Below are 144,179 nucleotides of genomic sequence, written 5' to 3' on the forward strand. Positions count from 1 at the left end.
AGCCTTTTGATGAAAGTGAAAGAGAAGAGTGAAAAAGTTGGCTTAAAACTCAATATTCAGGAAACTAAGATCATGGCATCTGGTCCCATCACTTCATGGCAAATATATTGGGAAAAAATATATTGGAAACAGTGAGAGATTTTATTTTCTTGGACTCCAAAATCACTGTGGATACTGATTGAAGCCATGAAATTAAAAGACGCTTGCTCCTTGTTTGACAAGCTATGACCAATGTAGACAGCATGTTAAAAAGCAGAGACATTACTTTGACTAGTTTCATCTAGTCAAAGCTTTGGTTTTTCCAGTAGTCATGTATGGATGTGAGAGTTGGACTATAAAGAAAGCTGAGCACCAAAGAATTGATGCTTTTGAACTGTTTTGTTGGAGAAGAATCTTCAGAGTCCCTTGGACGGCAAGGAGATCCAATCAGTCTATCCTAAAGGAAATCAGTACTGAATATTCATTGGAAGGACTGATGCTGAAGCTGAAACTCCAATACTTTGGCCACCTGATGGAAAGAACTGACTCAATTGAAAAGACCCTGATGCTGGGAAAGATTGAAGGCAGGAGGAGAAGGGGACAACAGAGGATGAGATGGCTGGATGGCATCACCAACTCTATGGATGTGAGTTTGAGTAAACTTTAGGAGTTGGCAATGGACAGGGAGGCCTGGCACACCGCTGTTTATGGGGTCACAATGAGTCAGACACGACTGAGTGACTGAACTGAACTGAAATACAGCAAAGCATGCTCTCATCATGTTAAATGCTTATCAATTTTTATAACTTTGTCCTTATAATGATATTATCGTATCTCTTTTGTCTTTCCTGGAATTCTACAAGTACATGAAATATTGATGTTGTTAATACAACTTTGTTTTTACTCTTATGTTGGTATACTGCTCTATTGTATAAAGAGAGTGGCCAGAAAATGATAGCAATAGTGAAATATTCTGTGAAAAATATGGACAAAATAACTTTAAATAAAATTAAAATATAATTCTGTATACTGAGATTAAGAAGCAGTTACAATGTCTAAGGTGGTTTTTTTTGTTTGTTTTGTTTTGTTTTATGTTTTTTGTTTGTTTGTTTGTTTGTTTTATCTATAGTAAACTTAGTTATGGGACAAGGACAAGATGATGTCTCTCAGTTTAGTTCAGTCGCTCAGTCATGTCTGACTCTCTGCGACCCCATGAATCGCAGCACACCAGGCCTCCCTGTCCATCACCAACTCCCGGAGTTCATTCAAACTCATGTGCATTGAGTCAGTGATGCCATCCAGCCATCTCATCCTCTGTCATCCCCTTCTCCTCCTGCCCCCAATCCCTCCCAGCATCAGGGTCTTTTCCAATGAGTCAACTCTTCGCATGAGGTGGCCAAAGTACTGGAGTTTCAGCTTCAGCATCAGTCCTTCCAATGAACACCCAGGACTGATCTCATTTAGGATGGACTGGTTGGATCTCCTTGCAGTCCAAGGGACTCTCAAGAGTAATAGGAAATTGAATTATCTATTGAGACCTCAGGAATGTGAATAGTAATGGACATAAGACATTATCTAAGCTAAACTTATTAAAATATATTTAATACAGATAGCTCAAATAGTTCTATGGTGGATATAAACCACACAAAATTATCTTAAATCAAACTAAAATATATATCATATCTCTCCTAAAATAGGCAAAGTGCCTTTAAGTGTACTAGTACTAGTTGACATAGGAATTGAAAAGTTCATGTAATATAATGACTTGAGATGAGAGCTGTTATATTCTCTGTTATGTTTTTTCTAACCAGCTTAGGGGAAATTAAATTTATAAGACAAGATTTACATCTGTGAGTTTATCATTCTGCTATACAATTAAGATTGCAGATATCGTCTCTTTTCTTATTAAATCCTGTAAATGTGCCCTGAGGCTACTGCAAAGGGAATATCCACAAAATGAGATCAAGAAATACATAAATAAGAAATGTGATTTTAGTATTCATTACTTATGATTTCCAAAGTGTGCATGAGAATGAACAGAACATTTTTATTCCTTCTGCTTTACTAATATTGACCTAGCAGAATGTTTTCAGTACAACAGTGTGATGCCAGGGATTGTAGGAAAAAAGAAACAGAGAGATCATTGACCCTAGACTTTCATTATACGGATGAAAAACAAATAGGTAAATAGAAACAAGCGAACAAACAAACAAAATCTTGAGAAAAAGAGAATGCATCTTGAAAATTCAAAGATACAGAGCTGAAACTTTGAATATTGTATGAATACATGAATGTATATCATTTTTAACTTTAGAATTTTCTTTACTAATTCATTGCTAATGCTAATTCTGAAATGCAATTTATTAAGAACCTTACAACATACATTCTAATATTATATACTGCCTTTAATCTCATTCTGATGACTTGATTGATAACCTTTTGTGATCTATATTTTCATGAGAACTAAGGTTTTTACACGTATTAAGTATATCTAAATGTATTTTTCTCTCACAATTTACAATGACAGAATCACCTTGTTCCTAAAACAATTTCTCTTCTGGTTGTAAGACAAAATTGGAATTGAACATTCAGATAATTTAATGTACCATTCAAATAATACAAGTTTGAAAAGAAAACAATACTCCAGAAAGCCCAGAGCCATAAAATGTAATCAGAAGCATGTTTTTAGGGAATTTTTAAATCAAAATAACTTGCACGATATTTTAACATACTGTGATTAAATATACAGGATTATGAATAAGATAATTTGAATCATAACTTCTTATCTCTTACTATGAAAATGATGCTGAACAATTATTTAGCCTAGTTAATCTTTTATTTAATCATTTATTTGGCAGTTATATCCATCTCATGAGATTATATGTTTGGTGTATGTTTGTGTATGTGCATGTGTGAGAGAGAGAGAGAGGGAGAGAGAGTGAGACAGATGACAAAGGAAGACAGACTGAAATTGATTGCTTTGTGGTAAGCACTCCCTAAGGTTTGAGCAGGCACGATGTTATAATGGTCTAGTTTGGTTACAGTAGAGTAAGCAAGCATTTGAATCTTGTATTCATCACACTAGAGCAGGATACAACTTTAAGGAGAAAAAATAATAATTCCTTGAATCTGTTTTCTTGTGATAAAAATAGACATAATTATTTTACATATCTATGAACTTTTGTTGTTTTTTAGTCACCAAGTCATATCTGACTGTGATCCTATGGACTGTAGCCCACAGGGCTCCTCTCTCCATGAGGTTCCCCATCCTAGAATACTGGAGCAGGTTGCCACTTTCTTCTCCAGGGCATCTTCCTGACCGAGGGATTGAACCTGCTTTGGCAGGCAGATTAAGTTTTTATGAGGCTTTAAAACAGGCTTCTTATTTTGAGATGGGCTCAAAAAAGTTGATGTGTTCCAACATTACTCCGTGTTGAGAGATAAAACTTCCCTCGTGATCCAGTGGTTGAGAATCTACCTGCCAATGCAGGGGGGATACAGGTTTGATCTCTGGTCTGGGAAGATCCCACATGCCATAGGGCAACAAGCCCAAGGGTCACAACTACTGAGCCTGTGTGCTGCACCTACTGAAGTCTGTGCACCCTAGCGCCTGGGCTCTGCAACAAAGAGAAGTCATGGCAATGAAAAACCTGTGCATGACAACAAAGAGGAACCCCACTTGCTCAACTAGAGAAAGCCTACATGCAGCAACAAAGACCTGGCACAGCCCAAAATGCTCATTTTTAAAATAATTAAAATAGGAAATAAATGGGAGGTATCTCAGAGCCAAAACTCTCAACATGCTTTATAGATATTTAATTTGTTTAATTTCATTCTTTCTCAAATGTAGTGTCTTCTATTGGGAACTAGGCATTTATCACAAAGTATAATTCTTTCTCTCTGTTACGACTTATAAATGTTATCTGGATATACAAATATGTGTAGAATTTATTTGTAGCCATATTCCAAAACAATATTTAAATTAATATTCATCACATTGAGGAAAATGAATGCCCTTCGGTTCAAGCACCATATTTGCATGAAGTACCACTCATTATAATTATAGTTTATTCATAGAGAACATTAAGATGTTTACATTATTAAATTAAAAAGGTCATTTTTGTTTTTAAGTTTTTGCTTTAGTTGCAGAAGTTAATGCAGTTTGTAGAATGAAAAGAATGGAAACTGAAAATCTTGTGGAGTTTTGAAGCAATATAGGGAATTATGGGAGATTAATATACAGATATTCATCTCTGTTTGGCCTCTTGAAATTGTGATGCATGTAACTCAGATGCAGGGAACACTTATTCATCCATTCAGCAGGCATGAATCAATGCCTATTATGTTCTAGGCATTTTTCCAAATACTGAAAAACAAGAAAGAAAAAGATTCAGCACCTGTTCTGAAGTTTTCACAGATTTTGAAGGAAACTGACGCAGAGGCAGGTGTGATGAGAACAGAAGTTAGGGACAAAGGTCATATGAAAAGCCCTTCTGAGTTTACTTTGCCAACTCCGCTTAAACTCTGCAGGACAAAGGTCTGATTTTGCAACTATAGTCACTTTGCAAGTGACACTTGGCAGTCAGATTGTTTCTGAACACAATTGAATGGAGAAGAGAATTTTATTCAAAACAAAAAACTGAGGGTCAGGAAAACTCTCCACAGATTAACAGTAAACTAAGTATCTCCTCTTTGCCTCTGAGCTCCCCTCTGCATGTGGTAGACATGGTGGAATCGAGAGGTACACTTCTGTCATGAGAACAGCAGACTTCCAAACTCACTCTGCTACTACCTAGTACTGGAAATGTACGTATCTCTTATGTTAAGTGTAATGGGCTCTTCCTAGTATCTTTCACAGAAATGTTTCATACATTGTGACATTAATATTTATTCTCTGTGTCTCAATTTGTAAGGCTTTATTTTTTTGCGTCAAATTGAAAGAGCGAACCTAATGAATTATCAAGAAGATTAAGTAATATCTTTTAAATTTCCATACGTTTTTGGTAATAAAATATTTTCCCCTCCATGGATTGTATTCAAATAAAGGGAATGTTGGAGAGATACAATATTCCCTATTTTAAGTACTAAGAGACATTCAGCCTCCTCTTTGAAGTATTAGATCTATTTATGTTTTTGATGTCATTAGAGAAGTGGGACCATATTATTTGTTCTAGAGCCTTATTCAGCTGAAGTGAAGTGAAAGTTGCTCAGTTGTGTCTGTTTGCGACCCCGTGGAATTATCCAGGCCAGAATAATAATCCAGTCCATGGAATTATCCAGGCCAGAATACTGGAGTGGGTAGCCTTTCCTTTCTCCAGGAGAATGTCCCAACCCAGGTATCAAATCCAGGTCTCCCACATGGCAGGCAGATTCTTTACCAGCTGAGCCACAAGAATATTGAAGTGGGTAGCCTATCCCTTCTCCATCAGATCTTCCTGACCCAGAAATCCAACTGGGGTCTCCTGCATTGCAGGTGGATTCTTTACTAACTGAGCTATCAGGGAAGCCCATTTATTCAGCTAAATAATGGGAAATGTTTAAGAGAGTTAACATGCCATTTTTATTTAGGGTTGTTTATTCATTTTTTTTCATCCAAGATTTATTGAGAACCAAAATTCTTGATATCAAGAATCAACAAAACAGAGCAACAGTAACAAAAATCCCTGCCTTCTTAAAGTCAATAGCGAGGAGAGGAGGGCATAGATGAAAAGTCAAATAAAATGTATACCTGTGGCGGATTCATTTTGATATTTGGCAAAACTAATACAGTTATGTAAAGTTTAAAAATAAAATAAAATTAAAAAAAAATAAAATGTTTGGTAAATTGCACAGAGATACTTAAGAAACAGAAAAAATAAAATACATATTGAAGCAGAAAAAGTGGGCAGAATTTGTCCAGGGTGACTGCAACTTATCCAAAAAGAAAGAAAGAAACAAAGATTTAGATAAGATTCCCTGATCAAGATGACAACATTTGGGATCTACAGGAAGTGAGAGACAGACTAGGACCACTGCATGTAGTGGAAACTGCAAGAGCAGTGACCCAGGAGTAGGTGCCTGCTGTACTGGATACTCTTAAGAAACAGCTAAGCAGACTGGGAGAGAAGAAAAGTGAGTAAGAGGGAGGAAAATAAGAGATGTCCTTAGAAAGTTAACAGATGAGGGTTGAGGGCACAGATGTTGTTAAGCTTTGGAGGTTTTTGATTTTTACTAAGTGAAATTTGAAAAATTCACTCAAAGCAAGACTTTGAGTGAATGTCTAGCATAATCTAAGCAAATTTCTAGCATAAATCTAAGTAAAACAGATCATTGCTGTTGTAATCTCGTGTATAGAGTCCAGTCGTCATGCAGCAAGAAGCAAGAGAAGAAACAGGAAGACAATCCGGAGGTTAATGCAAGCACTAAGACAAGTACTGATGGTTACAGGAATCGAGGTGAATTATGTATATAGTTGGAAATGAAAGGAGAGCAAGGTTTTTGATTGCTTAGATCGAGGGAGAGAGAAAAGGAGGTAAAGACCAATTTTAGGGTTTGGAAACTGCTCATCAGAAAGAATGATGTTGTCATTTACTGAGAGGAGGGTACAGGATTGAGGTCAAAGATCAGGAACTCAATTTTGGTATTATTAAAAGTAAGATGTTATCAAGCATTTAAATAGATGGATAGAGAAACCTGTCAGACTACAGTCCATGGGGTCACAAAGAGTTGTACACGACAGAGCAACCAATACACACACATTAAGTAAACATATGTACTCTTCTGAAAGGAAAGTTAGTAATGCAGGAGAAAGAGGGAGAACATTTCTGGGGCAATGTTTAGAGGCTCTGTGAGATGATGAGGTTTAATGTACTGTTAAAAATATGACAACACACTTTCAAATTGGAGTTGCTTTGCTAAACCTCAGGTCACCAATATTAACACTCAGTTGTGACTGTCAAGGGCTTCTCAGGTGTTGCTAGTGGTAAAGAACCCGCCTGCCAATGCAGGAGAAGTAAAAACGTGGGTTTGATCTCTGGGTCAGGAAGATCCCCTGGAGGAAGGCATGGCAACCCACTCCAGTATTCTTGCCTGGATAATCCCAAGGACAGAGGAGCCTGGCAGTCTACAGTCCATTGGATCACAAAGAGGCAGATATGACTGAGGCAACTTACCATAGGCACAGGTCGCCAACAGAGACTTGACTTTACCATTTGACTCTCCCAGAAATAAAATCTTAAACCTGTTGTCAAGGGAGTGTGTAATTTCCTTGATTCTGTCTCATTGTAACAAAAAATTGAGGTGATGGACAGACCAGCATTATAGCCCTCAGACAGACCAATGTTACAGCTCTGTGTTACAGCTCAGTTTTATTTAGGAAGTAAAGGAAAATACATTCTCGAGCTGTGAGGGCATGCCAATCCAAAAGAAGTGAAGAGAAAAGAGGCCCCAGGCCAATTTTGGCTCCTATTTTTATGTTTTTTCTTCTCCCCCTGGGCCCACCCTATGTAAGTTGGGTTAGCCAGGAGTGCTGTTTGTTTTACCTGAAGTCTTCACTCGGGTCCTCAGACCTTCCTTTGTTCTATTTTTGCTGGCTTTTCCCTTCCTTATCTTTTATCCACCTCCATTCTGGACTCCTTTTTCCTATTCTAACTACCTAACACTGTCAATCAGGAATCCCTTGATCAGCACTATTTAGGTCATCTGCCTGAATAACACCTGGAATCTCTTAAAGGAGAGTAACCTTCCAATATCCAATCTGCCTTCTCCCTAATATAGCTTCCTTGCTTCCATTCCCATCTGCCTATAAAAGCTCTTCATTTTGTACAGTTTCTCAGAGCTTCTTTCTATTTGCTAGATGGGCTGCTGCCTGATCTGAATCAATTTTTACTCAAATAAACTTGGAATATTTGTAATACAACTTAGTTTATCTTTTAACAGTTCACATTGAAAGTTTGGGCCTAGCTAGATTTTCATCCATAAGAACAGAACAGCATTTATACAAGCGTCGGCACAAGGGGACTTCCCAGTGGTGCAGTGGTAAAGAATTCACTTGCCAATGTAGGAGATGCTGGAGATATGGGTTTGATCCCTGGGTCAGGAAGATCATCTGGAGTAGGAAATGGGAACCCATTCCAGTTTATTTTTCCTGGAAAATTCTGTGGACAGTGGAGTCTGATGGGCTACAGCCCAGGGGGTTGCAGAGAGTCAGATACGACTAGGCACGACAAGGCTGAGGACAAGTGCAAGTAGGTAGAAATTCTTTTCTATTTATTTTACTTTTCTCATTAAACTAGGAAGTACAGCTACTAGGTGAGATGAAGAAGAGGAATGAGATGGTAAATAGCTGGGGAAGGAGAGAAATCAAGAAATAAATGTCTAAGAAATGGGGGGAGTGAATTCAGTAAGAAACAAGAGCACGCTTACTCCTCAATGGTAAGAGCACATTTGAGATAAATGAACAAGAGTATATAAAGCGAGACCAGATGTATACATGCATCAAGGAGCTTAGATGAACAGTTAAACGGAGCTGAAGTTTGGTGATAGGAATACAGTAAAGTTTGAGAGAGGCCATGGAGTTAATTTCATAGAGAAAGGAGTGACTGAAATGACTGTGGAATTTAAATATGATTTTTAATCAATTCTGAAAAAGCACTTAGTGATTCCTTTTGATGTGTTCAATATTGTGCCCTGATAGAAAGATAAGAACATAATGTTTTCAAATATCCATGTAAGACTTGTTCTGTGCTTGGAAGAACTAATTTCTGGTAGTCAAACCAAAATACAATAGAATTTTCACTGAAGAATAGAAAATATATTAAATAAAATTATAATTAAAATATTGGATAACTATAAGAAATAACCACAATTACATATAATGTATTAAATAATTTCAATAAAAACTTTTTAGTATACTAGAATTTATATTGTGCTTTATAATATTGATAAATTCTACATAATTGTATGATAAATTCATTCACTCATTCATTTCATAAATAAATACTGATTTCTCACATTACGCTAAGCAAATCTATTGTAACTTTTTTTTTACTGCTATAACAGATAAATGACCATAAACAATCTCTGAAAACAATACAAATTTATTATCTGACAGTTCTGCATGTCAGAAGTCTAAGAGAGGTCTCACCAAGCTAAAATTAAGGTGTCAGTAGACCTGAATTTCTTTATGGAGACTTTAGGGAAGAATCCATTTCTTTTGCTTTTTGCAGCTAGTAGAAGCATTTCTTGGCTCTTAGCCCCTTATTCCATTATTAAGTCCAGAAAGAGCATATACTTCTGGCCTTTCCTTGATAGCCACATCTCTCTTTCTCTGAATACAGCCTGCAAAGTTTTTCCACCTTTAAGGCTCATATGATTAGAATCAGCCCTTTTGTATAATCTCCCATCTCAATGCCATTAACCTTAATCAAATTTGCAAATTCCCTTTATCCATTTAAGGCAAAATATTCCCACATTCCAGGAATTAGAATGTGAACATCTGTAGAGAGGGGTGCCTTATTCTGTTTACCATAACAATGGAGATATTGTACTCCTTCTGTGGAATTTGCATTTCCACAGGTGAGAATATTCCTATGTAGTGATTCCCATTAATTTATGTGATCAAGTCATGGGCCATAGCACTTGTATGTTAATTTTGTGGTTTTATTAATATAATTTAAAAAGTGGTGAAAACTGACTGTGATGCTATGTTAATGACAAGAAGCTATCACTCATTAATATCTATGTAGGGAAAACCAGAACATCAATAACTGCTTTAGGTGATGGTCATAATATTCAATCTCACTAGTCATTCTCTTATGTCATAATTAATGAAGATTTTGAGGTTTCTTTTTGGAGAGATTCATAGAAGGAAATGGCAACCCACTCCAGTATTCTTGCCTGGAGAATCCCAGGGACGGGGGAGCCTGGTGGGCTGCCATCTATGGGGTCGCGCAGAGTCGGACACGACTGAATCAACTTAGCAGCGGAAGCAGCAATAGTGTCTAAGTGGGAAGAAGTGAAGAATTCTTATGGTAGACCACACCCACCGCACAAAGAGCGATGCTGAGGGACTTATGACCTGAAGATTAGTAAATTACAGTAAGCATAAGGACATCAGTACATCAAGGAACAGGCTAACTTTCATCACAGAACCAGCATAGACAAATGGGGAAATCCTATGTGAGACAGGACTTTCTTAGAAGACTATGGCATTTCTTGTTTTCTCGAAAGATTCCTTTTCTGTACACACTGAGAGAGGAAAGTTCAATTTATTATTTTATTCTCTAATTTCACCCCCTTGTCAGGTGTTCTCTCAGTTCCCTAAGCCCCTGAACTTGTGCTCACTTTGGCAGCACATCTCCTAAGCCCTTGATTTGAGGAATTTTCAATGCCTTTCAGAGACAAGTGAAAGTGAAGTCGCTCAGTCATGTCTGACTCTTAGCGACCTCATGGACTGTAGCCCACCAGGCTCCTCCATCCATGGGATTTTCCAGGCAAGAGTACTGGAGTGAGGTGCCGTTGCCTTCTCTGTTTAAGGTCCTGAGAAACAGGATTTCACGTGCTACTTCACAAGTTCTCAAGAAGAGCCTTGGGGAGAAAACTGAAACACACCTGACTTTAAATCCCACCTGCACACCCAGGCCAGCTCTCCATTCCCCCACCTTCTCTGAGGGCCAGGACGTGAGCTAATCTGCATCTTAGCTCTTAACACTGACAAGTTCACATCAAATAAACAATTGGAATAAGTATTTTTTTTTATTACAGGCAATAATGACTTTAAATTTGAGAGAAGGGAAAGATCTAAATTAGAGATAACTCATCTTTTTATCTGAGAAGGCAATGGCACCCCACTCCAATACTCTTGCCTGGAAAATCCCATGGATGGAGGAGCCTGGTAAGCTGTGGTCCATGGGGTCGTGAAGAGTAGAACATGACTGAGCGACCTCACTTTCGCTTTTCACTTTCATGCATTGGAGAAGGAAATGGCAACCCACTCCAGTGTTCTTGCCTGGGGAATCCCAGGGACGGGGGAGCCTGGTGGGCTGCCATCTATGGGGTTGCACAGAGTTGGAGACGACTGAAGCGACTTAGCAGCAGCAGCATCTTTTTATGCTCAAGCCTGTGTTAATTTGAATACTTTTTCTTTATGGTATGTTGAAAGAGAGGAGGGGGTATAGAACTTCATCAGATAGAATAGATTCATTTTCATTATGTTGAAGGGTTTTCTATGTTGCTTCATCTTAGAAAAGTTATGTTTGTCTGCTGTGCAATACCTCAGCACATCTGTAAGGAACTTTGGCAAGCACACTTGTCTTCATCAACAGAGACAGCAACAGTCTAGTGCTTTGTCTCCAAGTTCTGTCATCTCTCTTTCTGCTTTTTCTGCACCATATTACACAGAGCTGTTGTTCAAGAACTTTCAGACATGCCCAGTGATTTGGGCTGACTCAAGCCAATTTAATTTTGACGACCCTTACTTAATAATGGTGGTCGCCAAAGTGAAAGCTGAGTAAGAGTCAATTGCTTTCCTAAAATCTCGCAAAATAAATTCTGCTTTGTATAAAACATTAATTAAACATATTTACTATGAAAAATATCATTATAGCTTGTTCAATAAAGATGATGAAATTCAATCTTTTTGTTTTTCAAGTTCTCCCACTACACTTTTAATGAAAAAGTTTATTTGTGTCAGACACTATAATATTTTGGAAGCAGGATTTAGTTAACAGAATGAGGAAACTAGAATCCTATGAATCAATAGCTAGATCGAGACTCATGTTTGGATAAATCCTTTGCATTATCTCTAGGCATTGCACCTTTAGGCTTGCTGTAAATGCAAGACTGAAGGGTGTCTCTAAAATAAATAAATGTGTCTCTATAAATATAAATAAATAAAAAAATGACTAATTCACATGGTACTGTGCTGTGCTGTTCTCAGTCCCATCTGTCTCTTTGCAACCCCATGTAGTATAGCCCACCAGGCTCCTCTGTCCATGGAATTAACCAGACAAGAATACTGGAGTGGGTTGCCTTTTCCTATGCCAGAGGATCTTCCTAACCTGGGAATCGAACCTGTGTCTTTCATGCCTCCTGTACTGTAAGCAGACTCTTTACCACAGCACCACCAGGGAAGCCCTAATTCACATGTCCTGAACACCATGAACACCTGTTTCTAAAATCTGTTATAATATTTATAAGCTTCAGGTAACACAAATAAAAACCAATTTATAAACTCTACTATAAACATTAGCAAAGCTTTGGTGCTAAAAATAGTTGAAACATGTATAATACTGCCTTCTGAAGTGTGACCTGTCTTACTGAGGACTAGCTGACTTCCCAGAAAGTGTATAAATTTCTGATTAGAGCAAATGATTGTTGTGGCAGCATATATACACATGTATACTGCCATGTACACATATACACATAACCATAGATACACACACACACACAAATATACTGATGTATTTTAAAAGAAATTACAAGCAACTTAGCATACCTTAGCATTCAATATCTAGTCATAAAAGAGTCATAGTGTATAACAATCTTCATTGCAGATGGAAGTCTAGTAAACATTATGAGATCACAAATTCATTTTAAATTTTGATTTAGTTCAGATGAATTAGAAGCATTCAAAGAGAGTTACTTTCTTTTCCTGCACAACTCCCCCTTCTCGTATTTCCTTCCTTCCTTAAGATTTATGCAATGCTTACTGTATACCTGACTCCATGTTTGGGGAATCTGAGGGTAAAATAGGATCATTATTTCCCTGGAGGACTTTGAGTCAAGGAAATTGATACAAACAAAATATTTTATAATCATTCAAAACTTATCATTAGCAATATAAAGTATTTGGAGAGAATCTAACTTTGCTTATAAATTCCAAGTAACTCTTCATTATGTAGTTGACATTGGAAAAAATCTTGAAAAATGGGTAGGCAGTGAAATAATTCTATATAACAGGGATTATATATGCAAAAGCACAAAAATTGGAGTCGGGTACATTTAGGAAAGCACAAAATAGTTCAAGATGTTTGTTGTAAAATGTAAGAAAATGTCAAGGAGCAAACTAGAAAGGTAAACTACAGACATTATTTCTGTGTTTAAGGTTCATATCCTACTGTCTCATTGATATTTCATTTGGATATATAGTCATCTCCTCAAACTTACCATGTGTAGAATTGAGTGCTTCCTGTGATACTCTCCCTCTCATAAAATACCTTTAGTCTTGTAGGTGGCTCAGACTCACAGTTAGAGTCCTCTTCTTGACTTCTCTGTCTCTTAAAATCATATATGTTACATCTGTCAGGCATCAAATTTGCCACCTTTTCTCTTGACTAATTTCCCGACTTTCATATTTGTCCCAGCTTCTTTCACTTGTTGACACAGGGGTCAAAAACAATTCAGTTCATATTACTCTTATGTTTGAAATTTGATAATGCTTTCTTTTATTACTCAGGAAAAAGGTCAAGCTCTTGCACTAACTTGTGAGGTACTCCTCAGTGTATTAAGCTTTATCTTTGATCAGTGATATGAAAATTCTTCCTATTCAGACATCCCCTCAAATTAAAGACTTTAAAAACACTTCTAAATTCCACTGCTTCCTGCGTATACCACTGCTGCTGCTGCTAAGTCACTTCAGTCGTGTCCGACTCTGTGCGACCCCATAGAAGGCAGCCCACCAGGCTCCCCCGTCCCTGGGATTCTCCAGGCAAGAACACTGGAGTGGGTTGCCATTTCCTTCTCCAATGTGTGAAAGTGAAAATTGAAAGTGAAGTTGCTCAGTCGTGTCCGACTCTTCGCGACCCCATGGACTGCAGCCTACCAGGCTCCTCCGTCCGTGGTATTTTCCAGGCAAGAGTACTGGAGTGGCGTGCCATTGCCTTCTCTGGCGTACGCCACAAGAATCTCTAATAACAGGTCCAGTCTCATATATCCATATAACATTTGATTAGTAACCCATCTCTTTCATACTCCACCTTTGCAGTTTCCTATTTTCCTATGTAAAGCCAGTATGCACAAATTACTCCAGTCAATAACCAGTATACTTCATTTTTCTCTTTTCTTTCTTCTCCTCTTCTCATCCTAACTTTCTAGAAATCCTGTCCTTACTGCTTAAAAGTCCTTCTACTTTCACTGACATTCTTATAGTTGAAGACACCATCCTTCTGTGATTTAGTCAAATGGTCTCCTAACAAGCTCCGCTCCTGTTTTAACTTGAATCAGTCACTGCATAGAAGACAGAAAGAATTCTTGAGGATTTAAATCAGACAACATCATTCTAAACTTTATAGTAATATAAAGGTCCTCATTACCTTTAAAATAAACACAAGACTCTTTATTTTGATCTGTAAATTCTAATATAATCAGTTTCTGCCTTACTTCATTCTCATTTCATGTGTTGTCCTCTTTCTCATTGTGCACCAACCATGTTGACTATGTTTTATGGGAAAAAATAAACACAAAACAAACAAAAAATTGACACTTTTTAAATACTAAGATCTATTTTACTGTCAGTGATTGGGAAAAAAATGAGGCCACTGTTTTTAAGAAAGCTGGAATAAAGATTATTTCTATTTTGAGAAATGCTTTATTTGAATCACATGCACTCAGTAGCCTCTATTCAACATGTGTAAACCACTCAGAAAGACTCATCTCTAAGCAGAAGGTGCTGCTTTCACTGTGATAAATCCTCAACATATAGAAGCAGCACAGATAAAATATACCAGCAAAGTTTTCACATTAAAAGATAAGCATGCTCTTTAAATGGTAAAAATTGAAGACAGGAAAATATATCTATGTATCTTATAACAGAAGGGTAACTTTTCCCCCATTAATTAAGGATAAACATTCATGTCAAGCCCTCATCATAAAATACCCTAATTATAATTATTACTGGCTTTTTCTGGTTGATCATAACTATTATTACAGGTATTTCATGAAGAAGAAGATGGAGTTAGGAGGCCACTGACTACAAATGTATATTTTTTAAGTAGAAAATTGACAAAACCCTGATAAATCCATTATATTTGGAAGTTTGGAATAGTCCCAAAACCCCTTGGATGATGAAACTCCACATTTGATACTGAAATCATGAGGCCATGGAAAAAGTTAAACTTTCAGCTTGGGCATTGGCATTGTTAGGAAGTGATATTTAATAATTTTACTGATGGGAACATTCTGGTGGCACAGAAAACATCTAGGTAAGTAGAGAAACTTCATATGATTTCCTTGTAAAATATTATTTTAAACTTCTGAAATTCAATAAATATCAGGAGCATCTGAAGAACTTTAAATTGAATTATATGACAATGTAATTAATATTTGTCACAAAATAGGAATTTTCTAAACTAACATTATTTTACTTTAACATTTTTCTGTCATCATAATTAAGGGATAATTATCATACACTTAAAGGAATCATCATTTTTAATACATCTAAAATCTCTCTCCCTCTTTCTTTTAATGTTTTATTGAATAAATGAAGATGCTAACAACACATTTTAATTCAGCACTCTTTATTTCTTCATTGTTTCTATCTTTGAATTCTTTTGCTCTTAGGGTAGTTAGATTTAAAAATTTCTTTTTTAGTGAGGCTTTGTCTACCACCTTTTAAAAAACAGTGACAACTTTTGTGTTACTGAAGGTTTCAAATTGTTGGTTAGATTTAGTACCAACTTGCAATGTTTTAATTGGAAGCTAAGCTTATTTTATACTTCAGTGGGGATTTTGCAACTATGGTGTTTCAAGAACATTTAAAAATTGGTTACACACTTCTCTCTCTCTCTCTTTTGTTTTCTTTTTCTCAGAATACAACTAGATCTTCTTTGGAAGTAATGTTGATATTCAGAAGTTCAGATTCATAAACAAAATGGAAGCTGTAAAGAAAAAATATTCATAATTAACCAAGATGATCTTATTGCTTTATTTAGTTTAAGTAAACTTCAGACAGGTTTCTTCCTAACTATAGACCCTTGATTCCCCTTTTCTTGGAGAATTTACCTTGAAAAACTTGCTAAGGTAAATTTTTTTTCTGCACTTTTAAGATATAAATTCTTTTAAAAAGCCTCTGGCCTTTTAAACTCAGGAAGATCTTTTTCAAGGATCAGGGAACCATCCCTTTGAAAAGTAAACATTAAGAAAGATAGTGCTCTATTCTCCCAGTGTCTGTGGGAGGGTAGAAGCCTAACTTCCACAAGAGTCCATTAGTAAACACAGATGATCTAATTACATTGACCAAACTCCTCAGTGATGTTCTCCAGTACTTTTCTGAGAGGTCACCTCAGTGCTTAAAAGCTCCCCTGCTTTTTGTTTGAGAAGCATTGAATTTAATCTCTCTACCCAATTGCAATAGCCTAGACCCCTGTTGCAATAGTCTTGTATAAAATCTTCCTTGCCTGTTTAACTCTATCTGACATAATGTTGTTGTTTTGTTGAGCTGATTGGTTTTTTGGACACAATCATAGGTCAGATGATGCTTCCTATTGAAATATGACTCCAAAGTGAGTTCCTTAGCCCCATTTCAGGCAATTAAGACCTGTTTGAGCAAAGCTTCTGTGTAGCTGTACTTTTTTTATGGTTGAATAAGTCTTATGCTTATGATCTCTACATTTATGAGTACAAATTTTGGCTCAAGGCCTTTATATATGAATAATATGCCCTTTTAGAAATTTAAAGAGTGATAAAAGACTAAAATGAATTCCCTCAATAGTGTCAATAAGCCGAGGTTAAAAATGAATGTTGTAACTGGGAATCATCTACATTTGCTTTTGCTTTGCAGATCACTGCTCAAGCTAGTAGGTGATCAGCTCTGTTGTTGATGTGATGAACTTGTTAGTTGAACAAGTTAGTTGGAACTTGCTTATACAGCATTTAGAAGAAAGGTGTTTTCACCCTAGGTTTAATAAAACTCAAAGTGAAAGTTAGTTCAGCCTAATTATTCTGGAAAACTTTTCTTTGGAAGATCAAGTATTATATAATTGTGAATATCTGATTTATCTCTTTTTAGAATTTAGTTGAGTATTTTCCATTTTAAAGCATCATGTTCAACTCCATTTCTGTACTTTTATATTTAATATTTAAATGAAATTATTACTATTTTTGTTCAGTCACAAAGTTATGTCCAACTGTTTGTAACCCCATGGGCTGTAGCATGCAAGGCTTCCCTGTCCTTCACTATCTCCCAGAGTTTGCTCAAACTCATGCCCACTGAGTCAGTGGTGCCATCTCACCCTCTGTCATCCCCTTATCCTCCTGCCCTCAATCTTTCCCAGCTTTGGGTCTTTGCATCAGGTGGCCAAAGTATTAGAGCTCCACCTTGAGCATCAATCCTTCCAATGAATATTAAGGGTTGATTTCCTTTAGGATTGACTGGTTTGATCTCCTTGTTGTCCAAGGAACTCTCAAGAGTTTTTTCCAGCAACACAGTTCAAAAACATTAATTCTTCCATGCCCAGCCTTCTTTATGGTTCAGCTCGCACATTTGTACATGACTACTAGAAAAACCATAGCTTTGACTATACAAACATTTTCAGCAAAGCGATGTCTCTATTTTTTAATATACTGTCTAGGCTTGTCATAGCTTTTCTTCTAAGGAGCAAGTGTCTTTTAATTTCGTGGCTTCAGTGATTACTGTTATGAAGAACTAAAGGCAAAAGATATGACTTACAGGTTATATTTTTATCTATGTAGTAATAAATGCTGTTAAAATTGTGGAAAGAATGACCAATATCTAATTAAAAAACAGATATGCTGTAGGCCAATGGATTATCTGCTTATCATGAAAAGTAAATGTTAATTTATTCTCAGAACTGACTGGTCTATCTTTAGACGTTGAAAAACTGCTCAAAAAGTGAAGAAAAAGCATTTCTTCTGGAAGTCTTCTCTACTTATGCAATCAGAGGATATTTAAGGACACTATTGCATATCTAGAAACTAGAAATTCTTAACAAGTCTTCTGTAAACTTCAGCAGATGGACTGCTCACTCATCTGGAAAACTGGTGGTTATGTTTTCTTTTTCTTCATATCAATAGGATTGATAATTTTCTGATCCTAATTTTCTAAAGTGTTTCAATATTCTTATTTATAAATGTATAGTTCATCTTATACTATGACAGTACTATAATGCTGAAGTGCAGGTAAACACATTTGATATTTTCAAGGAACATCTTCCATATTTTATCATATTTAGGTAATGCAGCATTCACAGTTTGCAATGATGATGTCAGTTTTAATGTTTTTGTACATCTTCTGGAAAAAAATTATTTTAGTACAAAGAATGCAAGTGACAGATATATAAATTTATGGTCAATAAATGAATGCCATTATGAGTCTCACCTGTGATAAGTTGACATCACTTTAGATAAAATAATGTGTATTTGTGGAATTTGGAGATGGTTCTGACTGATTGGGCTATAAATTCCTCACATTTATCTGAAAAACTGTGAATATGGAGAATTTAAGAGTTACAGACTATTTTTGGTTATTTGAAAACCAATACAGCCTCAAAAGGACTGCCCAGGTGGTGCTAGTGGTAAAGAACCTGCCTGCCAATACAGGAGACATGGAAGACTTGGGTTCAGTCCCTGGGTCAGGAAGATCCCCTGGAGGATGGCGTGGCTACACATTCTAGGATTCTTGCCTGGAGAATCCCACAGACAGAAGAGCCTGGTAGGCTACAGTCCATAAGATTGCAAAGAGTCGGACATGACTGAAGCAACTTAGCAAGCAAGTAAGCAACAGCCTCAAAGATTTAGCAAAATTTTTCACAAAATATATTTTGTGTAGGCAAAAATCTAGGTTTTTAATAGTGTCGAAATTCTGGCTCAGCAAAGTTAAAAATTTACTTCATTAAAATATTAATTACATATTCTGTAACTTGTCTGGATGTGTATGAGCAGAGATAGTTAACATTTAGTCTATTGTGAGCTCTTTCTCCCCAAATATAAGGATTTTTTACCACAAGCAGTTTAGAATACATAAAGAAAGTTGATTCAAATCATTAAAAAAAGGTTTTCTATTTTGTTAAGTAAATGTACTCCTTTTTATTTTATATTGTTGAATATACATTTAACACATAGTAAATGCCCAGACTGCTGACATCTCAGCACCAAGAACCTAAGAAAGCTTTACATATTAGGATGGGATGAAGGGACTGAGCTTCAGTGATATGGTATGTGTTACATGAAAGTAAATAAAGATGCTGCTGCTGCTGCTAAGTTGCTTTAGTCGAGTCCGACTCTGTGCGACCCCATAGACGGCAGCCCACCAGGCTCCCCTGTCCCTGGGATTCTCCAGGCAAGAACACTGGAGGGGGTTGCCATTTCCTTCTCCAGTGCATGAAAGCGAAAAGTGAAAGTGAAGTTGCTCAGTCGTGTCCGACTCTTAGCAACCCCATGGACTGCAGCCCACCAGGGTCCTCCATTCATGGGATTTTCCAGGCAAGAGTACTGGAGTGGGTGATGATACTACATCTAAACAGAATACATAATACCAGAAACTGATTCTAAAATATTAAAAATTCAGAAAAACCTCAACTATTTCAGCCTTAAGTCCTACATTGGGCTCAAATTTGGGCTAAATTCTTTCTTTCAAAACATCCTCTATGAATCAGCATCTTTCCATATACCATATGAAATTTACTAGTTTATATGTGACCTACATTAAATTCTGTAGACCTTAAAGAGAATATCTGTCTTTTAACTTTTGATACATTCAATCACGATCTGACACATATAACACATGCAATAAATAATGATTGAACTGCTTATTCCTCCCTCTTATTTACTCAGTTTGGGTCAAATTTTTATAAATCTCTATGCACTATTATATATTGTATTTTAGGAACAGAAGGAACTTGAATATTCCCCAAAAATTATCAACATAAACCTTACGAGGATAGGTAAAAGTGAGAGAAACCTCTAAGAGTTAATGTGGAGGTAGACTTAAATAAACAAGCAAACAAAAAACCGAAAGGCAGGGTTCAAACATACCAGGATGTGATGGGAGGTTGGTGGCTATGGGCTAGCCTGAGCTAAAGCAGGGTTGAAGGGTATCTGTGTGGAATAGGGTGGGAGGAGCTCACACCTGGAATCTCAAAGTACATTTACATAGATTACTTTTTAATTGTAAGGCAAATGAAAGAGTAGCTTTGCAATAGATAAGACTTCTGTATGACCCCACCTAAATCAAGGAATCTAAGTTAAAAGTATTGGTACTATGAAAAATTAAAAATATAAGCCAGTTGTTCAAATGTAAGAACTTTTATCTGACATATTTTTGCTAATATGAGTGGATACTGGGCAGACCCAAGTTGAGTGTCAATCGTCAACATAATTGGCCTTTAGTGTTCAAAATTGTCAAAAATCAAGAAGAGAGTGAATACTAGTTCTAGATTAAAATAAATAGGGATTCCAACTAAATGAAACACATTTGAGACAGTGTACATACCTTATAAAGTACATTATTAGGACAACTGACTAAAATTGAATTTCAATGGAAGTAACTTATCAGTAATAAATTAGGGGAGGTGCCCGGGAGGTGCAACTCCACGTCCAAGGAGCTGTGGCTGCACAGGTGCAGGGGGTGCCTAGAGGAGCTATTCCACGTTCAAGGTCAGGAGGGGTGACAGTGAGGAGATACTACTCATGCAAGGTAAAGAGCATCGGCTGCACTTTGCTGGGGCAGCCATGAAGAGATACCCCACTTCTAGGGAAGAGATACCCCACTCCAAGGTTAGAGAAACCCAAGTAAGACGGTAGGTGTTGCAAGAGGGCATCAGAGGGCAGACACACTGAAACCATACTCACAGAAAACTAGTCAATCTAATCAAACTAGGACCACACCATTGTCTAACTCAATGAAACTAAGCAGTGCCTGTGGGGCCACAGAAGATGGGCAGGTCATGGTGGAGAGGTCTGACAGACTGTGGTCCACTAGAGAAGGGAATGGCAAACCACTTCAGTATTCTTGCCTTGAGAACCCCATGAACAGTATGAAAAGGCAAAATGATAGGATACTGAAAGAGGAACTCCCCAGGTCAGTAAGTGCCCAACATGCTCCTGGAGATCAGTGGAGAAATAACTCCAGAAAGAATGAAGGGATGGAGCCAAAGCAAAAAAAACACCTTGTTGTGGATGTGACTGGTGATAGAAGCAAGGTCCGATGCTGTAAAGAGCAATATTGCATAGGAACCCAGACTATCAGGTCCATGAATTAAGGCAAATTGGAAGTGGTCAAACAGGAGATGTCAAGAGTGAACATTGACATTCTAGGTATCAGCAAACTAAAATGGCCTGGAATGGGTGAATTTAACTCAGATGACCATTATATTCACTACTGTGGGCAGGAATCCCTCAGAAGAAATGGAGTAGCCATTATGGTCAACAAAAGAGTCTGAAATGCAGTACTTGGATGCAATCTCAAAAAAGACAGAATGATCTCTGTTCCTTTCCAAGGCAAACCATTCAATATCACAGTAATCCAAGTCTATGCCTCAGGCAGGAACACTGAAGAAGCTGAAGCTGAACGGTTCTATGAAGACCTACAAGATATTTTAGAACTAACACCCAAAAATATGTCCTTTTCATTATAGGGGACTGGAATGCAAAAGTAGGAAGTCAAGAAACTCCTGGAGTAACAGGCAAATTTGGCCTTGGAATATGGCATGAAGCAGGGCAAAGACTAATAGAGTATTGTCAAGAAAATGCACTGGTCATAGCAAACACCATCTTCCAACAACACAAGAGAAGACTCCACACATGGACATCACCAGATGGTCAACACCAAAATCAGGTTGATTATATTCTTTGCAGCCAAAGATGGAGAAACTCTATGCAGTCAACAAAAACAAGACCAGGAGCTGGCTGTGGCTCAGATCATGAGCTCCTTAGTGCCAAATTCAGACTGAAATTGAGAAAGTAGGGAAAACCATTAGACCATTCAGGTATGACCTAAAACAAATCCCTTATGATTATACAGTGGAAGTGAGAAATAGATTTAAGGGACTAGATCTGATAGATAGAGTGTCTGATGAACTATGGACTGAGGTTCTTGACATTGTACAGGAGACAGGGATCAAGACCATCCCCATGGAAAAGAAATGCAACAAAGAAAAATGGCTGCATGGGGAGGCCTTATCAATAGTTGTGAAAAGAAGAGAAGTGAAAAGGAAAGGAGAAAAGGAAAGATACAAGCATCTGAATGCAGAGTTCCAAAGAATAGCAAGAAGAGATAAGAAAGCCTTCCTCAGCCATCAATGCAAAGAAATAGAGGAAAACAACAGAATGGGAAAAACTAGAGATCTCTTCAGAAAACTCAAGATCCCAAGGGAACATTTCATGCAAAGATGGGCCCAATAAAGGACAGAAATGGTATGGACCTAACAGAAGCAGAGATATTAATAGGTGGCAAGAATACACAGAAAACTTTACAAAAAAGATCTTCATGACCCAGATAATCACGATGGTGTGATCACTGACCTAGAGCCAGACATCCTGAAAAGTGAAGTCAAGTAAGCCTTAGAAAGCATCACTACAAACAAAGCTAGTGGAGGTGATGGAATTCCAGTTAAGATATTTCAAATCCTGAATGATGATGCTGTGAAAGTGCTGCACTCAATATACCAGTAAATTTGGAAAACTCGGCAGTGGCCACAGGACTGGAAAAGGTCAGTTTTCATTGCAATCCCAAAGAAAGGCAATGCCAAAGAATGTTCAAACTACCACACAATTGCACTCATCTCACACGCTAGTAAAGTAATGCTCAAAATTCTCCAAGCCAGGCTTCAGCAATACATGAACCATGAACTTCCAGATGTTCAAGCTGATTTTAGAAAAGGCAGAGGAACCAGAGATCAAAATGCCAACATCCTCTGGATCATGGAAAAAGCAAGAGAGTTCCAGAAAAACATCTATTTCTGCTTTATTGACTATGCCAAAGCCTTTGACTCTGTGGATCACAATAATCTGTGGGAAATTCTGAAAGAGATGGGAATACCAGACCACCTGACCTGCCTCTTGAAAAATCTGTATGCAGGTCAGGAAGCAACAGTTAGAACTGGACATGGAACAACAGACTGGATCCAAATAGGAAAAGGAGTTCATCAAGGCTGTATATTGTCACCCTGTTTATTTAACTTATATGCAGAGTACATCATGAGAAACTGTGAGCTGGAAGAAGCACAATCTGGAATCAAGATTGCCAGGAGAAATATCAATAACCTCAGATATGCAGATGACATCACCCTTATGGCAGAAAGTGAAGAGGAACTCAAAAGCCTCTTGATGAAAGTGAAAGTGGAGAGTGAAAAAGTTGGCTTAAAGCTCAACATTCAGAAAATGAAGATTCATGGCATCTGTTCCCATCACTTCATGGGAAATAGATGGGGAAACAGTGGAAACAGTGTCAGACTTTATTTTGGGGGGCTCCAAAATCACTGCAAATGGTGACTGCAGCTATGAAATTCAAAGACGCTTACTCCTTGGAAGTAAATTTATGACCAACCTAGATAACACATTGAAAAGCAGAGACATTACTTTGCCAACAAAAGTCCGTCTAGTCAAGGCTATGGTTTTTCCAGTGGTCATGTATGGATGTGAGAGTTGGACTGTGAAGAAAGCTGAGCGCTGAAGAATTGATGGTTTCGAACTGTGGTGTTGGAGAAGACTCTTTTTTTTTTTTTTTAATTTAAATATATTTATTTTAATTAGAGGCTAATTACTTTACAATATTGTATTGGTTTTGCCATACACCTACATGAATCCGCCATGGGTGTACACGTGTTCCCAATCTTGAAGCCCCCGCCCTCTTCCCTCCCCATACCATCCCACTGGGTCATCCCAGTGCACCAGCCCCAAGCTTCCTGTATCCTGCATTGAACCTGGACTGGCGTTTCATTTTTTATATGATATTATACATGTTTCAATGCCATTTTCGCAAATCATCCCTCCCCTCCCTCTCCCACAGAGTCCAAAAGACTGTTCTATACATCTGTGTCTCTTTTGCCATCTCACATACAGGGTTATCGTTACCATCTTTCTAAATTCCATATATATGTGTTAGTATTCTGTACTGGTGTTTTTCTTTCTGGCTTACTTCACTCTGTATAATCAAGAGTCCATTGGACTGCAAGGAGATCCAACCAGCCCATTCTGAAGGAGATCAGCCCTGGGTGTTCTTTGGAAGGAATGATGCTAAAGCTGAAACTCCAGTACTTTAGCCACCTCATGCGAAGAGTTGACTCATTGGAAAAGACTCTGATGCTGGGAGGATTGGGGGCAGGAGGAGAAGGGGATGACAGAGAAAGAGATGGCTGGATGGCATCACTGACTCAAAGGACATGAGTCTGAGTGAACTCCGGGGTTGGTGATGGACAGAGAGGCCTGGTGTGGTGCAATTCATGGGGCTATCAAAGAGTCGGACACGACTGACTGAACTGAACTGAATGTATCAGTGTTAAATTCTTGATAAAGATGAGTGTTTTGTGGTTGTGTAAAATAATATTCTTTCTCATAGGAAATGCATTTAATTATTTGAGGTATTGTAACATTATCAGCGACTGAACTGAACTGAACTGAACATTATCAGCAACTTACTCTCAAAAATTTTAGGGACAAACTCTTTTGTTTTCTCTTTTCTCTAAGTGTAAGATCATTTCTAATGGAAACATTTTTAAAAGTGAAAAGTTAGAATAAAATTGTTGAATATTTATATATTACATCCATGGAAGAGCAATGAAAGAAAAAAGATATTATTAGAAATGTGCTTTAGATCAAGTGTGAAGTTAGAAGCATACTTTTACCTTGAGTGAACTGAAGTGTCTCTTAGTATCATATTATTTTGTAGAAAAATTGTCAAATTTTCTAATCAGATTTAACACAATGTATGATGTGACAATACCTCTCTTCTTTTTTGCCACTTCCACAGATAATAGGGATATAAAAAGCTTATGAAAAAGATGTACAATGGAAGGATTTATCAAGCAGGTTACTGGGTACTTTGACACCATAGGGTCTTCTTGAAAATCAATATAGTTGCAATTGTGTGTGTGTATGCTTGTACATGTAGCTGTGAAAAGCAGGGGACTCGTGGTATTTAACTATCCCTAGTCCCCTAAAATGGACTGATGCAGAAATGGCTAATGTCTATGTCATGAAAGGAGGATAGTAAAAAATATAACCATAAATATTTTGCTAAACCAGAAAACAAGGAAGTGCTACAACATGACTGAGGATATGTCAGAAGGATATAGCCTTTCTATGTAAATGTGTAAAGTGTAACATGTAAAAGTCACCATGGCTGAATTCTGTGCAAATTGAGCATCCAAAGGAATAATAATGACCATAATCATATTGAAACAAAAATACCGAGAAGTTCACAAATTAGGAAGAAATGCTTTTTTAATGAAGAAAAAAAAAAAGACTTAAAAATCATTCTTTTACATTTCTTAATGTATTGAAAGATTCAAGCATATAAAATCAATATATGCAAAAGTTTGGGAGAATGATATTGATACCGTCTTAAAGAAGTACCACCTTAGAGTATATAATATACAATATTAACAAAAGGAAATAAAGGATTCTCGTAGAGAGGAGCGATAACCTAAATCGTCACATAATATAAGCAAGTAATATAAATTACTGTCAATCAATATAAGAAAAAATAACCACCTACGATTTTGATGTGATAATGAGCATGCTGAATCAAATGTTAAGATCATCTTTGTAATATTTCCATCAGATTTTAATATGAATCTGTTCAACCACAACAGTCAAGCTCAGCTGGATTGTTGGAAATTCCATAACCCAACTGGCCTCAACATTTAGTATCAATATTGTAAAAGAAATAATGTGCAACTCTTCTAGAAAAAGAAGACTGTTAAGACAAATGATGATCAAATGCAATGTGTGCTCCTTGATAGTACCCTCAATTGTGAGAAAAATGGATAAGGATGCTTTGGGGACAACTAGGAAATGAACTGTTAGATAATATTATGAGATCAGTATTATTAATATTAATATATGATGTCAACATTTATTAATTTCTTTATGTGTTTGGACCTGCCAGGTAGCTCAGTGATAAAGAATCTGTCTGCCAATGCAGGAGACACTGGGTCTCCTGATGATCGGTCCCTGAGTCAGGAAGATCCCCTGGAGGAGGAAATGGCAATCCCTCCAGCATTTTTGCCTGGATAATTCCATGGACAGAGAAGCCTGGTGGGCTGCAGTCCATGAGATGAGGTCACAAAGACTGGGACATGATTGAGTGACTGAATATGCACATGTGTATAATGCTATTGTCATTGTGTAACAGATTGCCCATATTCTTAGGAGTTGGGTATGAAAGATTTTCAAATGTTTGGATTAAAAAAAAAAAAAAACAATCAGAGAGAGGGAAAGAGAGGCAATTAAAGGATTGTGGGGAGAGAAGAAGGGTGGAAGAGGTAAAGCAATGTGGCAAATGATAACAATGAATGAATCTCAAGTGAACAGTATGGGACATAGAAATTACTCTATCCTCTCATTTTCTGTAGAATTTATATTTTTCATAATAAAATACTGGAAATACCTAAATATGCAAGTCATCTATTTATGGCAATGCACAATATATTAATTGTGATTCATAATATTTCCAACTTTGTCAACTTTAGGAGTCTTATGAAAATTCAGGGTCATATACCTTTATTAAAACATGTTTTCTTCTTCACCATCAAGGATATTTATATACTCATAATTTCTATGAAAAGAAATTGTTATTTGTCTAACACTCTTGAGAAACCTATATGCAGGTCAGGAAGCAACAGTTAGAACTGGACATGGAACAACAGACTGGTTCCAAATAGGAAAAGGAGTACATCAAGGCTGTATCTTGTCACCCTGCTTATTTAACTTATATGCAGAGTACATCATGAGAAACTCTGGGCTTGAAGAAGCACAGGCTGGAATCAAGATTTCCAGGAGAAATATCAATAACCTCAGATATGCAGATGACATCATCCTTATGGCAGAAAGTGAAGAGGAACTCAAAAGCCTCTTGATGAGAGTGAAAGAGGAGAGTGAAAAAGTTGGCTTAAAGCTCAACATTTAGAAAACGAAGATCATGGCATCTGGTCCCATCACTTCATGGGAAATAGATGGGGAAACAGTGGAAACAGTGTCAAACTTTATTTTTTTGGGCTCCAAAATCACTGCAGATGGTGACTGCAGCCATGAAATTAAAAGACACTTACTCCTTGGAAGGAAAGTTATGACCAACCTAGATAGCATATTCAAAAGCAGAGACATTACTTTGCCAACAAACGTCCGTCTAGTCAAGGCTATGGTTTTTCCAGTAGTCATGAATGGATATGAGCGTTGGACTGTGAAGAAGGCTGAGCGCTGAAGAATTGATGCTTTTGAACTGTGGTGTTGGATAAGAATCTTCAGAGTCCCTTGGCCTGCAAGGAGATTCAACTAGTCCATTCTAAAGGAGATCGGTCCTGGGTGTTGTTTGTAAGGAATAATGCTAAAGTTGAAACTCCATTACTTTGGCTACCTCATGGAAAGAGTTGAATCATTGGCAAAGACTCTGATTCTGGGAGGTACTGGGGGCAGGAGGAGAAGGCTACGACAGAGGATGAGATGGTTGGCGGCATCACCGACTCGATGGACGTGAGTTTGAGTGAACTCTGGGAGTTGGTGATGGACAGGGAGGCCTGGCATGCTGCAAAGAGTTAGACTCGACCGGGCAACTGAACTGATCATTGTAATATCATGTGCATTTATGATACAATTTTTAGATGAAAAACTAATGCTCAATTTGTTGTGTATTTTATTGTACTCCACTAAGTATTTAGAAATGATATTTCACATAACTATTAGGTGCATATTTATTTATTATCTTTGTCATAGATTCATAATAACATTTTATCTTGTATTTCATGACATTTACTTTTATAATATGAAAAACCACTTCAATTAATGTAGTAAACATTCACAACTTCTATATAGCTAGGGGAAAAAAGTATATTTTAGAACTGTTTCACATTCTTAAAATTTTCCTGTTTGAAAAACTGATAGAATTAATTTCAGAAGTCTTTTTTTCTATAAAAAAAACAAATGTTTTATATAGTACTCTGACTCTTTTTCATTCAGTTTTGGCTTTAAAGAATATTCTACAGTATTTTTTTTTTAAAAAGCCAATAGCAGGGGAAATTAATCTTCTGTGGTATATTGCAAATATGGTTGTAATTCTTCACTCTTTGGATCTTCACCTTTGCATTCAGACAGCATGCTTTTCTTACTTAAAAGGCTAAGTCTATTTCCCCATCTCTTGAATCTGGACTGACTTTTGTAAGTTGCATTGGTTGATACAATGTCAGAAGAAATTGCATGCCAGTTCAGAAGCTAGGCCTCAAGAGGACACATAGCTTCATCAAGAACCACATTCCTAGAGAAAACTAAAATAGTGTGAAAGCCGCCATGTTTCAACAAAGTAACACCAGAATGGCCAAATATTAACACCCAAAGCTGTCACATTTTTATTCAATGTCATTTTTGTTGCTTTTTCATTTTTCACAAGGGTATTTTTATACCTAAATATTATTTTCTGTTTTATATACTGCATCAGATCAGATCAGATCAGTCGTTCAGTTGTGTCCGACTCTTTGCGACATCACCAACTCCCTGAGCTCACTCAGACTCACATCCACCAAGTCAGTGATGTCATCCAGCCATCTCATCCACAGTCGTCCCCTTCTCCTCCTGCCCCCAATCCCTCCCAGCATCAGAGTCTTTTCCAATGAGTCAATTCTTCGCATGAGGTGCCCAAAGTACTGGAGTTTCAGCTTTAGCATCATTCCTTCCAAAGAAATCCCAGGGCTGATCTCCTTCAGAATGGACAGGTTGGATCTCCTTGCAGTCCAAGGGACTCTCAAGAGTCTTCTCCAACACCACAGTTCAAAAGCATCAATTCTTCGGGGCTCAGCCTTCTTCACAGTCCAACTCTCACATCCATACATGACCACAGGAAAAACCATAGCCTTGACTAGCCGGACCTTTGTTGGCAAAGTAATGTCCCTGCTTTTGAATATGCTGTCTAGGTTGGTCATAACTTGCCTTCCAAGGAGTAAGCGTCTTTTAATTTCATGGCTGCAGTCACCATCTGCAGTGATTTTGGAGCCACAAAAAATAAAGTCTACACCGTTTCCACTGTTTCCCCATCTATTTCCCATGAAGTGGTGGGACTGGATGCCATGATCTTCGTTTTCTGAATGTTGAGCTTTAAGCCAACTTTTTCACTCTCCTCTTTCACTTTTATCAAGAGGTTTTTGAGTTCCTCTTCACTTTCTGCCATAAGGGTGGTGTCATCTGCATATCTGAGGTTATTGATATTTCTCCCGGCAATCTTAATTCCAGTTTGTGTTTCTTCCAGTCCAGCGTTTCTCATGATGTACTCTGCATATAAGTTAAATAAACAGGGTGACAATATACAGCCTTGAAGAACTCCTTTTCCTATTTGGAACCAGTCTGTTGTTCCATGTCCAGTTCTAACTGGTGCTTTCTGACCTGCATACAAATTTCTCAAGAGGCAGATCAGGTGGTCTGGTATTCCCATCTCTTTCAGAATTTTCCAGTTTCTTGTGATCCACACAGTCAAAGGCTTTGGCATAGTCAATAAAGCAGAAATAGATGTTTTTTCTGGAACTCTCTTGCTTTTTCCATGATCCAGCAGATGTTGGCAATTTGATCTCTGGTTCCTCTGCCTTTTCTAAAACCAGCTTGAACATCAGGAAGTTCACGGTTCACATATTGCTGAAGCCTGGCTTGGAGAATTTTGAGCATTACTTTACTAGCGTGTGAGATGAGTGCAATTGTGTGGTAGTTTAAGCATTCTTTGGCATTGCCTTTCTTTGGAATTGGAATGAAAACTGACCTTTTCCAGTCCTGTGGCCACTGCTGAGTTTTCCAAATTTGCTGGCATATTGAGTGCAGCACTTTCACAGCATCATCTTTCAGGTTTGGAATAGCTCAACTGGAATTCCGTCACCTCCACTAGCTTTGTTCGTAGTGATGCTTTCTAAGGCCCACTTGACTTCACATTCCAGGATGTCTGGCTCTAAGTCAGTGATCACACCATTGTGATTATCTGGGTCGTGAAGATCTTTTTTGTACAGTGCATACTTATTCATAAGTACATTTTAAGAAAACCCAGTTGATGCTGCCTGTGTTAGCCTTTGCTGTCTCTGATATTTGCTCCAAATTATTTAATATATATATATATAAAGAAAATATATTCATATATAAAATAATATATAAATGATATTTACAATATAAACATATAATGATTACATACTCTATGATATACTTTTAAAATGTATAAATGTCTTTTTATATAAAACATAAAGAATACATAAATTTTAAAATTTAACTATGAAAAATTATTTGTCTCTATATAAATAAAAGCATACTCACATATGTAAGTAGAGAGAAATAGAGAAAATAAATCTATATTTAACCAATTCAAACATATAAGCTCTGTAAAGAGTTCAAGGCCACCAGGATGAGGTCATCTTATCCCACAAGCTGTATTTAGCTCCATTTTCAAAAGAGGCTCAAAATCTATAAAGACATATTTTTCCCTCACTGGAGAAGATAATGATGCTAGGAAATGTGCTTTCTTGTTTAGCTAAATGTTGTATTATTATTTCTTGGCTCATTTTAGTGTTTCCCTTTTCAACTCCCCTGCTTGTTTTAATTAAATGAGTTGCAGGGAAAAAAAAACAAAAACAAAAACTGGTGCTGAAGTAGAAGTAAAAAGTAGCAATAATCTCATCTTCTGGGTGGAATTCTCTGTAGCCTTGGCTCTAATAAATTATAAAACTGCAAAGCAGCCATAAATCTTCATAAATTAATGGGGCCCACTGTGTGAAGTAAAATAGAAACTTTGGCTTAATAAAGTAAAACAATTTAGCAAAAATAAAAAAGTAAATAAATATTTATTTTGAAAATATCTATATGGCTGAAAAGTAAGCTTAAAACCACTTTTTTTAAGAACACAGAAAAAACAAACAAGATGTATAGCTGTAAATGCTGATCTGTGTTTGCCAAAAAGTTCTCAAAGGATTGAATTCTTACCATTTAACATATTTAAAATAGGGCTTTTATATGTCAACTTCTGAGAACTAATGAGGAGAAAACCTAGTCCTGTAAAAAAATAACAGGAAATTGATTCTACTTTATAATTTTCAAATTATTTAAGAATGCTTTTGATTAATGATGTTTGGAATTAATGAAAGCTGTTTAATGAAGCTCATTTAAGAATGCTTTTTACAGACTACTACTTTTATTGGGAAAATTTCTGCTTGACATTTTGTGTTTTGACTGGCATTTTCTTCTTGCCAGCTGTCATAAAAAGGACTGCAACACATGCCGTTAGCAGCATATGCCTTTTTGGGTGCTGAATAGCATTTTCATACAAAAAAATCAAATGATCCATAACATATTATGCTGTCATTTGAAAACAGCATCAGAAATGAAACGTTTTCATGCCTGTAATATATTTTGTTCCCCAAGGCTTAATCTAGCATTTCCTCACTATATTTGGAAAGATAATGTTGTGTAGGTTTATTCTTTTAATTGACACTATTGAGATTTCCAGAATACTATTTTTTTATAAGTAGACATGGTAAAATTCTTTTAGAAAATTTAGAAAATTCTGTTTATTTTACTAGTGTTTACTTAGCTCTCTGTTCCTCAGGACACCTTTCAAATACTTATTATGCATCAGTAATTACATATACTTATCACTATGAAAAGTGACATGTAAAGACTATTTCATGTTTTGGTTTGGAAATCACTTAATAGAATATATTCAAATCAGTGCAAAATATGTAGAAACAAATTAAATTATACAATTTAAATGTAATGTTAATTCTACTTAATTTGATATGTAACATATTTCAAATTACAGTTTAGAATTTAATTTATAAGAATATCATGAAAATATTTTTAAAAAATAGTTTGAAATTAGCAAAACCCCTTTTCTAGTTATCCCCAATTTTTTCCTTTTTGTAGTACTTTATCCTTTTCATAGACATAGCAGTTTAAACTAATACAAATGATGTAACAATTAAGAGCTTCTTGATGTACAGGTTTCTTTTTTTCTGTGAAGTTTAAAAACCTCTCAGATAACATTTGGATGTTTTCAGCAAATACAAAATGCTAATATATTTAAATTTCATTAAGTTTTAAAGGGTACTCAAACTTTTCATGTTAGATGCTTATATATGATTTATCTTTAATTCCTTTCTTTATTTTACCTAACAATCTATGAAAAACAAATGTATTTTTTTTTCTGAAGAATATATATATTTGTTAGACTAAAATACAGCTGAGCACAGGATTGCCTATGTTCTATATTTCTGAAGTATGATGGCTAAAACATGTTTACTAAAGTTGTATACATTTTATTTTCATTAAAACAGAAGATATGCCTTAGAAACTAATATCTTATGGTCTCTCTTTCTTCCCAGTATCTGCTTGGCTCCCTAGGACAAAAATGATAAATGTTATTTCAAAAACAAGATGTATGGATAATAGAACCCATAAATGTGTTAGAAAATTAGAAATCTCACCGATTAGAAAGCTCACTGAATACTGTGTGGAAATGGTTAATACAAAAATAATGTTAAAAAAGTATTAAAGTAATAAAGCTAACTGAAAATTGTGTGGTTCTTGGAAGCACTTACCTAGTACGCCACTTCAAAATGGGCAGTTTGATACTCAGTCTCTAACATCTGAAATGGAGGGTATGTTCATGCATAATCTAAATAGATTTTGCTTGGACAGTCAAGATGCTTACTCTTCTGCACCAACATTGGAAAACATGAAATTTCAAGTCCCTATTAAGACACCATAATTTTCCCTGATGGGTCTTGAGTTTGACATCAAGCAAAGATAATGCAAGCTTCTCATTTTCATCACTGAGAGCAAACTGTGCTCCAAATTAGGGATCCTTTACCAAAAACAGACAGTTTTAAATAAGTTCAGATAGATAATTACAAATGTGATGTGAATTAGTATCTGTCAAGATCCTACCAAGACTGTGGTTATCATTCTCTTAAGAAGAGAGATACTGCAAAGTAAATTTGAAGTGCAGGTTGAGGAATTATGACATGAATATTAGGGGGTTTAAGCACTTTGGTCTGTAGGCTTGTCAGTAAGGAAATGGTTCAAATGAAATAAATTACAGTTAGAAAGTGTTCAATGGAAGGTATCATTGAGCAGGCATTTGGTTATAAATCAAAATCTTTTCTATTTCACGAGAAAATTTGTGTTTCCCTTGAAGCAAGACTGATTTATGCCATAACACTTCACTCAAAGTACACCAACCTCAACTATTTTGTATGGTTACCAGTTAAGGTGATGGCATGTAATCAGAGAAGGAGACCAGTGATGAAATTAACTAGATAAAATAACAAAAATGCTTGGGAATTAAACATGTAATGCAAAACAAAAGTATTTTTGAGATGAATAATCTATGCTACTGCTGCTGCTGTTAAGTTGCTTCAGTCGTGTCCGACTCTGTGCAACCCCATAGACGGCAGCCCACCAGGCTCCCCTCGTCCCTGGGATTCTTCAGGCAAGAACACTGGAGTGGGTTGCCATTTCCTTCTCCAATGCATGAAAGTGAAAAGTGAAAGAGAAGTCACTCAGTCATGCCCGACTCTTAGCGACCCCATGGACTGCAGCCTACCAGGCTCCTCGGTTCATGGGATTTTCCAGGCAAGAGTACTGGAATAATCTATATAATAGTATAAATTTGGTACAAATGGGATATCCTGAAGCAATACTCTCAAGCATGACTTGAAAGCATTTCAATATAGACTATAAGTCAAACTTGTATTTAGTATTAAACAAGATATATTTTGAAAATATAAAATAATTTAAATTAAAAAGTTAAACAGTGACAAGGTAACAAGGGATTTTTAATATATTTTTATAATTTTAATAATTTTTAACAATTATTGCTTATAACTTCTTTTCCAACTTTAGACACACAAATTAAAATTAAGGTGAAAAATAAATGTTAAATTGAGTTTATCTATCTACTGTATTTTAAAAAGAAAGATGTTATATATCTATCAAAAGTTATGCAATTCATCATTTTGCATTTGATTGTCACCTATGGATTAAAGGAGAGGATCATTTTTAGTAAAATATTTGTAAAATAATATAAGATAATATGGCTAAACTTCAAGAAAATACATAAAATTTAATGAGAAAATTAATCAGAAATTTATAAGAAAACTTACTTTAATTACAAAGAGGAAAAAAATAACTAGCATCTGCCCATTTATTTATTTATTTTCTTAAATATTCATTGAACTATTCAACAGTAACAACTTTGGTAAATTGATATAATCTGTGGGTGCGTGCTCAGTGGTGCCTGACTCTATGTGATTCCATGGACTGTAGCCCACCAGTCTCCTCTGTCTATGGGATTTCCCAGACAAGAATGCTGCTGCTGCTGCTAAGTCACTTATACTGGGGTGGATTACCATTTTCTTCTCCAGGGGATCTTTCTGACCTGAGGATTGAACAAGAATCACCTGTGTCTCCATTGTTTACCACTGAATCACCAGGGAAGCCCTTACTGCTGCTGCTGCTAAGTCGCTTTAGTCGTGTCTGACTCTGTACGACCCCATAGACGGCAGCCCACCAGGCTCCCTCGTCCCTGGGATTCTCCAGGCAAGAACACTGGAGTGGGTTGCCATTTCCTCCTCCAATGCATGAAAGTGAAAAGTGAAAGTGAAGTCGCTCATTCGTGTCCGACTCTTAGCGACCCCATGGACTGCAGCCTACCAGACTCCTCCGTCTATGGGATTTTCCAGGCAAGAGTACTGGAGTGGGGTGCCATTGCCTTCTCCGAGGGAAGCCCCTAAATAATGTAAATGCTTATATATATATATATATATATATATTTTTTTTTTAAGTAATGTAAACATAAGGACAAACACAAGAGCAAATATTTTCCAAGAGACTGCTATGACCATATTGCCCAAAATAAGATATAATAATAATGATGATGATAAAGAAATTGGCTTATTTCATTCTTAGTCTCTGTCTTATTTTTTGCTGTTAGAAAAATATTCAGATTGAAGAAGAGGCATCTGATAGTCTTGAAAGAAAGAAGTAAACCATTATCTACATGGCCTTTGTAATATTTTCTTATGGGAAAATTCATTCTTATTTATTCCTTCTCATCAATTTTATATGAGAATATCCTCTGGAAATTGAGAATCCTTTGATATCTCAGATTTTTTTGTCTTACATTTTTTGCCATGGGTTAGTATATGAAATACATATAAGATGCAAGATAAATAAGAGAAAGTTTTTGAGATCTGTCAATACACACGCACACACACATGTTACATAAGTATATATATTACAGAAAGTATGTAATTTATGTGAACTGTTTGATTCACCAGAAGATTCTATCACTGATGAGTATATTTGGATATGAGGCCAGGACCATAAATTAAGAAGAATTACCTTTTTTTTTTTTTACTTTTTTTTTTTTTAATCTTTTGGCACACCAGCATGAACAGGTGTCACAAAATTTACAGGGACATGTAAAGCCAACATGCAAGTCTGTCACAAGACTTCCCTGCACTCTTCCAATTTCACAGATGTCATAAGGAAAATTCTGCAAGATGTAGAATTTCCTGCCTTAAACTTAGTATTATCTGACACCTAGGGCTGTTGCCTCTGTTGCCAAAGGTCCTACCAACCTTTGAATAGGCAGGATGCCATGGAAACAGATGGGCACAAATATAAGACACCGAAATATGAATCCTAAAGATGAAATATGGGTTTCTAAGGGTTGTCATCTTAGTTGGGCACACTGATGTGACTGATATGTATGGATTAAGTATCTTCCACAACATCAAATGTGAATTACCTTTAAAGGAAATCAAAACTAAGAAAAAAGTTAATTAGAAAACTACTTTCTGTATGATGCAATCTGATTGTTACTAGTTACCTTTTTTCTCAGAATTATAGAATCACCCATTTTTCTTCCATGCTTTTAATTATTTTGCTAAATAATTATTACTTATTAAACAGTACCTTCATTGTTCCCTTTTTCTTTCTGTTTCTCCTCATGTTGTTTTATTCCCTGTTCCATCTAACTTATAAAGCATAATACCAACAATATTGCTCTTCTATACATATATTGATTTTTCTTTTTTTTTGGTGTAATCTAAGGTCTGCAAGAAAAGTCTGAACAAGTTGTTTTTTTTTTTTAATTTTATTTTATTTTTAAACTTTACAATATTGTATTGGTTTTGCCGAATATCGAAATGAATCCGCCACAGGTATACATGTGTTCCCCACCCTGAACCCTCCTCCTTCCTCCCTCCCCATACCATCCCTCTGGGTCATCCCAGTGCACTAGCCCCAAGCATCCAGTATCGTGCATCGAACCTGAACAAGTTTTTATTACAATCCAACTTCAACAGGTAAGAATAGCTGTGGTGGTTTAATGGTGATTTAGTCACTAAGTTGAGTCCGACTCCTTGCGACCTCATGGACTACAGCCCACCAGGCTCCTCTGTCCATGGGATTTTCCAGACAAGAATACTGGAGTAGGTAACCATAACCTTCTCCAGGGAATCTTCCCTACGCAGGGATTGAACCTGGGTCTCCTACATTGCAGGCAGATTCTTTTTTTATTTTTTTTTAATTTTAATTTATTTTTATTTTTTTTATTTTTTTTTTTTAATTTATTTTTAAACTTTACAATATTGTATTGGTTTTGCCGAATATCGAAATGAATCCACCACAGGTATACATGTGTTCCCCATCCTGAACCTTCCTCCCTCCTCCCTCCCCATACCATCCCTCTGGGTCATCCCAGTGCACCAGCCCCAAGCATCCAGTATCGTGCATCGAACCTGGACTGGCGACTCGTTTCATATATGATATTATACGTATTTCAATGCCATTCTCCAAAATCATCCCACCCTCTCCCTCTCCCACAGAGTCCAAAAGACTGTTCTATACATCAGTGTCTCTTTTGCTGTCTCGTATACAGGGTTATTTTTACCGTCTTTCTAAATTCCATATATATGTGTTAGTATACTGTATTGGTGTTTTTCTTTCTGGCTTACTTCACTCTGTATAATAGGCTCCAGTTTCATCCACCTCATTAGAACTGACTCAAATGTATTCTTTTTAATGGCTGAGTAATACTCCATTGTGTATATGTACCACAGCTTGCTTATCCATTCATCTGCTGATGGACATCTAGGTTGCTTCCATGTCCTGGCTATTATAAACAGTGCTGCGATGAACATTGGGATACACATGTCTCTTTCAATTCTGGTTTCCTCAGTGTGTATGCCCAGCAGTGGGATTGCTGGATCATAAGGCAGTTCTATTTCCAGTTTTTTAAGGAATCTCCACACTGTTCTCCATAGTGGCTGTACTAGTTTGCATTCCCACCAACAGTGTAAGAGGGTTCCCTTTTCTCCACACCCTCTCCAGCATTTATTGCTTGTAGACTTTTGGATCGCAGCCATTCTGACTGGCATGAAATGGTACCTCATAGTGGTTTTGATTTGCATTTCTCTGATAATGAGTGATATTGAGCATCTTTTCATGTGTTTGTTAGCCATCTATATGTCTTCTTTGGAGAAATGTCTATTTACTTCTTTGGCCCATTTTTTGATTGGGTCATTTATTTTTCTGGAATTGAGCTGTAGGAGTTGCTTGTATATTTTTGAGATTAATTGTTTGTCAGTTGCTTCATTTGTTATTATTTTCTCCCATTCTGAAGTCTGTCTTTTCAGCTTGCTAATAGTTTCCTTTGTTGTGCAGAAGCTTTTAAGTTTAATTAGGTCCCATTTGTTTATTTTTGCTTTTATTTCCAATATTCTTGGAGGTGGATCATAGAGGATCCTGCTGTGATGTATGTCGGAGAGTGTTTTGCCTATGTTCTCCTCTAGGAGTTTTATAGTTTCTGGTCTTACGTTTAGATCTTTAATCCATTTGGAGTTTATTTTTGTGTATGGTGCAGGCAGATTCTTTACTGCCACCAGGAAAGCCCAAGAATATCTGTATGACTTAGGAAACTCTTAACACAACTGGATACTTTTCATTACTTCTATACTGGGAATCTTATTTACAAAACAACAATCTGTTTTGTTGTTGTTATCCTTTGAGTGTTTCCCATCTTTGTTTTCAACTCAACATCATTTTCTTTGGGCAAAATAACCCACCTCTTTTCTCTTGATTCTCAGTGTATTTTTTGTAAGAATATCAATAAAAATTCTTATTCCATTCTGCTTTCTATTGTAAGCTTATTTTAGCGCCTCTTTCTCTGCAGTCAAAGAATAACTATTCTAGAAGATAAATTGTTTAGTTCAAACTTACAGTCTTAAAATTATAAGGCAGAATGTTGAGGTGTTTTAATTATTCCTTGTGGGAAATACCATAAATTTTTCAAACATGGAATATCAGGATTTTAAGAGTCTTTCTAAGGATTTCATAAGCTCATTCATCAGTTTGAACTAGCATTCAAATTGATTGAGGGCTAAAAGTCAATCTGATGCATCCATAAAGGCAATGAATTTTAGCTTAACCATTAAGTTTTTGCTTGATTTTTAGCACAGAAATAAAACATTCAAATTATGAAAAAGAAAGATATCTGTCTATGAAATGTTAAGCTTAAAAAATAAATAACATTTTCTGGCAACCATAGCAATGCAGTTAAAAGAAAGAAAATTAAGTAGTTTACCACATAAAACTAATTAATTAAGTGACTAAAACGTTGTGCTACTCTATAAATTTGCAGCTGAAAATGTTCAAATGTCAAACAGCAAAAACCTATTTATTTCTTGTATGCATATTCTGTACATGAAATTTGACAATCAACAAATAAGTAGATGATACTTTTCCATGTTAAAGTTGTTGAAACAGCATTAATGACAGAGTCCATACAAACGCTCCGGTTTACACATCTGTGCTATCTCTGCATAAAAGCTAGCCTCCAATCTCTAGTCTAGTTTTAATAAGTTTCCATAGAAGTTTTCAGCCCTGAAATTTTATAAAGCTATGTTTTCTTCTGCCTCCAGCCCTTTTTTGTTAGTGGTGAAAGCAATTCTTTTATCCAATCCCAAAATATATTACAACAATCTGACTCAAAATATTCCTGCTATGTCAACAGTGCTCACTTTTTAATTTTTTTTAATAAATAAAATATCTGGCAAGCTTAAATACTTTGAATATTTTAAGATATGGTGAAACTCTCTGAGACTCAGGCGATTCCTACAAAATTGAGTGACATCCTGCAGAAGCACCTATTGCTGCTGCTAAATTGCTTCAATCGTGTCCGACTCTGTGCGACGCCATAGACGGAAGCCCACCAAGCTCCCCGGTCCCTGGGATTCTCCAGGCAAGAACACTGGAGTGGGTTGCCATTTCTTTCTCCAATGCATGAAAGTGAAAAGTGAAAGGGAAGTTTCTCAGTCGTGTCCAATTCTTAGAGACCCCATGGACTACAGCCTACCAGGATCCTCTGTGCATGGGATTTTCCAGGCAAGAGTACTGGAGTGGGGTGCCATTGCCTTTTCTGAGAAGCACCTATTACACTTACATAAAAACTAGTCTTAATATTATAATTTTTGTTTGAATGTTCAAACTTGAATTCTAGAATACAAATCTTTTCTGGCATAAAAATGACACTTATACTTAAAAAAGTGAAGAAGTAAAGTGAAGTCGCTCAGTTGTGTCTGACTCTTTGTGACCCGGTGGACTGTAACCCACCAGGCTCCTCCATCTATGGGATTCTCCAGGGAAGAATACTGGAGTGGGTTGCCATTTCCTTCTCCAGGGGATCTTCCCAACCCAGGGATCGAACTCAGGTCTCCCACATTGCTGGCAGACACTTTAACCTCTGAGCCACCGGGGAAGTGATTGTGAGAAATAAACAGAAGAAATAAGATGACTTGTTGTGCAAGTGACTATATGGTTAACTTAAGTGTGATGAACTCAAGCAGTGAGCAGTAATAAAAAGTACTAGAAGGCATTGAAGAACTAAGTGTATAAAGGGAGTGACAAGCTAGAAAGCAGGAGAGAATAGTAGGAGATATTATATCCACCAGCAGAAAACAAAGAGAGTATTAAAACACTGCCATCAAATAACCACTGTGAAAATGTGCATGATTTTTCACTCTCAAATTATAAATATTAAACAATTATATATCTATATTTAAAAATACAAGATCAGCAAAAAAGGTAACATCTTTTGAGTTGAAAATTATACCATATTAAAATAGTGAATATTAGTAAATGAAATGATGAGTGGAAATATTAGCGGTAGCGTCCAATTATTAACTGCTTGCTTAGTAGCAAGCATTTTACATTAAATCCGTTCATTCACCTATTAGAAAACTAAACTGTGAAGATAGTATCAGACATATACTCCCACATCTACATTTTGCAAATGAACAGATTCAGAGAATTTAAGTAGCATTCTCAAGGAAATTTAGCTAGCAAATTGGAGATTCAAAATGTTAACTCAAAGTTGATTTCAAAGCTTTCACCATAAACTGAAGAGGGAAATGCAGAGAATTATTCATTTTTATGAGAGGATTTGGGGCTTTAAAATATAAGTAAAGGCCTATAGGTTGTTTACTTAACTAATCTATTTATATGGGCTTCCTGGTGGCTCAGCTGATAAAGAATCCACCTGCAAGGAGACCCAGGTTTGACTCCTGGGCAGGGAAGATCCCCTGGAGAAGGAAATGGCAACCCACTCCAGTATTCTTGCCTGGAAAATTCCATGGACAGAGGAGCCTGGCAGGCTGCAGTCTATGGGCTTGCAAAGAGTTGGACATGACTCTATTTATAACAGTACTAGTCATGCAGTAAAAATTAAAAAATATTATTTTAATTTTTATTATTGATATAATACTGAGAGATTGAAAATGCAAGATTAAAAGAAGCAGAAACATTTGATCAGCCCACACACTTGCAAAAGGATGGGCAACTTATATCTAAAACAAAATTTATTTTGGTTCCTAAATGATATAGTTTTACTGGGTTGATGACCAAAATGAAGCATATAATGGCCATGTAGTCACTATGTTCAGAGATGTTTATCTGATGCTTCTTTCTTTACAGCGATAGTGGACTAATGTAAGTTAGGATTACCTCTATTTATCTCTAAGGATAGTTGACTGATAAAGGTGGGTGGAAGCATCAAAAAATAGACTTGATGGCTTAGAGCAGGCAAAGTCAGTCATTTGCCTGGATATCATTTGCTTGTGTGACCTGTGGTGATGGTTGCATAGACCTGCAGTTTAGAGAAGTTTTCTGGCGCTTAATATACTCAATATTTAATTTAAAAAAATTTATAGATGAATTCTCAAGAAGATTTTTAAATTTTTGTATAAAATGATGTTTTTTACTTGAAAGAAACAATGTAATCCCTTTTACTCATCAAAATATAGTATTAAGCTTATTAAATTTTCTTATAATCTCTAGTATGGGCTTTCTGCAGAATATGAGAGGATTTCTGTTCTTCCTTTACTCTAAAACCAAGTAGGAACACAAAGAATCAAAGCTAAAAGGAGGGCTGTTAGAATTCCTTTGAAGAATGTAAAAAGACTCAATCTTTGCTACCATGGCAGTGAAGTGAAATCAGAGGTTATCCACTGTGGGAGTAACAAGGTTTTAAGGTGAGACATTCAAAAAGCTCTTCTTTGAATATACCTGTTGTGCTTTTGATCCTTTCTGAGGAATAGAAAAAGAGAGTGAGAAAAGAAAATAGTGTTATACCAAATATGGTATAAGCTCCAGAAATAACTGGGATTGCACTGCTTTCAGTCTATTGCATTAGAAGATATAAATAACACACAACTGATGGCTTGACAGTAGTTAAATGGCAGTCAAGTGTGAAATGTACTTGCTATTTTTTTGCACAATTTCGTAAATAACATAAGCAGTGCAGCACTCAGTGCATTGGATGTAACCAATTTTATGAATTTCTTTAACAAGTAAAGTACTCTTAAAGTAAGCTAAATTCCAGCAACTGTCCTCTGATTTGGTATGCTTTCCAGATAGCAGGCAAATGACAGTTATTATTTTTTTTTTTACTATTGCTATTGTATTTTCTGTAGTTGTGGCAACATTGCATATCTAGATATTGTTGTTGGTACTGAAAATAAAAATATACAATTAAACCACTTACTGCTCAATTTTATTTTCAATCTGTAAACAATGCAAGTAAACTTACTTTACTTTTATTGAATCTATGTTGGAGTGTTTCTCTCTCTCTCTCTCTCTAACATGCAATGAAGAAAGAATATTTTAAAGAACAAATGGTGTTTGCTAGAAGCTTGAAAATCAAGAAAGTTACAGGTATTTAAATTGCCATTCAACTGAACAGGTTATTTCAATTAAAAAAAAAAAAAAACATTTTAAAAGAGAACGGCTTCAATCCTTGTTATAAAAAGTCATGAGCATTCAAGGAAGGTTAGCCTCATCAGCCCTCACAGGAATTACCCTTCCACATGAATCCTCTGTGTTTTCATATTCCAAATAGTTGTTGTTTTTCTTCTGAGCAAAAAGAAAGAAAGAAATTGTGATAACTCTAGAGATTTTGACAAACATTTTACAGACTGGCAGACAAGTTGATGATTCTGGCAGAAAAGATTAAAATGAAAATGCATTAGAGGAGAGAGGAAAGAAACAGAAGTGTTCAGGTCCTAACAGAAGCACCCTCTGTTCAGATAAAGTCAAAGCCGGAAACATGCTTCAGGGACCCAAGTATTTTTCAGCCAAAACCCTTCAGTGCGTCCAAGGTTAGTCCTGAGCTGGGGAAAGACAGCATGAATCTCATTCACCTTGCCAGCAAGTTGCAATCTGTACTCAAATTGCTGTGACAGGGTTTGCTTACAAGACAGAATGTGTGTGTTTGTGAGGCTGCATCAGCAACTGATGGAAAAGTGAAACATTCAGTCATGAATTGTCTTATCTGTGTAATTTGGACCAGACCTCCAGCTAGCATGGCAATAAAGAGATGATCTTTAAAATTACCTTTTAAGGTGACTCTCAGTATATGGGAGCACAGGAGACCTCTTACTGACCATTGCTCTAGCAACCAGTTCTAACAGCCTGGAGCGGTTGCATGTAGCTGAGGCTTGACTGCCTCTTTGTAAGGCTTGCACCCAGCCCCTCCGGTCTGCTGTCCTGGGCAGTTGCTCAGATGCTGCCATGTGGAACATCTGCAGAAATCCTTAAGTGTTCGAACACTGCAGCCACAAGTGCAGCAGTATTAACCCTTGATGCATGGGGGAAAGAAGCTAGTGGATAAATGCTTCCCATCACTGAACCCTGGACAACAGTTTGGAGATGATTATCAGACCTTTGTGAGAAATTGAGCCATGGGCATCCGCAGATGGCTGGCTCAATAATTTCTTGCATATGGTGTTTTGGTTCTTTGGTGTCTCATTTCCTTTTTTCAGTCCTCTCAGCTTTTTATTTATTTTTAAATTTGGCCTCTCATTTTTACTACAGGAAATAGCTCTCCTAATAAACTCATCTCCTAGGCTTTCATTCAGTCTCTTCTTTGGGGGAGAATCTCAGGTAAGTTTTTCTTAATTAGCACACTATCTGGAGGTTCTTTTATATATGCAAGCCTATGTATAGTATTAGTTTGTGCTTATTTGTTTGCTTTTAATGATTACACAACATTAAGCTGAGCAGATTTAAAATGACTATATGCCTTGCTGTTGTCTATGAAGCAAAGTCCAAGGATTTTACTATGACTCATAAACCATTCAGGATCCCCATGATACATTTCATGTCACTATCAACCACCAGTTCAACCCACACACACACACACATGCACGCAAACACACATACTCTACTCATACACATGCATACAAAAAACAAAATCAAACAAAATAACTCAATATTCCCACAGTCCTTGATTTTTCACGTTTCTTGGCCTTTCTAGATCTAATTTTTTCATGTAAAAAGTCTTTCCCTATTTCATCAGCAATACAGTTCTGTTTATTTTAAATATCCTTTATGGAATTCTTTTATCTATTTTAACCATACAAATGTATGTGATTCTCAGTGGGCTTATAAAAACATCTTCAATATCAACTTTATAATGCACTACTTAAATAAATGCTAACTTTAGTGTATTTTATATTAAATTGAGGGCAGGACCTTTGTTCTATTTGTAGTAATACCATCCAATACATTAGAGTAGATGCTCTATAAATATCTGAGAATAAATCAATAATTGAATTATGATAGTATTTAGCCTTCCCTTAAATATCTAATCCTTCTCCAAGGTCTCTAACCATGACAATATTGATTAAAAATATCAGTTGGTATAGTTCCATATTATTGCCCAGCAAAATAACTTTGTTTTAACCCTTTATTTTCAAGTCTTTTTGGTGGTTTCACTCACTGTATTAACATCGATTGTCTACTCATTATATATCAGGCACTGAGACAAGCATTTGGGAACAAAGATGTAGACACAGAGCTTGCTGTCTTAAACTTTCGATTGCAGTCTATTGGAGAAACCAGGAATTAACACCTGGACATGTAAATACAATTTATACAATTAAAAATTGTGATATATGAAATAAAGGCAATGGACAGATTGTGAACAGGAAAAAAAAAAAACTACTCTAGAGAGATAAGGAACAACTTATCCTACAAATTGACTTTTATACAATAAGAAGAGTAATAGAAAATTTAGGAGCAGCATATAAGAAAAATTTGACATGGGAAAGAACTGATTATCTTCAATAAACTGAGATAAAAGTGGTCTGGATGGACCTGATGAAGGAGAGAAGGGGGCTTATAAGTAATGAATTCAGAGAGAAAATAAGAACAGAGTCAGAAAAGTTATCTCTAAAATTGGGCTGTATTTGGGTTTTAGTGAGAAGTTCCTGAAGGTTTTAAAGGACTGGTATTATAACATGTGATGAATACTTTATAACAATTAGGGTATTACTCTATAGAGAATCAAGTGGAAGGTATTAAGAGTAGAATTGAGAAGAGGGATGTTAAATCAGTGTGTCCGTAGACTATCGGAGAAATCCAATTGCACATGAGATATAAATTTGTCAGTTAATGTTTAAATTATATGTAAAGCAATGGAAATACGTGAGATCACCAGGGGAGAGAATAAGAGAAAGAAGAGAAGTGAAAACTGTCCTTGAGTGGATTCAGCAAAGGAAAACTCATCCTGCCAGAGGGAGTGTCTGGAATATTCAGTGCCCCAGAAACTACAGGATAAAAGTGTTTCAAGATGTTTTGAGGATCATTAACTATGTCATATGCTCCCAAGAGTTCTAGAAAGTTTATTATGAAAGTGCATTATTTGAAATTTGTACAATGTAGGTCATTGCCGATCTTAGAAGAAGCATACTCATACTGACTTGGTATAGAGATGCCAGATAATAATGATCTAATGAGTTGTAGTATCAATCAAACATATATATATATATATGCATTTTTAAAGTTTGTTGTACATTTGCCTGTGAAGAGACAAATATTGAGTGCTTGAGTAGAATTGCAGCAAAAATATAAAAATAAGGAAAAGGAAGTCACAGAATCTGAGAATACTATTTGGAAGGGGAAGTTTCCTAGCTCAGTTATGAGGAATAAACAGGAACTGTAACTGTCCAGTCAGCCATTCTTAACAGATGAACAACAATGGAACAAAGTGAAAGAGGAGGTGAGACTCAGTTGCACTGGGGGGCTTTCACATAACCCTCATCCACCAAGGTGTTGAATGTAGAGGTTACTACCCCTTCAGATTAGTATCCAAATTCATTAATTCAGTAATTTCAGATCCACATTTTTCTTAATATATTCTCCTTATAATACATGAGGAATTAGAGAAGATTGAATCATACTAGAAGGCAAGGTTAATTTGCAACTTAATTTTTAATAAGTATCCTTATTGTAAATATTTAATTACATCTGACCTTCAACTTTTTGTGATTTTAAAACATGTACTTTTTAAAAGTTTTAATTAAAATGCCTAATTTTCTCATGTTATAGTTTGATTTATGTCTTCCTAGTTCAATTGCAATCTAAGTATATAAATTTAAAATATGCAACCATTTCAAATACTAGAACTCAAATGTCATACTAATTTTCTCTATACCATTTTAAGGTCCTTTAACTGAGAAGAATATTAGTAGTCTATGTGCAAGTTACTTCTACTACTTTCTTAAATGATCAGTGGTAATAAGATGTCCAGGTACACTGAAGAGTGAATGATATGCTGAGTTTTTAAGAAAACATAGTTGATATAAGGTCTCTATGGAAAAACTGCACACTTGGGAGAAGCTTTTATTGGGTATTTTGGAAGAAAAGTGTACAGTTATCAGTATGTCTTCAGTTACAGAAAATGTTTTCTAAGAACTTCCTTGGCTATAAATTCCAGAAACAGCAGGATTAATTCAGTGACTTTGATTCAGAATCTAGTGAACTAAAAAGAGAAAGACTCATTTTCATTTCAATGCTCTGGAGAATAAGGCAGTTGGGCACAAAAGTCAAACAACTATATGACCTTATGTTGAGGAAGTAATATTAAGAAGGAACCCTGCCAGCAGTTATGCGACTTGGGGTTCAATGTCTCTAGACCGCAATATAGTACTGAAACATACCTTATTAAATTTGTTATTGTCAATGAATGGAAAAAGCATATGGAAAATCATTGGTAAAACGATTTTAATTGCTTCTCTGTTCTTGTAAAAAGCAAAGTTTAATAGTTGCAAAAGACAAAAAAAAAAAAAAATTATCTGTAACCACTGTAGAGACATTTGCATTTAAGCAGACAGATTAATTTCCTTCAAAAGGCAAGCATTCTTACCCAGATAATTTAAACACAATAATTTTTAAATAATTAAGAAATGAAAGTATTGTACACTGTGGTCTTTTCAAATTCTTTCAGATAAAAAAATATTATCTATTTAGTTTACATACATTTATTGAATAAAATAATGTTAAAGAGTACTTGATTACTTTTAGAAAACTGTCACTGATTTCAAGACTAGGACAAAAATGATTACTTTTAACAGATAAATGTAAAGCTTATAACATATAAAGTTATAACATATTTTGTGCAGATAAAGGGTGGTTATTTTTAACGTAGAGCTGCATATGCTAGAAACTAGATATGAAGTCAGAGGAAAGTGAACAATGTCGAGTCATGGAGCCGTCGGAAGCTACTGCCTACTTCTCCAAGGGAAGAAATGTGCAAATCAAAGAACCAATATTAGTTGGTATACAAGCTTCTTCAGGCTGCCAAAACAGAATAGCACAGGCGAGGTAGCTTAAATAACAGAAAAAATATTTGTTCACAGTTCTGGAGCCTGGAAGTCCAAAATCAAGAAACTGGCAGGGCTGGTTGCTAGTGAAACTGCTTTCATGGCTTGCAGATGGCAACCTTCTCCTCATGCCCTCACCTGGCTTTTCCTCAATGGGATCTCACTGACTCTTGGTCTCTCTTCTTTTTCTTATAAAGAGACTGGACATATTGAATTAGAGCCCCACCCTTATGACCCCACTTAACCGCAAGTACCTCCTTAAAGGCACAATCTACAAATATAGTCACATTGGAGGTTAGGCCTCAACCTATGAACTTTATTTATTTTTTTGGTTAGGTGAGTAGAATGGAGAGAAGCATAATTTATTCCAGTGATGTTTTCAGTGACCAATGGGCCACATGAAGTGAATATATTATTAGACTTAACAAGTAAACTGAACTTTATATTCCTTTGCTTCTTCCAAACTGTCAAATTTATTCAAACTTCAGTTGTGACATTTATTGGATTTTTAAAAACAATCCACAGCTTCTTACTTAAACATGACTTTCTGTTAAAAAGTTATGAGTATTTCTTCCGTAGAGAATGGATATTATGCTCTTAAACCTCAAATTAAAAAAGAAAATGGTGTTTTGGCTTCTATTTTCCTTTCAGCTCCATTTACATCATGAGGGTTGTATTCATATGTACTATTGAAAATAATAATATAGGAAACAAATTTATTTAAATATGGCTTTTGTATTACTTGCATCTCTCGGCTCCCTGCTTCTGGTCAAACATGTAGAAAATGCATCTGGTTGAAAGACTTAATCAATTACTAGAGTTTTGAACAAGTTGTAGCTACAAATTTTTCTTCTTTTACCTTTGTAAGGGTCTTAATTATGTAGTCTGTCTTAGATGAAAGTGTGGCATGTCTTTTTATTATACATATATTTTTATTCTTTGATATTAATATTTCAGAATTGCTGCTTTAAAAAGCCTTTAAAACATAGACATAGATAAGACATAGATTAAAAGAAAGCTATTATGATCATAAAGCTGTAAAATATAACAGGGGTATAGGACTCACAATGAATTTCTAGAAGTTGCAGAGCTTGAATGCTTTATAAAGACAGTCTTGTAAGTTGAACTTGTATGGAGAGCATTTTTATTGAAAAGGGAGTAGTTCACTGTTATGTTTTATCTGTTTTGTCTGGAGTAACAGAAAGTGTATGATACTCTGGCTTAAAGAAATTTTACTTATAAGTGAGAAAATTATATAATATATATATTCAAAAGAAACATATGAAGATTTCACATAAAATGATTATTTCACAGTTTTCTGGGATGCTGTCTTCAACAGAAAATTGAAGCTCAAAAATAACATTAAATAGTACAGAGCTATCTAATCATAATCTTGATGACATAACTGGTACTAGACTAGCCCAGCCATGTTTATAACTATAAAACTTACAAAATAAATAAAATAACTCTTCCGTTATTAAAAACAAGTAGCACTGGACTTTTTTTAAATTTTATTTTATTTTATTTTTTAACTTTACAATATTGTACTGGTTTTGCCATATATCAAAATGAATCTGCCACAGGTATACATGTGTTCCCCATTCTGAACCCTCCTCCCTCCTCCCTCCCCATACCATCCCTCTGGGTCGTCCCAGTGCACTTTTGAACAAGTAAGCAACATACTTTTCTAACTAGAGTCTGTCTTGGGACTGCTGTGTAGATAGGGAAAGTCTAAGAACAACCCAGATTTGCTGAGCTGTGGTGATAGTCTACTGAGGTGGTTAAAAATTTCATAGCAGTGAAATAAAGAAGATGAAGCTGTGCAGAGATGGAGCTCTTTAAATGATTTTTCTGAATCTTGTTTCAATACTAAGCTGTACATGTGCAAGACAAGAAGCCACAGATACGTAAATGACAGCTGCCATTAAACAAAAACAGGAAACTATGATTTGAATAACTAATAGTTTCACAGGGCTGTGAAGGATTTATTTATTTATTTTAGCAGAATGTTCATTTTATGCTAGAATGAACATATGTTTGGGCTTCTCAGGTAGTAAAGAATCTGCCTACTGATGCAGAAGATGCAAGAGAAGTGAATACAATCTCTGGGTCAGGAAGATCCCCTGGAGAAAGAAATGGCAGCCTACTCCAGGATTCTTGCCCAGGCAATCCAATGGACAGAGGAGCCTGGCAGGCTACAGTCTGCCTGGCAGGGTCACAAAAAGTCAGAGATAACTGAGCTCGCACATACTGCATTGTCTGATGTTTGATTAACCCAAGTATTCAGTAGTGATTACAGAAATGCAGAAAAAGTTGGTCTACTTAAAATCTTTAAAATAATCTCAAAAGAGTTAAGTTGACAAAGATATAAATTAAGTACTTGCTTGAACAAAGCACAATATCATTAAAATGATGACAATATCCAATGAGTTAATAAATAATACAGTATGTCCACTACCTAATCAAAAATGGCTAGATAGGAAAAAAGCAAAAAATGTGACCCATGGTTGGGAAAAAAATCAGTCAATTAAAACAAATCATGAAATTGCAGAGATAATGAAATTATTGTTTAAAACAGCTATAACAAATATATTCAAATAGTTAAAAGAAATTAAAAAATCAGTGATATAAATGGAAGATGTGAAAATAACAAAATGAAATACCTAGTACTCAGAAATACAATATTGGAAGTGAAAAAAAAAAAAAAAAGATAAGATAGGCCTAACAGTAGTTGTCTCTCTTGCAAAAATAAAATAGTGAGCTTGAAGATAGAATGTATCTAAGTAGATTGTACCATGCAGATTCTCCAAAGTAGACTCTACCCAAAACAAAGCACATAGAGAATGAAAGGCAAAGAAATATGAAGAGAAACACAATGTAATGTACGTAGGATCAAACATTAACTTAATCATAGGTGAAGTGCTTGACCAAGCATGGAGGAAGATTAGAGCAGAAAAATATTTATAGATAAGGTCTGAATTTCCCAAATTTGATAAAAATGCAAACCCAAGAGTTATTAAAGTTATATTAATGAAGATAGTATTCCTTTAGTATAATGATAAGACAAATCAATGAAAGTCAATTGGTAGTAATAAACCATATTTTTAACATTAGTTAATTTCAATCAAACAAGTCAAAGCAAAGAGGTTAAGTTTACAAAATGGACTTTCTGTTCCTCAAGACTCCAAAAAAGAAATAAATGAGCAAGCCATAAACTTAGGAAAATATGTGTAATATTTGTATTGTTGTTATTTGTTGCTGCTTTAGTCACTAAGTCCTGTCTGATTCCTTGCAATCTCTATGGACTGTAGCCTGCCAGCCTCCTCTATCTAAGGACTTCTCCAACCAAGAATAGTGGAGTAGATTGCCATTTCCTTCTCCAGGGGATCTTGTTGACCCAGGGATCAAACCTGCATCTCCTGCATTGGCAGGTGTATTCTTTACCACTGAGCCATCAGGGAAGCCCCAATACATATATTAGACAAGGTATTTCTATCCACAATATATGAACAATATTTAGAAGGCAATACTGCCTAGACAACCTAATTTAAAAATGGACAAAGGAGTTAAATAGACATTGTACATGAAAAAGTATTCAATATCCCATATCATCAGCAAATGCATGTTAAAACTACATGAAATACCTGCGAACATTGCTAAAATTGAAAAGATTAACAATACCACATGTTGGCACCTGTAAAGCACAACTAGAATTCTCATGTAATTCTAATGGAAATAAACAAATGTACAATTTCTTTCAAAATCATTCTGACAATTTTTCTGTAAAGTTGCACATACACCTTCCTTACAACACAACAATTTATCTTCTAGAATTTTACCCACAAGAAATGAAAACACATTTTCACACAAAAAAATTCTTGCACAAGGATGAGCATATAAGCTTTATTCATAATAGCTAGCACTGGAGACAACACAAATGTGTATCAAAATGAAAATGGAGGAAAAAAAATGTGTGTGTGTGTATATATATATACACACACAGAGTGGATTATTCAATAGTAAAAATTTATTTATATACACAGCATGTATGGATGGAACTCAGAAACCTGCTGAGTGAAAGTAACCAGACAAAAAATAATATGTGATATTGTGATTTATAATGAGAAATATATATTTGGTCTTTTCCTTGTATCTGGCACAAAAATCCTAGAACTCTTGGAATTTCTTGAGTGATGAAAACTATGAAAGTTTATTTTTTATGTTAATGACATGCATTTAGAAAGCACCTAAGGATGAGGGCAGGTTGCAGAGAGAGCCAACCCTCTGGTTAGAGGATTTGAGCTTCCAGTTTCACCCACTGACCTGCTGAGGAGGAGAGAGGAGCTAGAGATTGAGTTCAATCTCAATGGGCAATGATTTAATCATCCATGCCTATGAATAAAAGCTCCATAAAATAAATAAATAAATAAACACAAAAGAAGGAGCTCAGAGAGCTTCCAGGTTGATGAACACATGGAGATACAGGGCATGTGGTTTGACTGGAGAGAATCCTTTCCCCATACCGTGCCCTTTGCATTTCTTCCATCTGGCTGTTCCTGAGTTATATATTTTCATAACAAACCAGTGATCTAGTGATGCATTTCCTGAGCTCAATGATCCACCCAGCAAATTAATCAAACCCAAGGAGGGAGTCATGGGAACCTCTGATCTATATCCAGTTGTTGACTCAGAAGCACAGGTTACAACCCAGGCTTGTAACCAGAGTTTGAAATGGTTAGGCTGGACAGCCTTGTAGGACTTAGTTCTCAATCTGTGGAATCTGGTCCTGTTTTTGAGTAGATGGTGTCCAAATTGAATTAAATTGTAGGACATTCTGTTGGTATCCCCAGTATTATTTATCACTGGCATGTAGACAACCCTCCACACACATTGAACTAGTTTCAGAACACCAAAGGAGTACACACTGTATGATTTTACTCACTTGAAGTTCTAGAATAATAATAATAATAATAAAGAAAATCCCATGCTTAAAGAAATTAAAGCAGTGGTGGCTCTGTTGAGGGAGCTGGGAAAGTGAGTAGAATTTTTTGGCAAGGCTCTTGAATGATCATTTTTGAAGTCTAATGAAATTGTTCTTTATCTTAACTGAGTTGAGAAACATATGGGTGTATGGTGGTGGTGGTGGTGGTTTAGTTGTTAACTGTGTTCAACTGTCATCTCATGTGACCCTAAGAACTGTAGCTGCCAGGCTCCTCTGTTCATGGGATTTTCCAGGCAAGAATACTGGAGTGGGTTGCCATTTCCTTCTCCAAGTGTTCCTCCCAACTCAGGGATCAAATCCATGTCTCCTGCATTGCAGGTGGATTCTTTACAGCTGAACCACCAGGAAAACACCAATGAGTATAATACAATTGCTAAAAATCACAGAGCATTTCATTTATGTAAATAATTTCTCAAGTAACAACAATGCCATCTTGTTATCCCTAAAATTCCTATTAAATATACTCCTACCACTCATATAAGTTAAAATTTAAGTATCACTACATTCCATGCATATATGGAATTATCTGTTGAAATAATAAATGATAAGTATAAAAAGATACATAGATAAAGATAGATAAAGTGATTTAATGAAGAAGTATTGACTCTGGTGTATCACCCAGTATAATTTTCTGTAAACTATTTTATAATTATTTTATTCTATACTGAGCTGGCATATACCACTAGCATATGGTGCTAGTGGTAAACGACCCACTTGTCAATGCAGGAGATGCAGGAGACCTGGGTTTGATGCCTCTGTGCAGAAGATCTCCTGGAGGCAGAAATGGCAACTCAGGTCAGTATTCTTGCCTGGAGAATCCCATGTATAGAGGAGCCTGGCGGGTTACAGTCATGGGGTGGCAAAGAGTCAGACACGACTGAGCGACTAATACTTTCATTTTCATACTGTGCATACTCTTGTATCAATAATTCTATTAGAGCTAATACTCCATCCTCTATTTCTCTGAACTAATCTGTGGCCCCATAGGTGAAAAATACTCTGAAGGAAAAAATCTTTCTAAAAATCTATAAAAAGAGTATAAAATTATGTTCATATAGCCTAACTGAACTGCATATTCTATGATTAACCCTTTGTAGTTTTTAAGATACCTCTAGAACATTAAAACGGAGAAGGCAATGGCACCCCACTCCAGTACTCTTGCCTGGAAAATCCCATGGATGGAGGAGCCTGGTAGGCTTCAGTCCATGGGGTCCCTAAGAGTCGGACACGACTGAGCGACTTCATTTTCACTTTTCATGCATTGGAGAAGGAAATGGCAACCCACTCCAGTGTTCTTGCCTGGAGAATCCCAGGGATGGGGGAGCCTGGTGGGCTGACGTCTGTAGGGTCGCACAGAGTCTGACATGACTGAAGTGACTTAACAGCAGCAGCAGAGCATTAAAAAATATAAGATAATCTTTTTTTTTTTTTTTTCCTGAAGCAAGATTCCATGAGCCTAAACTTTCCATAGAAATAAGGTATCTTAGAGGACACGACTGAGCGACTTCACTTTCACTTTTCATGCATTGGAGAAGGAAATGGCAACCCACTCCAGTGTTCTTGCCTGGAGAATCCCAGGGACGGGGGTGCTTAGTGGCCTGCCGTCTATGGGGTCGCACAGAGTCGGACACGACTGAAGCGACTTAGCAGCAGCAGCAGAGGAAAAAAGAATTGTGCTAAAAATATTCAGAAAGAAATATTAAGCATAAATAAGCAAGTTAATGTACCAAGGAAACATAACCTACTGCAAAGTTTAAATTGTATTTTTCAAGATCCAAGAAAAACAACAGAATTAAGCTAAAAAATATTTTCCAATGAAAGACCCAAATATTTACTTTTCTTGTACATGTAAACTTGAGATCATAAAATGAATATCATTTCAACTTTTCTAGTTATTATTAAATTTTTGCCTTCTAATATTAGCAATGTTATGTTACCTTTTAATGTGTAGAGGCTTATTATTTGTACATTTGCCTCAAATATGATTTTTTATTCAAAGAAACACTTTGTCATATTAATTTCATTATGCTTCTCTAGCTCATTTTGCTCTACAGAAGTTGTTAAAAAATAATGTATGTTAAAAAAGTTGGTACAGGTAAAATGTGTTAAAATATGTTAAGATAAAGGATATATATAGTTAATTAACTTGTATCATGAAAATGTTTGTTGAACAGTAATTCTGTTATTAAATACTTATGTGCCTGGGTGTAGTGTATTCTTGTAGTTGTTTTATTTTGTGTAAAGAAATTTATTAAATTTGAAGTTTTGTTTAAAATACCATTGCATATAAAATTATAAATTTCCATATTCTGCCCTAAAAATTTAAATTGAATGAACCTCTGAATTTACTAATCTAGTATGAAATAATTCCTAAATACTTGTTACTAACTTTTTGATGAAATCCATATAGTTACAATGGTTTTTGCAAAAAGCTAAATGCTAAAATTATTCCAGAAAACATTTTTCTATGTCATTACTTCATCTCTATTAATATTAGACATAGTAATATACATGTATTGATAAATATTTAATGTTTGATGTTAGTAATCATATTAAAAATTGAATCATTAAACTTTTTAATGTGTATATATATATAGATTTATGCACATATATATACAAGGTTCAATATATATATACATATACCAATTTGATAGAATTAATATGAATTGTTTATTAATTTGATTAAAAAAGTATTTACAAGAAAATCCTATTAACCTTGTGCTCATAATCTGAATCCTCACCAATCATCATCCACTAAACAAAAATTTTAAAAAGAATTATTTCCAAATTATGATGTAGTTACCTGGTACCATTAAACTGCTGCTGCTGCTAAGTCGCTTCAGTCGTGTTCGACTCTGTATGACCCCATAGACAGAAGCCCACCAGGCTCCCCCATCCCTGGGATTCTCCAGGCAAGAACACTGGAGTGGGTTGCCATTTCCTTCTCCAATGCATGAAAGTGAAAAGTGAAAGGGAAGTCCTTCAGTCGTGTCCGACTCCCAGGGACCCCATGGACTACAGCCTACCAGGCTCCTCCATCCATGGGATTTTCCAGGCAAGAGTACTGGAGTGGGGTGCCATTGCCTTCTGTGACCATTAAATTAGCAAAATAAAAAAGGCTAAAGCCAACAAAAGCAAGGTAATGGAGTACACATTGTACTTTTTAAGACTGCATCATATTCTACTGTTTTCCTGCTTTTTGCACTAGGTTCTTTTCCCATTGCCCCATTCTTCTCTTCTCAGTGATCAAAAAGAATAATTTTGGAAAAGAGATCAGAAGTAGGTGACAGCAGAATTTTCATTTGAGATAGAAGTTTCAGAAAATTGTTAGTGCTGATACTTTTCTCTGCCTCTTTCTTCCTTATGGTGTTGCTTCTAAAGTGGCTTGAAATGAATTTAAAATGGCTATTTTTAAATTCCCAGGCTAGTGAATAATGAAATAACAATTATAACTTGGAATCATCTTGATAGATCCTTTTACTGGGTAAGTATGAATGTATTATGGGCTTCCTTGGTAGCTCAGTTAGTTAAGAATCCACCTGCAATGCAGGAGACCCCCGTTCAATTCCTGGGTTGGGAAGAGCCTCTGGAGAAGGGATCTGGAGAAGATCCTCTGGAGAAGGGCTACCCACTCCAGTATTCTCTCAGATTCCCTGGTAGCTCAGATGGTAAAGATTCTTGCCCCAATGCAGGAGACCTGGGTTCGATCCCTGGGTTTGGAAGATCCCCTGTAAGAGAGCATGGCAATCCATTCCAGTACTCTTGGCTGGAGAATCCCCATAGATAGAGGAGCCTGGTGGGCTAAAAACCATGGGATCACAGAGTTGGACATGACTGAGTGACTAAGCACAGCACATGAATGTATTATATGTAATTTATTCTATTAAAGGCTATATTTCATTATTATATATTAAAATTGCATTACAGTGGCAAATAATGATTGCAAGTTTTAGTTGCCAAATAACTTCCTGAATAGGTAAAATAGCTCCAATCGCAGCCCTTTCATGCTATTTTAGAAAGTTATCTCTGAATTCTTGCCGTTTTTCTCTGTTTCTTTTTCCTGCCTGCCTCCTGTACTCTGAGTGCCAGTGATTAGCTGACATATTTGGAAGCTTGGGGGATCAGGAAAAGGAATCCACATTTCCATTATCACAGTCACCAAAATGGATGCGACCACTGTCCCTCCATCCACAACCAAAAATCATTGAAATAAATGTCATCTCTCCCTGAAATGGTAGCTGATTTTAATATATTAAGTGGTACAATTAAAATATGTCTCAAAATACATTGACAGCAGAGAAAATTACATGAAAATGGGGAATCAGAAGGATGCAGAGCTGTAATATGGACAAACGAGATGATAAGAGCAACAGTACATAGGCAAGAAACCAAACAGAATGTGCAAATTTTTGTATGATTAGATCCTAAACTGAGCCAGAGATGATGAGGCAGGACTAGAAAAAAACTGCATCATTGATGGTTCTAAAAATAGGAAGAGTTTGTAACTATATCCCTATTAATTGAACAAATATCACTCAATTACTATATTATTAAAGCAACATCAAAATAGATTTCACAAACAGAGATTCAAATAAATTAAATGATGAACCACAGTTACTTATGGGAATTCACCTAACTGTGAGTCATAGGAAGGCAGTTCCATAACAAGGTATCCTGCTTAGGATATTCTTGCCGTATTTTAATTTTTAAGTACTAATTTATTTTTTAAGTAATGTAAGATCATAGAATAAATGAGAGCACGTCTTTTTAAAACTAAAAATCTCCCTTTTTCTTGCTACAAAGTCATTTATTTAGATGTCAGTGTAACCAATGATTCAATAATTTGCTATGTATATAAATATTCACTTCTAAAATACTATGGTTCACTTTATTTTAAATTTCATATCCACAGTTTCAAACTAATTTTCAAAATAAAAATTCTCTATATTTTCATTTGGATTTAAAATTTCTTTGTCTTTTGTTCAATTCTTAAAATATGTGTATACTTTAAGAATATAGGTCCCTGAAAACAGTTCCTGTGTCTATATATAGCTGTATATTTCCAGCTGTTTTATAAAGTATGTCTATTTTTCAATACACATAAGAATTAATTCTTTATGCCACTGTTATTCATGGGTTTTCACATAGCCACTACAAACCCTAAAATAAAAAGAATTACCTGCTGTGAAATAGAGACACAAAATCTGTTAACCAAGAGTTATCGAAAAGCTCTTTTCTTCTAAGCAATATATTCTTGGCATAATTACCTTTGCTACATCAACCAGACAAACTTAGAATTTTAATCTTTATGAGAGAAGTAAAATAAAACATGAATCTTTGTAAATAATAAAGCCAATTTTACTCTTATAAAAATATACTATAATCTAATTTCTTCTAGTAGGAAGACATAACTAGGGTGAAGACATTGAAGATAAATATTATTAAACTAAAGCCAGACATGGAAGTTTTGAAAATAACTTATAATATTTAATTATTTAGAAACATAATCAACATTAAAAATAATCTCCTGCCAAATAAAGATGAAAATGTTGAGTTAGAAGCTGTTATTACTTGCCTCCAAAAAAAATATCTCCAGGGCTGAAAATCAGATGGGAAAGAGAAAATGCAAAGTAAGCATGCAACAAAGGAAAGGTTCTATACATTTTATGACAAGAATATCAAAAGTGGTTTGATCAGGAAACTGGGAATTTCACTTTAAGATTTCAAATGGACTTGCTATTTTGAAAAAAAAAATTTTTTTTAATTTGTATAAAATATATTCTGAATACATTGCAACCAATATTCTATTAAATGTATAGCTAAACAAAAAAAAGGAAAAAGTGTGAGGACATTCCCAGAATGCAAAAATTTAGAAGTGTTTGGAAATAGTGTTAATTGAGTATTCACACTCCAAGTGCATTTGCCAATATCAGAAATCTTGATACTTGAGGTTAAATGTAGATGTTGGAGAGAGGAGAAATGCATAGGTTCCATTAAGGAGGAGAATTGTGCTACTACAGAGAAACAGTACCCTCAAAGTATATACCCTGGGTGTGTAGGCAAGCTAGGCGAAAGTTGCCTGACAGCAAAATGAGAACCCTGTAAACTGATCATATGGTCAAAAGATCAGATTCTGGTTATCAGGAGACTGGAATTCCCTGCCCACCATCCATAAGGTCGCATTCAGGGCTTTATGAGCCTCTTTTCAAGTCCCATCCTCTCAAGTCAGAACATACCATTTAGGCTTCAGGCTTGGCCAAGGAGATGCAGGCTGTTTGCCAGGCCTGGAAGTGGGATGGGGTTTATGGACTGGAGACAAATGTGCTACAAAGTTTTGTTAACTATATGATGATGTGCAGGGTCCATGTTCCAACCCACAGCTGTGGATTGGAAGAGAAAACTGAACTGCAGGCCAGAGAGTTAACATTTTTTTCTCTAACTCTTGACATAAATGTGGGAGAGGCACCAGGTCTCAGGAGTTATTCCAGTTTGTAAAATAAATAGCCCTTTTAGAAATTTATCATCAGAAGCCTCTTCTCACAGATGCAAATTTACACTCCATGAGTGGTCTAAGAAACACCCAGATGAGCAATAATCTTTAAGTGGTCTCACGTTTATGATGACTGGAAATGAGTAGACAAAGCAAAAGTAATTTCTGGAAAAATGCGACTCCCTCCTCCCCACTAATCAAAAGATGAGCAAGTCCTCCTCTCAAATCAGAAGAATTTTATGTTATAGTTTCCAAAAGTAAGATTAAACTTAAAGAATTACTTCTTAATGTCCTACTGCATATATATGCTACTCCCTTTGGCCCTCTAACTCAGATTTTGGCAAACTGAAGCCTTGCATCCTTGTTTCCTGCTGTACAATCTGCAGGCTGATAAGTCTTTATGTTTTTTAAATGTTTTAAAATGATCAAAGGAAGAATGATATTTTGTGACTTGAAAATTATATGAAATTCATTTAAGTATTTATGTATAATGTTTTATTAGCATGCATCTCCTCTCATTTGCTGATGTATTTATTGCTTGTGACTGTTTTTGTGCTACAACACCAAAGTCTGAGAATCAAAACTGTCTACCCCACACCTAGCCTAGACAGGAGAATGTAAATGAAACTTTATTTCTACATTGACATGAGTTTTCTCACCCACTTTTTTCATTAGCATAATTTTGCTTTTTCCAAAACACTTCTGCTCAGGCAAATGGGTTGGCCATTATGGGATTTAAAAAATCCATCTACTTTTTAACAGAAAGCATCAGCAAAGTGTGCACCCTGAGATTCTTCGAGTTCTTTAACTCAAGTCATCACCCTGCTTGTTTTCCCTAATCAGCGACCTTTATCCTTTCCCAGTTCTATTGTAATCAAGGTCTCACAGTGAAAGACCTATCCATACTCAAATTTCCATTTATCAACAAATTTAGACCATCTGAAATGCTGCCAAAGCCTTGCGGAGGTGGTGTTCTCTCTCACTGTGGTAAGCAATAAACTCAGCTTTGCCTTATCAACAGATTGTGTTGGTAATACTTAGAGAGACAGCTTTCAACAATTTAGTAGTTGCCACATAGACCATATGGCACACATAGTCTAAAAAATGCACTAGCTGTCCCTTTGCACAAAAAGTTTGTCAACCTCTGTTCTATGAGTAATAGCAGTTCCATTGTAGTAAAAATGTCAAATTGAAATTATTTTCAAAGGCGTATTATTGGTGTGTTTCCTTCAGATTACAAAAGTTCCCTTTCTTGTGGATTACAAAACTATTGCTGGAAAGGTGATGAAGCATATGATCGTGAATTATATTCATATATAATAGAGAATCTCAAAGTCTGATGTTAAAATTAAGGTAAAGAAGCCACCTGACTTTTCTCTGGTCATTTTTTTTTCCTTATTTTTCTCATATGAAGAATTTTTAGTAATGGTGAGGATTATATTTCTACAAGTTTCAAGAGTGTGATATCATTTCCTGTCAAATTTGGTGCCATTTTAATAAAATTTGGAGCAGCATGAATATAAAACGTAATGGAGTGTGTTACAGAACAAGGATGAGGTGTGCACAAAGTCCCTAGATGTCTTACTTTTACTTCCTTCTGTGGGGATATATTGAGATCACCAGGACTAGAACAGGCTATTTATTCAAACCAGGCTATAGCAAGGGAGTCAACCTCTGTTATTTGCATTTGGATGAGACTTAAAGACTGTCAGGAGAGTGGAAAAGCTTTATAGGGAACAAAAAGGACGGCTTCAGGTAGGTTCTGCTTGTAAACCATTGGCAAGGGGAAGCTAGATTTGAACTAATTAGAAGTGGGGAATCTTCTACAACTGGTTTGAGAAATAGATTTGTCTTTCTCTGATTGGGTCCTGAGTTGCAAGCCGTGTCAGGCAATAAGAACATTAACAAGTGTTGACTGCATTCTGACTATTCTGGGCCTATTTCCACCAAGGTGGTAGTTTGGCTTCCCCAACTGGTTGCTGTGGAGGTTGTAGTCAGAGTACTATTTTCATAAATGTTCTGGACAATGCCCATTTGTACATTCAAATTCTCACTGCTCTTGTTCTCTTCTACACTAGAAAGGAATTCCATAGCAAATTCAACACTGAACCATTTCTATTTTTTTCAAAAATTTTCACTTTCATTTCTTCAGTTTTCATTTCAGGACTATACCTGCAGGTTCATTGTCCAGGTTCTCTTAGCTCTCCCACTCTCAAAACAAAAAAGTTGCATTTGCCTATTTTTTTCCTGCACACCTGATTTACAGATTTATACTGTTTTCTATGCCTACTTCTCAGTGCAAAGGTTAGGAGAGTAAGAACCAATTCACACTCTGTTTTATGTTAATCTATTGTAGTCCCTGAACTTAGAGTAAAACGTTATGCTATATTTTATTTAGTATTCTAGAGATGGTTCAAAACCAGTTGGTTGATGAAGGTATCCAAGATTATCTAAGAGAAATATTCTGAATTATCTAAGAGAAAACTTGGGGAGAAAATAAAGCTTTTTGTATTGTGTAAAGATAAGACTTCAAAAGGGATAAAATTCTTAATTGCCTTCTGTAAGTGTACTCAGATAAGGATATAACATGACATTAAGTATTCTGAAAGAGAAAAATAAATACTTAGGGAAAAAACCTTCCCCAATGCCTTGAAAAAAACAAAAATTAGTTAAAACCCTAACACCCTTAGAAGAGTTCCAGTTCCTGAGCCCTTCACTAGGTCACATAGGGAACTTATAATTACTGAAAATCCTAAAGAAAGAAAAAGTGTTTATCTGAACTCTGACAACACAGTATATTTTACTATTTTGATTTATGGGAAAAAAGTAATTATATTTCTTTTTTTAGAAAGCTAAATTGTCAGTATGGAGCAAAAATAACACATTTATATGTAAGGGTTTATACACATATATAATAGTACTATTAGAATTAGATTGGAAATATCATTATGAATACAGGCATTTATAAAACCTGTCAGTTAAAATTATACATTTGCTATCTCTCTCCACAGAAATCTCTTGGTAGTAAACCCATACAATGCACCCTAATGCATAACTTCTGGTCTCCAATCCTATTTTTCCACCCAAAGGAACCAGAGTTCCTTGAAGTAAAAGATGTCTAATTCAGTCTCTAGGTTCAAAAGGTAAAGATGAGCCCATAACACTTTGTGGCACCATAAAGCAATGAAGCTTTCAAAGATTAATGGAGTCATGTTGGAAGAACACAGGAGTCATTAAAAAGGGAGTTCCCACTGGCCAAACGAGATAATCTGAACATCCAAAGAAGACTGCTGGGAGAAGTTGACTGGCATACAATAAATCTGAAAAACCATAAGTACATAAATACCCAAACAGGTTAAGAAAATCTTTTAAAAGAATGTGTTTCTGATGAGTTGTTTAATAATTCCAGTATCCTAAGCTCATTACTCTATCAAAGAAGAGAGAAACTAAATATAGTTAAATCAGCCATTTCTTGAATTAAGAAATTGTTACTAGAATGACCCCAAATGTGGCTATCTCAAGTCAATCAAAAATGTCAAAACTTCAATGTCAAAACCTCAATTTGATATAATTTTGAGTTATTTGATGCTAGTAATAAAAAATATTTAATATTTCACTGATCCTAGTGCTTTAATTTTTTTTTTTTTTCCTTAGAACCTCATCAAGTTCTAGAGTTAGAAAGAGAAAGACTTATGAACTAACCCATGTGGGCAAGTAGACAATAGTTTATTAGATAAAGAATTAGGTACTGTTTATAACTTGACTTTGGGAAAATTGTCTAAGATAGTCATCATTCACCTATTGAAATTAGATAATCAAAAATAACAACAAAATATAAGATTCAAGAAATCCCATCTTCTACACAAATAGGATATCAGCAGTTTTCCTACTAGTAGTAGATAAAGGCAATTGCCAAAAAAGAAATGAGAAAGAAGGCTACATTCTCATTTAACTAAAAGCCTCTCCAATTGTCACAATAAATATAGGCTGCAGATACAAAGATAAAGAGAGACAATCCCCACAATAAGCTAAACCCCTTTTCAGACCATTACCACCCAATACGCAAGATCACAGTTCTCTATTCTTCAAACAGTCCCTTAAATATCAGCTGCCAGGCTGCCAACACTGGAGGAGATTCGTTTATATAAAACAATCATGGAGAAAGAACTGCCTGGAACAGACACATCAACACCGTCATCAAAACAAGGTAAGCCTGCCTCAGCAAATCACAGAGTGCACAGTAATCCATGAAAGCCTGAAAGAAATGCTATTTTCACAGCTCTCTCACAGCTAAACTAGAAAATAAAAAAAGGATGTGTGTGTGCTAAATTGCTTCAGTCGTGTAGACTCTTTGTGACCCTATGGAAATGGCCTCCAGGCTCTTCTGTCCATGGGATTTTGCAGGCAAGAATACTGGAATGTGTTGTCAGTGCCCTCCTCCAGGGGCTCTTCCTCACCCAGGGATCCAACCCTTGTCCCCTTCTTCTGCTGCATTGCAGGCTGCTTCTTTACCACTAGAGCCACCTGGGAAGCCCCAAAGAATACCTCATAGAATTTGCAATTGACTGATTAAAACTACAACACAGTCTGGAACAAAACAACAAGGAGATGCACATACACATCTTCAGGATTAGTTTTAGGAACCAAGAAGTCACTGGGATGACGCTAATAGCAGCATGGTTTTTTCTCTGCATTACTTAGGATGGCAGTTTTCTGGTATGTGGTAGAAAGATTTGTTTTCACTACCAATCATCTTTTCTATCTCCTTTAGATATCTCTTCTAGTGATGGTGGATAATAACAGTCCTCAGACAGGCATTGCCATGGTCTAATATAGATAAATAGCTGTAAATGTGTGGATATTTACATACACACATGTGAGGAATGTTGAGGAAAACCAGTACCCTTCCTAACAGAAAAATGTTTATGTGTTTAAAATTAATAAGCTCAATTGAAAATAAGCAAACAAAATTTAACACTTTATCCCATCCAGGTCATACTACTTAACTTTTTGAACAGATAGTATAACTCTTTTTCTTTGCAAAATATACATTTATTTTCAGATGTAAAAATTTACTCTCCATGGTTTAAAATAATTTTAAAAGTTTGTTTACTTGTATGTCCAAAAATCTCCCTCTTTTGTGAAACCCAAAGCAACTTCTGGGAATGTAAATTGAGGGTGGAGATATAAAAGTCCCAGGTTGTAATAATAAATCAAAAAGAACCCAATGTGTTTAAAATCAAGGTGAAGGACACTGATTTCTCCCTGAATGCACCTCTCATTTCTTCCTACTGTTAGACTTTTAGTAAATAACTTGAGTCATATTATTAATAAAAGATAATAATTATCCATATGCATTCTTATTAATACAACCCTTCATATAGACACCACAATATTTTCAGAAAGACTGGCAAAATATGGCTTAGAATCTAAAAATAGACAATAAACAAAGAAAGAAACTACCATGAACAAAAGTTAGCAGATAGAAAGAGACTCCTAAGAGATTTACATATTGAAATTAGAACGGCTCAAGATGCATATTAGATGCATAAGAAGAAAGAATAATTGAAGTGAAGATTTCAATGGTTGCATATGCTTATTTTGGAACTTCACTTTAACAAAAATTAGGATTAAACATAAGATGGGTCAACAAAAATCATTTATTCTATACACACATACACACACAAGAATGAAGGGAGGGAAAGAGGAGAAAGATTTATCCAACTGAAGTATAATACACATAAAATGTATGTTTACTGTATATTATAATAGATTATATTGTTTTATTATTATTTTAGTGCAAGAAAAAATTGTTTGTGATTTCATAAATTTATCTTACAATCTGATATCAGTTTTCACCCTCATCTGGAAAACACTTTTTGTGAAATTTCAAATTTTGAACCATATATAGATATAATCTATTTTTGATGGGAGCAAATTTATAATCAAATCCCAGAAGCACCTTTTCAGTAAGAATGTCCATTCTGATTATATATATAGTACTTTGCAAGGTAAAGGATTAATATTTTAAAATTAACTGATATGCTTAGTACAGAAAAATATAACAAACAAATATAAATACTCAATAATTAGATGACAGCAAGAATATACATTTAAACTTTCAAATTTATCTAATTATATGTGAAATAAAAATAGAAACAAATCAGAACCTCTAAGAGGAGATGAACATTTCCAAATCTGGCTGGTGTGGCAGAGATTGCTATTGTCCTCCCATATTTATTTCCACTTTTATGAATGTAGTTCAACCTTAGAGCTTCATTGTGAATATGCTCAGGCCTTATAAAAATTAATATCCAGACTTTCAAGAAGCTAAGTTTTACTATTTGACTAAGACCTGGTCAATAGCATATAAATGGGTATAGTGCTTGTTAGATTTGTATTGCATCAGAATGTGGACACTCTACTTCTGCATTTTCCCTCTTCTGGCTAGAATGTGAAAATCTTCAACTATGGGAACAAGGATCACACACAGATATTCCCAAAGAAGGAAAAAGAAGTAGCCAAGACCCCATCAGTTCAGTTCAGTTCAGTTCAGTCACTCAGTCCTGTCTGACTCTTTGCGACCCCATGAATCCAGCATGCCAGGCCTCCCTGTCTGTCCATCACCAACTCCCGGAGTTCACTCAGACTCACATCCATCAAGTCAGTGATGCTATCCAGCCATTTCATCCTCTGTCGTCCCCTTCTCCTCATGCCCCCAATCCTTCCCAGCATCAGAGTCTTTTACAATGAGTCAACTCTTCTCATGAGGTGGCCAAAGTATTGGAGTTTCAGCTTTAGCATCATTCCTTCCAAAGAAATCCCAGGGCTGATCTCCTTCAGAATGGACTGGTTGGATCTCCTTGCAGTCCAAGGGACTCTCTAGAGTCTTCTCCAACACCACAGTTCAAAAGCATCAATTCTTCGGCGCTCAGCCTTCTTCACAGTCCAACTCACACATCCATATGTGACCACAGGAAAAACCATAGCCTTGACTAGCAGGACCTTTGTTGGCAAAGTGATGTCTCTGCTTTTGAATATGCTATCTAGTTTGGTCATAACTTTCCTACCAAGGAGTAAGCATCTTTTAATTTCATGGCTGCAGTCACCATCTGCAGTGATTTTGGAGCCCCCCAAAATCAAGTCTGACACTGTTTCCACTGTTTCCCCATGTATTTCCCATGAAGTGATGAGACCAGATCCCATGATCTTCGATAGTCCTTTATAAACCACATATATGAAATTTTACATGAAAGAAAAATAAACAATTTTGTGAACATCATTGAAATTTTTTGTTTGGTTTACTAGAGCAGTTTGACTTTATTCTTACATAAAATTTAAACTTGTTAAATTATAGCTACTGCTGTGAGCATGTATTTGTGAATATAATTTGTAAAATCAAGCTAATGATCTTTATAGTCACATGTACTTAAGCAATTAGTATCTTTAAGCCTCACATTTCTCATTTGTCAAAAAAAAAAAAAAAAGGTGTAAGACCATGACATATGTCATGGGATTGTTGTAAAGATTAATGATCTAATCTGTATGCAGGTCAGGAATCAACAGTTAGAACTGGACATGGAACAACAGACTGGTTCCAAATAGGAAAAGGAGTACGTCCAGGCTCTATATTGTCACCCTGCTTATTTAACTTCTATGCAGAGTACATCATGAGAAACACTGGACTGGAAGAAACAAGCTGGAATCAAGATTGCTGGGAGAAATATCAATAACCTCAGATATGCAGATGACACCACCCTTATGGCAGAAAGTGAAGAGGAACTCAAAAGCCTCTTGATGAAAGTGAAAGTGGAGAGTGAAAAAGTTGGCTTAAAGCTCAACATTCAGAAAACGAAGATCATGGCATCCGGTCCCATCACTTCATGGGAAATACATGGGGAAACAGTGGAAATAGTGTCAGACTTTATTTTTTGGGGCTCCACAATCACTGCAGATGGTGACTGCAGCCATGAAATTAAAAGATGCTTACTCCTTGGAAGGAAAGTTATGTCCAACCTAGATTGCATATTCAAAAGCTGAGACATTACTTTGCCAACAAAGGTCCTGCTAGTCAAGGCTATGGTTTTTCCTGTGGTCACATATGGATGTGTGAGTTGGACTGTGAAGAAGGCTGAGCGCCGAAGAATTGATGCTTTTGAACTGTGGTGTTGGAGAAGACTCTAGAGAGTCCCTTGGACTGCAAGGAGATCTAACCAGTCCATTCTGAAGGAGATCAGCCCTGGGATTTCTTTGGAAGGAATGATGCTAAAGCTGAAACTCCAATACTTTGGCCACCTCATGCGAAGCGTTGACTCATTGTAAAAGACTCTGATGCTGGGAGGGAATGGAGGCAGGAGGAGAAGGGGATGACAGAGGATGAGATGGCTGGATGGCATCTCTGACTCGATGGACGTTAGTCTGAGTGACTCCGGGAGTTGGTGATGGACAGGGAGGCCTGGCATGCTTCAATTCATGAGGTCACAAAGAGTTGGATGCAACTGAGTGACTGAACTGAACTGAATGATCTAATTTGAAAAATTTATTAATAAATTTGTTCACAGTGAATTAACAATAAATGTCATTGTTGTTCAATCACTAAGTCATGTCCGACTCTTTGTGACCACATGGCCTGAGCATACCCAGGTTCCCTGTCATTCACTATCTTCCAAGTTTCCTCAAATTCATGTCTATTGAGCCAGTGATGCCATCTAACCATCTCATTGTCTGTTGCCATCTCTCATTTTGCCTTCAATCTTTCCCATCACCAGGGTCTTTTCCAATGAGTTGGGTCTTCTCCAATGAGTCAGCCCTTTACATCAGGTAGCCAAACTATTGGAGCTTTGGCTGCACCATTAGTCCTTGCAATGAATATTCAGGGTTAATTTCCTTTAGAATTGACTGATTTGGTCACCTTGCTGTCCAAGGGACTCTCAAGAATCTTAACACAGCACCACAATTTGAGAGCATTCGACCTTCTTTACGGTCCAAATCTCACATCTATACATGACTACTGGAAAAACTCTAGCTTTGACTGTAGGGACCTTTGTTGGCAAAGTGATACTTCTGCTTTTTAATATGTTAAGTTGGTCACAGCTCTTCTTCCAAGGACCAAGCATCTTTTAATTTCATAGTTTCAGTCACCTTCGACAGTGATTTTGGAGCCCAAGAAAATAAAATCTGTCACTGCTTCTACTTTTCCACCATTAATAATAAGCTACAATAATCAAAGTTAAATTTAAACATTATTTAAATTGCCTTTGTATTATAAGCATCATGGAATATCTGATTTGTACTGCTGCTGCTGCTAAGTCACTTCAGTAGTGTCCGACTCTGTGCGACCCCAGAGAGGGCAGCCCACCAGGCTCCCCCGTCCCTGGGATTCCCCAGGCAAGAACACTGGAGTGGGTTGCCATTTCCTTCTCCAATGCATGAAAGTGAAAGGTGAAAGTGAAGTCGCTCAGTTGTGTCCGACTCTTAGCGACCTCATGGACTGCAGCCCACCAGGCTCCTCTGTCTATGGGATTTTCCAGGCAAGAGTAAATAATTAACTTTTAGGGAACTCTCTGGCAGTCTAGCAGAGAAGGCGATGGCACCCCACTCCAGTGCTCTTGCCTGGAAAATCCCATGGACAGAGGAGCCCAGTAGGCCGCCGTCCATGGGGTCGCTCAGAGTCAGACAGGATTGAGTGACTTCACTTTCACTTTTCACCTTCATGCATTGGAGAAGGAAATGGCAACCCACTCCAGTATTCTTGCCTGGAGAATCCCAGGGACAGGGGAGCCTGGTGGGCTGCCAGTCTATGGGGTCGCACAGAGTCAGACACGACTGAAGTGACTTAGCAGCAGCTGCAGCAGCTGCAGTCTAGTGGTTAGGACCATGTGCTTCCACTGCAGGGGGCATGATTTCAATCTGTCGCCTGAGAACTAAGATCCCATATGCTGTGAAGGGCTTCCCAAGTGGTACAGTGGTAAAACATCCACTTGCAATGCAAAAGGTGCAAGAGATACAGGTTAGATCCCTGGGTTGAGAAGATCCCTTGGAATAGTATGTGGCAATCCACCCCATATTCTTGCCTGAAAAATTCTATGGATAGAGGAGCCTGGTGGGCTACATTCCACGGGGTAGCAAAGAGTTGGACAGACTGAGCATACACACATGCCATGCAGCCTAAACAAAAAAAATTTTAAATAAAATTTTAAATGATACTCAGAAACACTTTTACAACATGATGTTTATCTTCTATTTTTTTAATATTTTATTATAATATACATTCTTCCAAAAGTTCAATAATTTTCTTCTCCATATACCTTAAATATTCTTATATTTATTTCAAAATAGTTTTTTTTAATAGCTATATATTGAATTTATTGCTATAGTAAATATTTGTTTCCTCAGAAGTAAATTAGTAGACTTTTGGACTACCTATTTTTTCAATATTATAAATAATAATTCAGAATACTTTTCTATGTAAATGTATACTCATTCTTAGTTAAGGAAGTATTGTACAAAATAATATAAACATGTGTTTAATTTATAAAGATTTGAATATATGTTGTAATAATTTACTCTCAAATTCTTAATCAAGTTACACTTCAGACATGGTATGAGGATTTTCTTTTCCCTGTATGTAGGCACTAAGAATTATTCTTGAACATTTGATAGACAAATGGATTTTCATTTTAACACAATGAAACTCAAAGGTATACTTTATATAGTTTATTATGGCAGTTAGTAATAGATGAGTAAAATATTCTCAGACTCAGAAAAATGATTCATAATATATGGCTAGTGAATTCCACAGCTTCAAAGGCATAAAACATAAATTGCTGCATCTTTTAATAATCCTTAATCTCTTCAAAATGAATTGCTGCATAACATAGATTAACATAAATTAAATTCTGGCATTAATCTTAGTGGAATTCAAATTCACAATTATCAATATCAAGAAAGTATTTATGAAATAATTAAGAAAATATTTTACCTTGTGATATATTGGTTAGTCTTGTAAGAGCTTTCATTAGTATCTTATGTATCTTTGATATGTCATTTTGGCTTCCATTTTTAGTGTTTCAAGAATATTCTTTGAGAAAATGGAATAAAGCACACTTTAGTATGCTATTACACTTTAACTTTTACTAAATATAGTGAGGACTTGACAGAATTTTTTTTGTTTTGGGAAAACATCTTTGTTTATACTTTGAAATAATATGAGTTTTATTTACAGAATAGCAAAATACTAAAGAAGCAAATAACATATAATATGCTTAGTATATTTCAGTGCTTTACTAACCAAAGGAGAAAACCCCCAATGGAAATATGTTCTCAAACAGGAAGGAAGTTAGATTAGTGACATGCTAGAATATAAATATAAATAAAATATTTCAATATAGATTCAATTCCATCAGTTTACTCATTATATGCAGCAAACTTTGTGAGTATACCATGTGAAGGTTGTTTGTACACTCCCTGAAATAAGTTTTATTTATCATTTTAAAATTGCTCAGAAGTGCTTTCTCAAGATGCCACAAAGACAAGGCAAACACAATATATGAGTTTGTTAAAATACCCCAGCCTGTAGCAACTTGGCTTAAGTTACAACCCTAGCTATAAAAGGAAAATTATCAAAAAGTATTTCTAGTTGCTAAAAACATAGGTAATATTGAGGTTGAGGTGGTAAAGAAACTAGTAGACTCTCTTACACTGAAGTGTTCCAGAAGAGGAGCCTGAGTTGAAAATGCTAAATGAATTAGTTTATTTGGGGGGGGGGGTGAGGTGTGTGTGAATGGAACATAATTAGGTGCTGAAAAATGACAGGGTGTAAATGAAGTGTATATCATTAAGGTAGATACTATTGTATATGACTGGATCTTAATCCAGAAGAGAAAACTAATCTGAGAGCTGATATAAAACCCCAGATATATTCTGAGATAGAATGAGTTACTTATTCCTTTATTCTTATCAATCTTAGTTGAGGGCTGCTTCAAGGGTATTAATTGTTGAATACTTTCAGTACACCATATGTATCTGAGACATCAAGATAATTTGTAATTCTTCAAAGACTATAATATAAACAACAATGAAAAAGCTAAGTAAACTCTTGGGGGAGTGTGTAATTTCCCCAGTTCTGTCTCGCTACAGCAAAAATTTGAAACGACAGATGAACCAGTGTTACAGTTCTGTGTTACAGCTCAGTTTTATTTGGCAAGCAAAGGAAAATGCATCCTCGAGGTGTGAGGGTGGGCCAACTGAAAAGATGCAAAAAGAAGAGAAGCCCCAGGCTCAATTTTGGTTCCTCTTTTTATATGTTTTTTTCTCCTCCCTCTGAGCCTGCCCTATATAAAGTGGGCTAGCCAGGAGGGCTGTTTGTTTTACCTGAGGTTCTCACTCTGGTCCTTGGACCTCCCATTGTTCTATTTTTATGGACTTTTCCCTTTTTTGTGTTTTCCGTTCAGTTCATTTAAGTCACTCAGTTGAGTCCGACTCTTTGCGACCCTATGGACTGCAGCATGCCAGGCCTCCCTGTCCATCACCAACTCCCAGAGTTTACTCAAACTCATGTCCATTGAGTCGGTGATGCCATCCAACCATCTCATCCTCTGTCATCCCCTTCTTCTCCCACCTTCAGTCTTTCCCAGCATCAGGGTCTTTTCAAATGAGTCAGTTCTTCACATCAGGTGGCCAAAGTATTGGAGTTTCAGCTTCAACATCAGTCCTTCCAATGAATATTCAAGACTGATTTCCTTTAGGATGAACTGGTTGCATCTCCTTGCAGTCCAAGGGACTCTCAAGTATCTTCTTCAACACCACAGTTCAAAAGCATCAATTCTTCAGCGCTCAGCTTTCTATATAGTCCAACTCTAACATCCATATATGACTAATGGAAAAACAGTAGCCTTGACTAGACAGACCTTTGTTGGCAAAGTAATGTCTCTGCTTTTTAATATGCTGTCTAGGTTGGTCATAACTTTTCTTCCAAGGATAAGCATCTTTCAATTTCATGGCTGTAGTCACCAACTGCAGTGATTTTGGAGCCCAAAAAAGTAAAGTCTGTCATTGTTTCCACTTTGTCTTTTAGCTACTGCCATTATGTACTCCTTTTTCCTATTCTAAGTACCTAACAAAACAAGATGGTAGTTATTCCATGTTGATTTCATATACAAAATGCCCTCAAGCACTTATTGCTTCATTCTCCCCTTTTACTTAAAAACTTTTACATAAATATCTTTAACTCCTGTAGGACATAGACTTTGTATTAAGAATATTGATAATATGCAGGCTGACTTTTGGGTAATAAACTGATTACAGTGAGTTTTTCTTTACAGAGATAGAACTAAAGGACTCTGGACTTCAGGAGGAAAAGTATAGGAATACATCACTAACAACATGAGGAGTTAATGCAAGTATGTACAAGAAGGTAAGAGATATCCCTTCTGAGCTACTTCTCCAACTTTGTTCCAAAAAGATTGAATTTGTTCAACTCTTTTACCATGTTACTCTACTAAATGGCTAATGATGTATACTATTTATATAGTTTTTATAATTAAAAGACAGTACATTGGGTAGAAATGTGTACAAAAAGAGACCTGTTGGAGTTCTAACTTCTAGTACCTGTGAATCAGATAATATTTGAAAATAAGGTTTTTACAAACATAATCAGATTAAAATGACATACCCCATTAGAATGGGTCCAGATCCAATGCTGCATTTTTTTCTTATAAGAAGGAAATTTGAACACGGGCACAGGGTGGGTCATGAGACCCCACAGGCAAAAATCTGAGGATCTTTATCCTCCACAATCCAAGAATCCAAGGATCTCTATCCTTGGATAGAAGCTGCAGAAGCTGCTTGGACTACAGAAGCTGGGAGGAAGTTCGGATTAGTTACATGCATGGCTTTAGTTAAGGAGAGCTAATAATTATGCAATTGTACCATTATCATATGTACATTGTATGATACCTTTTGGGGAGCAGAATATAGATTTAATTAAGTAATATATTCAGCTCATGCTGTGATAATGAAATGAATTTAGAAAAATAAAATTCTAATGGAATTTACTTTTAGTATGAATTATCTCATGTAGGTTCCTCTGCTTTAAAGTTTGCAGTAAAATTCTGAAATAGAGCTGCTTTAAGAAATTATCTCTTGGTATCACAATAATAAATATATAAAAGCAATGTTAAACAACTATATAATTCTCAAGGATGATAGTAGTCTATATTTCTCTTCCTCCTCCTTCACTTATTCCTCATCTCCTTTATTGTTACTATTAATATTGTTATTTAACAACACAGATCCTAGCACACTGTTGTGAAACAAAAAATTCTCAAAATGAGTTCACCGATTTATTTACTACATGTCATGACTTTTAACAAAATTATGCATCGAAAGGTTGAATAACATGTTTGATGCACAGTCTGGTTATTTGTTACCAATTTTTAATGATATTATATAAACATTTGTCTCCCTCTAAACAGGTAAACTAATTTATGAACAGATTATTTCTTCAATCCCCAAGTAAAATTACTTTTATCTAAATGTTAATTCAATTTTAGTATTACAGTTTCTCTTCAGATTGGATTTTAAAAGTCTGCACAAAGGTTGTCTTAACAATGAATGGTAAAAGTGAATCCTAAAAGTTATAGCCTAACATTTCTATAATTATTTTTTGATGTATCAATTTATCCAGTTGCTAAAAGCTGCATTGTTATTAAGACCCTGGTATCTTAATAATTCTGTCATAATTTCATTCTTGGAATTTCTTGGATCTATTTCAAAGCCTGAATTACATGAACTATGGAAACACAGTTGAAGGATGGGTATTTAAAATTCCATTTAAGTTGCTCTTTTATAAAACCTAATTTATACAGACTCATGGGGAAAAGTCATAAAAATATCATTGACAGTTTTACTATTTTCAAGTCCTGAGAACTCACACTTTGATTTATCATTTTTTAAAGTGTTGGGTTTATAGATGTGAGCATTTGTTAAAAATATTGTTAACATTTGAAAAGCTTTAATGATTAGGGACAATATTTCACTAATGGTTCAAACTTACAACTATGAACTTAATTTTTTCTATACAAATTTACTAAACATATAACACATTACCAAATACTATGGGATTTCAGATAGTGACTATCAAGACTACTTAAATATCTGTATTTTTTAAAATATATTTCAAGTCATTAATTATATTTCACTATAACTACTGTTTTGAAGTGTTATAAATGTTATTTTATAATAATTTATAATTTAGCTCATCTTCTTGTATTTCTTGGGCAGTATCTTGCTCGCCCCTTGTTAGAACAAGAATGTTTGTCTTAAAGTGAAAAAAAAATAACTGAAAAAACGTGACTTTTATATTGCTAACTGCTAAGTCACATCAGTCGTGTCCAACTCTATGTGACCCCATAGACGGCAGCCCACCAGTCTCCTCTGTCCCTGGGATTCTACAGGCAAGAACACTGGAGTGGGTTGCCATTTCCTTCTCCAATGCATGAAAGTGGAAAGTGAAAGGGAAGTTGCTCAATCGTGTCCGACTACTAGCGACCCCATGGACTGCAGCCTACCAGGCTCCTACGCCCATGGGATTTTCCAGGCAAGAGTATTGCAGTGGGGTGCCATTGCCTTCTCTGATTTTTGTATTAATATGGTGGAAATGCTTTTCAAAAATTTCATATAAAAACTCTGCTTTCTAAGAGCTTTTTAAAAATAAAGTGATGATTCTTGCCAGAAGTAGAAATCTTTGAAAGACAGTAAGTAGCCAAATTATACTTTTTAACTGATGCACATACACCCACCCATACCCCCCCACACACATACACACACACTAGTGGAAATTACAACCTTTGAGTTGTCTAAATTATAATGAGGTGACTAGGAATAAATGGTAGTGAGTTTTTAAAAATTTATTCCCAAACTAGACCTTTAACAAACACTTCTGTGAGAAGTTTTCTGTGTATATGAGATTCTGAAAAATAATGGTGGAAAGCAAAATTAAACTGTACTCAATATTTTTTTTAACTTTTATTCTGTTACCTTTATCTTTGTATCTAATAGTATCAATCATTATCCACCATACATTTGGAGTCTATTCCTCTATTCTCCATTACACTTACTGCATATGCACTAACTACTCTTTATACTTTTCTTTAATATTTTAAAGGACATTTATAGTTTATAAGATTTTCTATTGAATTTCAATACATTGTGGTTTATTTTAATATATAATTTTATATATTGTCATAAGCTAAGAGAGTGTACAAGTGGCACCACTTTAAGTAAGCCCTCTATAATTTTTCTGGAGAGACTTATTTTGATTTAATCAAAGTTAAAAACTAAACACTTAGGTTTGAGATATCGAGTCAGCAAAGACAGACGAGATGTGAAAAAAGAAGAATCAACAGGACCAGTCTTTTCCTTGTCAACAAATATTTCCCATTAAGGGCAAAGACTGTTTTACATTTTCCTGAATTTTGATGAAAAGCTCAAATACCACTTGACTATGATACAAAAAGAAAATAGGCTTCTCAACAATGGCAAAATCCTCACTTGCTTAAACTACAATACTGCTGCTGCTGCTGCTAAGTCGCTTCAGTCGTGTCTGACTCTGTGCGACCCCATAGACGGCAGCTCACCAGGCTCCCCCGTCCCTGGGATTCTCCAGGCAAGAACACTGGAGTGGGTTGCCATTTCCTTCTCCAATGCATGAAAGTGAAAAGTGAAAGTGAAGTCGCTCAGTCGTGTCCAACTTCTAGCGACCCCATGGACTGCAGCCCACCAGGCTCCTCCATCCATGGGATTTTCCAGGCAAGAGTACTGGAGTGGGGTGCCATTGCCTTCTCCACAACTACAACACTAGCTGCTACATATGTACATTGGACTTTGGAGTCCAAAAAAAGCTATAGAAAGGATCAATTAGGAACTTAAGGTAGGTCTTTCTCTGAAAACTCTATGAAAAAAAATATTTCCTGCTATGCCTATCATGTCTATAAATAATTGCATTCTTCTAAAATGGTTTACTTCTAGTATGGTAGAGGCTAATGCTTCAAATGGACCCTAAATCCCATGATCTCAGATCCTTTCACATAAAGGAAGATAGAGAAAAGATTCTTATTACAGTTTAACAGATTAAATGATGGATTAAAGAAGAAGACCCCTGACCCTTAAAAGGGGGCACACATCTAACAGTGTACCTTAGACTTGGAGGCAAGAGGCTGCTGGATAAACCACAGAAATGATTGATCTTCTTAATTGAGAGATAACTTCAGATGCTACATAAATATGTATTAGGTTGCTAATCTATGAAGATGAGAATTTGAGAACTATATTCCAAATCTTTATGATAATTATGATAGGCTGCATTGACAGGTTATAGTACTACAATCACCTGAAATTATATTAACATCCCTAAATGTATCTAATCCATGCATGTGGAAACTGCCTATCTTTTTAACTTTATTTCTTGGAATAATTATAGAAACAATAGTGAAGTATATTTTTAGCTGATATCACATTAATTATTCATACTGATCATATTGCATGCTTGCTAAATCTCTCTGGCATTGTAAAAACAAACACATAATTTTTTATTCAGTTTTGTGATTTTTTTCCCCTACTTTCACAAAAGATCAGTTCAGTTCAGTTCAGTCGCTCAGTCGTGTCTGACTCTTTGCGACCCCATGAATCGCAGCACTCAAGGCCTCCCTGTACATCACCAACTCCCAGAGTTCACTCAAACTCATGTCCATCGAGTCAGTGATTCCATCCAACCATCTCATCCTCTGTCGTCCCCTTCTCCTCCTGCTCCCAATCCCTCCAAGCATCAGGGTCTTTTCCAATGAGTCAATTCTTTGCATGAGGTGGCCAAAGTATTAGAGTTTCAGCTTCAGTATCAGTCCTTCCAAAGAACACCCAGGACTGATCTCCTTTAGGATGGACTGGTTGGATCTCCTTGCAGTCCAAGGGACTCTCAAGAATCTTCTCCAACACCACAAGTTCAAAAGCGTCAATTCTTCGGCTTTCAGCTTTCTTCACAGTCCAACTCTCACATCCATACATGACCACTGGAAAAACCATAGCCTTGACTAGACAGACCTTTGTTGGCAAGGTAATATCTCTGCTTTTCAATATAAGATAGTATATTGTAATTTACTATTTAGCTCATCTACTTATCTAATTATCAAATATACTTTTATTCTAAAAATTTTTTTGAGTGAATTGTATGAGGCATAAAATATCTTGTATGTTTGGATAAAATTAATATTGCAAATAGGTTCTTATTATTTATTTAACATGAAATTTTTACATTTAAATTTAAGAGAATTTTATTTTTAGTAATCATGCCCAAACTTCTCAATAAATGTAAGGAAATTTTTGAACAAAGTGAATATATTTAAAATAAACACCCAAAACTTCATATTCCTTATTAGAAAGAAGGATATCTTTCTTGAATTCCAGCAATCTCCTATATTTACAAATCCCATGGACTTTTTATGGCCCCAAAGGGATTATCCACACCATAAGAAGAAAGTTTGATTCAGAGTACAGAATAACATTGCAATTGACTATTGACCCATAGTCTCAGTCTAAAGCCAAGACTCAAGCAATTCTCCAGAATTGTAAAAAATCCACCCACTAATGCAGGAGACATGGGTTCAACCTCTTGTCCAGGAAGATTCCCACATGCCATGGAGCAACTAAGCCTGTCAGCCACAACTACTGAGCCCATGTGCCACAGCTGTTGAAGCCCATGCACCCTAAGACTTGTGCTCTGCAACAAGAGAAGCCACCATGATGAGAAGCCTGTACACTGCAACTAGAGATTAGCCTTTACTCACTGCAACTAGAGAAAAGCCCATGCAATGAGGAAGACCCAGCACAGTCATAAATAAATTAATTATTAAAGAAAGAAATGAAATACATAACAAATCTGACACAATCGTTTTTTGAGATCAAATCTTGAACAAGGGGTCAGTTTATATTTTAAAACTATGTAGCACAAAGGGAACGTGAACGTGAAGTCATTCAGTCGTGTCCGATTCTTTGCAACCCCATGGACACCAGGCTCCTCTGTCCATGGGATTTTCTAGGCAAGAGTACTGGAGTGGGTTGCCATTTCCTTCTCCAGGGAATCTTCCCAACCCAGGGATCGAACCCAGGTCTCCTGCATTGTAGACAGATGCTTTACCGTCTGAGCCAAATGAAGAGAAGTGAAGTGAAGTGTAAGTTGCTCAGTCATGTCCAACTCTTTGCAACCCCATGAACTATACAGTCCATGGAATTCTCCAGACCAGAATACTGGAGTGGGTAGCCTTTCCCTTCTCCATGGGATCTTCCCAACCCAGGGACCGAACCCAGGCCTCCTGCATTACAGGCAGATTTTTTACCAGCTGAGCCATAAGGAAAGACCATGTGGCATAAAACATTTTGCTATTGTTTTTTTTGTTTTTTTTTGTCCCCCCCCCCCCCGAGGTCATTTGGGTTCCTTGCATAACTGTCAACCTGTTTTTGGGAAACCCTATATTTTTGTCATCTGTGTTGGACCCCTTCTGTGACTAGAGGTGAATTTTGGCACTTTCATCACTACAAAAGAGAAATACAATTATTTAATCTACAATGGGACACTTTCAAAAGAGCATAAGAATTAAGTTTAGACCAAAATATTAATGTAAATCTGCTGAAATATATCATAATATTTAAATCTAGAATAACAGCATACCTTCACAAAAGGTGTAATGACAGACTTCACTGCGGTGGAAGATTATATTTCCAATAAAGTAAAAATGACTCTTGTTTTTTAGTCAATATCTCCAACTGACTACATTATCTGTTTATTCAATTGAAGCAATCTTTGGCAGAATTCAATATTATTCATTTAGAATTGACTTCAACTGCAGAGGAAACAAAGAACCTTATGAAAACTGCCATTTTCTTATGTAGCAATTATGTCTATTACCTCTCAGCAATATGCAGCTAAAATTGCTATTCACAGCTCAATTATTTTTTATTCCCTTGAAAATTAATTTACAAATATGGATTTAGCCTGTCTTACACATCAGATATCGCTATATTTACTTAATTACAGTGATGGACAAAATAGATAGACATTATCTAAGATACTTTTGAGCTCTTTACAGACTGACAGCTTTCTTAGCACCGATCTCTTGGAGTGTTCTGAGTACCACATGGTTATCTTTCTGCATGTTTTAGTAACATTTCCACAGAGGGCAGTCTTTTCTTGCTTGGTGTCTGGCTACGTGTCCTAGTTTCTGTGATATCTGTATCCTACTCTAGTGATCACCTCTTGTATGTGATTGATGGATTTCTTAGGCTGATCCTGCTGCTTCCTTGTTGGCCCCACTTCTCTCCACATTCTTTTCTGTTCCACCAATAGCACAGAGATGTTTCTTACCATATGCATCTATAACATATATGAGAGTAGGCTGCAGCTTTCAACAGATTTTACTGAATATTCTTGCATAATAGCAGGAATTATAACTGAACATATAGAATTTTCCATCTTCAGAACCTAAAGGTCCAGTGTATTGTGTCCAAGTCTGGCCGAATCTTTTCATAGCTGGACCACCTGCTTAAGTCCACCACTTGGAGGGTGAAAAATGTGTAGATTTCTATTTAAGCTAAATTATCAGGCATCCCAGGGGAGAAATTATTGCCTGTTTGCTGTATTTTAGGGTAGACTTTACTAAGCTAATTTCCTCTCTCAGGACAGGCTTCTTCTTAGAAAGCTCCACTCCCTTTAACCAACATCCTCAGTGATGTCATATACCCTATGGGTAAGAGAGGAAAATTAAATTACAATGCAAGAAACCAACATCAGTAAATTTGGAAATATCCAGTTTGTGAACAAAATGGCAAGGCTTTAACAGTGTAGTCAGTCCAGTTTCTTAATGTTGCCCTGGGTGTGCATGCATGTGTGTGTGCATGTGTGCTCAGTCACTTCAATGCTTCAATGCTGTCAGACTCTTTGCCACCCTATGGACTGTAGCCCCCCAGGCTCCTCTGTCCATGGGATTCTCCTGGAAAGAATACTGGAATGGGTAGCCATGCACTCCTCCAGGGGATTTTCCCTACCCAGGGATCAAACTCCCATCTCTTAAATTTCCTGCATTGGCAGGTGGGTTCTTTACTAGCACTACCTGGGAATCCCAATATTGCTGTGATTTCTGTTTAAAGTGAAAAAAAAAATTTTACTTCATACTATTCCTGCAATTATTACCAGCTCATAATTTGTACTCACCTGCTCAATTAAGTGGAGAAGGCAATGGCACCCCACTCCAGTACTCTTGCCTGGAAAATCCCATGGATGGAGGAGCCTGGTAGGTTGCAGTCCATGGGGTCGCTAGGAGTCGGACACGACTGAGTGACTTCACTTTCACTTTTCACTTTCATGCATTGGAGAAGGAAATGGCAACCCACTCCAGTGTTCTTGCCTGGAGAATCCCAGGGACGGGGGAGCCTGGTGAGCTGCCGTCTATGGGGTCGCACAGAGTCGGACACGACTGAAGCGACTTAGCAGCAGCAGCAGCAGCTCAATTAAGAATACAAAGTATACCTGTGGTGGATTCATTTTGATATTTGGCAAAACTAATACAGTTATGTAAAGTTTAAAAATAAAATAAAATTTAAAAAAAAAAAAGAATACAAACTGTAAAATAGAAACAGCCAATGAGGATTTCCCTCATGGTCCAGTGGCTAACATTCTGTGTCCCCAGTGCAGAGGGCCTGGCTTTTATACCTGATCAGGGAACTAGATCCCACATACTAAGTCACTTCAGTTGTGTCCGACTCTGTGCGACGCCATAGACAGCAGCCCACCAGGCTCCCCCTCCCTGGGATTCTCCAACGCAAGAACACCGGAGTGGGTTGCCATTTCCTTCTCCACATGCTGCAACTAAAAATGTCACATGCTGCAATGATCCTGTGTTCCACAACTAAAACTCAGAACCACCAAATAAATAAATAAAAATATTTTTAAAAAATTGGCAATGATTTTAGGTAGATTAAAATATAAATTTACATAGAATGAAGAAAGTCCAGTTCTCTATTCCCAATACCTCCAATATTAAAAAATAATTTAAAAATCTGACACCTATGTGTATATAGACATACATCATAATTTATAATTTGCTTTTCAGTTATATATTAGGCTATTTCTGTATTTCTTAAGATATGTATGTGGGATTTCCTTATACTTCTCCCTCCCTGAATAAATGAAAATATATGGTAAAAAAAAATAAATGTAAGACATTTAATTTTTTATGGATAGAAATTATTAGTTATTTTAAATAACATCTTCTAACATTGTTTCAATTATTTTCACGATTAGTCAGTCAAAATGTTCTGCTTTACTTATTCTTAATTTTAAAATATCAAATTTGTCTGGAACATACATTAATAAGCTGTGATTGCTCCTGGCATCTCCCTCATCCTTAAGTGGAGATTCTATTTTAGAATGCTCAATATTCCCCAAATCTACCCCCTAATAATGGTCTTTTTTTCTTTAGAATTTTTTATATTGTCAGAATAAAATTACCTTAAAGTTTCTAACATAAAACAGAGAGTAAAGAGAGAATGAAAGAAGAAAAAGTAATAACGATGTTGAAAGCTCGGCCTCTCTGCACTTGTATTTAATTGAATCTTGGAAGCAAAGTTTTGGGTGAAATAGGAGAGAATATTTTCACTGCTTTGCCAGGCAAAGAAAGGAGTCGCTCAGTGAAGTCGCTCAGTCATGTCTGACTCTTTGCGACCCCGTGGACTGTAGCCCACCAGGCTCCTCCGTCCATGGGATTCTCCAGGCAAGAATACTGGAGTGGGTTGCCATTTCCTTCTCCAGGGGATCTTCCTGACCCAGGGATCGAACCCAGGTCTACTGCATTGCAGGCAGACGCTTTAACCTCTGAGCCACCATGGAAGCCCTTGCCAGGCAAATGGGGCACAAAAACTGTGTATCCCAACCAGGAGGAATTTGATGAGGAGTTTTATAGCAGTGCTTCAAGGGCAGGGTTGCTGATAAGGATCAGGGTGTGTGCAAGGTCTGCACTCCTTTAATCTGGCCTCAGATGGTCCTACCAATGAGCTTTGAAGTCTCTCTGAAACTTCTTCCATTTGGTTGGGCTTTTACTTCCAAAGAAGACCTTAAAGACATTGATATATTTGTAATTTGAGGTGACCAGGACCCTGCCCCAAAGTTATACTTTTTTTCCTGACTGTCCCTTGCTTGTTTCTGCACTCCCTCCCTTTCCTGATTAGCGACTGTTTGAACCTCCCCTTTGAAACTCAGGCCTTCTGTGCCCAGAAATCCCACAGGACTCTGTTTTCAAAACAGAAGATATGAGTGATCAAAGATAAAATAGACTAAGTGGCTGGAGGATTTTGTAGTAAGAGAGGCTCAGATGTATCTACTCTAAGGAAAGAGGAAAGAAAAGTCAGGTAGAGTAAGATCCACAGAGCTTCCTTGTGGAGAAGAAAATACACACAAAAATATCTTCAATTATTCTGGAATTGTTTCTTTTCCATTTTATGTGTTTTATATGCAAAGGCTAGACCTCATGGGTCAATGTTATATACCATATAATATAAAATTATGCAACATTTCTCAGATAAGTAATTTATATATTATTTTAAGTTTGAAACAATAGTGTTTTGCAAGATTGTTGTTGTTCAGTTGCTAAGATGTGTCTGATATTTTGCAACACCATTGATTGCAGCAAGCCAGTCTTCCCTGTCCTTCACTATCTCCCGGAGTTTAAATTCATGTCCACTGAGTCAGTGATGCTACCTAACCATATCATCCTTTGTCACCATCTTCTTTGAAAGATTGAGTCCAAAGTTTTCATCCCACTGGGATGAACTAGGCTTGCACATTTCAATAAATTAGCTTGGTTTCATTCTAATGTAATGAAACATCTAGAACTAGATATACCTGTGCTTCTCTCTGGGTTCAGTTTAGGTCTTTTTCTAATATACCAGTCTTATCTAATAATCATTTTCTATCAGTTAGACTTAATAATGGGTTTCCCTGGTGGCTCAGCAGTAAGGAATCCACCTGCCAATGCAGGAGACATGAGAGACATGGGTTCAGATCCTTGGTTCCAGAAGATGCCCTGGAGAAGGAAATGGCAATGCACTCTAGTATTCTTGCCTGGAGAATTCCATGGACAGAGGAGCCTGGCAGGCTATAGTCCATGGGGTCTCAAAAGAGTCTGACATGACTTAGTAACTACACAACAGCAACAGTTAATACATTTGTGCAGGCTGTATCAATCACCAAAATAATATAAAATATTATGATTATTTCTCTTGAATTATCTGAGATTCACCAGGATGTGCTTTGAATCCCTTTGACAGATTCTTTACTTTGAGTGGACTTTTTTCTTAAAAAGTAAATCCTGTTTATGGCAAGTGAGCTTATTTCTGCACATTCCACTTTTTCTAGGCCAGAATGAGGCTTCCCACCTAGCTCAACTGGTTAAGAATCTACCTGCAATGCAAGAGACCCTGGTTTAATTCCTGGGTCAGAAAAATCCCCTGGAGAAGGCATAGGCTACCCACTCCAATATTCTTGGGCTTCCCTGGCGGCTCAGACTGTAAAGAATCTGCCTGCAATGTGGGAGACCTGGGTTTGATTCCTGGGTTGGGAATATTCCCTGGAGGAGGGTATTGCAACCCACTCCAGTATTCCTGGATGGAGAATGTCCATGGACAGAGGAGCCTGATGGACTATTATCCATGGAGTCACAGAGAGTCAGACAGGAATGAGCAACTTAGCACTGCCCACATAGTAGCAACACTGCTGATGTTGCCTGGAGCCTCACCTTCAGGGTAGTTTAGAACTGAAAGGGAATATAGAGATCTGCCTTACTCTTTAGAGCCCCAAATGAGACTAATTCTCATTATGTATTTGTAACACCAGGTATCATTGGTGCCTCTGGACAAAGAGATGTGCCTCATAGAAAGATAACCTTCTCCCACCCTCCTTTTCACATCCATCTCTGCCACAAACACTATACCATACACTTTCTTCTTAAGAACCTGGTTGGACAAGTGAAGAGGGAGCTGGTTCCCTTGCCTCAAGGTGAGACCAACTCTACTGCACAATATGTGCCCTAGGGTTCCTCCTAGACTTAAATTAGTCTCCATTTCTGCAACTTCCCTCCTTCTCCCCCCACCAGAAATATATCAAATGCTTTGCTTCTGGAAATCTGTTCTAAGACAGTGTACTTTCAAAATCATCTACACATGAAGATAGATGTATGCTTTACTTCATTTAAAAATTATGGCCATGTTAAAGATAGTTATTTCAAAGTATGTAATAATATTATTAATATTAATAATTATTACTTTACTTTTAGAACGGTAAATGTATGGGTAGGTATTTCCTCACAATTTATTCTAGAGTATCCTAATATTTTGTACAAAAAGTTATCTTTTAATACTTTCATTTTTTAGAGCATTTTTGTGTGTATACATCAATGAAGACACAAATTAAAGGTGATATTCTATCACTTGTGTTCAAGCTAAGTCACTTTAGTCGTGTCCAACTCTTTGTGACCCCAGGGACTGTAGCCCACCAGGCTCTTCTGTCCATGGGATTCTTCAGACAAGAATACTGAAGTGGATTGCTGTGCCCTCCTCCAAGAGATCTTCCTGATCCAGGAGTCAAACCCATGTTTCTTATGTCTGCTGCTTTGGCAAGCAGATTCTTTACCACAAGAGCCATCTGAGAAGCCCGATTTGATGACTTACCCACATCATTTCATACTCGAGATTAGAACCCAGATCTCCAAAAACTTGGCTTGTCATCATTTTGTTTATAAATTCAACTTTGGAAAATATTTGCTGAATGACACTAAATTTCCAGCACATAGTAAATGCTCACTAAGCCTTTGTTGAATGAACAATACAGAGTCAGTTAATAAGTATGTGGATAATGATGCCATCAGGCTATGCTTAAAACAAACTCACCTCGCTTAGCTTTTCCTCCAGAATTGCTTCAGCAGTTTAATATCCTCTAACCTCTTTCTTTATGTTTAATATACTCAGTCACAAAACAAACACCTTTTGTTTGCCTTTATTAACATTTTTCTGAAACCACTCCTTCCAGAAAGGCATTCATTCAACCAAAATACAGGGGTCACGGTGGTGAATATGGCTTACTCTGAAAAAGAGCCTCAAAAGAATCAGAATTTTATGGTTAGAATCATTTATAAAGGGATATGTACGTGGAAAATTCTCTGGCTCTCTGTATGCACAGGAATGAAGAGTATGATTAGTTTTGCATTTTTGTAAACCTGAAGAGTGTGCCATAAGCCATCTCCCACAGAGTCATCTTCTCAAATGTCCTTCCATCTCCAAGGCAACCAGGTGATTTTCCCAGACTTTAAAGAACTCTTTTCAGCTTAAAAGCAACATAACTTCACTAACAACTTTGAATATGAAATTAATCCTCATAATGGGCTCATGCATTTTGTCCCTCATATAATAACTTCTTTGCATTTGAATATGGTAACTCAATAGTATTTGACTAATTGTTTATAAGAAGTTCACTTAATCTTTTATGTATTTATCCTCCTCACACTCCCCAAATGGATCTTTTTTTTTTTTTAATTTTATTTTATTTTTTAAACTTTACATAATTGTATTAGTTTTCCCAAATATCAAAATTAATCCACCAGAGGTATACATGTGTTCCCCATCCTGAACCCTCCTCCCTCCTCCCTCCCCACACCATCCCTCTGGGTCGTCCCAGTGCACCAGCCCCAAGCATCCAGTATCGTGCATTGAGCCTGGACTGGCCAAAAGAAATATTTTAGACTCTTTTGTATTTCTACTTATTTCCAAGTAATGCCATCATTTGATGTTTTTCAGAGGGTAATACATAATTAGTATGAAAATAGTATGAGATGATTCTGTCTAAAAAGGTTTACCTTTGTTTTCCAAAGGTGCTGATAGCTGAGAAGACGTAACATAACTTATTCCTTCACATAAAAATAAACATTCCTGGGATTATCATGCTCTTAGACTATTAGATATTCTTCAAAGGACTCTGTTTCAATAGTTCCTAAAGTTTCTGTTTTCTGCGTTATGCCACAAAATAGGTAAAAGTAGACAAATAGAGCATGTAGAATCCTAATCTCTTTCATTAATTTTGGTTCAGTTCAGTTCAGTTGCTCAGTCATGTCCGACTCTTTGGGACCCTATGAACCGCAGCACACCAGGCCTCCCTGTCCATCACCAACTCCTGGAGTTTACCCAAACTCAGGTCCATTGAGTCAGTGATGCCATCCAACCATCTCATCCTCTGTCATCCCCTTCTCCTCCTGTCCCCAATCTCTCCCAGCATCAGGGTCTTTTCAAATGAGTCAGCCCTTCACATCAGTTGGCCAAAGTATTGGAGTTTCAGCTTCAACATCATCCAATGAACACCCAGGGCTGATCTCCTTCAGGATGGACTGGTTGGATCTCCTTGCAGTCCAAGGGACTCTCAAGAGTCTTCTCCAACACCACAGTTCAAAAGCATCAGTTATTCAGTGTTCAGCTTTCTTTGTAGTCTAACTCTCTTATCCATATATGACTACTGGAAAAACAGAAGTCTTTTTTTTTTTTTCCTCTCTTTACTAAATTCAAGCTATCATCATGTTGACTGAGACAATAGCTTAACACATCATGAAAAATCTATGAACAGAACTGAAAATTAAAATAATCATTAGTTCCTATATGGGGAATCCATATACATTGGCTAGCTGTGTTCTTGTTCTTCAGTTATGTTCTTAGGAACACCAAAATTAATTTTCTACAATCTATATGAATCTTTAAAAAAAATTTTAAATACACCTAAAATTATGATTATAAATTCTATTTACTATTCTTGATTTAAATGAATTTAGTCATGGATAATTATGTTTCAAATATTTCAAAGATATTGTAGATATTTATGTCCCTAAATGCCAAAAAAATCAGGATAGATGCTTCTTTTCTAAAGAAATGGATAGAAATTTAGATAGTTGCAGATAATCATCTAAATATGTAACACAGGTTCTACTACCTTTTAAAAATCAAATGAAATTTGAACAAAACTGAATTTCAATACAAAACAAATTAAGGGACACAAGTTCTCCTCTTAATATATCAGAATTTGTTTTGGTAATGAAGAATACATGGGAGAGGAGTTTTGCTTAATTTTTTTTTCAGGCTACTTCTGACTCCAAGTTACTTCAGTTGAATTCATTCAGTTTATGAAATATTTTCTCTTCTTAGGTTCCCTGTCCTTCTTTCCTGCAGTGATCACATAAGATGTCTCCCTTAATTCATTACACCCTCAAAACAACCAAAACAAGAATAGAATCTAAACTCATAGAAAATACACAAATATAAATGATATAAAAAATATTAAAAAAAAAAAAAACAACCCTCTCTAAATAGAAATCTCATTATTGTATTCTTTTTTCAGTAACAGAATCACCATGCATTTCTCTCCGGTTACCTTTGCTACAAGATAAGGCAGTCTGCTTATACTCTGCTTCTTTGTCTTTCCATTCATATTTCAGTTTTCTATCTTGAAATCTATGTTAAAGATCTGTGTGTAAGTGTGTTGCTATCTCATTCTTTTTCTTTGTGGTCAACATTTGTGATTCTTTTGGCTTCCCTGAACTCTGCTCTATGCGGATAGCTTCCTGTTTCCAATTCTCCTTTCTCTGTAGATCGTCTCTTTTCACTATGGATGCTAAAGGGTCCATGCCCTTCCTTTTTTCAGTGGAAGACAGACAGCAGTTGGCTCCATGAGCACAGCTCAGCAAAACAATTACACTTTCCCAGGTTTTTGACAAAAGAATGACAGAACAGGAGGAAAGGTTAGTAGTCATATTATTCAACAGAGAAGGCAGAATTTTGATCAGAATTTTGTCTCTAAAATAGTGGCTGCATTTTCAGACCCGTTGTCATTTGTAGTGCTCCAGGTCGCTATGTGACCTAAGAATTCTATAAACAGCCAAGAAATCATTCTCCTTCAGGTCAGAAGGAAAACATTTGTAGAAATGCAGAGTCAGAAAGTAGAGTACCTGTCTAAATCATCTGAAGAAAATTTTTGATATATGGTACTACACTAATATCAAAGAAGGAAAAAGTCTGGATGCAGCAATATGTCTTTCTGTAACTTCTAATCTGTAGATGATCTATAGATAACATCTCTTTTTGTTTTTCAACATTTCCAGATATGTATAATCAATCCCTGTACTCAATTTCCTCTGTTTGAAACATGGAGAGTGATCTCTGTTTTTTTGAAGGACACTGTCACAGAGAGCCAACTAATTTAAATATAAGAAATATACTCATGCTTTACATATATCTGGATATTTAATTTAGGACGGCATTCCCATTTCTATTTTTTGCAGATCTGTGATAATTTTTTAAAATGTGTTTACCATATTTTGAATAAGTTTATTGTTGCATCACCTCTATAATGAATAGTATATAGGATATATTAAATGTATCTGCCTTTATTCAAAGCTTCTTTGAGATCTGGACAAATTCTGTTTCCAGATTTTTGTCAGAGAACTTATTTGTATATGTATGTACTTATTGTGACTTGGTCAATTAAAGTGATATCCTCTCCTCTATCCATTGTCTGAATTTTGACAATTCTGACATTTATAAGTTCACCAAGAAAGCACATGATGACATAATACTGTGTATTATTCTAAGACATGAGTGTTTTTTTTGTTATTTGGGGATATGCTTATTTCTGTGCAGTATATAAACAACTGCTGCTGCTGCTAAGTCGCTTCAGTCGTGTCCGACTCTGTGCGACCCCAGAGAGGACAGCCCACCAGGCTCCCCGCTCCCTGGGATTTTCCAGGCAAGAACACTGGAGTGGGTTGCCATTTCCTTCTCCAATGCATGAGAGTGAAAAGTGAAAGTGAAGTCGCTCAGTCGTGTCTGACTCTTAGTGACCCCATGGACTTTTTAACGTTTTTTTTAACTTTTAACATTTTTTTTTTTTTTTTTAACAATGAGTAGGTAATTTAATGGAAAATTGAGAGAAACCTCTTGGAATGATTGAATGGATAACATTTAAAACTTTCTCCTTTAGAAGTGTCTTTAAGGGGAAAAATAATTTAATCTGACCACTCCTTTGATGTTTGGGATCCTTTTTAAACATCCTAGGCACAAATTATTTTTATCTTCATACTCATAACATTTTAATAATGAGAAACTCACTAAATCCCAAATAATATATTCAGATTTTTTTTTTCCTGAGCAATTATTTATCTCCTAGTGACTTACATCCTTTTAGGCTAAACAAGTCAATCTGATGTTTTTACTTGGCATCTCTCCAAATATTTGAAGAAACTCAAGTTAACCAAGAAAGAAGAGTAAAAAGCAAAATATATGGAACCAAAGAAATGTTGAGTTTTCAGGAAATACCATTCCTTCAAAATAAATCTTAAGGTTGTTGCTGGTAGCTCAGAAGGTAAAGAATCTGCCTGCAATGCAGGAGACCTGGGTTTGACTCCTGGATTGGGAAGATCCCCTGGAGGGGGATACTCCCTAGAGGGAGATGCCCTGGAGGGAGTACTTTTGCCTGGAGAATTCCAGCTTACAAAGGTTTTTCAAGGACTGGATCTCCTTGAAGTCCAAGGGACTCTCAAGAGTCTTCTCCAACACCACAGTTCAAAAGCATCAATTCTTCAGTGCTCAGCTTTCTTCATAGTCCAACTCTCACATCCATACATGACCACTGGGAAAACCATTGCTTTTCAACATACTGTCTAGGTTGGTCATAACTTTCCTTCCAAGGAGTAAGCGTCTTTTAATTTCATGGCTACAATCACCATCTGCAGTGATTTTGGAACCCCCCAAAATAAAGTCTGACACTGTTTCTAGTCTTTCCCCATCTATTTGCCATGAAGTGATGGGACCAGATGTTATGATCTTAGTTTTCTGAATGTTGAGCTTTAAGCCAATTTTTTCACTCTCCTCTTTCACTTTCATCAAGAGGCTTTTTAGTTCCTCTTCACTTTCTGCCATAAGAAGGGTGTCATCTGCATATCTGAGGTTATTGATATTTCTCCTGGCAATCGTGATTCCAGCTTTTGCTTCTTCCAGCCCAGCATTTCTCATGATGTACTCTGAAATCATTCATCTCATGATGAACACTGAAATCAGATTGTTTATATTCTTTGCAGCTAAAGATGGAGAAGCTCTATAAGAACTCTGTAAGACAAAATCAAGACCTGAAGCTGACTGTGGCTCAGATCATGAACTCCTTGTTGCCAAATTTAGACTTAAATTGAAGAAAGTAGGAAAAACCACTAGACCATTCAGGTATGACCTAAATCAAATCACTTATGATTATACAGTGGAAGTGAGAAATAGATTTAAGGTACTAGATTTGATAGACAGAGTGCCTGATAAACTATGGGTGGAGTTTCATAACATTGTACAGGAGATAGGGATTAAGACCATCCCCAAGAAAAAGAAATGCAAAAAGTTAATACGGCTGTATGAGGAGGCCTAACAAATAGCTGTGAAAAGAAGAGAAGCAAAAAGCAAAGGAGAAAAGGAAAGATATAAGCATCTCAATTCAGAGTTCCAAAGAATAGCAAGGAGAGGTAAGAAAGCCTTCCTCAGTGATCAATGCAAAGAAATAGAAGAAAACAACAGAATTGGAAAGACTAGAGATATCTTCAACAAAATTAGAGATACCAAGGGAACATTTCATGCAAAGATGGTCTCAATAAAGGACAGAAATGATATGGACCTAACAGAAGTAGAAGATATTAAGAAGAGGTGGCAAGAATACAGAGAACTGTACAAAAAAGACCTTCACAACCCAGATAATCACCATGATATGATCACTCACCTAGAGCCAGACATCCTGGAATGTGAAGTCAAGTGGGCCTTAGAAAGCATCACTATGAACAAAGCTAGTGGAGATGATGGCATTTCAGTTGAGCTATTACAAATCCTAAAAGATGATGCTGTGAAAGTGCTGCACTCAATATGCCAGCAAATTTGGAAAACTCAACAGTGGCCACAGGACTAGAAAATGTCAGTTTTTATTCCAATACCTAAAAAAGGCAATGCCAAAGAATTCTCAAACTACCACACAATTGCACTCATCTCACATGATAGTAAAGTAATGCTCAAAATTCTCCAAGCCAGGCTGCAGCAATATGTGAAGCGTGAACTTCCTGATGTTCAAGCTGGTTTTAGAAAAGGCAGAGGAACCAGAGATCAAATTGCCAACATCCACTGGATAATGGAAAAAGCAAGAGAGTTGCAGAAAAACATCTATTTCTGCTTTATTGACTATGCCAAAGCCTTTGACTCTGTGGATCACAATAAACTGTGGAAAATTCTGAAAGAGATGGGAATACCACACCATCTGACCTGTCTCTTGAGAAATCTATATGCAGGTTAGGAAGCAACAGTTATAACTGAACATGGAACAACAGACTGGTTCCAAATAGGAAAAGGAGTACATCAAGGCTGAATATTGTCACCCTGCTTATTTAACTTATATGCAGGGTACATCATGATTATAAGTACTCATTTATATTTTTTCTCTCTTTCCTACATATTGGTTTCTTGGTAAATTCATTAGCAATATTCTGTCACAATTTCTTTTATTTTGTATTGTTTTAGACAAATTCCTTCCAAGTGAACTTTTATCCAAAGATTGTATCTCTTAGTCTAATTGATTTTGTGTTGCTTTTTAATTTCTTCTCACTTTGTCTTATAATTTACTGCCCTTTTATTAGTGAAATTATCCTTGTTGAACATTTTTTTGTTGAACCTTTAAAATATACTTATTCTGAAAAATTTGAAAGTTTCTAATAAATTTCAGTTCATCATGAATGATTTTATGTTCAGATTAAGATTTTTTTTTTTTTAAGCAGTATAATTTTTCATGCTGGAATCACTTTCTAGGATCATTTCCCTTGATATTTTAAGACCAAACATCATTTAATCTGGCCACCCTTCTTATGTCTGACACCTTTTTAAATAATCCTAGCCACATAGTAGTTCCATCTACATATTCACTATTTCAAAGATGGGAAATTGCCTGAATTCTCAGCAATACTTCAATTTTGCTTTTAAGAAATTATTTGTGTGTGTGTTTCTTTTTCTCCATTTGTAATCGCCTTTCATGACAATAGTTTTGTCAGTGCCCCCATCACTGTGATCCTCCTTGTCATCCAGATGGCACTTCACAGCTCCTGCTTACAGTGAAATTGGGGATAATGCAGACCCAATCAAAAAACCAGCAGGCAGCTTGGTTCACTTCCTCAGTGTAGCTATACATGAGTCCTCCAGCTTCAACTGGCCAACCGCTTGCTAAAACCTGGAGTATTAGGTAATTGGAAACAGCTGACTTGTTTTTGTTTTTCATCAGACTTCTTTTTCACAATGAAACACATAGTCGGACTCTGTAAACACCTTTTTGGCTCACTTCCAGCTCTGAAAGAGTTTTAGTTCTTTGATCTTGCAAATGCCGGGTTTTTGAGATACCACTGCCTATTCCTTGGCTGAACTTGGCAGTTCCACAACTTCAGCCCTGATCCTCTTTTATAGTGTTTTTCCATTTTCAGTTCACAAATATATCTGTCTTTGTTCTGAGCATCACATTACCTATTTGGCTTTCTGTTTCACACTTTATAATTTTTATGTATTTATAATAGAAAGCATGTGTTGAAGAAAGAAAATTAATGAACATCTTAGCTGGAAATCACTTATGCTGAATTTTCAAACTTGAGTCATGAGTTCCTATGGAAAAATCACTAGGTGGACAATAAATCCATAAGTTAATGGTTATAGTCAGCAGTAAGCTGTAAAAGATGAATCAGAAGCCAAGCTGACACTTGAAATATAGAGATATTCAGGCCTCAGGAGGACCAACAAGGCTGAGAGAGCACCTGGGGGCATCTGCTTTGTGGTCAGGAGATAGCAACAATTACAATTATTGACAAAACTCTAATATCTCAACGTTAGTTTAGAATATGCTATAGAAGTAAGAAGGTGGACTAATAATAAAAACATCTCTATATATCACTAGTATAGCTGTCAAGATAATTCTCTGGTCCATCTTCTGTCATGAGTGCTTCTGATCTGTGAGGCATTACAATCTGTGGGTGAAACCAAGAAAATAGAACCCATTTTAAGATGGATTCAGAGAAAGGTGTTCAATATTTTCACATTAAACACTTTCATAAACAACATATTTCAACACCATTGTGTTAAAATAGATTTCTTTGGATGTCAGTTTCATGTTTGAGATAATAACAAAGGCAATTTCTAGCATATTGATTCCAAGAATAAAATGTCTGCAAGAGGAAATTTTTGACTCGTTCACTTATTTTGATTAATAAATTTATCGTTTGTATATTATCTGTCTGCATTATTAAGTTTTAGAAATCTCTCCAGCTGCATTCCATTATCCTTATCCATTTTGAAATAGCTCAATAGCAGAAACTAGAGAAGACTCTCTTCTATTGGAAACTTTGTCAGGAGTGATAACATCCCTTTCTTGCTTCTTAATAAGTGTTAGCTGACCAGATATGTTCTCTCAGTAGTTCTCTCAGTGGATTTGAGTGTGACTTCTTCAGATTTAATGTATAGTCATAGCTCAGTTGGTAAATAATCTGCCTGCAATGCAGGAGACCCAAGTTTGATTCCTGGATTGGGACGATCCCTTGGAGAAGGAAATGGCAATCTACTCCAGTATTCTTCCCTGGAGAATCCCATGGACAGAGGAGCCTGGCAGGCTACAGTCTATGGGGTTACAAGACTTGGACACTACTGAGTGACTAAGCACAGCACAGCATACCACACACTTAAAAAATGTAATCTTTACTTCCCCAGATTCTGACATTATCACTGCAATGAATACCCTTTCAAACTCTGGAGGAAAAAAAGTTACATGAGTGAAACCAGATGAAGGAATTTTAATCTTATTTCTTACTGGGAGTTAAACAAGGCAGGTTTTGTACAAGAGCTACAAATTCAAATGCTTTAAGGGACTAAAAATTTCATATAATAAAGAGTGATAAAGTCTTTAGCAAATTGGGAGTGCCATATCCCTTGAAGATATTGAAAATATTTGGAAGAATGTACAGGGAAAATAGGGCTTCCTAGGTGGCATTAGTGGTAAAGAACCCACCTGCCAATGGAGGAGACATAAAAAATGGGGGTTTGATCCCCAGATTGGGAAGATTTCCTGGAGGAGGGCATGACAACTCACTCCAGTATTCATGCCTGGAGAATCCCATGGACAGAGGAAATGTACCAGCTAAAGCCAATAGGGTGTCAGAGAGTCAGATATGACTGAAGCGACTTAGCACAGCCATGGCACAGACAATATAAACACCTTTAGATCCATCACCTAATCTACAAATTTCTGACTGTACTGTCAATTCTATTTTAAACCTTTTTCCTTTGGATTTCTTTTTTATATTTACTTTCAGTAAAAATTGGACTGGACATGGAACAACAGACTGGATCCAAATAGGAAAAGGAGTATGTCAAGGCTGTTTGTTGTCACCCTACTTATTTAACTTGTATGCAGAGTACATCATGAGAAACACTGGGCTAGAAGAAGCACAAGCTGGAATCAAAATTGCCGGGAGAAATATCAATAACCTCAGATATGTAGATGACACCACCCTTATAGCAGAAAGTGAAGAAGAGCTAAAGAACCTATTGATGAAAGTGAAAGAGGAGCGTGAAAAAGTTGGCTTAAAGCTCAACATTCAAAAAACGAAGATCATGGCATCTGGTCCCATCACTTCATGGGAAATAGATGGGGAAACAGTGCAAACAGTGTCTGACTTTATTTTGGGGGGCTCCAAAATCACTTCAGATGGTGATTGCAGCCATGAAACTAAAAGACGCTTACTCCTTGAAGGAAAGTTATGGCCAACCTAGACAGTATATTAAAAAGCAGAGATATTACTTTGCCAGCAAAGGTCCATCTAGTCAAGGCTATGGTTTTCCCAGTGGTCATGTATGGATGTGAGAGTTGGACTGTGAAGAAAGCTGATGCCGAAGAATTGATGCTTTTGAACTATGGTGTTGGAGAAGACTCTTGAGAGTCCCTTGGACTGCAAGGAGATCCAAGCAGTCCATCCTAAAGGAGATCAGTCCTGGGTGTCTATTGGAAGGACTGATGTGGAAGATGAAACTCCAATACTTTGGCCACCTGATGCAAAGGACTGACTCATTTGAAAAGACCCTGATGCTAGGAAAGATTGAAGGCAGTAGGAGAAGGGGACAACAGAGGACAAGAAGGTTGGATGGCATCACTGACTCAATGGACATGAATTTGGGTAAACTCCGGGAGTTGGTGATGGACAGGGAGGCCTGGAGTGCTGCAGTTCATGGGGTCGCAAAGTGTCAGACACGACTGAGCATCTGAACTGAACTGAACCTTAAATATTCCAAGAACATTTTGTATCATCCAATACACACTTTAATCTAATAGAAATATGTGTTTATCAGATTATTATTTATCCTTTAGGCTATGTACATGAAAGGCTAACCACTTCCAATTAAAAATAATGTTGTCCTTTAATCCTCTACTCAAATTAACTTATGACTGGTTCCAAATTTTATTAAGATTTTAAAAATAATTTAGATATTTTTATACATTTATCATGGCAAAAGCAGAGCATATTAATTTCTTCCTTACTAGTAGTAATGAGTTTAGATTTGCTTCAGATGCAGCTAAAATTGTTGTTTGGGGCATAGATTCATCATTGTTTAAATGTGGTAGTCTAAATAATCTCATCTTAAAAAAAAAGCTTTTGAACACCTACTTGACTTGTAGATGCATTTTTTATAGGTAACATTTCAGTCAAAAAGAAATGCTGCTTTAAATAAAGGTTTCTCAAATTGTGGGTCATAAAGAGATTCTCATATGTTCAAGAGAGTCAAATAATAAAGGGTAAATAATATTTACCCTTTGTGTACTTTAATGTCATCTTGTGGTCTATGGTGCAAGTGATTTCCAAATTTTTCATATTTAAGTACCTATTTTATAAATAAAATCTGAAATAAAAAATCAGGCTCTCAGCTGATAAAACTATTTGCAGCATTTATAAAACAGATAAATAAATAAGAGGAACTATTAAAGCATTAATATTTGATGTGCACTTTATTAATCAAAATAGATTTATATCATATTTATTTTATAGCATGTTCACTAGAGATAATATTCATTTAGTCTAGAAACTATTTTTGGTAGACATATAGATTCATTAGCTTGTTAAAATAATTTGCGCACAAATTATTTGTATATGAGAGAAAGTTGGAATATCACAGTATTTATTAAATCATCCATTCTCTTTTAATAAACAAGTATATACTCACTGCTTACTATAGTAAACTGTTTAGTTTCCAGGTGTATGATACCCCTGTTACATGAAAACTGGTGCCATTCTTTCTGTCTTTCCATAATCTTTTCATTTTGTTCAGTTGCTCAGTCATGAGTATCAACAACTCGGGGTGGAAAACAAAGCCAACACCTCCATGATCCCATCCCAAAGGGAAAGCACATGGCAGACATCCTCAGTGCTCCACCCCTTCAACTCCCTACAATGTGCATGAATTGTACTCATATTCTTCAGGCAGTATTAACAGACCCCAGGGGAGGACATGCCGGCAAGATCTCTCCCTTCCTAGTCAGTCAACACTGAGGCATGAAGCAGAGCATCTCCAGTGCTCCCCTCCACATGGGATTAAAGCAAAATGACCCTTTGTGGAACTTTGCTTGATTGAGTCTATTCACTTGATCTCTTTTGCTTTTCTGCCCCATTTCATCACTACTCTTTCAGATTTTTGCTGGAAACATTCTTCTAATAAATCAGTCTTACTTCATTTCTCATCTTAAATTCTGCTTCAGGAGAACTCAAACTAAAACAATAAGAATGCTGATGTACAAAAACAAGGGTGACAAAGGGGGCAAAAAGAAGGCACATCTAATTGATTTTCTTCTCTTGTATTACAACTGGAAGAATTTACCTTTGTTTCCCTCAGTTCAGATGCTATGAAAATAATCATAATAAGCATATCACCACTCAAATTTAATTATGAGCCTGCTAAATCATTTTTCATATAAAATCCTTGAGTCACATTATTGGAAGACTCATGGTAGGTGGGAAGGCCCTTAACTGCTAACATGTGTTAGGTTAGAGTTAAAATGAATCTGAAGACTGATCAATGAGCAGAATAACAATGTTAAAAAATAATGACTTACAATTTAATAATAAGCATAAATAATAAGCATAAATCATCATATGTAAAATAATGTTAATAATTTCATAATATCAAGAGAAATGATAATTTTGTGTTTCAACCAGAGTATCTGCAGCAGTTGTAGTAGTGTGCACCTCTGTCTTTGAGAAATAATTTGCTGAGGACCATGTAGCTACTGATAGCCTCAAACAGTAACATTCATGCCAAGCCTCAGTATTTGAGATGTTCATTGACAAAGCATGCATGGCAGGGGCATTGGACTCCAGGTAATTGCCACTCAAGTAGGGTGTAGGATCCTGTAATGAGCAGTTTTTCCCTTGAGATTCTCCACTCACCTGGCTGAGAAATTCTGTCTGAGCCTTCCTTGTACTGAATCTTCTTTTCTTCCACTCAGTTGGTAGCTTTACTTCATGTATCACATGCTAATGTCTTTCTCTGCCCATTCCTGTACACAGTCTCCTTCACCAGTCAGGGAGGGGTCCCCCCTCAAGTATTTTTGCACTTCTAATTCCTTCCCATATTGCCCAAACTGTCAGAACCTTTATGAACAATTTATTAATAATTACAGTTAACTTTACTGATAAGTCAAGTTCCACATGCAATTTCCTCCCTTCCCCTAAATTAAAAAAGTTAATGCTCAGTTAAATATTGGTAGCAGGTATTTGGTGGTATTGAATCATTTCGTATATTCAGATGAAATTGATCCAGCAGTTTTGGTGAGATGTCACACTGAGGTGTTCTTTATCTAGCCCGGCTGATGCTAAATCAAAAAGCACGTTCATCATAGGCTAAAGTGAGAAAAGGGAACATTTTATCTGAGGTGCTCCCACAACTGGATGCTTCCTAATGCAGTCTTTGGCTGCATTTGACTTGTGGAAGTATTTCTTCCTGTCCTGCTGAAGAATTTGGACAGGGTTCTTAATATGCCTTGTAACATTTCTTTGTCTCAAAAATGAAGAAAATAAAATGTTCAGAAAGTGTCAGTTTCTAAGCAATCCAGTGATTTGTTGGTAAGAAGTTATTTCTTACCAGATTCTTTATTTGTAAGAAATCTTATTCTGAACATTAAAATTCATGATAGCTTGACTCTCAAATAACAGATTCAGGTGATTTTAAAAAATGAATGTATCACTTATAGGCACCACTTTTGCAATCATTTAAAAATCATAAAAAATTGTCTTTGCTGGTATTACCAGTGTCACAAGAAATGGTATCATTTCATCTTTCATGTCATAACTCAGGGGAACACCTTCACCCTTGTCAGATGACTTACTTCAACATATTCCCTTGAAATAAATTGTTTTTAAAATTATGGTTTAGATTTTCTCTAACTACAAATCTTGTGTAAATATATATAAATCACTGTTCCTCCTCTACAAATTTAAAAAGATACTAAATAATATCTGCCATGAGTTTTTCTCTGAGACAAGTATTTCCTAATATTTATTTACCTTTACCTAAATTACTTAAAATATTAGTATTTCTACCCACTGAAATCAAAGATTTTTTGATATAGTTGAGGAAAAAATATATCTATATAGAGCTCTTCAAAAGCATATGTAAGGCTGTGGAACTGGATGAAGTTTAAGCTGGAATCACGATTGCCTGGCAGAAATATCAATAACCTCAGATACACAGATGACACCACCTTAATGGCATAAAGCAAAAAGGGAATAAAGAACCTCTTGGTGAAGGTGAAAGAGAAGAGTGAAAAAGCTGGCTTAAAGCTCAATATTAAAAAAAAATAAGATCATGGAATCTGGTCCCATCATTTCATGGCAAATAGATGGGGAAACAATGGAAACAGTGAGAGACTTTATTTTCTTGGTCTCCAAAATCATTGTGGACAGTAACTATAGCCATAAAATTAAAAGACACTTGCTCCTTGGAAGAAAAGCTATGACAAACCTAGACAGCATATTAAAAAGCAGAGACATCACTTTGCTGATAAAGTCCATATAGTCAAAACACATATGGATGTGAGAGTTGGTTCATAAAGAAAGCTGAGCACTGTAGAATTGATGCTTTTGAACTGTGGTGCTGGAGAAGATTCTTGAGAGTCCCTTGGACAGCAAGGAGATCAAATCAGTCAATTCTAAACAAAATTAACCCTGAATATCCTTTGGAAAGACTGAAACTGAAGCTAAATCTCCAATACTTTGGCTGCCTGATGTGAAGTTCCAAATTATTAGAAAAGTCTCTGATGCTGGGAAAGATGGGCAAGAGGAGAAGGGGGTGACAGAGGATGAGATGGTTAGATGGCATCATTGACGCAGTGGATGTGAGTTTGAGCAAACTCTGGAAGATAGAGAAGGACAGGGAAGCCTGGTGTGCTGCAGTCCATGGAGTTGCAAAGGGTCAGATACAACTGAGTGACTGGACAACAACAGCAGCATAGCAAATGTACAGTCCTTGAATAGTTAAGAATAATTAAAATGTGCTGTTAGTTTAATGTTTCTATGATTAAACCACAAGTGATTATTTTAATATATTTATAAAAAGTAAGACACTGGAAATGGTATATTTTTTGTTCTATCATGTTTTAATTGTTTTCACAGAGAGTGAAATTTTTATTCTAGACATCTTTTATTACTATGATATAAATAATTACAATCCCAACATATGCTAGTACCTTATCAGATGTTAGCATATCTAGGAATTGTACAGATTTTGAATATTTAAACATTTACATAAAGTAATGTTAAGTAAGTTGAAATATTTTGAAAGCATTTTGATGCTGAAAGTTATTTAAATTTAAAACATACATATGGTTTATTATCTTTCTCTGTCTCTTTCTCTATCCTCTTATAATCATATTTATGACTCAAAAACAAGCTATAAGTTTGTTAATTTTGTTAAAGTTTCAAAGTATCTGTTTTCAGCATAGACAGTATTTCTAAACAATCTTGTAAGTATTGTTTTTGCCCCCTGCAATATTCTTCCTTAAATTCTTTACAATTTAATGAATAAATGCATGAATATCTTAGCGTTAGGAGTAAGTTTCTTACCAAAGAGTTTAGATTAGTTACTGATATGAGTTATCAAAAGAAAAAAGAAAGATATATAGTGAATGGAGCATGTAAACTAAAAATGATATAAAAATAGACTAAAATTATAATCATTTTATTCAACATAATCAATAAACTGTTACTGTGCATTTACTACTTATCTAGCCTTAGTTGAGATGCAGATATAAACAGAAAAATGTGGCATATTCATAAGTCTCACATTACATGTTAAAACATTCATAGAACAAAAATGCTAAGTGAAAGAGGAAAGGTAAAATTTTTAAAAATATAAGAGAATAGAAGAGTATTTACCTCCTTTCTGCATTTTTTCATGCGCTACCGCCATTCCAGGCCTTCCCTTCTCTTCCTCCTTGCCCTTCTTCTTATACTTACTTAGCTTTATTTCTTAATATTTCATTATGAATATAACATTTCATTGAGGAATCATTTATTATTGCATTCATCCCTTTATTGAATTATCAACAAATATTTCATGATTATTGTCAATATAATTTTTTAACACTTATAATGACAAAGTCCTTATTCTTTATTTTGGTCTTCACAACCTTTGTGAACTTAATTTAAAAACAGTTTTTAGCATGGCTTGGCAGAGGAATATTTTACCCAGGGCTTTGTGAAACTACCGATATTATGAAATACATATTTATTCAAAAGTTTGCTTGATAATTTAAGACTACATTTCAAATAATTCAAGATCATTTAGAGATGAGACAAAATCCCATCTCTGAGAGTCTTCAGGTTAATATCATCTAAACAACAAACTCTCTAAAGCTAAGGGATATATATCCAGTATTTAGATTATGATCTATCAAAAAATGGATGCCAAGTGTTGGTTGGATGCTAGCTTATGTGTTAATGAATATGTTGTTTAACATTAGAGATAACTTCCTTGACATTACTTTTAATTCCTGTCAATAAATTACAGCTGACCTTTGGAACAACTTGAGAGTTAGGGATGCTGACATTCAGTGCTGTGAAATTTGTGTATAAATAATGTTTGCCCTTCGAATATGCAGTTCTTCTGTAACTGTGGTTCTGTATTCAAACACTGAGAAGTTTCCAGTGCTGTAGTACTGACTATTGAAAAATATCTGAAGAGAAAAATCCACATGCAAATAGACCTACACAGTTCAAACCTGTGTTGTTCAAGGGACAACCGTATTACTTTTTTTCCCCCCAAAATTAACTTACATATCTATTATACGAGAAATAAATAATTCTTTCTTTAAACTAATTTTCTTGTTGGGAACATCATTTTTCATTTGTGAGTATGGCTTTCTCAAGCTTCAGAAGTTAATTCTAGTTGTCTGAAATATGTTAAATTAATATGTGAATTTTCATATTGCATCACCTAGATTTGTTGAAGGATTCTAACTGTCACAAGCTATGCAAGGCAAAAAGGGACAGAGAGCAAGAGAGAGAGAGAATGCCTTGCTTTTCTAGGATGTGCTGAAATGCCAGAAATAGTTTGAAAAGTGGATGAGAGCTTAGATGTTACCTTGGTATAACATGATTCTACATCACAAAATACTGAGATCTGGGGTGATGACAAATTTAGTTTTTCTGAGCTTGCTCTGGATTGATCAGAGGTTTAATCCAAGATCACCTTGCTGAGATAGCCTCTATTCACATTCAGTTAGTTCCTTTTTAGTTTTGTCCTTTCACATTGAAGTGTCCTGGCAGTTTTGCTAGTTCTTCTATAACAATTTCTCACAATCCTCAATTATCTAGAAAATTAAAGCTGCAATCTGCCTTACTTTTATATACTTTTGAGGTCTTTTGCTTGTTTGTTTTGTTTGTTTGTACTGTATTTACTAGAATTACAAAGATTATTCAGGATTTTAATGCACTTTTACAAGAGCCACTTAACTATACCCTCTTTGATGATGCACTGGAGTTTACACTTTTTGGGAATTCTCTTATATTTCCCTATCAAGAAGTAACTTTCTTTCAAAGACTCATTTTGATTTTGGTTAAACAATTGGCGAAATGTAAATGGAAACTCTGCATGAAAAAACAAATAATCACACTACAACATGAACAAAATAAAACTATTAACTAAAACAGTCACATAAGCATAGAAACATCTCAGAGAAAAACAAGTAAAGTAAAATAAGCAGGTGAATTTCATGTATATTATTTCAATAGGCTATCCAGAATTTTGCTGATCTTTCAAATACATATATATTTTTTTATTTTTAATAATTAAAATTTTAAAAAGCAAGCAAAAGTCAATCCTGTACACACAAAAAACAATAATTGTTTTTAGGTATTTACCAATAAATTCCTTATTAATAAACTCTTTATTCTTAGGTATTTATCTATAATTTTCTTATTAATAAATTCTTTATTAATAATTTAATCAATGCATTTATCAATATTTCTTTAACATATTTGTTATTTATGATTAGTAACTTATTAATAATTTCTTTATACATGTATATTTACACTGCTAAATTCAAACTGCAGGTTTTATTTAGTGTCCCAAATTTTTACTGTGCATTGTTTTACTGCATATTATGAAAACATGGATTTAACAGTTTTCCTTAACTTTATTATAATTTTTTTTAATGAAGAATTGTTTATTTATTTATTCTGCTGTGCAGTGTTCACTGCTTGTGAGCTTTCTCTCACTGGGGCAAGTTGAGGCTACTCTCTAGTAGCAGTGCATGGGTGCATCATTGCCGTGGCTTCTCTTATTGTAGAGCGTGCACTACAGGGCACATAGACTTCAGCAGTTGTGCCTCTTAGGCTCTAGAACACAAGTTCAGTAGTCGTGGCACACAGGTTTATGTACTCTGCTAAATGTGGGATACTCCCAGATCAGGAATGGAACCTGTGTCTTCTGCATTGACAGGCAGATTTTTTACCACTGAGCCACCAGAAAAGCCCTAATTATGACTTATGGCAGGTTTCATTCTATGGTTTTTCACTCTTTGGGGATGCCTTGTTTTTCCCTCAGTTCAGTTCAGTCACTCAGTCATGTCTGACTCTTTGCAACCCCATGAATCACAGCACACCAGGCCTCCCTGTCCATCACCAACTCCTGGAGTTCACTCAGACTCACGTCCATCGAGTCAGTGATGCCATCCAGCCATCTCATCCTATGTCATCCCCTTTTCCTCCTGCCTCCAATCCCTCCGAGCATCAGCGACTTCCAATGAGTCAACAGACTTCCGATGAGTCAACTCTTCACATGAGGTGGCCAAAGTATGGGAGTTTTTCCCTAGCAGCATGTTTCTTTTCATGAAAAATCTCTATTATCTCACTTATTGCTCAAAAAAATTCATGAACTTGAGAAAAAAAAAAACCTGTATGGCTCACCAATTTATGAAATATCTTTGATATCTATTTGTATACATATATTAGGTGTTGTATTCTTCTCTTTATGTGCAGTGAACAGTTCAGTCCCTTTTCTACAGAGGCCCACAAATATAAGACAGTGCCTGAGTGTATATTTCTATTCTCATCTCCTCTTTACCAACAGTTTATTATAACTAGATTAGTTTGCTTTTAAATTTGCATATATATAGAACTGTACAAAAAAGATCTTCATGACCTAGATAATCATGATGGTGTGATCACTGACCTAGAGCCAGACATCCTGCAATGTGAAGTCAAGTGGGCCTTAGGAAGCATTACTATGAACAAAGCTAGTGAAGGTGATGGAATATCAGTTGAGCAATTTCAAATCCTGAAAGATGATGCTGTGAAAGTGCTGCACTCAATATGCCAGCAAATTTGGAAAACTCAGCAGTGGCCACAGGACTGGAAAAGGTCAGTTTTCATTCCAACTCCAAAGAAATGCAATACCAAAGAATGCTCAAACTACTGCACAATTGCACTCATCTCACACGCTAGTAAAGTAATGCTCAAAATTCTCCAAGCCAAGCTTCAGCAATACATGAACTCTGAACTTCCAGATGCTCAAGCTGGATTTAGAAAAGGCAGAGGAACCAGACCTCAAATTGCCAACATCCACTGGATCATGGAAAAAGCAAGAGAGTTCCAGAAAAACATCTATTTCTGCTTTATTGACTATGCCAAAGCCTTTGACTGTGTGGATCACAATAAACTGTGGAAAATTCTGAAAGAGATGGGCATACCAGACCACCTGACCTGCATCTTGAGAAACCTGTATGCAGGTCAGGAAGCAACAGTTAGAACTGGACATGGAACAATAGACTGGTTCCAAATAGGAAAAGGAGTATGTCAAGGCTGTCTATTGTCACCCTGTTTATTTAACTTATATGCAGAGTATGTATGTCATGAGAAACGCTGGGCTGGAGAAAGCACAAGCTGGAATCAAGATTGCCAGGAGAAATATCAGTAACTTCAGATATGCAGATGACACCAGCCTTATGACAGAAAGTGAAGAAGAACTAAAGAGCTTCTTGGTGAAAGTGAAAGAGGAGAGTGAAAAAGTTGGCTTAAAGCTCAGCATTCAGAAAATTAAGATCATGGCATCTGGTCCCATCACTTCATGGGAAGTAGATGGGAAAACAGTGGAAACAGTGTCAGACTTTATTTTTCTGGGCTCCAAAATCACTGCAGGTGGTGATTGCAGCCATGAAATTAAAAGACGCTTACTCCTTGAAAGGAAAGTTATACCAACCTAGATAGCATATTAAAAAGCAGAGACATTACTTTGCCAGCAAAGGTCCATCTAGTCAAGGCTATGGTTTTTTCCGGTGGTCATGTATGGATGTGAGAGTTGGACTGTAAAGAAAGCTGAGAGCTGAAGAATCGATGCTTTTGAACTGTGGTGTTGGAGAAGACTCTTGAGAGTCCCTTGGACTGCAAGGAGATCCAACCAGTCCATCCTAAAGGAGATCAGTCCTGGGTGTCCATTAGAAGGACTGATGTGGAAGCTGAAAGTCCAATACTTTGGCCACCTGCAGTGAAGAGCTGACTCATTGGAAAAGACCCTGATGCTGGGATTGATTGAGGGCAGGAGGAGAAGGGGACGACAGAGGATGAGATGGTTGGATGGCTTCACCGACTCGATGGACTTGGGTTTGGGTGAACTCTGGGAGTTGGTGATGGACTGGGAGGCTGGTGTACTCCAGTTCATGGGAATGCAAAGAGTTGGACATGACTGAGCAACTGAACTGAACTGATATATGTATATATAATTTCTCTCTTCTGTCAAATTTTGATAATAGATTATAAAAACCTTATATCTATTATGATAACATAACATTAGCCTTTATCCTATGCTAGTCCATTTACTTTTGCAAGTAAGATTGGTAAAATTGGCAGTCTCTCCTTTCTGCCATAATTTTTGTATGTTATATCTTTTCCAATTATATGGAAAAATATTTAGACACAAATAAAAATCTCTATTTTTTAATAAAATTGAAAATCTTTTAACATATTTTGTTAATTTATTTTCAATAAGACAATTCACCTAATCACAGCCTCCTAGTATTCAGACTTCATGTTTCACATGTAATCTTAGAAGTTTTCAATATCTTTGAACTACGTTTAAGAAGCTGAACAGTTTAAGAAACCAACTCCTCTTGGATATTTAAGATGAGGATACAGGGCAAGCCACTGCCCCAAGATTAGAGAAACACAGGAAGACAAACAGTCACAAGTGGAAACTGCTGTGGGAACCAGTGCCAGGGGTAGGAAAACCTGAACTGTAATTTATAAATTGCTAGAGGCTTTGTCTGGAAAATTCTGAAAGTTAAAAACTCCAGGGAGATCCAGTGACAGCATGATGAAATGTCACTGTAAATCTATCGGCATGATAAAAATTAAAAAAAAAAACAACTAGCAAGGATGAAGAATAAAAAGAATTCTCATTCATTACTGATGGGGCTGAAAATTATATAGCTCACTTTGGAAGATAATTTGGTAACTTTTTACAAACCCAAACATAGCCTTACCATATGATCCAAAAATAGTGCTTCTGGTAATCTACCCAACTGATATGAAATCTATGGGTAATACAAAACCCTGCATGTGAATGGATGCAACCAAGACATCACCAAATAAGTGAAAGTATAAAAAACTATCAGACATTTATACAATATAATATTTTAATTGTAAAAAGAAGAGAGCTATTAAAATATGAATGCAAAAAAGTGGTCATTTCACAAATATTGGTAAATGAAAAATGCCAATCAAATTTCAACTATATGATATTTTGGAAAAGTCAAAGCTTTAAACACAATAACCAAATCAGTGGTCACTTATCAGGGACACTCGGGCCATAGATAAGGTGATACAAAGGAAGTGCAGGTTATTTATTTATTTATTTTGGTTTGGGAAACTATTCTATATAATAGTGGAATGATGAATAAACGGCATTATGCATTGTCAAAACCCAAAGAACTTTATGGCACAAGAAGTGAACTTTACTGTATGTTAATTAAAAAAAATATTTAGGATTTTGGGGAATGTAGGAAGAAATGCAGAATGTGACAAGAAACTAACTGTATTATAAATGTATGCAACAAATTTGTTGAAGCAGATGGAGAGAAAATGGTGCTAACATATATAATTATAGAAGTGTTTGGAATCTGTAATACTAAAGGCAAAAGGATGTGCAGATAAATACTGTATTCTAATTGATAACATTTTCCCTCATGGGAATAAAGGCTAATAATTCTAATACTGCTATAAATATGTGAAAGTGAAAGTCACTCAGTCTTGTCTGACTCTGACATCCCATAGACTGTATAGTCCATGGAATTCTCCAGGCCAGAATACTGGAGTTGGTAGCCTTTCCCTTCTCCAGGGGATCTTTTCAACCCAGAATCAAACCCAGGTCTTCCACATTGCAGGTGGATTCTTTACCAGCTGAGCCACCAGGTAGGCCCAAGAATCCTGGAGTGAGTAGCCTATCCTTTCTGCAGTGGGTCTTCCTGACCCAGAAATTGAACCACGATCTCCTGCGTTGCAGGCAGATTCTTTAACAGCTGAGCTACCAGGGAATTGAAAATTTAAGGAAGTGGAAAGTCGTAACCAGGTTTCTCACTATTAGAGGGAAATTTATGGATAAGTAAGAAGAAAGCTACAGAGATTTATGTGGTAATAAATTAGAGAGTTGGAATTATCAGTATAAACTGTATTTAGCTTAATATAGGCACAGATGGTTGGGTTGAAATATATATGTATATATATATAGAGAGAGCCACATTTTAGTTTACACACATATATTGTCCTGTTCTGCCAGCTGAGACTCTCCGAAAGCAATGACACAAGCAGCACTCAGATGCTGATTTCTAATAGCATTCTTCCATAAAAGGAGTCAGAGCTCCCTGAAGACTTGGATGATTCAGGACTGGGTAACACAATGTGCAAGATGAGCCTGGAGCATTTTGTAGTGTTTAAAAGCATAGAGGTTCTAGGAGAGGAGAGGAAGAAAGCAAAGAAAGAAGACAGACACCATATAGATGGAGCCAAATGAAAGAATACCCAAAAAGTAAAATGGGACTAGATAGGGAGTATGGGACTGACATGTACCCACTGCTACATTTAGAACGGATAATCAATTAGGACCTACTGTATATTAGAGGGAACTGTGATCAATATTATGTTACAACCTAAATGGGAAAACAATCTAAAAAAAGAATTGATACATAATATGTGTAAATGAATCACTGTGCTACATACCTAAAATTAATACAACACTGTTAATCAACTATACTCCATATGAAATTAAAAAAAAAAAACTAGAAAAAAGTGAGGAAAATATGTAAAGTAGTATTGGATTATAAGCCAAAATATAAAATAAACAACTGTATGTCTATATTGATATAAATGATGACTGAATAAAAAACTGAAAATAAAAAATCTCCCATGCAAAGCATTATAAATCACTTATGCAAATACTCTATCCTAAGGAAAGGCTGGGCTTCCCAAGTGGCACTAGTGGTAAAGAAGCTATGCCCTCATTCAGGAGCATAAGAGATAAAGGTTCAACCCCTGGGTCAGGAAGAATCCCTTGAGTAGGCATGGCAATCCATTCCAGTATTCTTGCCTGCAGAATGGCCTAGACAGATAAGCCTGGCAGACTGTGGTCCATAGGGTTGCAAAGAATCCAACACAACTGAAGCGACTTAGCGTGCACACAAAGGAAAGATAGCCTAACATTCTCCTTAGTGTGGGCTGTGCATAGTAACTTCTTCTAAATAGTACAGTATAGAAAAAATAATAGCTTTCCAGTGGAGAAAGTTAGCAAAACTACATCAGTAAAGGGATCAAGGTCAACATCAAATGAGCTAAATCAAGTGGACAGCACTTAGCCTTTACATAATGTGATTAAACTGCCACTTTACATTTGTGATTCCATCTCCCAAACTCATAACCTCAGTCTAATCATGACAAAAGCATCATAAAAATTCTAATTTTTTAGGGCCATAATATATAAAAAAAAAAAACAACTAAAAGATCAACAACTGAACAATTCTCCTCAAAAAGAACCAAAACCAGTACAAAGAAGGAAGTTTGAGACACTGTCATAGGTAAGTGAAGCCTAAAAAGACATTGCGAATATCTCTAAGGAGACATGATTTTATCATGAGGAAAAAAGAGGCTATGTATTAAAACCAAGGAAATCTCAATAAAGTATGAACTTTAATAATAATCTATCAATATAGGTTCATTGTCTGTAATAAATATGCTAATATAAGATATTAATAATGGGAGAAAATGGGTATGAGAGACATGAAAACTATACTATCTTGTAATTATTTATACATTTAAAATCATTAAAATGTCAGTTAAAATACTTTAAAAATAAAAAATACATAAAACTTACAGGCAATTGTAATAGCAAAGCTAAATTTCCCAAACCAATTCCAAGCTTCTTCCCCTCCCCAGATTTGGTCCTATTCCTATCGTCACTTCTGTTCAGTTTTCACCAGAGGACATTCCCTCAGTCATACCTTGCACAAGAATCTCTATTTCAGGATCTACTATTGAGGAGTCAACTTAAGAGAAAGCAAAAGAATGCTTTAGACTTGACACCTGCCTCTCCTTTCTTTGTGTCTTTTCATACTGTTCATGGGGTTCTCATTCTAATGGCAGGAAGCAAAGAGGAACTAAAGAGCTTCTTGATGATGGTGAAAGAGGAGGGTGAAAATGCTGGCTTAAAACTCAACATTCAAAAAACAAAAATCATGGTATACAGTCCCATCACTTCATGGCAATAGATGGGAAATAAATGGAAATAGCAACGAATTTTCTTTGCTTGGGCTCCAAAATCACTGCAGATGATGACTGCAGCCATGAAGTTAAAAGACTCTTCCTCCTTGGAAGAAAAGCTATGACAAACATAGGCATCATATTAAAAAACAGAGACATCACTCAGCTGAACTATAGTCAAAATTATGGTTTTTCCAGTAGTCATGAACAGATGTGAGAGCTGGACCATAAAGAAGGCTGAGCACCAAAAAATTGGTGCTTTAGAACTGCGGTACTGGAGAACACTCTTGAGAATCTATTGGACTGCAAGGAGATTAAACCAAGCAATCCTAAAGGAAACCTACCCTGAATATTCACTGAAACAACTGATGCTGAAGCTGAAGCTCCAATACTCTGGCCACCTGATGCGAAGAGCAGAGAGTGAAGGACAGGTAAGCCTGGTGTGTTCCCAGTCCATGGGGTCACAAAGAGTCAAACACTGCTTAGCAACTGAACAATAATAACTTCTTTCTTTCATCCATGTAGTTTCATCCATTATCAGTCAAATTTTTATGATGATGTCACCTTGCCTCTTCAAACTGAGATTTCACTGTCTTTGATAAAAAGAAATATTAGAAGTACTCTGTTTTTTCCATCTGGATGAAATTAAAAGAATAAGAATTAGCACTATTACCTTACTGGGCAAAATTTAAATATATTTATTTAAATATATACAAAAATGAAAGAGAAGAGTGAAAAAGTTGGCTTAAAGCTCAACATTCAGAAAACTAAGATCATGGCATCTGGTCCCATCACTTCATGGGAAATAGATGGGGAAACAGTGACAAACTTTATTTATTTGGGCTCCAAAATCACTGCAGATGGTGATTGCAGCCATGAAATTAAAAGACGCTTACTCCTTGGAAGGAAAGTTATGACCAACCTAGACAGCATATTAAAAAGCAGAGACATTACTTTGTCAACAAAGGTATGTCTAGTCAAGGCTATGTTTTTTCCAGTGGTCATGTATGGATGTGGGAGTTGGACTATAAAGAAAGCTGAGCACCGAAGAATTGATGCTTTTGAGCTGTGGTGTTGGAGAAGACTCTTGAGAGTCCCTCAGACTATAAGGAGATCCAACCAGTCCATTCTAAAGGAGATCAGTCTGGGTGTCCATTGGAAGGACTGATTGTGGAAGCTGAAAGTCCAATACTTTGGCCACCTGATGCGAAGAGCTGACTCATTGGAAAAGACCCTGATGCTGGGAAAGATTGAGGGCAGGAGGAGAAGGAGATGACAGAGGATGAAATGGCTGGATGGCATCACCAACTCAATGGACATGGGTTTGGGTGGACTCTGGAAGTTGGTGATGGACAGGGAGGCCTGGTATGCTGTGGTGCATGGGGTCGCAAAGAGTCAGACATGACTGAGCGACTAAACTGAACTGAACTGATATAAAAATGTGTAGCTATAGTTATATGTATATTACACATAATCTCAATATGAGTACATACATCCATATTTATGTATAACTATATATGTAAATATATTAATATATAGATATTTATTTGCAATAAATACACACTGCATATATATTTGGGCTTCCCTGATAGCTCAGTTGGTAAAGAATCTGCCTGCAATGCAGGGGACCCCAGTTTGATTCCTGGGTCAGTAAGATTGGCTGGAGAAGGGATAGACTACCCACTGCAATATTCATATACATTAATAGAGGCAAGAATATTGAGTACAATTTAAATTTGATATAACATAGAATAAACATCATTTATTCTTTCTTTTTTTTTTTTTTTGAAAGTCACTTAGTTGTGTCTGACTCTTTGAGACCCCATGGACTATGTCTATGGAATTCCTCAGGCCAGAACACTGGATTAGGTAGCCTTTCCCTTCTCCAGGGGATCTTTCCAAGCCAGGAATCGAACCCAGGTCTCCTGAATTGCAGGCAGATTATTTACTAGCTGAGCCACAAAGGAAGTCCAAGAATACTGGAGTGGGTAGCCTATCCCTTCTCTAGGGGATCTTCCTGACCCAGGAATCAAACCATGGTCTCCAGCATTGCAGGCATATTCTTTACCAACTGTGGTATGAGGGCTATTATTTCTAGGACACCACTAATAAATAAATTCACATAAATTACCATTGGCTTTATGATAGCCATAAATAATGGTTTTTTGCAAAGTTTAGAAATGACAGTTTCCAAAATTTCACTTTTTGCTTCAGTTCTCTTTAGAATATGATTTTTTTTTAATTAAAAACAAACAACAACAACAACAAAAAACTTAGAGGCTTTTTGTCTCAATAGTGAGATGCAACGATATGCCAAAAATGCAATATTGCTCTAGTATGGTAATATATTCCTTTTGAAGACTGTTTTGCTGTGGACAGAACATAGTTTAAATCTTGAGTACACAGGAGACAGCAGTTGGCATGTGCTCTTCAGTTTGACAACTCAACTTGGGTTTGAGAGAGTTTAGCACATCTTTATTAGGACATCAGCCACTGTTATTGCTCAGAACAGAAGGAGCCATGCTTAGGTACTCATGAGAGGTGGAGTAATTAAGCAGAAAGATTCTATTAAATGTAGACTGGTAAAGTGGAATAACATTTTGTGTTTTCTTTCTCTCCATCCCCACTCCAGCCAAATGGTAATTCCAAAATTAACTTATTGAAATGATTATTTTGATTCAAGCAATAAAAAGATATTTTGTAAGTACTGAATATATTCAAGATACTGTGCTAGGCTCTAAGCTTTCAGAAATTTAAAAGACATCATTTTTCATTAAAGGTATATGTGTTCTTTAAACATTCTTCAGATTTACCCTTTTAGGGAATGGTTTTTCTTTTTAAAATTTATGTAGAGACTTCTGTTTGGCTTTTCCATTTTCAGAAGAGATATACTCTGAATCTTGGTTCTGCTCTGGAAAAATCTGCTCTTCAACAGAAGGTATATTGAAATTATAATCCAAATAATGTCAGATATCAGAAACTTGGATCCATTGCCATCTTTTAAACCTCAATCTCTCAGAATAACTGGATAGATATTGCATTTTCACGAATGAAAGTCATTATACATTGTTCATCAGCCTGTTGCCATAATCTATGGAGGCAAGACTTGGATTTGGTATCCATTAATACGAGTAATAGCACTATATTGATGATATTGTGATAGTTCCCTCCTTAGAGGACAATGTTCAGGAAAAGTCATTAGCTTGACTGGTATCAGAAGAAACATTCATATTGAAGTCTTGGAAGAAAGTAGCTCCAAATCCTGTCGGGTTATTAACTGCCCCCCAAATCTTCCAGTCATATAACCTAAACAAATGAAATGAAACAGTGTATGCTAATGATTCACCTTTGGGGAAGCTAACTACTAGTCATGGTTTCAAGTTGTGTTTATCATTCTGGGAATCTTTCACTTGGCCTAAGGGCAATATTTACCAGGGAATTAGATAGGGTGGAGGATGGTGAACACCAGACTTTTTATTTCTGAATGGGGACAAATTAAGCCCCTATCTGGTGATTTATATACAGGAAAAGACGCTGGGAAAAAAAGAATGCAAGTGATCAAGTATAATCTCCTTGTATGTATACTAAAAACTGAGCTCTTGATAAATAGACTATTAATCTTTGATATTAAAGTCTTCACCAAAGGAATACTTTTATTAGGATATTTCTGGTTTAGTATTTTTATGATAAATAAATCATAATATACAGATTTATAGAAGAGTATGACTACTTAGAAAATGCCACATAAACTATTCAACTGCCTGAGTATAAAATGAAAATTTATAGTAACCTGAGTTAGATCAATCATATTTTCACTCTGAAAACTGTGCTCAAGGAACACACAAAAAGTTGACAATAAGATATAATTTCCCTGATTACTTGACTTAAAATTGAAATTTACTACCAAGCCTATTTCTGAGTCACTCTATCTTTATTCTCTAGCATTTTTCATAATGTTCATGATTTCCTTGCAAAGTATATAATTTACTCTTCATTGTTTATTGTCTGTCTCTCATTGTAATATTTGCTGTTGTTATGTTTAGTCACTAAGTCATGTCTGACTCTTTTGTAACCTCATGGACTGTATAGCCCACCAGAATTCTCTGTCCATGGGATTTCCCAGGCAAGAATACAAGAGTGGGTTGCCATTTCCTTTTCCAGGGGATTCCAGCCCCGGGAATTGAACCTGCATCTCCTGCTTGGAAAGCAGATTCTCTACCACTGTGTCATAAGGCACAGAAAATCAGTAATCTGTCCTTTCTGCATTGATTTATAGTAAACCATCCAATAGTGACAAAATGTAAAAATAAGCATAAAAAAGTAGTAAGCAAATGAATGTGTTCAAGGGAAATATATGTACAAAATGAAGCTATAAGGATTCAGGTTGAAATTAAGAGATTGTGTTTGTATGAATTATAGAAGTTAGAAATAGAGAAGGAGGAAGAGAAGAAAAGAGATAAGATAATATGAAAGAAAAGGAAAAATAAATTGATGGAAACAGGAAGAAGAGAGGAAAGAGAAGAGAAGAGTATAAGACTAACCCATCTCTAGAGCTCCTCAGGTGGCCCAATGGTAAAGAATACATTTGCCAATGCAGGAGGCTCAGGTTTTATCCCTGGCTTGGAAAGATCTCTGGAGAAATAAATGGCAACCTGCTCCAGTATTCTTGCCTGGAAAATTACATGTACAGAGGAGCCAGGTGGACTACAGTCCATGGGCTTGCAAAAGAGTTGGACATGACTTAGCAACTAAACAACAACAGAACCATTTTAGTTCTTGTCCTTTTGATTATTGGTTATTTTTATTTTTCAATCCCTAAGGAATTCTTTAAGAGATCCCCTATATACAACTACATTAAACCATGGAAGCAACTGTTAGAACTGGACATGGAAAAACAGGCTGGTTCCAAATAGGAAAAGGAGTACATCAAGGCTGTATATTGTCACCCTGCTTATTTTACTTATATGCAGAGTATGTACGTCATGAGAAATTCTGGGTTGGAGGAAGCATAAGATGGAATCAAGATTTCTAGGAGAAATATTAATAACCTCAGATATGCAGATGACACCAGCCTTATGGCAGAAAGTGAAGAAGAACTAAAGAGCTTCATGATGAAAGTGAAAGAGGAGAGTGAAAAAGTTGGCTTAAAGCTCAACATTCAGAAAATTAAGATCATGGCATCTAGTCCCATCACTTCATGGGAAATAGATGGGGAAACAGTGGAAACAGTGTCAGAATTTATTTTTGGGGGCTCCAAAATCACTGCAGGTTGTGATTGCAGCCATGAAATTAAAAGACACTTACTCCTTGGAAGGAAAGTTATGACCAACCTAGATAGCATATTAAAAAGCAGAGATATTACTTTGCCAACAAAGGTCCATCTAGTCAAGGCTATGGTTTTCCCAGTGGTCATGTATGGATGTGAGAGTTGGACTATAAAGAAAGCTGAGCACCGAAGAATTGATGCTTTTGAGCTGTGGTGTTGGAGAAGACTCTTGAGAGTCCCTCAGACTGCAAGGAGATCCAACCAGTCTATCCTAAGGAAGATCAATCCTGGGTATTAATTGGAAGGACTGATGTTGAAGGCGAAACTCCAATACTTTGGCCACCTCATGCGAAGTGTTGACTAATTGGAAAAGACTCTGATGGTGGGAAGGATTGGGGGCAGGAGGAGAAGGGGACGACAGAGGATGAAATGGCTGGATGGCATCACCGACTCGATGGACATGAATTTGGGTAAACTCCGGGAGTTGGTGATGGACAGGGAGGCCTGGCTTGCTGCGATTCATGGGGTAGCAAAGAGTCAGACATGACTGAGTGACTGAACTGAACTGAACGGAAGGAACTGTATAAGAGATCCCCTATATACAACTACATTAAACCATGTATTTCCCAAATGTTTAAAAAGTGGATTTCCCAAAACTCTCATGAAAAAGAATGATTCTCCTGAATCTATCACAAAATATTTTTTATTTAATTTAATAGCAACATGAACAATAATCATAGTAAGATCATTTTTATGACAAGCAAAAATATTCGCATGTGTGTTTAAAATGAATGCAACCTATTGACATTTGAAATTTTATAAATCTGATACTTTAGAAAATAGCCATATTTTTCAAATTTCAAATGAAAACTATGAAAATAAAATTGAAAACATTAATTCTTTGATAACACATTACTTCTAGTCCACAATAGCTGTAATTAGAGTTGACAGTGTTCTCCATTTGACCTTGAAGAAACAATAAATATTAATGAGGCACTATTATGTTTTTGTATGGAGTTGTTCACATGCAAAAAAAAAAAAAAATCATTAAAAATTCACCTGCTAACATCTGTGGTTCCCATAGACTTTACATAATGATTTGAATGCTTTACTCTCAATGATGCACAAAATATTCTTATGTTGAAAAATATAAACTTGTTAGTTCCAACATCTTACTGTTACTAGTGGTAATAAAAAGATTCAAAATTAAATATAAAATTTTCACAAGTTTTTGTGTTTAATGTAAGGATTCTATGAGAATAACTGAAAGAATCAGCTAAATCATATGATAAAGAGCATTGCATACTATCAGTAGAATTTAAGTTTATTCTCTTATTCAACATCAATATTATACCTTGAAATATTTTCTTCTTAATTTGTTTTAAGGATATTATCCTGGGTGAGCTCTTAAAAAAGCTCAGAAAGAAGTGAAGGAGCAAGAGATCCTCTCCGTGGAGAGGATTGGTTGTGGAGTGGAGATGACAGGATTGGTTGGAGGTTTCTAGGATGTCAAACAACCCTTGCCAACAACTAACAAGAAAATGCAAATGTCAGTTTTATAATCAGAAGGAATTGATTTCTGCCAATAACTAAGGAGACTCATAAAGGACCCTGAGCCTCAGGTGAGATCACAGCCCTGGCTTACACTTTGATTGCAGCATGGAGAGTCCTTGAACGGAGGGTCCAGTGAAAATATACTAGAATCCTGATGCATGATAACTGTGAGAGAATGAATGTGTTACACTCTCAGAGTATTTGCCCAACAAACCTCTTCTACTCCATTTCCTTCTCTCCCTTTACATAACAATCTATTGCAAAACCCAAATACTTACACTGAATGGCTATATAATGGGAATCTCTACCCCTGCATCCTTCAGGTCCTTGATGGTGGCACTAATTTGCAATCCCTCCAGCAATGTGGTATTTGTTTTGGTTTACTATTTCCTATGTAAAGGCTCTTCTAGTGCTTCCACTTGGCATTTTCCAGCGTAATAGCCCTCACTTCATAGATTAGGAAAGCAATGCTGTGATTCTGGCAGTTGCTGAGGATATCTATTGCAATTATACAGTTTAGAACTGGGGACACAACTAACAGATAAGTTAGGGGATGAAGTGAACCTAATGTGAGGTGAACATGGGATAAAACTTTATTGATGACCTGATTTCCAAAAACCCTTTATCTGACTGGTGAATTAGAGTGATATTTTGGGTCTCCTAGAGTAAGTGTCTGTTCAGAGAATATGGGGCTTCCCTGGTGGCTCAGTGGTATAGAACCCACCTGCCAACAAAGGAGACATAAGAGACACAGGTTCAATCCCTGAGTCATGAAGATCCCCTGGAGAAGGAAATGGCAAACTTGCTTCAGTATTCTTGTCTAGAAAACCCCATGGAGTGAGAAGCCTGGCGGACTACGGTCAATGGGGTTGCAAAGAGTAAGACATGACTGAGCGACTAAACAAAACAGAGCATGTGCCCAGAAATTCCAAGAAAGACTGATTATTTTCTTTTCCCCAAAGCATAGTCACCTTGACAAAAAGATAAAGGTCCCTTTGGGAAAGGTTGAAAGAAAGACTAGCAGTATAAATTTTTGGCAATATACTGAGGTCCAGCCTCTCCTTTATTCAAGGGGTTATGGGTCTTAAACTGGCTGAAGTCTGGAAATTAATTGATTGATGACTGGTAATTCAAGTTAAACTTCTGCCTACATGGTCTAGAACTCTTCCACTTTTATAGATAAAGTAAAAATTTATGTGACTGCCCATTGATTTTTCTCTTAGGGACACTATGACCAACTAGGCAGTGCCATAAGTTTCAGTGAATCAGAGTATCCTGATTAACGCTTTGACTCCATTGTTCATGACAACAATCATGTCTACTTGCTCTTTTGCAGCTAAGTGCTGTTGCCACTTGATCCCTTCTACCTTAACATCTAATTATTTTCATTTCATTTAAGGATCTCAGTTCAAAGGCAGCAGTTTTCACTGTAATTTTTGACCCATAGAATGCCGGAGCTCACTTCACATATGCATTCCTCACAGGTGTATTAAAAGATGCATTCTCTCAGGTGGGTAAACAGGTTTTGTGTGATCCACTCTAACATTCCAATCTCCTCAAACTTTGGAGTACCGTCTTTTACAGTGTACGAAGGGACTTATGTCATTTCAGCATAATTTAACATATGACACTTTTTGGTGTATATTTCAGCTACCAAAGGCACACACTATTAAAGATCTTTTGACCTTTCAAGCTGTAATGATGAATCCAGAATCTGCTTAGTATGCATGCTTACATCAACAAATTTGTTTAAATTCAAATTTATGTTCCTTCCACGATCACCCTACACTCTTAATATCTACCCCTACATCTATGGCAACCCACTTGAGTACTCTTACCTGGAAAATCCCATGGATGGAGGAGCGTGGTAGGCTATAGTCCATGGGGTTGCAAAGAGTTGGACACAACTGAGCAACTTCACTTTCACTTTTCACTTTCACATCTATTCCTAAGATGTCTGTCTGCATTAACTGGAAAATTCATGTAGTTCTTTGGAGAGTTAGTACAACACCTCATGAGTTATACTTTGAACCTCATCTTTTGGGTCCTACTGGTACTTGAGTCTTGTTATGGCTCTAGAAGCAAGGAGTAATAAGAATGGACACTGACAAAAATCAGCAGTGTGTAAGCCATTGCAAGTTCTTCAACCAAGGGGTATTAACCTCCTCAGACAAGAACTTGGAAGAATGTTCTTCTAAGTGAAGAACATTCACTTGAAGTGTCCCCAGCTACATGAGGAATTGCTCATATGTCTCTATTCCAATTTTCAGATACCCATCCCTTTTCCATCAATACAGTCACTTGAACAGCAGGCACCCTGTGAGGTTGGGAATTCAATTTGTGTTGTAGTTCAACTGCCTACGAAAAGGATTTTATTATAGATATTTTATCTCCATGGACGTAAGAGGTGAGAGTTTCATTCAGGGCAGACACAGAAATTTTCAGGTTATTCATGCATGGAATTTGAAGCCCTGAGTTCATCCTTTTTGTCCCTTGTACTCTGTCCAGCAGTTAGGAGCAACCAATCCATCTCATTACAGTCATTAACTTGACCAAAAAAAAAAAAAAAATGTAGTCTAAGATAGCAAATGCACACTCGGAAACTTGCCTCATAAATATTTGTTTAGGAGCATGTAACAGTGATAATTTGTGTTCTCTTATAGCAACATCAAATCTTGAATTACCAGTGCCCTCTTTGCCACTGGAAATAAAACAATTTATGCCTTTAATTAGAACCACATTAGTGAGTCAGTACCACAAATCCAAGAATTAATTCCCCCAAAAAAGAGTCTGTTTGGTAGAACCATTTTCAGTACCAAAATTTGTAACAGTTAAGGTTCTTTAGGAAACAAAACCAAAAGGAACTTTATTTATTCACTTTTGTATAGAAATAGACTCACACATTTTGAGGGGCTAACAAGTGTAAAGAAACAGGCAAGATTTCTGTTACAGTCTTGATGTAATATTTCTTCTTCTCTGGGACGCAGTTTTTGTTCATAAGTCCCTCATCTGATTGAATGAGGTCTGCTTATAGGGTTGAGGATAATCTTATTTATTCAAAATTAGCTGATTGTAAAGGCTAACCACAACTATAGAATATCTTCACATTAACCTAGAGAAAAGTGTTCAACTATGTTCTATGCTTTCAGCACCATCAGCTAGCCAAGTTGACTTATAAAAATCAATCATTAGATTCAACAAAGACATTCTTAAATGTGCCTGGCTTTATTTTCCCTCTCAGTTCATAGCAGTGTAAAATACAGTGACTACTAAGTGTTTGATAACACTGACTTTATTCATGCTGTTTGTGTGTGCTCAGTCATGTTCAACTATATGTGACCCTATGGACTGCAGCCCATCAGGCTTCTCTGAGATCATCCTGGCAAGAATAATGGAATGGGTTATCATTTCCTTCTCCAGGGAATCGTCCCCATTGAGGGATCGAAACTGCATCTCTTGTGTCTCCTTTCATTGGCAGGAAGATTCTTAACCACTGAGCCACCTGGGAATCTCTTATTCATATTGAAGTGTTGCTAATTTAACCAACATTATTTGTACACCAGAGTGCAAATGTCAACATAACAATAAAGACAAATAATGCCTTATTATTTTTATAAAAACCGTTTTGACACTATGGACCTTCTCAATTGATTAGATAAAGTCATAAAACTAATTAGAGAATATCTACTGTAATAAACAAATTATAATTAGCTTATTTCTGAATGTCTGGGGCTTCCCAGATGGCTCAATGGGGAAAAAAACAAAAAACAAAAAACAAAAAAACTCCACCTGCCAATGTAGGACATGCAGGAGATGTGGGTTCAAACCTTGGGTTGGGAGGGTCCTCTGCAGGAGGAAATGACAACCCACTCCAGTATTCCTGTCAGGAAAATCCCATGGACAGAGTAGCCTGGTGGGCTACAGTTCATGGGGTTGGAACAAGTAGGACGTGACTGAACACACATGCACGAACATGCTCACTGGAAATTAGTTACTAGCTTGTTTACAGAAAGGTAATACGGGGATGGTCTTCATGCATGCATTTTTTTTTTCTTTCCTTGAAGAAATAAACCCTTTTCACCAGGGCTGGAAATTGAGAACAACATTGAAAAGTCATCAAATCCAGTGTTTAGTGTGTATATGATTTATAGTTAGATCTCCTTTCTGTATGCTTTTATTCTACTAAATGAAGGATGATTCCTTTTGTTTAGTTTGTTAGCTTTAACTGAGAATTTTGTCATATATATATGTGTGTGTATATATATAATATATATATATGTATGTATATACCATCAGAAAAAAATCAATTGTCTCAAATATGCTTAAATAGAAATATTTGTATGTCTTATTGTGCCAATATATTATTTAAAAATTTCAGAAAACTAAGATCATGCCATCCGGTCCCATCACTTCATGGCAAATAGATGGGGAAACATGGCAACAGCGAGAGACTGTACTTTTGGTCTCCAAAATCACTGCAGACAATGACTACAGCCATGAAATTAAAGGATGCTTTAATGGGAGGAAAATTAAGACCAACTTAGACAGCATATTAAAAAGCAGAGACATTACTTTGCCAACAAAGGTCCATGTAGTCAAAGTTATGCTTTTTCCCGTAGTCATATATGGATGTGAGATTTGAACTATAAAGAAAGCTGAGCACCGAAGAATTGATGATTTTGAACTGTGGTGTTGGAGAAAACTCTTGAGAGTCTCTTGGACTGCAAGGAGTCCAACCAGTCTATCCTAAAGGAAATCACTCCTGAATATTCATTGGAAGGACTGATGTTGAAGCTGAAACACCAATACTTTGGCCACCTCATGTGATGAACTGACTCACTTGAAAAGACCCTGATGCTGGGAAAGATGGAAGGGGGCAAGAGTAGGGGACGACAGAGAATGAGATGGTTGGATGGCATCACTGACTTGATGGACAGGAGTTTGAGTAAGCTCCAGGAGTTGGTGATGGACAGGGAGGTCCGGAGTGCTGCAGTCCATGGGGTCACAAAGAGTCGGACATGACTGAGTGACCGAACTGAACTGAACAAGTTAATAGAAAAATCAGTTATTAACACTCATTCATATTTTCTAAGCTTTTTGTTTTTCTTAACCAAATAAGAAAAGGCCTTCCTCAAATGTAAAGAGAAGAATTCTGCTTATAATGTTAGTAGTATATAATGTATAGTCATTCTTGTTGTCTTTCCCAAGCACTTTTATCAACTACTTTCTCTTCTTTCAACTTTATTTTTTAAACTTTAAGGCTTCAAGATGCTTTTTGCTTCAGATACACTTTATTTTTCTTTTAGCCAAAGCTGATAATAATAATATGAGCCATGTCATGTGTTTTTTCTACAATCAAGTAAATACTATTTTATAATACTTCAAGTGAAACAAAATCCTTTATATTCAAAATATTATGTCCTGTTAATATTATTATTAAGAATTAATTGATAGTTTACTTAATTCTATCTTGACAAATTTTAGAGCATGATTTTGGCTGAATAGGTCTCATTATTATCTTATTTTAATGCTTTGGGATACATAACTCAAAATCTAAGCTCAATTTATTACAATGTTTGGGTTAACAGGTATCACAATTGAAAAATATAATTCATGAATATATACATGCTGTGCTTAGTCACTCAGTCATATCCTACTCTTTGGGACCCCATGGACTGTAGCCCATCAGGCTCCTTTTCCATGAGGAGCCTCCAGGCTAGAATACTGGAGTGGGTTGCCATGCCCTCCTTCTTCCCAACACAGAGATCAAACCCTCGACTCCCACATTCCAGGAAGATTCTTTATGTTTGAGCCACTAGGGAAGCCCAGCTCATTTTAGTCACTCAGTCAAGTCCGACTCTTTGCACCCCCATAGATTGCAGCATACCAGGCTTCCCTATCACCAACTCAAACCCATGTCCATTGAGTCAGTAATGACATCCAAACATCTCATCTTCTGTTGTCTCCTTCTCCTCTCGCCTTCAATCTTTCCCAGTATCAGGTCTTTAAATGAGTCAGTTCTTAGCATCAGGTGGCCAAAGTATTGGGTTTCAGCTTCAGCATCAGTCCTTCCAATGAATATTTAAGACTGATCTCCTTTAGGATAGACTAGTTGGATCTCCTTGCAGTCCAAGAGACTTTTAAGAGTCTTCTCCAACACCACAGTTCAAAAGCATCAATTCTTCAGCGCTCAGCTTTCCTTATAGTCCAACTCTCACATCCATGCATAACCTCTGGAAAAACCATAGTTTGATTAGATGGGCCTTTGCTGGCAAAGTAATGTCTTTGCCATTTAATATGCTATATAGATTGGTTATAGATTTTCTTCCAAGGAGCAAGTGTCTTTTAATTTATTGGCTGCAGTCACCACCTGCAGTGATTTTGGTGACCCCCAAAAGAAAGCCTCTCACTGTTTCCATTGTTTCCCCATCTATTTACCATGAAGTAATGTGACCAGATGCCATGATCTTAGTTTTCTGAAGGTTGTGTTTCAAGCCAACATTTTCAGTCTCCTCTTTCACCTTTATCAAGAGGCTCTTTGGTTCTTCTTCCCTTTTTGCCATATGGGCAGTGTCATCTGCATGTCTGAAGTTACTGATATTTCTCTTGGCAATCTTGATTCCAGCTTGTGCTTCATCCAGCCTGGCATTTCTCATGATGTACTCTGCATAAAAGTAAAGCAAGCAGGGTGACAATATACAGCCTTGACATACTCCTTTTCTGATTTGGAACCAGTATGTTGTTCCATGTGCAGTTCTAACTGCTGCTTCTTGACCTGTAAATAGATTTCTCAGGGGGCAAATCAGGTGGTCTTGCATTCCAATTTCTTTAAGAATTTTCCAGTTTGTTGTGGTCTACACAGTCAAAGGCTTTGGCATATCAGTATAGCAAAAGTAAATGCTTTTTTGGAACACTCTTGCTTTCTCGATGATCCAATGGATATTGGCAATTTGATCTCTGGTTCCTCTGCCTTTTCTAAATCCAGCTTGAACATCTGGAAGTTTAGGGTTCACATACTGTTGAAGCCTGGCTTGGAGAATTTTGAGTGTTACTTTGCTAGCCTGTGAGATGAGTACAATTGTATGGTACTTTGAACATTCTTTGGCATTGCTGTTCTTTCGGATTGGCAGGAAAACACCTTTTCCAGTCCTGTGGCCACTGGTGAGTTTTCCAAATTTGCTTTCATATTGACTTCTCTGGTGACTCAGACGGTAAAGCGTATGCCTGCAATTGCATTGTGGGAGACCAGAGTTCGATCCCTGGGTCAAGAAGATCCCCTGGAGAAGGAAATGACAACCCACTCCAGTACTCTTGCCTGGAAAATCCCATGGATGAAGGAACCTGGTAGTTTGTAGTCCATGGGGTCACAAAGAGTCAGACAGGACTGAGTGACTTCACTTTCACCGTTTGAGTGCAGCACTTTAACAGCATCATATTTTAGGATGAGAGTGAGTGGAGTTTACTAGTTGATTTTAAGGAGTCTAGACTCATTCTACAGTGGAAAATCCATGACTTTCAAAAACACTTTTGGCAATCTTATTTCTTTTGATTTTCACTCTTCTTTGTTAGAATATGACTAATTCTGACTCTTATCCTGACTTACAATAGCAAGTATTTTGTTTGCCTCTCCTTGATTCAAAAATAGTAAAGAAATGCATAGAAAATATAGTTAAATAGATGGTAGAAAGATATCAGTAGGTAAAGTAATTAAATCAAAGTTTCCAGCAGAAAGGAATTTTTGTTTTTACTCATTCTTTCTGCTTAGAATCAGTTGTGATGCCTCAGCAGGAGAAAGAGGACACAAATCTTCACATTCATAGCAGAGAAATAGACAAATATAAAGTGTTTGCGTCATGGATGACCACATGAAGCTGTCAAAGTATGGCATACACATCCATTCCTCCAACAAGCCCTATTTTATTTATATCACTCTAAGTCTGATTTTATTGCTTTGGAGTCAAAAGAATTTCTAACTAATGGAGAAATGTACTGCTCAGGGACACTTGTCATCATAGAGATGATCACTACATTTGGCTTCCTTGTCTTTTTTAAAGGACAACTGTCATGACTCATCATCATCTTCAACAGCTTTTTAACATGGGATTGCCGGGAGATTGTTAATAAATCTTAAGATGACTAAAAAAGAGTCTTAATCATTCTCCATCTCATGAAATTTACAATTTAGTAATATATTTTCCATCTATGATAATATAATCTGTCATTGATTTAATGGGACATGAGTAAACAGCAGTATATTACAATATTCTGGAGTAAAATAGTTTCTTTTTTTTCATACTTCATGCAATGGCACCCCACTCCAGTACTCTTGCCTGGAAAATCCCATGGACAGAGAAGCCTGGTAGGCTGCAGACCATGGGGTCGCACAGAGTCGGACACGACTGAGCGACTTCACTTTCACTTTTCACTTTCATGCATTGGAGAAGGAAATGGCAACCCACTCCAGTGTTCTTGACTGGAGAATCCCAGGGATGGGGAAGCCTGGTGGGCTGCTGTCTATGGGGTCGCACAGAGTTGGACACGACTGAAGTGACTTAGCAGCATGTAACTAGAACAGATTTTTCATTCAGATGACTGACTGAAATATATGTATTACTGAAATATATGCAATGTATGTATTATGATATATAGCTGTGACATTCAGACCAAATGAGGATCCTTGTGTTAATATATGTATTAAATATAAATAAAGTTTGTTTCTTTTGTATTCTTAGTTAAAAAAAAAAGAAAAATAACTTCAGGTTAAAAATGGTAGATATGAAGAAATATTTATCTTCATTTATTTCCTAAACCCTACCAAAGTAAAAGAAAGAAATGATGTTAAAGTTACATCTCCAAGGAAAACTGTAATAACTGAGAAAATAATGGCAGTGATATTTTGGAAGGTGGAAGGCAGTATAAGTATTACTGATTTAGGAACCTTGGAAAAATTAAATTCTAAGCCCAAAATGATGAAAACTGAGAAGGAATACAATATGCATCACAGAACCCTTATTTGGCTCAAGAATTAATGGCATTTTGATTGTAAAGAAGTAAAACTGAAGAGTATTGCTGGGGTAGGGGAGGAGCATTTGTTGAAGATCTGTTTCAAAGAGAGTTTAAACAAATATTCGATTGTTCTGTGCCACCAGCACAATGACAGAAAGCAAGATTTATTCCCTAAAAAGCCTAAGAAAGTAAACATAGGTCTCGATTAGAATAAAGGAACATTTCAAAGATAATTAAGAAAATGGATGTTATTTCTCTTAGGGGTTTGATTAGCCCATGAGAAATGTTGGTGATAATATAGACAACAGACATTTCCCAGTGAAACCACCAACCTGATCAAATAAAATAAATAGGATAATAAGGTCTGAATATCCCAGAAGAGAATCTGTGCAATAGGTACATAGAAGAATCCAATTAGAAACTCAGAGCAGATTGGACAGCAGAACTACTTGCATGCAAAGGAAATGTAGCGCCACCTTAAGGATTTGAATACATTGAAAGTGATTTATCTAGTAGACGCAGAAGACTATGTGAGCAAATTAAGAACAGTTATTGGAGCAGATATGGTTATTCGCACATCTTCCAAAATCAAGTTTCATCATTATCCTAGAGTTATAAAATCTTTTGCTCAATATAAGATTGCATAAAATATATGCATTTCCTATTCTTACTAGCAGTGATATGTGGCCATATCACCAAACTGCTGCAAATAAGGTTCATCTAGATCTAAGTGTGACTTATGGAAAATGCCATTACAAAGAGGGGTAAGCCTTTCTTGGGCTTCCCTTGTAGCTCAGCTTGTGAAGAATCAGCCTGCAATGCCGGAGACCTGAGTTCAATCCCTAGGTTGGGATGATCCCCTGGAGAAGGGAAAGGCTACCCATTCCACTATTCTGGCCTGGAGAATTCCATGGACTGTATATTCCATGTGGTGGCAAAGAGTCAGACGCGACTGAGTGACTTTCACTTCACAAACCTTTCTTTTCCCTTTTTTGCTGAGTGACCTCGAGATACAATGACTGAATATCTTAGAACATGAAGTGACTTCGCAGAGCACGTAATAGGTTTGCAAAATCCTGTGTCCTGACATTATGGAGTGGTATGCCAGTTTTGGTTATCAAAATATTGGATATTAGATATTTAAATGAGAGGCAAATGAACTTCTTATGGTTTAAACTATGGTTATGTTCTGTGATTTGTCAGAAGAGAATATGATGCTGATAATAAAATAAACTACAGGAATTGTGCATGATATATGGAAGAACCTATTAGTGCAGAGTGCATGCATGCTCAGTCATGTGGACTCTTTGAGACTTCTTTGTAGCCCACCAAGCTCCTCTCTCCATGAGATTTTCCCAGAAGTGGGCTGCCATTTCCTTCTCCCCAACCCAAGAATTGAACTCTCGTCTCCTGCATTGGTAGGCAGATTCTTTACCACTGAGTCCCTGTGGAAGCCCAGTGTGAAGCAGTACCCAAGAACTTATATATTGTAGGCTGGAAAGCCTGTATCTTTTTGATATGTCAAGCAGAGACTAAACAACAACAATGGGGCATTTTTCTACATTCAAGCATGAAAAAATTTTCCAGGCTTATCTTATACTTTTCTTCATCCAGCTCTATAATTAACCGTTTAACCTTTAACATTGGTTCTGTTTAGTAGAAGATGCCATTTTAAAGTCAAGATCAGGACTCTCAGTTATGTTCATTGCTATGGGAGTGTTATGGGAACTTTTAGACTCAGTGGACAGAACTAGAAAGCATGATCATGTATATACTTAAACTTACAAATGTCTGTATTAATCTCTCTCCTTTTTATCCATCAATAAGGAAATGATACAACTTTAATTCAACACTTTAGGTTTTATTCTAATTTTTTCCTTGTCATGTTTTATTTATTTATTTTTAAATTTTTTTCACTTTATTTATTTAATTTTTAGAGGCTGATTACTTTACAATATTGTATTGGTTTTGTCGTACATTGACATGAATCCACCACGTGTGTACATGTGTTTCCCATCCTGAACCCCCTTCTCACCTCCCTCCCCATCCTATCCCTCTGGGTCATCCCAGTGTACCAGCCCTGAGCACCTGTATCATGCTTTGAACCTGGACTGGCAATCCATTTCACATATGATAATATTCATGTTTCAATGCCATTCTCCCAAACCATCCCACCCTCGCCCTCTCCCACAGAGTCCAAAAGACTGTGCTATACATCTGTGTCTCTTGCTGTCTCACATACAGGATTATTGTTACCAACTTTCTAAATTCCATATATATGCATTAGTATACTGTATTGGTGTTTTTCTTTCTGGCTTACTTCACTCTGTATAATAGGCTCCAGTTTCATCCACCTCATTAGAACTGATTCAAATGCATTATTTTTAATAGCTGAGTAATATGCCATCGTGTATATGTACCACTGCTTTCTTACCATTCGTCTGCTGATGGACATCTATGTTGCTTCAATGTCCTGGCTATTATAAACAGTGCTGCAATGAACGTTGGGGTACATGTGTCTCTTTCAATTCTGGTTTCCTCGGTGTGTATGCCCAGCAGTGGAATTGCTGAGTCATATGGCAGTTCTATTTCCAGTTTTTTAAGGAATCTCCACACTGTTCTCCATAGTGGCTGTACTAGTTTGCATTCCCACCAACAGTGTAAGAGGGTTCCCTTTTCTCCACACCCTCTCCAGCATTTATTGCTTGTAGACTTTTGGATAGCAGCCATTCTGACTGGCGTGAAATGGTACCTCATAGTGGTTTTGATTTGTATTTCTCTAATAATGAGTGATGTTAAGCATCTTTTCATGTGTTTGTTAGCGATCTGTATGTCTTATTTGGAGAAATGTCTGTTTAGTTCTTTGGCCATTTTTTGATTGGGTCATTTATTTTTCTGCAATTGAGCTGTAGGAGTTGCTTGTATATTTTTGAGATTAATTCTTTGTCAGTTGCTTCATTTGCTATTATTTTCTCCCATTCTGAAGGCTGTCTTTTCACCTTGCTTATAATTTCCTTTGTTATGCAGAAGCTTTTAATTTTTATTAGGTCCCATTTGTTTATTTTTGCTTTTATTTCCAATATTCTGGGAGGCGGGTCATAGAGGATCCTGCTGTGATGTATGTCAGAGAGTGTTTTGCCTATGTTTTCCTCTAGGAGTTTTATAATTTCTGGCCTTATGTTTAGATCTTTAATCCATTTTAAGTTTATTTTTGTGTACGGTGTTAGAAAGTGTTCTAGTTTCATTACTATTTCTGGCAGTGAAAAGCTTGGCTTAATTATCTTCAACACATTTAGTTATATTTGTGCACTTATTTCTACATTTGTTTAATGAATATGGTCTCCCATATCAACTATTTCTATACCTCAGCCTTCCCCATCACTTCAAGTCCTGGGCCCCCAAAGTTGTCTAATTCTTTGTATTTTGATGATTTGTTTTGAATGCTTCTTTGGTTTTTTATTCAACACTTAACTAGAATTCTGTTATAGGCATTTTGTCTGGATTGCTTGGGTTGTCATGATAGTATTACTGTTAAATATTTATAGCAGTCTAAAGAAAGCCTTTAAAAACAATATGTTCAATTATCACTGTCTTTCCATATTTATAAATATATATAATAAATATAATCATAAGGGAAGCTAATATCTACTGACCATTTTCTACATGCTAGACACTGTACATACACAAGCTAAGAACTTTATTTTTGTTCTTTCATTGAACAGTAATAAACCTTTTCATTGGAAACAACTAATAAAGTTATTATGATCATAAATATTGAATGTAGACAAGAATAGACTCAAATTTCAACTCTATCACTTTTCAGTTGTGACATCTTGTTATTTAACCTATTCTGTGTTTTAATTTACACACACACAGAGACATACACTCAGTTATCCTGTTAAGATAATTACATGATCCAATGCTTAGCAGAATCTGTCACATATTAAGCACTTTAGAAAAGTTGACATCATTATCATTTGTAAAAGAAGAAGTTGAAGCTTAAAGAAACTAACTACTGCTGCTGCTAAGTCGCTTCAGTCGTGTCCAACTCTGTGTGACCCCATAGATGGCAGCCCACCAGGCAATGCCATCCCTGGGATTCTCCAGGCAAGAACACTGGAGTGGGTTGCCATTTCCTTCTCCAATGCATGAAACTGAAAAGTGAAAGTGAAGTCACTCAGTTGTGTCTGACTCTTAGCGACTCCATGGACTGCAGCCTACCAGGCTCCTCCATCCATGGGATTTTCCAGGCAAGAGTACTGGAGTGGGGTGCCATTGCCTTCTACCTTGCCCTAAGTCACATTTCTAAGTGATATGAAGGTCAAAATTAGTTATTGGTGAATACCTTGTAACTACATATTTCATAGTTGAAATGGAAATACAAAAATAACTTAAAATTTGACTGCTGAAATATCAAGCTTCCCAAGTAGTGCTAGTGGTACAGAACCTGCCTACCAATGCAGGAGATTTAAGAGACACAGGTTCAATCCCTGGGTCTAGGCTATCCCCTGGAGTAGGAAATGGCAATCCACTCCAGTATTCTTGACTGGAAAATCCCATGGACAGAGGAGCCTGGTGGCTACAGTCTGTGGGGCCACACAGAGTTTGACACAACTGAAGTGACAGAAAAGAATAAAGACTAAAAGTCCCTTTCTAGATTTTATGTGTTAGTTACTGTGTGTTGAGATATTTGATGATTATAATAAGTGAAAATCTTATTCATTAATAATTCATGACTTTCTTGAAAGCAAGTCTGTAACTCTTATACCCAGCATATGTTTTGGTATCTATGATTCTGCATCTATGTGTTAGATCAGCTCAATAAATCTTTTTAAGTGGATAAAGCGATACATTTTTGTGCTTATTTTAGTATGATCTTAAAGGTAATGAGGTAGGTATTAATTACTTCCTCATGATGATTAGTTTTAAAATGAGCTCTTCCTTCCTTGGAATCAGTTCTGTATATTTAAATATAATAAAGAGTTTAGAAAAGAATTGGAGGAGAAATACGTAATTTATTTATTGAGCAATAACATTAGACTAAACATTAAAAAATTGAAGAGCATAGTGGGCAATTTTACAAAACCACCCACCCCTTCAAACTGTAAGAAATGCAATGGTTCAAAAATGATTATAAATAAGATAATTTCTATGCAACATAGATGATAGGAATTTAATTCAAAAGAATTAGGTTTTCTCAAGAAATAATGCATAAAGAAATATATTTTCAACAAACACAGGCATGAATTTATAAACAGTAGGGTATACCTTATACAAGGGAAAAAAATAAGGTTCTAAGATATATCTTGGGGAAATTATGAAACTTTCAGGATGTGGGTAATCATTTAGAGAAAGGAACTTAGATTATTTTTTCAGTACAATGTGTATGTGCATGTGTTCAGTTGCTTCAGTCATTTCCAGCTCTTTGCAACCCCATAGACTATGGCCCTTCAGGGTCCTCTTCCATGGGATTCTCCAGGCAAGAACACTGGAACGGGTTGCCATGCCCTCCCCCTGGGGATATTCCAGACTCAGGTATTGAACCCAGGTCTCCTGCATTGCAGGCAGATACTTTACTGCTGAGCCATGGGGAAAGCACTAAGAGAAGGGAACTTGCATTTAGATTATTATTTCTTTTTTTTAGTATAGTATTCAGTTTCAAAAGAGTGGAACAATTCTTACAAACTCTCAAGGGAAAATATTGTTACCAGAGATTTATAAATGGTTGGTGCTATTATTATAGAAATAAGAATTATGTATTTAAAAAATAAGAAAACTGTAGCAATGAGCCATGCTTGAGGGGAAAAATAAAATTTGATTATACCATTCTGAGAACTGAAAGATGTACACCAAAACTTCATTGATGGAGAAGTCATAAGGAGAGTGAAATTGTTAATTCAATGAATTTGTGTACAAGCGCAAAATTGAAGAATGCTAGAATTATAGTTTTAAAAGGTTATTATTAGACAATTTGATGTTGTAAAGCTGATAATACAGCAAAGTAAGGAGATGAAAGAGAGACAAAAATAAATAACTTATAATTTGTGATTTAAAATAGAGTCTCTAGAATTAAAAAGACATAACTAACAACAACAACAAAAAAACACCCAGATTTTAAAATAGAAGATATTTTAGGAATAATATATTCTATGATTATTTATTTAAAGATTACAAACATCTTTACATTAACTTTTATTCATTCTTGATTATACTTAAAATTAAATACATTACTTTGTATTATATAGTCATGTATGATATTGTATCATTTTTAAAATTTATTTGAAGCTTTCTCTTTGTCTGACTTATCTATTTATTTATTTCTGTGAATACACATTGAGAGATATAATGTCCACCAAAAGTTACCAATAATTTTTTCTAGATGGTAAAATTTAGCAAATTTTTCTTTTTTCTACATACTAAAGTTCCTAAATGTCTCGTTTATTTTTTTGTTAATCTGAAATAAAATATATGGCTTATAATTGAATATTGTTGGTTTCTGAACAGAACAATGATTGACCTGTAAATAAAAAAAAAACAAAACTTTCCCAGAGTAATTTCTGCTGCTGCTGCTATGTCGCTTCAGTCGTGTCCGACTCTGTGCGATCCCCATAGACGGCAGCCCACCAGGCTCCCCATCCCTGCGATTCTCCAGGCAAGAACACTGGAGTGGGTTGCCATTGCCTTCTCCAATGCATGAAAGTGAAAAGTGAAAATGAAGTCGCTCAGTTGTGTCTGACTCTTCGCGACCCCATGGACTGCAGCCCACCAGGCTCCTCCATCCATGGGATTTTCCAGGCAAGAATACTGGAGTGGGGTGCCATTGACTTCTCCGAGAGTAATTTCTAATATATTTTTAATTAAAAAAAATAGATATTCCTTTCAAAAAAAAGTCTTCATGTAAGTACCAAAGAAACCTGAGTATTATCCTGTGGTGGCTCAGATGGTAAAGAATCTGTGCACAATGCTGGAGATCCAGGAATGCAACCCACTCCAGTATTCTTGACTGGAGAATCCCATGGACAGAGGAGCCTGGCAGGCTACAGTCTAGAGTTGCAAAGAGTCGGACATGACTGACTGACTGATACTTTCACTTTAACTAATACATGACTCGAGTTATTGAATTGAATTTGAGCTAAACACACAAAATAATAATTTAGATCTCATTACAAATATTAGTATTTATTTCTAAGAATTTTGTAAAATTAAGATGCTATATTTAAAATTGACAAATTTTCTAGGATTTTGAGCTACCAAGATTTACTGTAACAGCTCACATTTATGTTTTCCAGATTTTCATAACTTTTTCCATTTGTGATTTCTATGTCTATAATCTCTTTAGGTGAACAGTTTAGTACTGAATACACATGCCACTTGTTTATCACTTACATGCAAGTAAATTGATTTTAACCAATTTTTTACTCTTTTTAGGTGATCTGTTTGTCCAGACATTTTTTTATTTGCAAAAATATTTTCCAAAATTTCCTGAAATTTTATTTTAAGGTTTTTTCCCCTAATCTTCAGATCTGGTCTTTCTTTCTAAAGTAATATCTATTCAATTCAAAAGAAGACTTGTATGTTTCTAAATTTATTCTTCTTACTCTGCAACAACCATAAAATGAAGTTTGTAATTTCAGCTCTAAAAATTAGAATTAACATAGGGATACCTAACCTTTGCAACTGCATATTGCTGATTTTTTTTTAATGATCTTATATTATATGAGAGACTTAAAATTATATTGAAAGGTAAAACTAAACCTATTACTATTTGCGTTAGTTTTACTGATGTTTAATATTTACTTCAATGCTACATTATTTCCAGTAAGGCTTTTCATTTCTTCTGTTCAGAAAACAGATGGAGTTTAATTTAAATAGTAATTTCCCCCTGATACTGATAAACATATTTAAGACAAAAAAAGACAAAAACATACATAAGACAAAAAAGAATTGAATGTTACTGCAGATTTTAAGGTTTTATGTGACCAATTATAATCATATAACCCTGAAAGTATCCTATCTCTAGAACCATCATAATTAATGGCCTCGTGTAATAGTCCAGTCTGATCTTTCAGTAAATCCTAGTTCTGTGGCTATAGTGTTACAGTAGTGGTGAAAGTAACTATTCCACTTACTAGGTTACTTAAAAAAAAATTCTTATACTCTCATGATGATTTTAGACTGAATTATTTCAAAATAATCATGTATTATAGTTTTATTCCCTCATATTATTAATAATAGAATTATTCAGGTCTTTTCATATTACTTTGGACCAATATAAAATAAACTAATGAATTTATATTACAATTAGTGAATACTTTTGAAAATATTTGTGTGTGTGTGCATTAGTTGCCTAGTTGTGTCCAACTCTTTGTGCCCCCATGGACAGTAACCTGGGGGCACAGGTTAATTTCAGACTCATCTGTTCATAGAATTCTCCAGGTAAGAATACTGGAATGGGGAGCATTCTTTTCTCTGGGGGATCTTCCTGGCCCAGGGATCAAAGCTGGTCTCCTGCATTTCAGGCAAATTCTTTACCATCTGAGCCAAAAGGGAGGCCCTTGAAAATATTTATTAATTTTAAACTCAATTTAAAATGGCTGTTCTCTAACTATAAATAGTTGTAATATTTTAATTCAATTTTTATTGTATATGATAGGTATTTTAAAAATACTAATTCATTTTCCTACTAGCTTACTTAAAAATAATATTTAATTCTACAAACAGTTGGTATTCTTTTTTGGTATTAACATCTTACGATCGTCTTTCTACAGATTGAATAATTGATGAGCCTTCTTAAGTAAATCTACGGAACAGTTTTGAGCAACAATAAAATTGAAATAGAATATGAAATAAGAGTTGCAGTATAAAATCTTTCAGATAAGAAGGATGGATTTGATTTAGTAATGGTCCATCTGGTAGATAAAATAAAAAAGTAAAACTACAAGAGAACCTTTCTAGGCATTCTATAATGACTGTGAGGAAAGCAACAGTGATTGTTTCTCAAAGAATACTAATTTATAATATTTAAAATACATAGACTTGAAAATGTGTTTTAACAAAGTCCTTTGTCTCAGGAAAGTGATTGATATCCTGACTTTGTTAGAGATTTCTTATCTGTAACATAGAAATAGTATCATTTACTACATAATGTTGTAGCAGGTTTTTTTTTTTTAAGATATCAAGAACTATATCAGGTACTTAGTCATTACTGAATACGGATCATTTTTTTCCTTGTAATGCTTGTAGTAGCATCATCATACTTAAAAGTAACCTGCACTCAACGTCTTTGTACTATATTCCCCTATCAGTGTTAACTGTCACCTTCAGTAAATGCATAGTTTCTCATACCTCAAAGTTTAATTCATTGGTTGGTTCTCATGGTTATTATATGTTATTTTGACCTTTATCTGTATTAAAGACAATATAAATTCAAAGATTCCTGAAATATCATACATAACATGAAAGTGAGGGGAGGACAGCAGAAATGGGAGATTTTCTCAGGGACTCTAATGTGACATGTGTGCATGCTAAGTCACTTCAGTCATGTCCAACTCTTTGCGACCCTATGGACTGTAGCCCACAAAGCTCCTCTGTCCATGTGATTCTCCAGGCAAGAATACTGGAGTGGGTTGCTGTGCTTTCCTCCAAGGGAGGATGTTGCTGACCCCCTCCAGGGAATTTTCCCGATGCAGAGATCCAATCTGTGTCTCTTATGTCTCCTGCATTGGCATGTGGATTCCTTACCACTAGCACCACCTGGGAAGCCCTCTAACATAACACTGCATTGGAAATTGAATAGTGACCACTTGTTTATAAATTTATTAACAGTGTAATATAGTTCCAGGTCTTCTCAGCTCTTTACATCTGTTGATAATATCTGTAATAGTCAGAACTTGCTGTTTTCTTACATCTGTTCAGCTACATGTTATTGACTACCTTCCAGGGAACAGAGTTTTAGGTACTGAGGATATAAGACTGAAGATGACAAAATTGCCCTTCACAAGGAGTCTATCATCTTGTATAGGATGGAGAATGAATTTAAAATTTCATATCTAGCATAATCAGTGCTATTATTTATAAATTTTAGGTCCCATATTGGAATAAATAAAATAAAAATGATAGGAATTACTTGGTAAATTATATAAAACAAAATGTATCTTTTTTAAAGTTATGTTCCTTAAAGTTTATTCATTTCAACTAACTTCCTATATTGCTGTAAACATACATTTTTAGCATAATTACAAATGAGAGTTCATTTCTGTTTTCTATATTTGATGCTTCAGAAATGGTAGAGAAAATCTAGAAAGAAAAATTGAAGGGATATATTTCTGTTTTCCATAAACACAAAAAAATTATTGAATCTTGAGACTATAATAATTTTGTGTCAGATTAACCTTTTTTTATAGATGAAATGACTGAATGATCTATTAGCTTTTCTCAAGATTTTCATTTTTGTGTCTTTTACTAGTGCTCTTTATTATTTACACATGAGAAAACAAAAGAAGCAAATGTAATCTGAAGTACTGGTTCAGTTGCCTGAGTCCATGTCTGGTAATTTTAAAAACTTACTTAAATTTAGGATATTTTTATAGTACAAAGAAGAAACTTAAAATTGTATGTGTGTGTGCTAAGTCGCGATAGTCGTGTCCAACTCTGTGTGACCCTATGGACTGTGGCCCGCCAGGCTCCTCTGTCCATGAGATTCTCCAGGCAAGAATACTGAAGTGTGTTGCCATGCCCTCCTCCAGGAATCTTCCTGAAGCAGGGATCAAATTTGCATTTCTTATATCATCTGCATCAGCAGAAAGTTTCTTTAGCACTAGAGCGACCTGGGAAGCCCCTACAATAATATAGTAAAATATAAATTGTTACATATTTACTAGTTTTCTCTATCATTTGTAAAATATTGACTTGCTTAAATACTAAGAAGAACTTAAATATTTGTGTATCCTTGAAGTTAAATTAAAATGACAAAAGGAAAAAATATTGCTTGAAATGATAATAGACCCAGCATAGGGGAATTCATATACTAAAGCACTTCAATTACTATTTAAAATATGAATAATTATTTTTCTTAGTTCTGCATAATATAATGCATATTTGTCTATTTACTCCCTAAATATACTATCTGTACATATATTAACCCCTAGTCTTATTATGTTAAACCTGAACATTTTAACAGATACACACATGTTGACACATGCAAACATATGTGTGCATATTTCATATATTTTGTTGTTGTTCAGTCACTCAGTCATGTCCAACTTTTTGCTACCCCATGGACTGCAGCACGCCAGTCTTCCCTGTTCTTCACCATCCTCCAGAGTATGCTCAAACTCATATCCATTGAATAAATGATGCCATCCAACCATCTCATCCTCAATCCCCTTATCCTCCTGCCCTCAATCTTTCCCCACATCAGGGTCTTTTCCAATGAGTCAGCTCTTTGCATCAGGTAGCCAAAGTATTGGAGCTTCATCTTCAGCATCAGTCCTTCCAATGAATATTCAGGGTTGATTTCCTTTAGGATTGACTTGTTTGATCTCTTTGCAGTCCAAAGGACTCTCAAGAGTCTTCTCTAGCACCACAGTTTAAAAGCACCAATTTTTGGACACTCAGTCTTCTTTATGGTCTGACTCTCAATCCATACATGACTAGTGGAAAAATCATACCTTTGAATATTGGGACCTTTGTTGGCAAAGTGATGTCTCTCCTTTTTAATATGCTGTCTAGTTTGTCTTTACTTTCATACATTCTGTGACATTCTACTGCAATCCATACTATACAGTATCCATACTATAATAGAATATACATGTGTATATGTATAATTTTATTCTAAGAATGAAATAAAATTTGAAAATAATGTAAAATAATGATTTTAAAATTATGTCCTAAAACTCAACATATGTCCTGAAATTATGGTTAGTATATCTTTCTCAAGCAAATTAAATCATTATATATCAACATATCTATTTATTTTGCCTTAATGTCATGGCTTGTTTTATTTTTTCATTATTATATTCTACTGCAGTAGACTAAATTATTATCTTCACCATAAACATTGAGTGAATTATTGAATAATACACTAGGAATTTTTTATTGGCTAACACATTTATTAATTTTTGGCAAATAGTTTTCTTTGTGTCACTATATTTAAGTTAAATCTAGGTCAACATCACTGACACAAATGAGTGACAGTTTTCTCTTATGTAATGCATATACTTAAAATATTTATATCATTTTTGTCATCATAGAAATAAGCCTTGGTACTAATATTAAGTGTTGTCTACACAAAATTTAAAATTAGCTTTTAATGCTCTACCAGCCATTCCATCTTGAAATGTAATAGTTTCTGAGATCTATAAATTGCTGTGTCATTAACGTCAGAGTATGTTTTCACTTGACAGATCAAAAACAAGTTATGACTAAAATTAAATTATAAATAAAAATTCTGAGGAGATATTAAATACAACTGAATTTAGATCTTAATATCTATATTTCACAATTTCTAAAAGAACTCAATGAGTATGGCTTTTGATTTAAAGCTATAGCACAGCAAGCAAAAAAAAAAATGATGATAAATTGAATTTAAAAAAGAACAGCAGATGCCTCATTGGTTATATGTATTGCTTTACTAAAGACTATAATTGTAAATATTCTTTGACAGTGCATTTGCAATGATGTGGATGAGAATTCTACTTATGAATTCAACTGACTGATCTTTGTTAACCTGAGAAAAAGATAATAAAGTCTGTGAGTATATCACAAAGTGAATCTGAGTCTGTGATTAATGGAACAATTTGGTTGTTCTTGAAGCTGACCCACTTATCATTTATCTTTAGTTTACTCCATAGAAATGGTCTTATTCGTTCTGTTTTAAGATAATTCTGTGTGCCCAAAGTATAAATTCAAATTAGAAAGAAAATACAGAATAAGATAAATAAAAGAAAAACAAATGTTTTGAATTCAGATGCTTATTTGTATGTTGTACTTCATATAAATGTAAAAGAAAATTGGTACAGGATAGTTTTCTCATTTTGAACCTAAGAAATCTCATGTTATTTGTTGCATTTGAAATATAAAATAATCTAGCTCTCACCCATAAAAAATATATTGCACTTTTGAGTCTTTGAATCTTTCAAAATCTTCGATGGGAAAATATTTTAAAAAATTTCTTAGTGCTGATGACATCACAAAGATAACTGTTAGTCTGCCTTTGGGGAGAGTCAATGGCAAATTCTGATGATGTATGGCCGCAGTACAACACTATCTATTGCTATCAAGATGAATGCATTTTAAAATTGATAATTATACCTTACATTTGTAGTGTTGTACTCTGTGACAAAAAAATTACTCATGAGGTCCTTTAAAGGCCAAATCACTGACTTTAAAAGTAAAGTCAGTGTGCAGCGTCTATATGCCAGCAACAGGGCAAAATAATTCTCCAAGGCAGTGCCCTTTAGCGAAGGTCTGCTAAAAGGTGGAGCAAGGTGTTGAGAGCCACTTTTTTCTTCTGGTTCCCAGGATTAACTCAGAATATTTCTGACATGGAAGAGGTTCAAATCTTTGAGGTTGAGGTACAGATTAAGAGACAAGCAACAACCACCATTGATTTTTTAGTAAGAAAAAGACTGTACTGAATAGCAGAATAACATAATGTTTCAAAATTGAGTTGAAATAGAAATCAATATAATTTTTTAAATTAGCTAACATTAAGAGTATGTGATTTCAGGAAGCACAATAAGCAATGATATTGAATATTGAAGTTGTAGTGTATAGACAACTTAAAATACAATAATAATAAAATGCATAACATGCATTATTATATAAATAAATAATGAATGTCTTGAATTCAAACTGCTTACTCATAATTTATCTGTATGATTACTGCATTACTATTATCCTAGAATTAAAAGATAATAAAAAAATAAAAAGTCCCTGGTGGCTCAGTAGTAAAGAATCTACTTCCATGCTGGAGACCACCTGCAAGGCAGGACACACAGGGTCAACCCCTGGCTTCAGTCTCTGGGTTAGAAAGATCCTCTGGAGAAGGAAATGGCAGCATCCAGTATTCTTGCTCAGGAAAGCCTATGGACAGAGGAGCCTGGCTTGCTACAGTCCATGGTGTCTCAAGAATCTGACATGATTTAGCAATTAAATCACCACCACCATCCTAGAAGAATACAGTTTTGCAGGGTAATTTTTAAATTTTGTCTTTTGTAGTTTTCAAATACAAAATTCACTAATATGCAGCTCTATGTAACCAAAGCTATTGGAACACAGAGGTCTTTTAGTAGCAATCAGGGTCAGATTTAGGTTGTAAGGTGAAGATATGGTCACGGAAAACAGCTAAGACAAAATAAATTTTGGAAAAAGTTACAGAAGGAATAATGCAAAGCAAACATTAAAAGTTGCCACCATCTAGAACGAACTGAAGAACTAGGATACATGAATCCTGGGAGTCTTAATGTTAAGGAAATTCAAGTCTGTTTCTTGTTAACCTACACTAACTTGAAATAAATTGGTAACCTAAATGCCAGAGGATGAACTAAAGCATCTGAAATTCGTCAACTGGTTTTTGAAGACACTTGAGGTATTACATACATCATATGTACATATATATATATGATACCTATATACTCTTAAAATTAATTTAAATTGTTATCCATAAGCAGTATGTCTTCGTTCTGTTGATTTACAGTAAGTTATTCACTTAAGAAATTTTTCTTGTAGGTTTAAAACATACAATGTCCAAATTTATAGATTGCTTAGGTTAGTGAACATCTCAGAGATGCAGAGATGAACTCATTTTCAGTTTTTAAAAATTACATACATGATATGTATCAACTCTCATTCTCTGTGTTCTTAAACTTTCACCTATCTGTTTTAATGATATATTGTTTGACTACCTGTTTCTGCTGCTGCTGCAACTGCTGCTGCTAAGTCGCTTCAGTCATGTCTGACTCTATGCCACCTCATGGACGGCAGCCCACCAGGCTCCCCCATCCCTGGGATTCTCCAGGCAAGAACATTGGAGTGGGTTGCCATTTCCTTCTCCAATGCATGAAAGTGAAAAGTGAAAGTGAAGTCACTCAGTCATGTCCAACTCTTAGCGATCCCATAGACTGCAGCCTACCAGGCTCCTCCATCCATAGGATTTTCCAGGCAAGAGTACTGGAGTGGGGTGACATTGCCTTCTCCAACTTGTTTCTAGTACAGGTGAAATAAGTTGAAATTTGAATGGATTATATATAATGACAGTTTATAGTTGTACTAAAATTATCACAGGATGTTTAAATCAAGCACCAGGGTTAATTAGCTTGACTAGAGCTGGGATTCATAATTATCCAGGTTATGTTGATTGTTATTTCCTCTTCACCCTTACTGTATACATTTGTATCAGTTGAAGTGCATAGTAGCCAAACATCCTCCAAAGAAAATAATTTAAATCAGTCTGAAAAGTGTGTCCATATATGTAAAAGGATATGATAGCAGGGGTTGAATTATGAGATAATATGGCAAAATTATGTTCTTATGAGTAACCTCAAATGAGGGGCCAGGGTGTTAGCTGACACCAAGACACACAGCAGAGCCTAATTTTAGCAAAGTACTAATCACTCAGGCATGATCAACTCTGTGACTCCATGGACTGTAACCTGCCTGGCTCCTCTGACCATGGAATTCTCCAAGCAAGAATACTGTAGTAGGAGGCCATTCCATTCTTCAGGGACCTTCCCAACAGAGAGACTGAACTCAGGTCTCCTACATTGCTGGCAGAGTCTTTACTTTCTGGGTCACCAAGGAAGCCCCCAATTTTAGTAAAATAAAGGCAAGAAATATGATTTATTTTGAGTGAACAGAATAACAACAGCTTTTGCAATGATACCTCTGTTTGCCAGAGCTTAACAATGGAAGTGGTTTCAGGGGACAATTTTAAGGGATTTAAGAGAGCATGTGGGCTTCCCAGGTGGCTCAGTGGTAAAGAATATGCCTACAAATGTAGGAGACATGGTTTGATCCCTGGGTTGGGAAGAACCCCTGGAGTAGGAAATGGCAATCCACTCCAGTATTCTTGCCTGGAAAATTCCATGGACAGAGGAGCCTGGTGGGATACAGTCCATGGGTTGCAGACAACTGAGCACAGAGCAGTAAGAGGGCATGTAAGACTATCTCTTAGAGATAGAAGTAACTGAACAAAAAACTCTAACTTCTTTCAGTCATACAAAGGAACAACGAAGCAAGCAAAGTCTTAAAACTAATATGATCAATTAACTTGCATTTTTGCTGTTTGGGGGCATTTGGCATAAATGTATATATATAGCAATTTTATGTGGGTTAGTTAGATTAGAATAAAACGATAGTATCTTTAAAATCACATAGTAGGACAGGATTTTTCTTAGAAAATCTGCCATCTTTCATGATCTTACTCTCAATAATTATTTAACTGAAATAGAGAATTCCTTCAGAACTCCCTGTTGCTGCAGAATTATTTTTTCTTCCTTTCCAGTTGTTCTACAAAGCCTATGTCTTATGATGAGAAAATTTAGTCTTAAGTAAGCAATTTTTAGCAATTATTATGACTATAATATATGAAGTGATGCCTAACATTTCAAATTTAAACACAGACTGCCAACCATACCACTCTCAAGAGCCTCCTTTATCTTTGTTTTGAAAATGTGGTTTTATGTATTTATGCTGAAATGAAACAATCCATAAATGTTCTTTCATCTTGATACTTCATTTCATTAAGTTGCAAAGAAATAATTAACATATGTGTTGAATAAAAGTCCTACTTCAAAACTCATTCTTCATCTTCATTATGTTGCTACTGTGGAAGCAAAATTTTAATTTGGATTCAATCTTTTCTTTTAGCCTTAGTTCTGGGTATTTAGACTGTGTCATAGAAGCAGTAAGTGGATGCTTAGTAAAACGTATTCTTTAAGTCAAATAACCACATTATAGCATTACCACCAATATATTTACAATTATCTTCAGTCAGTGGTCCATATAAAATGATGTGGAGACACTTTCCATTCCCATCTTTTTCATTCTTCCAGTTTTTGTGGGTACCTCAACCACTGCCTTGCCCCGTTTGACTGTCTGAATAATTTTCCCTCCCATGCTAGGCTAACAAAATGCTTTTTAGGGCTCAGCCTATCCACATACAACATGCAAGCAGTTCTCTGTTGAAGTGTTGCCATCCCTTTAACTTCTGGTTATGCCAAGACAGTCATGTAAAATTGTCTTTATCTCAATTCCCCAATCTTATGAAAAGAAGATCCTCCTTTCCTGGGTTCCTTTCCTTTTTGCTTTCCCACTGAATTCCCTTGCTTTCTCAAGCCTAGAAAGTTTTTTTTTTTTTTTTTCAGTCTCAAAGCAGAACTGGGAGGAAAGTATAGTTTTCACTTATTTTGTATCCTTATCAATATTTTGTCTCTGCTCTGACTCCTTTACATTCCTTTAGGTGACTAGAATTTAAAAAATTATAATCCAGGAATAGACTCCCATATTCTATGCTCTATTCTATGACATATTTTCCTTGAGGAAAACTAGCACAGAATGATGTAGATGATTTAATAGCAGAACGGCAGTGGGAGTAATAGGAAATCATATTTCAAAAACATAATCTTGAGTCACATGTAATACATATGCATATTAAAACTGTTGGAGAAAAGAAAGAGGAAAGAGGTTAATAATTCTTGGAATAACCATAACATTGAATAGTAGAAAATTCCTAAATAAAATTCATAACCCTTGGAAAACTTACATGGAAGAGGGAGAGAATAGATGGGCAATTATAGATACTAGGAATAAAAATGTCACAAAGAAATATGTTAAATTAATAAAGATTACTTATTGATCAAAAATTTTGTTGTTGTTTGCCTATTGTATGTCAGGCTTTATGCTACTGTCTGGAAATCAAAGCATCAGCAAGACACAATTTTTCTCCCAAGGAGTTCAAAAACCAGTTTTAAAGACAGGGAAGTAAAATAGCAAATATAATGCATCACAATAACTATAAATATAAACTTGGTTAGAAGGAATTCTCAAACAGCAGATGTACTAGTGGTAGTGATAATGTGTGTGTGTGTGTGTGAGAGAGAGTGTATATGTTTAATCGTTTCCAAGTGTAATGGCACCTGTGTTAAATCTAAAAAGGAGACAAGAGGCACATGAAATGATGCTCAACATCAGTAATTGCTGCTGCTGCTGCTAAGTTGCTTCAGTTGTGTCCGACTCTGTGCGACCCCATAGACGGCAGCCCCTGAGGCTCCCGTCCCTGAGAGTCTCCAGGCAAGAACACTGGAGTGGGTTGCCATTTCCTTCTCCAATGCATGAAAGTGAAAAGTGAAAGGGAAGTCGCTCAGTCGTGTCCGACTCTTAGCAACCCCATGGACTACAGCCTACCAGGCTCCTCCGTCCATGGGATTTTCCAGGCAAGAGTACTGGAGTGGGTCGCCAGTGCCTTCTCAGTAATTACTAGAGAAATGCAAACCAAAACTACAATGAGGTATTACCTCACACCTTTTAATATCTCCCTTATTCTTTAATTCTTACTAAAAAACCAAGACTTTAAGTACATGAATGTGTTACTAATTATATTGACTTTTTTTCATATTTGCTGCATGACAAGAGCTTCTCTGGTGGCTCGGTGGGGGTGGGGTGGGGGGGAGAAATCTGCCTGTGAATGCAGGAGACTTGGGTTCAATCCCTAAGTTAGAAAGATTCCCTGAAGAAGGAAATGACAACCTACTCTGGTACACTTGCCTGGGAAATCCCATGGACAGAGGAGCCTGGTGGGCTTTGGTCCATGGGGTCACAGAAGAGATGGGAAGGTTGGACTGAGTGAGTGAATATGCATGCACACATATATAATGGAATATTATTCAGTCACAAAAAATGAAACAATGACATTTGCAGTCACAAGGATGGACCTAAGAGAATATGGCATTAAGTGATATAAGATAGACAAGGAAAGACAAATATCAAATGGTATCATTTACATGTGGACTCTAAATAAGTGATACAAATGAACTCATTTACAAAACAGAAAAAGATTCACAGACATAGGAAAGAAAAAAAACAACAAAAA

Source organism: Bubalus bubalis, chromosome 7, assembly GCF_019923935.1.
Source record: "Bubalus bubalis isolate 160015118507 breed Murrah chromosome 7, NDDB_SH_1, whole genome shotgun sequence".
NCBI lineage: Eukaryota > Metazoa > Chordata > Mammalia > Artiodactyla > Bovidae > Bubalus > Bubalus bubalis.